The sequence below is a fragment of the Ostrea edulis genome, chromosome 3 (genome assembly GCF_947568905.1).
Source record: "Ostrea edulis chromosome 3, xbOstEdul1.1, whole genome shotgun sequence".
In the NCBI taxonomy this organism is placed as follows: domain Eukaryota; kingdom Metazoa; phylum Mollusca; class Bivalvia; order Ostreida; family Ostreidae; genus Ostrea; species Ostrea edulis.
In genome coordinates, this window is record NC_079166.1 from 5,463,998 (window position 1) to 5,590,092 (window position 126,095).

General features: G+C 35.3%; 5 protein-coding genes and 1 long non-coding RNA gene across 10 annotated transcripts; 5 read left to right on the forward strand and 1 right to left on the reverse strand.

The window, feature by feature from the left end:
- The first annotated feature begins 27,624 nt into the window (after positions 1 to 27,624).
- Positions 27,625 to 28,095, forward strand: LOC130052860 (uncharacterized). The gene has a single exon (XM_056158991.1). It carries the CDS (start codon positions 27,625 to 27,627, stop codon positions 28,093 to 28,095), a length of 471 nt encoding a protein of 156 aa, XP_056014966.1.
- Positions 28,096 to 41,055: 12,960 nt separating this feature from the next.
- LOC125674998 (uncharacterized) lies at positions 41,056 to 50,281 on the forward strand. Of its 2 annotated transcripts, XR_008801633.1 has the most exons (5): positions 41,072 to 41,122; positions 41,487 to 41,607; positions 42,180 to 42,290; positions 45,809 to 46,084; positions 49,525 to 50,281. It is a non-coding gene; the product is annotated as an uncharacterized LOC125674998 (long non-coding RNA). The 2 variants fall into 2 exon arrangements; XR_008801632.1 differs by having other exon boundaries at positions 41,056 to 41,607.
- A 3,218-nt stretch (positions 50,282 to 53,499) lies between these two features.
- Positions 53,500 to 61,854, reverse strand: LOC125660837 (uncharacterized). Of its 4 annotated transcripts, none has more exons than XM_056159812.1 (4): positions 60,722 to 60,837; positions 60,039 to 60,094; positions 58,647 to 58,784; positions 53,500 to 57,607 (listed from the first exon to the last, which is right to left on the reverse strand). In XM_056159812.1, exons 1-4 carry the CDS (start codon positions 60,748 to 60,750, stop codon positions 57,321 to 57,323), a joined length of 510 nt encoding a protein of 169 aa, XP_056015787.1. In that variant the 5' UTR covers positions 60,751 to 60,837; the 3' UTR covers positions 53,500 to 57,320. The 4 variants fall into 4 exon arrangements, with proteins under 4 accessions (XP_056015787.1, XP_056015784.1, XP_056015786.1 ...); XM_056159809.1 differs by having other exon boundaries at positions 60,722 to 60,806; XM_056159811.1 differs by lacking the exons at positions 60,039 to 60,094; positions 60,722 to 60,837 and adding an exon at positions 61,703 to 61,854.
- Positions 61,855 to 63,295: 1,441 nt separating this feature from the next.
- LOC125666972 (uncharacterized) lies at positions 63,296 to 66,434 on the forward strand. Its single transcript, XM_056158992.1, has 6 exons — positions 63,296 to 63,317; positions 63,869 to 63,981; positions 64,387 to 64,472; positions 65,092 to 65,183; positions 65,627 to 65,736; positions 66,095 to 66,434. The coding sequence occupies exons 1-6, from the start codon at positions 63,296 to 63,298 to the stop codon at positions 66,422 to 66,424; spliced, it is 753 nt and encodes a 250-aa protein (XP_056014967.1). The 3' UTR covers positions 66,425 to 66,434.
- A 2,132-nt stretch (positions 66,435 to 68,566) lies between these two features.
- Positions 68,567 to 72,596, forward strand: LOC130053148 (heavy metal-binding protein HIP-like). Its single transcript, XM_056159813.1, has 3 exons — positions 68,567 to 68,622; positions 71,789 to 71,952; positions 72,165 to 72,596. Coding segments are annotated over exons 1-3 (558 nt in total). The 5' UTR covers positions 68,567 to 68,620; the 3' UTR covers positions 72,557 to 72,596.
- Positions 72,597 to 95,224: 22,628 nt separating this feature from the next.
- LOC130053149 (heavy metal-binding protein HIP-like) lies at positions 95,225 to 98,120 on the forward strand. Its single transcript, XM_056159814.1, has 3 exons — positions 95,225 to 95,286; positions 97,359 to 97,519; positions 97,717 to 98,120. Coding segments are annotated over exons 1-3 (555 nt in total). The 5' UTR covers positions 95,225 to 95,284; the 3' UTR covers positions 98,109 to 98,120.
- Positions 98,121 to 126,095: the final 27,975 nt, after the last annotated feature.

The following is a 126,095-nucleotide window of genomic DNA, read 5'->3' on the forward strand; positions in this document are numbered from 1 at the left end:
TATTCCATGAGTTGATGCAAAACTTGTATGAAAGAATCTTTACATGTGGAATAGTAATGTGAAACCGCAAGACTTTCACGAGCAAATACGGGAGATAACTCCTGATACAAAAGATTTCCACTTGGGAGAGATAATTCGCAAGACTTCACAAAGAACGCTTGTAGGAGTTATGAGATTGATTACTGTTCGTTACGTTCACCTTGCATACCACTGACATATTTCAAAGGGAAATTCAATACATATATTGCACAATACATATATATTTAAATGGAAAAGAAGATAATGGACGGCACAGAGTCATTAAGATCCTGTCTCGTCTCTACAAAAAAAAAAATCTTTTGGTATATCAATATCCTTATTTCAGAGGTAGCGTATTTTCATAGTACCTGGTAGTTGCAAGTAAAAATGTAACGTTCACTTTTATGCGTTGTACCATGTTCTACAAATGTAACAAAGAAGTGTCAACACATTTGTGAAACTACCCGGTATTCATCTCGGTGTTGTAGCATAGAGTTTTCCCACTGGAAGAATTAACCCAGGCCCAATCCCCCTAGGAAAAACCATCACAGTATAAAATTTCCCCCGAAATGACAGTAACCCTTTCCCCTTCTTACATTTAAGCTATGTATCCGTTTCCAGTTCTATTACTAAAGGTATATTGCTTACCTAGATCCAGGGATTCTTATTTTTTCTCCTATCTACGTATGTAAGAGACAGATATTCTATAAAAGAAAGGTATGTAAGATATTTCTATCTTGCATATCACGTGACGTTTATCTTACATATCCCGTGACGTCATAATCAATACACAACTAACTTGCAATTTACCTCGCCTCGATTGACGAACACTAGCGTCTGCAAAGCTCTTGTACAAAAAAGTGACATATTATAATGTCCCTGATAATCTCCAGGTGTATGCGACCGAACACAAAAGTACACATTCCTTGAACAATTACTGAACATTCAACAACAATCACAAATTCCTCATACACCTATATCATCCGGTGCATTATGCCAGTTCACAAAAACCCAGCCCACAGGGTCTATTAGTTCTAGGCCTACCTCCACATTCACTCTGTCAACGTCTACTGTTTGTGTCTCAGGTGAAATAAATGCCTTCAATATCAATCAGACTCGAGTCCTTGCAAGTTTACGCGCGGAACACGAAAGTCTATCCATGTCCATATTCACCAACAAAAAACACTTGGAATATCTCTGCTCAATTAATATCAATGCTCCTCTAAGAAAAATACGTGCAGTTGTGGGTTCATATTCTGATTAGATCTATCAAAATGTTTCCCACTGATGGACTGTCGAGTTAAGTCACGCATCATCCTGATTATTGATTTATTCAAAGAGGAATAACTCTAATACAATTCACATAAACTCGTCGGCCGATTTTTTGTCGACAACCTAGTTGCCAAAATAAAGGTCGTAGAAATCGATTCTAGTGTTATTTTTAATGTACAGCCAATAATTAATTAATTGGAAAATTCTCAAAATGGCGTCGCTAGGCACAAGGAAAATGGAAAACTCTAGAAATATAAGAGAAAAATACTCTCTTATGAGTTGTCATTAACAATATTATATTATAATAATAATATTAAGATGATTCTACCCTCGGGGTTGCAGACAAGCGGTAAAACCCCCGGCAAAGCCTCGGATTTCACAGCTTTTTTGCAACCCTTGGGTGAAATCACCTTATATTTCATGGCTACTCATAAGAGAGTCTTATAATCTTTTTTTTTGTCTTGTGTATCGTGAACAATCATCATCTCATGGTTTTTTTAAAACGAAATTATTCAAATCGTATAATGGAATATCAAAATTCATTCAGACATCTCAAGTCTTTATCGTTATTTCATAGTATCTAACATTTGAAATAGTGAAGTTGGAAAGAAGTTAATGCTTTTTAAATTCAAAATTTTGAATTGAGATGAATGAGAAAAATAGATTACTTTTATTTGTACAGTCAATGTATTTTACTTTTCAGATATTTTAATTGTATATCTTTTAGTCAACTTTTTACGAAAGGTCCTAATGATAGTCAATATCAACATTGGTCAACATCGTTAAAGTCTTTGGGGAAGCATATTGTTTATGAATATCGTAATATCAATGAGAGCATATCTATTTCATTAAATTATAACAAATGAAATCCGGAAATAGGAGGAGGATTTTCTATACCAGGGCGGTTTTTCCGCCCGAGAGGAAACTCTATAATGACTTTGTACATAGGGAGAAATATATACTGAGGAAACCTATCCCGGGCCCGTTTTCTGGGGGGGGGGGGGTCTGCGGGGGGAAATATATGTTACAACACCGGGGCCCTTACATATCTAACCACTGAGCTACCCAGTTTGGCATACGAAGTATGGTAATTTTACTACATAAGATCTAATCCTTTTTCGGAAACCATGCAAGACATTTTCATATCGAGGATATGAAAAAATAATTTTAGAGAAAATGTTACAATTGTCGCTGTTTTTCCTTTTTCTCCCTGGAGACTCGAACCATTCACCTGGGCTTAGTACATGTAGTTAAAGCAATGAAGTTTCGAACCAGTCACATGGATTTAGTGGTTATATCATTCAAAACTCGAACCAGTCACAGGGATCTAGTGGTTATATCATGAAGACGCGAACCAGTCACGGGGGCTTAGTGGTCGTATCATTGATGACTCGAACCAGTTAAAGACTTTAAAAAATTCAAGGGAAAACTGATTTAGGGAGGGGACTAAATATTATTTATGTAATGAAAATATCTGGAAGTGGAAATTCCAATTACAATTTATGTTTCAACTGAAACTGTTTGATTTGTGTCATTTTATTGGATACATCGAAGTATAATTTAACTGGTATGATAAGTTTAGAAAAAAATATATTTAAAGGAAAACTGTTATATTGACGATTAATCACAATATATTGATGAAATATCGTTCACAATTGGAAATATCAATTAAAATACTTGTTTCAGTTGAATGTAGTTACTGATGTGAAAACAAGTCAGAAGTGGTGTTAATGAAATAAATGTAGCGATTAAACTTAACCTGTTTCGTTGTATTGTCAGAAATAAGTGAAAGGTAATTCTGAAAAGGAAAAAGCAACACACAAAATTTGGACTTCTGTGTTTTGTACAGAAACGAAGATGTGCAGAATAACTACATGTAATTATTGAATTTTATATTCGATTCCCGGCTACTCATTATTCCTGTACAAAGATCGCCAGCAAACCTCCAGATCGCCCTCGACCCCAGTCACATGACCGCTAATTAGCTTGTTTACGTGCACGTGGATGCACCAGACGTGAATAATGTATTCCAATAATGTATGCCAAAAATATCTGGATACGGAGTTTTGGATACTGGAAGATTATTGTGAAGTTGTCAGACTTAATCTGACCTTTCTTCAGTGATCAATCTCATAACTCCCAAAAGGAATACAAAATAAAAAGTTGGGTAAACACGGACTCCTGAACATAGCAGAGGTGGGATCAGGTGCCTGGGACGAGTAAGCATATCCTGTCGATCGGACACACCCGTCGTGATAGTTTCATCCATACTTGCTGTGAATTCACCGACTCGATGTTTCCTCTTCAGCTCATCGTTGGATAAAATAGGTTTTTAAGCATTTTTTCAAGTAGACATTTGTGTCCATGTTTAGGCACAAGAAGAGGCAAAAAGTTCGACATCCATTTTCTATGGAACATTAGCAGAACGGCACACGCAAATTAAGGCCAGATATGATAGTTTAAGAAAGTCAGTGTTTGTCAACTCCATCTTCCGACCTCTCGTCTTTCTGTTCTTCTATCACACTTCGTGTTTAACTCTGTTTCAAAGAAACTGTTCAAGAAAGTTTTTTTTTCCAAACCTTACATGCTGCTGCATATTAGTAACATCTATTCAAATGCATCATTTCACCTTGACATTTCCTATGACCCTGAACTCACTTGTTTTTTAGTGGTGTTTAGCTAACTTTCAAAGCAACTATTGACAATGGGTTTTTTTATAAAAAGGCTTACACTGATACATATTAGTGGTAGCTATTCAATGGCATTACTTCTTTTTACCTTGACATTCCCTGTGACATTGGCCTCACTTGTCCGTATTCGATGGCTGGCTCATTTACAGAGCAATTGATGCAGATTCTGAATATTGTCGAGACATTTAGTGTTTCTCCTATCCATTTATGTAAATGAAAATCTGCCTGCTATTGAAGCTTTCAGAGTAAATAACAATGGAGAAGAGAATTCTTAAACATGAAGTATTTCAAAGTTGTTTTTTTTATAGCGTATACATTTGTGATATGGCTTGAAAACAGCTCAGATTTACCAGCATAAGAGGTAGCACTACACCATACTAAATTCACTGAAGGTTCTAACCCTGTTAATAACACAACAAAGTGAATTTCCTATTGAGAATGTAATGCACGAAAGTCATTCAGAAATACTTGGACAATGTCTCTCCCGTATATACATTTTTAAAGAATAAAAATCAATACACTACTTGAGTTCATTTATTTGATCGACCAGGGATGTTTCATGCTATTTAATCATATACATAATTCTAAAACCACTATGTTCTTTTGCCACGGGGCATCACTTTCCATAGCGTTGCTTATTCTTTTTACAAGTTCTTCACAAATGATTCGTTTCCTACGATCGTCATCGAAAATAGAGTATCGTCCACAAAAAGAAATCGTATATGACATTCATACACTTCAGCAAGACCCACTTTTGACATAACAGCCCCTTCTTCCAGCATTCGAACAGTTTCTATTAGATTTTTTCAGACTGCCAAATCAAAATTTATGGCCATTTATTGCTCCGTGATTTCTCGCGACGTCATATTTTTTGTCTTTACGAAAGAGAACTGCGCGTCTTCTGTACACGATTTCCATTACATACCTCGGTATTTTACGTGAAAACTTTGTTTATAAAATGATACAATAATTCTCTACTAAAACCTATAAATTATATTCTGATTGTTACCAATTTTGATAGATTTGACAATTAACACTATCTGATGCATTTTTGTAACTACCGAAATTTGACCATACCATATTTCGGTTTTAATTTTTGAAATATTTTCTGATACATGTATATCGTAACATATCTTAATTTTATTCAGAATGATTGAAATCATTTACTGTCTGATTATGCCCACCAGCTTTGGATGTAATGTGACGTTTACAATAAATATAGCAAAGTCTACGTATTTTTGGATGACCCTCGTATTTCTCTTCTAATCCATTGTTATGGTGAATGAACACTATGTGCTGCTACTTTCTCTCTGCATTGAAAACCTAGAAAGCTTGTGACATGAAGGAGGTCTTTCCTGTTTTCCCTCAATCGCCTATGGTCATCCATTCATGATTTTCTTTAAAAAGAGAGGAGTAGAGGTTAAGATTTTATTTCTTTTTTTACGCAAATGAAAAAAATCAACCTATTTTTCATTATGAAAAGGGCAGCATATGGGGTCATAAAAGTTATAATACATTTCTGTTTTTTATATTGTATTATAAATGGCACATTGGGCGGAACATTCATGTCCCATGAATATATTTCTAGTTTTTTCTTAAACGTTGAATTTGGAGTCATTAAACACCCATGGAGTAATTTGTTTGCAATCACTATTAAAATGAGTATTTTTACTCCAGCAACATCATGCATTCAAGTAGACATGCATTACATTGGGTATTTTAGTAGTTTGAGAAGTTCAGCTTTTCAAAATGCTTAGGTAGTCAGTCACTGGAATTTCCATAATAAAGAAAGTTTTTATACCCATGTTCACATATATGTACATAATATGCAGAGTGCATGATAATTTGCTATCATCATATTCCAAGCAGGAAAGGGCATGCATCTCCATCAACTTCAAAGAGGTATCAATTAAAATATTTACTACTAATATTGTCCTCCCTTCATGTTTGTACGCTCGGCAAAATTATAGACCTGTCTTGTTAGAAACCTATTCTCCTTAGACCGCTTCCAAAGGAAATGAACTTCTATATATAACTGTTTTTGTGTGACCCTCCCCCTTCAGTCGGAAACAGTGAAATTGAAAATGTTTTGAAAATATGTTTAGAAAGTTAGGTGTCAGACTTAAGAGCAAGGTTGAATTTGAGAGGACCCGTAACTCACGCACGTAAGATGACGTCAACCATGAATGGAAACAGAGTAGTAAACAAATCTTGATTGATCACAGTTCGTTATGATCGACTTTCACAGAACCGCAACCCGAAATTAATTCCTTTCTCGGAAAAGCTACTGTTTGGATCACCAGCGTATCTTGAGAGACAACACAAGGCTACACCACAAAACAAATGTCGAATTCTCCAGAGTAAACAACATTTTATGAGTGCATAGAATGATCTAAGTGCAAGCTGAAAACAAGCCGGGGTATGAGGATCGCCTAAATACCATAAACAATATTCTTCCCCCATCATCATATACCATGGTGAAGACAATGTCCTGTCAAACTTCTTCCCATGTTCTTTAACTGATTTTGGAGAGGAGGTTTAATCTGATGAACATTCGCTCCAATGATCTAAATCCCTACAATCGGGAGACATCGCAGAAAAAATTAGATCAGCCGACTCAGTGTTGGAAGCCAAACTTATAGGTAACCTATTATTCCTTCCGTCGCTTGGTTATGCTCCAAAGAGAAATAAGAACAAATTGATAAAACCGGCGATAAAATGAATAAATATTGTTTGGATTGTGTGAAGCGCCATTGCAAGTAATAATATTGATAATGAAAATACTACCCATGCGTAGTACTTAAATAATATGAAATGTACAGAGCTATCATGCTAAGAACGACAACTCTGTGATGAATTATCTACGTTTACTGAATGTGAACAAGTTATAACACAGATGAGAAATAACTTGAGTCTCCTTGGCTCAGATGGATAATCTGCTGAATTTTACAAAGCATTTTGAAAAGATCATTATTACAATTCGCTTAAACAAACTTTAAAATAATTAATTATTAGATCCAGTGAGCTAGGTATTCCTCAGCACATGCCCGCTTGCTCGATATATGAACCAAACGTTGTCCGATGGACCAGTCTGATCCCAGCCTGTTTAATGCATCAGCATTGCTTTGAAATGATAACACCCGTGAATATGAACATGACTTTATTGATGCTTCAAAAGGTACAACAGCACAATTTACACGATACGACATACGGAATGGAACAAGGTTTGTAAGTGGATGAATAGGCCGCCATTTTTGTGGGAGATACATACAATTGTACCAAGACAGTATGGACACAAAGGAGGCCGAGTGTAAGCAAAAGTGCCTGATCCGAACGATTACCGCGTTCTGGACCAGTGCAGGTGGGATCTCCCTTCTCCCTGTCTCCAGCGCCACCTGGTTTTACATTTACCAGACTGTGGCCTTCCCCCACTTGAACGAGGTGGAGGTGGGACCAGTCCTGACAGGCCATGACCCACTATTGCTACCATATTTGCACAACTACACATTGTTACTTTGATCCACGCCCCCTGCTTTGTATGCAGGGTGGGGAGACCACTACGTTATGGGGCCACTTGATCCCAGCCTACACTACGGTATCCCCCAGTCCAGCCCCCCAACCCGTAATTGCGACAATGAAGTAGACTTTGTTTTGGGGGTAGCTGTGACATTAATTTATCCCATAGAAGCAAAAAAAAAAAAATACTGTATATCCCCTACAAAATTGGCTTTGGCAAGAATCCGTTTGAGGCACTGACAGGTAGCTATGAAATTCAGTACGCGTTCCATTCTTCTCGGCTAGGATGGGCACATATCGCTTGATATTCTGCAATGGAAAAAAAGAAAGCAGCAAAGCAGATAGTAGAATTATGCCCTAATGATATAATGGGTGGGTGGGTTGGGGAAAAACGTCCTTCTTGTTCGGCGGATTTTGAAAAAGAGAGCGACATCCGGGGACTGTTTGTTGTTAATTAACTCGTGCCGTAGCATAGTCGTACCATAACGTAGTTGCAAGGTAATATCATTGTAGTATAATTGTTAAGGGCGCCCAGGGTGACAGTCCCGGTGGAAACCTGTACTAAATTAATAATTGACTATTTGATAGAAAATCAAATAATCTTGAATAAAAACAATCTTTTACACAGATATAATCAATAATATCATTGATCTACAAAAAAGTTGAAAAAACTTACCTACGCAATTATAAACCTATTTGCTTGACTAACTGTAATCGTAATATTACCCGGGTTTATCTTTGCAAAATGGTTGCAGCGAGTCGTTGATAAACTCATAAGTAAAGATCAAAAGGCATACGTTAAAAGTAGATTTATTGGTATAAATGTTTCTGTTAGATATATTTGAATATTTTGAATCGAAAAATTTAAAGGGTATTCTTTTATTGTTAAACTTTTAAAAAGTTTTGTCTATATAGATTGACACTTTTGTTTAAGACATAAAAATGACTGTTTCCTCAGTTTTTGAAATGGAACAGATTAATATAGGTAAATTCAGTCTTTCGAATAGACAATAATGGTTGGATCTTTGCTTAATGAACAAGGAAATAAAAAAAATGTGTCGGCAATACTTTTTCTTTTTGTTGTAAAAATAATGACACTAAGAGTCTTCTGAAAACATAAAAGGTTTCACGAACGACACTATGGGCACATAGATAAAAATTCTACAGCATGCATCTGATGCGTCATTGCCATTATTAAATGTGCAATCTATGGAAAACACGATATGTTAGATCATCAACTTTAGTCGTGCGTAAGTCATGCAAAATATTTTAAACAATAAGAAAACAGAGGGGATTTTAAGTGGACTCCTTAACAAATATGTATGGAACGTTATTAGTTGAAAACTGGCAATACGAACATCTGTGATCTATAAAAATATGAGTTTTTTAATGGCAATTTTTACTGTGATTTTCATTTTTCAACAATTTCGTCAATATTGCCTGAAAATAGGAAAGAGTAATTAATTTCATAACTCCTTCAAAGCAATACAGAACAGTGAGTTGGAGAAACACGGATCGTGGACATAGATGGGATTTTTTAAGTTATAGGTAAACACAATTTACACTTACAAAGTATACAGTTTGCTATTTTGTTACTTTCGAAACCTCTCTGCGTTCGGAATAAAATAATATTTTAGTTCTTTTCACCAACACATTCATGCTGTCTTCTTCGACTCTGACGGAGCGCCATGTTGATCTACAATGACTTGATAATTTTGAAATGACCGAGCGCCATGTTGATCTACAATGACTAGATAATTCTGAAATGACCGAGCACCATGTTGATCTACAATGACTAGATAATTCTGAAATGACCGAGCACCATGTTGATCTACAATGACTTGATAATTCTGAATGAACGGCTGTCGGGAATGAACGGTTTTATAGGACGATGGAAATATTTGGTCTGGAAACGGAATGTTTTTGCCTGGAAACAGAATGGAACTAATTGCTATTGCAACGGAATGATTCTTGTCGGGAACGGAGCGGTTCATTTGGTGTAGTAGTACGCTTCTGGGTCTGTAATGTGTGTGGCCATTTTACTCTGAATAAGTCTTTAAATCCGCTTTATTCTTTGATATTCGAGAACGTGACCTTGATTGACAGTGTGACGTCATGAAATGTAAGGAACTGGATACAATACGGTTAATATAAGTAATTTAAGCTTATTGTGACCTTTGTCTATTTACAGTATTGAAAAATGGTTGGCCCATATTGAGGATGATTGAGTAAAAAATTGGAATGAATTATTTTTCTCACGTGTATCATTATGTTGACATTGCTTGTACCTTGTATCTTTAAGGAGAATGCTTATATATAATCTGTCTGCTGTCTAATCGTATTATCTTATACATAATGAAATACTCCTTTCATTTAAAAATAACGTCAGTTTTCATCTATGTTGTTTGGAGAATACCGCTTGTGTGGTATTGTATAAATACATAAACATACCGTCGAGACAGGAATTCCTCTCTCCCTCTGCATATACTAACGACTGTTCTGTATTACACATTTCATGGAGTCGAAAATTCTCCTCCCAGTCGGAACCCGAAACAACTACAGCCTTTTCTACTCCTAGAACACATTACAGAACACACAGTCAATGACTCCGCGAGGTTCTTGGTTGTAAAAGCTAATTTTTGGAAAACCTTTTCGTCAGCTTCTGTTGACGTACAGAACAATGAAAAAAGACAATACTGTTTAGGGTCCTCAATAGATGTCATAGTTTTCTCCAATTACCTTTATGTATGTTTGAATCGCAGTGTGAACCAGGTGTGTGGTATTTATGGTATCTGCGTAGTATCAATCTTTCTTGTGGTGGATGTCTCTCGAAATGTCGGAGTAAGACAGTGATTGATGAAGCATATCCCGACTCTTGACATCAACCCTTGAATGGCCGAGGTGGAATCATAAGGTTGACAACTTCGGGAGATAAAAGAAAACAAAAATTAGATGTTACAGCAGTCAATACTATGAACTAATTGTACAGGACTTGGTACCAAGTAACAGCAAAATTTATTCGGAACTGTTTTTGTGAAACATTCTTATTCTAGTAAAGCGCTATGTGAAAAGGAGGAGATAACGAACAGTGATCAATCTCATAACTCCTATAAGCAATACAAAAAAAAAAAAAGAATTTAACAAACATAGAACACTGGATATACCAGAGGTGGGATCAGGTGCCATTCATGGATTAATGTGAAGAGTGGGGATGTGCATCTTTAGAATTGTGTTTATTTCTTTCAAGAGAGGGTGTAATGTATTAAACATTGAGACTCTAAACAACATTCTGAAGAGACATATCGCCATTCTTCACGTGAACGCCACTTTTTTTATCATTTTCAAAGAGGCTGTTATATATTTGCGGTTGCATACAAGTGTATATACCAACACTTTTTCAGCCTGATCGATGTCATCTGCGTTATATGGGTCCATAGCAGGGTATATGGACTCGCATTCCATGTCAAAGTATCCCTAAAACTAATAACATACATTTCAAACATTGTGAACTAATACAACCCATCCTTGTTTGAAAGCTTTTTGAAAGATATGGCCCATATTGAGGATGATTGAACAGGTAGGAAACAATTAAAATATGTTTGACACGCCATTTTTGATTGGATCGGGAAATAATAAAGGGATGATTAACATGATGCATTAATATTTTGAATCTATGATTTTAGATTTTGCTGCCCACAATTAAACGTTTTTATAATATGTGTAAGTGGCATCAAACTATCATAAGACATCTTCTAAAAACAATCACGATTTACGATTTTAATCATAATATCCCCCCACACACAATGACATACCAGTATTCCTATTATTTTGCCTTCCATGATCCCTTTTTCTACCACCTGGCATAAAACGACATTTAAATCCTTATGGTATAGAATTCTGTTCTTGTTCTCTCACAAGATGTCTCTGCTGCATGTATTGTGACTGATGCAAGCTTTTTGTTTTCTTTCGCCACAGTGTCGACTCATCTATTGGTGGTACGTTGCAGTCAGCAAGAAACTTTGCACATGGGCAGGTTCCATACCAGCATGCTATCATTAATCATTGCTGCAATTTAAATTCGCATTGCTTTTATCATACGTGTATGTAAGAACAAATGCAGATCAATAAATACACTTGCACATAATGTGGATTCTGATTGGAAATACTTTTTTTCATACTAGAATAGAATGATTTACTTGTTTTAACCAAAGGAACCACCAATAAAAACTGGACGCCATCAGATAACTGAAAAATTGTTGAGTATGGCGGAAAACAGCAAAACAATCAATCTTTTAACCATGTTCATTACCAAAGCAACATGTTGTGAGGTAGGCAGGTTGAGTGATAGAAAATGTAGATTTTAAACTGAACCTACATAAAGATATAAAAATGGTATGCTGTCTTTTCAACCAGAAGACCTCTCTCTCTCTCTCTCTCTCTCTCTCTCTCTCTCTCTATATATATATATATATATGTACCTAAACATGTGACATAAAAATGATAAGATCTGATTCACCAATTTATTTTCTTAATTTTTCATAACAGGATTGATATTCTTCTACAGTGATTGCCTAAGAACCACATACACAATAGTTTTGTGTCAATAGGGAATACTTACTCCTCCTAGGCACACGATCCCACCTCTGGTGTGTCCAGGCGTCCGTGTTTGTCCAACTCTCTATTTTGTATTGATTTTATGACTTTATGAGATTGATCACTGTTCGTTATCTTCACCTTTCATCTGCCACTGGTAACCATTCTAAACTAAATGAGGATTCTACAAAGCTTTCATGCACTTGTTTGTTCTAACAGTGGTACAAGCTAGGATATTTTTAATTCAACCAGCGTCTGTTTCATCCATGTTATTTTCAAAGTTCAAACCAACTCAAAGGAAGAAGAAATCCATTCATGTACACAAATAGAATCAAGCATAACTACATACGTTATCATTAGCAGTTCTTTTATTTTAAACATTGCAATATAATGATCACAATTCTTGAAGGTTTTAAACCGCCCAAATGAAATATCGTACGAAATTTACTACTAAAGAAGTTCGTACATGTGATTTGGAGTAACCTCATTTTTTTTCTGGAAGTGTATGTTTGATTTCCACATTGAAAGAGAATTAAGAAATTAAGAAATTAAAAAAGAAAAACGGGTCGCAATGCTTATTATTGAGCTGAAGTGTTCTAAACATCTCCTTTCTGATCTTAGAATTTACTTAAGATTGGTGCATTGAAACGTGATGTGTTTGTCGGTGTCAACACAACACAAGCAATACAAATCAGGGCTGAAACGATTCAGGTACCTCACGGCTCGGTTCAATTTTCGATTCTAAGGGCACAATTCGATTATTTTCGATTCAATTCAATAGTTGTCTAAAACTCTAATAAACAATAAAAAATACACAACTTTCATGTTTTTATTTCATTTTCCCCCTGAAAATCATCGTTTTCAACAACGGAATATGGTCTTTATTATATCACATGCTATAAAATATCCAAGAGCATTGGTAATTTATTTCTGTGAAACACATTCTACATACTGCCGCAGTTCCATTCTCTTTAAAACCAAAATGCTTCCATACAGGGGACCTTAGATTTGCCGGAGAGTTTTTAATCACGATTCCCGAGTTAGCGTCCGCCATTTTTGTTGTAATAAATTGTAAGGTAAAAAACCAAATCCGTGTTGAATTCTTTATTCCCGGAAAAAAATGTAAACATGAACCGAATCGAAATTTGAAGATGTTGAACCGAAAATTGAACCGAATGCCGTGAATCGCGGTTCGAGTGAACCGCGATTAATTGTTTCAGCCCTAACAATCTACATGAAATACATAATAATGTCTTCTAACAGTACAGATAAAAAGGTTTAATACAAGTAATAGAAATAAATAATGACCTTTTCGCACTTGATATGCGAAACAAATTCATGATAACGAATTTAAAACTTATTATAAAACTGAATTATAAAACTGAAATACATGTATATAAGTATATAAATAGACGTTTTCTCTATTACAGTAATAACTTTTATTCATATGTCGATTCGATGTATCTCCAAATAAAAGACACAACGGAGTCGTCGACTTCTGCTTCATACCTAGATATTTCATTGAAAGTAGACATTATCGGCAAACTGACAACTCAACACCATGACAAACGGGATGATTTCACCTTCTCCATCGTCAGCTTCCAATATTTATGTAGCAATCTTCCATTATCACCTGCATATGATGTTTATATCTCTCAACTAATTCGATACGCAAGAGCTTGTTCTGTGTATAGTCAGTTTTTAAATCAAGGCAAGCTACTGACAAACAAGTTGATGGTACAAGGGTTTCAACAGTGTCGATTAAAGTCAGCATTTCGCAAATTCTATGGTGATGAAAATGATATAGTTTGTCAATACAACCTATCATTTGCTCAAATGCTGTATGACGTGTTTCATACCGATTGTTAGGCCATTCATGCCACACTAATTTTGACTACGGATAAATCCGTTTACCTGATCAGGATATAGGGATCACGGCGGGTGTGACCAGTCAACAGGGGATACCTACTCCTCCTAGGCAGCTGGTCCCACTTCTGGTGTATCCAGGAGTCCGTGTTTGCCCGGCTATCTATTTTGTATTGCTTATAGGAGTTATGAGATTGATTACTATTCGTTATATTCACCTTTCATTGGATGAAACAGAAACTGTAATATCATACAGACTTAGACCTTTTCGATTAATAAACCTTTCCGCAACAAAATATATTCCCTGGCAAACAATTTCAAAAATTGGATTGAGATAAAAAAAATCAACTGGATAGGTTTCAATAATATACGCGTAATATGTTTGCACCAATCAGGTCATTATATATATATATATATATATATATATATATATATATATATATATATATATATATATATACTGAAGAGACATTATTTGTCGAAATGCGCATCTGGTGCATCAAAATTGGTACCGTATAAAGTTTATATTATGACCCCTGGGTCGAGGCCTCTGCTGGTAGACTGTTAGTCCACGAGGGTCTCTACAGCCCAGTAGCTAAGTACTTCGTTACTAGCTTGAAAATACGAATGCATATTTAATTGCTGTTACAAAATTTAGAAATTCATTTCAAAATGAAGGATTATCTCCCTCATGCATAGCTCTTATCCTTGAATGAATTTGGCTCCACTTTTTTGGCACGCTGGTTTTGACTATATTTAGCTCTAAAACTTCATAGTTATTTCGGATTTCAAACATTTCGGTTGAGCATCACTGAAGATACATTATTTGTCGAAATGCGCATCTGGTGCATCAAAATTGGTACCGTATAAAGTTTTTATTATGACCCCTGGGTCGAGGCCTCTGCTGGTGGACTGTTAGTCTTCGAGGGTCTCTACAGCCCAGTAGCTAAGTACTTCGTTACTAGCTTGAAAATACGGATGTATGTTTAATTGCTGTTACAAAATTTAGAAATTCATTTCAAAATGAAGGATCATCTCCCTCATGCATAGCTCTTATCCTTGGACGAATTTGGATCCACTGTTTTGGCACGCTGGTTTTGGCTATATTTAGCTCTAAAACGTCATAGTTATTTCGGATTTCAAACATTTCGGTTGAGCATCACTGAAGATACATTATTTGTTGAAATGCGCATCTGGTGCATCAAAATTGGTACCGTATAAAGTTTACAGATGATGATCGTTACATCAGCTGTACATAGCCAGACAGTCCACTGCAGTACGCAGAAACTCCCGTCGAAAACTATGTTTGGCAGTCAAACATCGTCGGATACTGGGTATCCGACGAACGAAGGCAGTCAAATGGATACATGGAAACTTTGAATAAAGAATATTCTGTCAAAGTTTCAATGGCTAACATTATCATTTATATAAAATAAATTTATCGAGCTTTAATTCTTACGTTTGATTCATTAACTTTAATCATCAATGTTTCGATTTACCCGCACAAATAAGATTATTATGAAGTTTTCAATCTTACAAAAACGCACAGGTAATGCAGGTGACATATATAACATCCTATGTATCTGAGACGGTATATACAAGCTAGCAGGGTTTCCTCGGGCTCGGGTCTTCACACCTGCCTTAAATTAGCTCCATCCCGCACTTAACTTACCTGAGGAAAACCGACCGGTGGAAAAACTCGGCCTTTAATGTCCACCCCAAACACTGCCGTCATGGACACCTGGTTGGAAAGTATGTGTACTGTATCATTGTAGCTCCAGTACGAGAAACTATAAATAGTTTACATAAAAACAAACCTATAAGTAGTTTAAATTTCTTTTTTAAATATTTATGAATAGTTTTCATTACAACGTCATGCCCCTTGAACTTTAATTTAAATAGATAAATGATAATAACAAAAATATCAAAATTCACAGTAGAAATCACAATGATTTTTTATAATTTTGATCTACATTTTGTTAGAAATTGAAAGCATCACATTATCTTCTTCTTAATGTCATGAGTTCACATTTTTTTCTAAATTTGACACCACTATAATTCAAATGTTAGGAATTACAACATCTTGTTATTTACGAATGCAAGTTGAAATATTTTCGATCCCTAAAATTTGTCAAACCACGACATTTGATGAACTCGGACCAAAAGCAGATGTCACAAGGTGACATTTTATTCTAATGTTTATTTTATGAAATTACGAAAAACAGAACATAATGTATAAACTGTATCTGTGCTAGTTTCTTTACACCAACTTTCTAGCAGTTTTAATGGGTATCTATCCAACTGCTTTTAGGACAACTACACAGACAAAAGCTAATGTTTCGTGGAAAATTACTCGTGCCGACAAAATTACACGAGTCTTTTCCTCAGACCTTCTTTCGAAAAATCGAGAGACAAAAAAACGTAGTCCAAAACCATTTTTCTGACAGCTAATACACCCTTAAGCAGCAAAATATCCACTCTAATCAATGCAACGCTATCTATAAGCGGTTGATATGATAACTGGCTTGTTGGTCAATTAAATCGAATTTGTTGATCAAATGTCTATCAGCTGTGTTCTGATCTAACACACAATATCAGGTAAAGTATCGAAAGCAAATATACATATTCCTGCTGCAGATTTTAAATATAGTCACTTTCAAGCTCACAATCTACGAAAAAATATATCATTTAAAACAAATTTAAAGTCATTTTTGAAGTGCAAAATATTGATTCGGCTAGAATGTTGTAAGAACATGTGGTAGATTTGACAAACTTTTCTGTATCATTGCAAAATTATTATTTTTTTTATAAACATAATTAAATCCATCTTCATACATGATTCATCAATACCTCACAATGGGGCTCTTCTATAATTACATTCCTTAAGCGTTACAGTTTAGTATGTACCATATAATCGAATCATGAAAAAAAATATTAGAAGAAAATGTGAATACCTTTTGTATGTACATCCCTGTGAGCTCAAAATAAAGGACACCACAGAGTCGTCCACTTCTGCTTCATACTTAGATATTTTATTGAAAGTAGACATTAACGGCAAACTGATATCTCAACTGTATGACAAACGGGATGATTTCAGCTTCTCCATCGTCAACTTCTCATATTTGTGTAGCAATATTGCATTATCACCTGCATATGGTGTTTATATATCTCAACTGATTCGATATGCAAGAGCTTGTTCTGGGTATAGTCAGTTTTTAAATCGAGGTAAGCTACTGACAAACAAGTTGATGGTACAGGGATTTCAACAGTCTCGATTGAAGTCAGCATTTTGCAAATTCTATGGTCGTTATAATGATCTAGTTCGTCAATACAACCTCGCATTGGGTCAAATGCTGGCGTGTTCCATACCGATTATTAAGCCGTTCTTGGCGCACTGATTTTGACTGCAGATAACTCCGTTTACCTGATCAGGATATGGGGCTCAAGGCGAGTGTGACCGGTCAACAGGGGATGCTTACTCCTCCTAGGCACCTGATCCCACCTCTGGTGTATCCAGGGGTCCGTATTTACACAACTATCTATTTTGTATTGCTTGTAGGAATTATGAAATTGATCACTGTTCGTTATCTTCACCTTGCATGTACATCCAAATAGTTTAATTTCAAGATTGCGTGAGATTCTCGACACAGTATGTATATTACATGTTGGATTCATCAATCACTTTACTACTGTTACATTTTAATGAATCTCCAGGAATACATAAAAGGGTCTACTAAAATATCAAGCAGCACACAGTCGGATTCTGTACCTATCTATATTACAAGGTAATAGACAGAAATATCGGTGCTCAACATGTAAGTATTGCAAACACTATTTTCTATCGTCTTTTCCTCTAATTATAAAATGAAAGGTGAATATAACAAACTGTGATCAATCTCATAACTCCTATAAGCAACACAAAACAGAGAGTTGGGTGAACATGGACTCCTGGCTATACCAGAGGTGGAATCAGGTGCGTAGAAGGAGAAAGCATCCCCTGTCGACCGGTCACACCCGCCATGAACCCTATATCTTGATCATGTAAACGGAGTTATCTGTAGTCAAAATCAGTGTGCAAAGATCGGCCTGCATGCATCGAGAGGTAACTCTATTTATGATCGGCAATGCACAATTGGTGGGTAGAAAAACATATACATTTTCTAAACGAGCTGTTTCTCTCGGGTATTGTCAGCTGTTATATACAACAACCTATTCAAGGCATTACTAAAGATGTGGATTACCCAGGATTTGCTTTCAGGGTGATACATTACGTACATGTATTACCAATAGAGAATAAATACGATGCATTTCCCTCATCCTTATCATTTTATTTGAGAAAAATATAATACTTGGTAAAAAGAAAAAAAATACGTTTTTATCATCCCGTGGATTTATCTAATACTGCAACATGAATATCCATTTGCAAAACAACCTATCTCTCAATCAAATACTGTCTAACTTTTCATATCAGGTGTTCTTCATATCTATTAATTTTGACTGCTGTTTTTCCGTTTGCTTGAACAAATAATAGGGCTGACAGGGATTGTGAACGGTCGAAAGAGGATGGCTGCCCTTCCCGAGTTCATGTCCCCATGTCCAGGTGTCTGTGTTTGCCCTGCTGTTTTTTTAAAGGATTTATGAAATTGATTACTGTCAGTAATTATCGCTATTTCCTGAAACAATATTGTGGTCCAAGACTATCAGAACTAGAAACATAAGCTTCTTTAGTGATAATGCAATGCCTTGATATCTACTCAGCATTTTGAAACACTTTGAATATGACGTCAGGTGAAAGGTGAAGATAACGAACAGTTATCAATTTCATAACTCCTATAAGGAATACAAAATAGAGAGTTAGGCAAACACAGACTGATACACGTATATCAAAGTTTGATCCAAATTCACAAAAAAGCATGTTCGAACAAAATTATTGTGCTTATATATTAAGTGTATATATATATTCCAAAACAATATTGTTTTAAGACTATCTATAAAGCCTGTTATTTTGATGATGTTTAACGGGTGTGTTTCTCTGTTGTGCTGAAATTGCTCATTTTCTGCATACTGTCAAGCTGCCGTCTAGACTGACCAGTGACAGCAGAGTGTGTTGGTTATTTGGAAGCCTTGATTGGAGATTGAGGTATCACGAACACACACCGTGGAAATACATCGGGTACAAGAAAAACACGCGCTCCCCGAGCAATATTGAACATCGCTCTATATAGCAACTGGTTATTTAAACTAAACCATCCATGACCATGAAATTCAGGTGCCTTACACGGAAATAAAAATGGGGTTAGATACGAACTATTACAATGAAACAAAATAATCTCAATACTGATTTTAGTATATAGCATACGTATTTCTTTTTGAAAACTGTCAGTAATTCAATTGAGCAATGTCATCAAACACCAACTGATAGTTAAATATAAAGAGGAAAACATTGTTTCTTAGGCAAAATATATATAAATACGGCTGAAAATTCAGAATATTATATTGGACACGTTAAAGGGGCATATAATCAAATGTTGTGGGGAGAAGGCATATTTAAGTATGTGATAAATATTATGGTAGTGTAACGGATTTGGGTAAGTAAAGGCAAATAGCGTGGGTGGGGTTGGACTTTATATATGTATGATATATCACGACTAGTTGTGTGGTGTTTGATACTTGAACCACTAGGCAATTGGATGTGGATAATTTGAGATCCATTTCATCTATTCATTATTCATTCATAATGGTCATGTTCATTTAGTTTTATCTTTCCATATTTGTATATACACATATGTGGCCATTCACTTTGTACATATATCTAATATGAGCCATACAGAAGGGAAGACGTCTTCTAGAGCTTCATTAATTCAAATTGTCCTGTTTTACATTTCAGGAATTGCTTTGTTGATTTGTATATATTTATGTATATATTTACTATATATTGTAATAAGCTGAGATGGAATTCTTTAGCCGTTACCGTACTCCAATGTTTACATGGTCGTGACCATCTACGAAGACGCCATTATTTGGACTACGGATAACTCCGTTTACCTGATCAGGATATGGGGCTCACGGCGGGTGTGACCGGTCAACAGGGGATGCTTACTCCTCCTAGGCACCTGATCCCACCTCTGGTGTGTCCAGGTGTCCGTGTTTGCCCAACTATCTATTTTGTATTGATTGTAGGAGTTATGAGATTGATCACTGTTCGTTGTCTTCACCTTGCATGAAGATGCTTCGTTGCTGTTGTCGCACGTGCGACCACTTATGTCGTTATGGGAGTCACTCCAACTCCTATCGTTTAAGAGACAGATCTCATCCTGGACAGATCCGAGACGGACGTGTTTTAGCTGTCGGTAAGCTATCCCCATATAAATTACTCCCAATCCCAGGGAGATGTGCCAATCCATCGCGACTTGTTTGTAAATCGTCTTTAGTTTCATTTTCACTTTCGTTTTAACCATTTCCTTTTTGGGCTACAGAATCCCCCATCTTGTCTTAAAATAGCACATTGTTTTCATTGTAAATATCATTTCTATGCTACTGAATCGTAATAAAACTTGATTAAAACTTATACCGCCTTCTCTTATTTACTTGAAATTCACTCGCTACCAGAGTTTTATAACTCGATTCAATACCAGAATCGTATGTTACTCGCTACCAGAGTCTGAAATGGGTTTACCCTGACGACCACGTTACTGTAGCAATAGATACATCAATACACTGTTCGTTCTTATTGCTAGGCTGTTCTTGGCACATTGCTTTTACTTACGGATTACTCCGTTTAATCGATCAAGATATATGGCTCACAGTGGGTGTAACCGGTCGACATTGCATACTTACTCCTCCTAGACACTTGGTCCCACCTCTGGTATGTCTAGGTGCCTATGTATTCCTAAATCTTTAAGATTGTTTATGTCTTATGCATGTTGGAGTTATGAGATTGGTCAACATTCTTTATCGTCATACCATTTTATTTAAGACATATAAGGTTTTAATTTTTCAAAAGAAGGCAGGGGTAATATATGCAAGGTGAATATAACGAACAGTTATCAATTTCATAACTCCTATAAGGAATACAAAATAGAGAGTTAGGCAAACACAGACTGATACACGTATATCAAAGTTTGATCCAAATTCACAAAAAAGCATGTTCGAACAAAATTATTGTGCTTATATATTAAGTGTATATATATTCCAAAACAATATTGTTTTAAGACTATCTATAAAGCCTGTTATTTTGATGATGTTTAACGGGTGTGTTTCTCTGTTGTGCTGAAATTGCTCATTTTCTGCATACTGTCAAGCTGCCGTCTAGGCTGACCAGTGACAGCAGAGTATGTTGGTTATTTGGAAGCCTTGATTGGAGATTGAGGTATCACGAACACACACCGTGGAAATACATCGGGTACAAGAAAAACACGCGCTCCCCGAGCAATATTGAACATCGCTCTATATAGCAACTGGTTATTTAAACTAAACCATCCATGACCATGAAATTCAGGTGCCTCACACGAAAATAAAAATGGGGTTAGATACGAACTATTACAATGAAACAAAATAATCTCAATACTGATTTTAGTATATAGCATACGTATTTCTTTTTGAAAACTGTCAGTAATTCAATTGAGCAATGTCATCATACACCAACTGATAGTTAAATATGAAGAGGAAAACATTGTTTCTTAGACAAAATATATATAAATACGGCTGAAAATTCAGAATATTATATTGGACATGTTAAAGGGGCATATAATCAAATGTTGTGGGGAGAAGGCATATTTAAGTATGTGATAAATATTATGGTAGTGTAACGGATTTGGGTAAGTAAAGGCAAATAGCGTGGGTGGGGTTGGACTTTATATATGTATGATATATCATGACTAGTTGTGTGGTGTTTAATACTTGAAGCACTAGTAATTACATGTGGATAATTTGAGATCCATTTCATCTATTCATCATTCATTCATAATGGTCATGTTCATTTAGTTTTATCTTTCCATATTTGTATATACACATATGTGGCCTTTCACTTTGTACATATATCTAATATGAGCCATACAGAAGGGAAGACGTCTTCTAGAGCTTCATTAATTCAAATTGTCCTGTTTTACATTTCAGGAATTGCTTTGTTGATTTGTATATATTTATGTATATATTTACTATATATTGTAATAAGCTGAGATGGAATTCTTTAGCCGTTACCGTACTCCAATGTTTACATGGTCGTGACCATCTACGAAGACGCCATTATTTGGACTACGGATAACTCCGTTTACCTGATCAGGATATGGGGCTCACGGCGGGTGTGACCGGTCAACAGGGGATGCTTACTCCTCCTAGGCACCTGATCCCACCTCTGGTGTGTCCAGGTGTCCGTGTTTGCCCAACTATCTATTTTGTATTGATTGTAGGAGTTATGAGATTGATCACTGTTCGTTGTCTTCACCTTGCATGAATATGCTTCGTTGCTGTTGTCGCACGTGCGACCACTTATGTCGTTATGGGAGTCTCTCCAACTCCTATCGTTTAAGAGACAGATCTCATCCTGGACAGATCCGAGACGGACGTGTTTTAGCTGTCGGTAAGCTATCCCCATATAAATTACTCCCAATCCCAGGGAGATGTGCCAATCCATCGCGACTTGTTTGTAAATCGTCTTTAGTTTCATTTTCACTTTCGTTTTAACCATTTCCGTTTTGGGCTACAGAATCCCCCATCTTGTCTTAAAATAGCACATTGTTTTCATTGTAAATATCATTTCTATGCTACTGAATCGTAATAATACTTGATCAAAACTGATACCGCCTTGTCTTATTTACTTGAAATTCACTCGCTACCAGAGTTTTATAACTCGATTCAATACCAGAATCGTATGTTACTCGCTACCAGAGTCTGATATTTGTTTACCCTGCCGACCACGTTACAAATGGTAGCAGCGGTGCGGGATTTGATCGGAACTCAATCTTATTTGATAAAGAATTAGTTTTACATTTTTGGTGAATTATATTGAAAAGAAATACGGGGGAAAAATGACGAAATTGATGAGACAGAAAAACAAACAAACGTTGGCGTCCGATGGATTGGCACATGACGAAACAGAAAATAGCCCTCTTGAAACGAATCATACTACTCATAGTAACCCTGAAGAATACCTAGAAAATCATAAAATGGGAACTAGAATATCAAAATTAGAGGGGGAAATTAAGGAAATACACACTATCCTTCAAAACATAGTTGAGAAATTAGAAGTAATAGGAGGTTCCCAAGTCCAGGGAAATACACACAGCAATGACCAGTCATTACCAGACCTAGAGACCTCAAACAAAAATTCCAAATATGAACATAGTTTAGAGACTACAAATGATGTAGACTTTGGGTAACACTATCACCAAGTGCAAGTGAACCACAATAACAACATAGCTTATGTTGACCTTGACAATGCAAAGTCTACAACCGAGCACCATTCACCGGAGATTTACCTGAACCAAAAGTTTGACCATTTAAGTTCAAGATCTACGAGAAGTCATTCCCAGACTCTGACATGTCAAATTTCTAAAAATAGTTCTAAACCTGCAGTCACATCCAACTATGATGACCTTGACATTCAAGAGAAACAAAATAGTCATACCAAGTTTCATGAAAATACCACAAAAGTATACGATTATACAAAACCAGACCTTTATGATTGAAAAAGTAGTTGGACAGATTATTTTCCTCACTTTCAAATGGTTTGTAAGCTGAATAATTGGTCTGATGATGTGAAAGCTTTAAAATTAGCCACAAGTCTTAGGGGATCTGCAAGATTTATTATTGAGACAGAGCAGCTTGAGAATTACTCTGAGCTATTGACTTTACTTAAAAACAGATTTGAACCTAAAACACAAAGCGAGATGCATCGAGCCGAGATGAATGTTTGTATTCGCATGAATAATTAATCACTTACTGACCTAGCCCAGGATGTAAAACGATTAGTTCCTTTAGCTTACCCAACTGCTCCAAGTGAAGTGAGGACAGTTTAGGATATCGGTGTTTCCGAGATGCACTGAATGACCATGAGATGGAATGGGCTGTTTGTCAAAGTAGCTCTGAATCTATAGAGGAAGCTCTAAACCTTGCGCTTAAATATCAAATGTCAAATGAGTCGACGTCGTAAATCTAGACAATCCCTACGTCAACATACCTTGGTTGACAAAGAACTGACATCGATACCAGATGTCAATAAATTTGAATGCGACTCTAATGAAATGAAAACTCTAATTGACTGTATTTCCAAACTGGAGGAAATATCTCCTACAAATGACTCAAAAACAAAATTTGATGGCAAATGTTTTTATTGTCAGAAAACAGGACACATTCAACGCGACTGCCGCAAGCGCATTCGTGACCAGAATTCAAATTCCTTTGCTAATACAGATCATCAGAGAAACCGTGTTGCATCGAAACCTTTAAACGAGTAGTGGCCGAGACAGCGGGTCATGCCTCAGTCAGTAGTGTGGAAAACCCCCAACCCATGAATATTTTTGAAGTTAAGGGAACCAACAATGATGAATTGTTAGTACCTGCAACCTTGCATGACCAGCTTAATTGTTTAGTAGATACTGGTGCAACTACAACTGTTCTTCATAGTAGAGTGTTTACCAAAATTCCAAATGCATTGCAACCAGTACTAGATTGTAATTGTGGAGAACTTCGCATAGCAGATGGAGAATTTGTCACTCCCTTAGGCGTAGCAATATTTCCTCTTTGTATCAACAATGAAATTTACCCGACTCGAATGATCGTAGCGGACATTGATGTTCCTGTAGTCCTTGGATATTATTTTTTTTAAACCAACTAAGGTTAGGTGATGGAACTCTGACCTTGAATGGAAAATCCATGCCATGTCGTCTGGAAAGTCAGATAGAGTCTGTCTTCAAAATATCCATTTCGGAAAACATTGTTGTACCACCTGAGAGTGAAATGGTAATACCTGCTGTTGCTATGGAAATGTACCTATTCGAAAGAATGCAGTTATTGACAATGGAAGTTCAAACCTGTCTAAGAAGGGACTTGTAGTGGCAAGATGTGTATTCAAGCCTGATGAAGAAGTAATTCCCATTCGAATACTGAATTTGTCTGACCAACCGCAAACTATTTATCAACATACTCAAGCAGCTGACTGTGAAATGATAAGATCATCCAAAGTCGAAACTTTTTATGAGTAGCTAATGAAGACGGAAGATCATCAACATAATGCATCTTCTGCTAACAAAACAGTACTCAACGAAAATATTCCACCACATATTCTACCAATCCTTGAGACATGCGGAATTGTAGATAACAACCAACTAGAACTGATACGAAACCTTTTAACAGACTATAGCAAAGTATTTGCCAAATCAAAAGAAGATCTCGGTAGAACTGATATCATCACCCACTAAATAAACACTGGACAATCAAAACCAATAAAGCAAGCACCAAGACGAATACCTCTTGCAAAACGAGCTGAAGCTGAAGCCGAATTACAACATATGCTCAAAACAGGAGTTATTAAACCATCAAAATCGCCATGGGTCTCACCGATAGTGTTAGTTCGAAAACCTGACAATTCAATTCGCTTTTTGTATTGATTACCGGAAACTGAATAGTGTAACTATTAAAGACTCGTATCCACTCCCAAGGATTGATGATTCTTTAGATGCCCTTCAAGGTTCAAAATGGTTTTCAGTATTGGACCTTCAAAGTGGATTTTGGCAAGTTGATATGCACCCATTAGATAGTGAAAAAACAGCCTTTGTAACAACTAGTGGTCTTTACGAGTTCCAAACTATGCCCTTTGGTCTTTGCAACAGTCATGCGACCTTTGAAAGATTAATGGAGTGCATCCTCAGAGGACTCCAATGGCAGACTTGTTTGATTTACATAGACGATATCATCATATTTTCAAAAGATTTTGATACTCACATCGAACGACTTAGAGATGTTTTACAAAGAATAGGAGATGCCGGTTTGAAAATATCTCCACAGAAATGTAAAGTCTTTCAAAAACATGTAAACTTTTTAGGTCACATTGTATTAGAGAGTGGACTTGCTCCAGACCCTTCAAAAACAGAGTCCATTAAAACATGGCTCCAACCAAAAACTGTCAAAGAGCTGCGTAGTTTTCTTGGAATTGTCTCTTACTACAGACGCTTTATCAGAGGATTTTCTACGATTGCTACACCACTCAACAAATTAACAGAAAAAGATAGCTCATTTACCTAGACCTCTGAATGTGAAGACGTTTTTCAAAAACTCAAAAATGCACTTGGAACTTCACCAATTTTAGTTTATCCTGATATCAGCAAACCATTCATCCTTGATACAGATGCCAGTGGATTTGGAATTGGTAGCGTCTTATCCCAACTTCATGATGATGGTGAACACCCAGTGTCTTATTTCAGTCGTACATTATCCAAAAACGAAAGACAATACTGTGTAACAAGAAAAAAACTTGCAGTTGTCGATTCTGTGAAACACTTTCATCACTACATATATGGTACCCATTTTACAATACCTAATGACCATGGAGCCCTGACTTAGTTGAAAAGATTTAAAAACTCAGAAGGTCAACTAGCACGTTAGATAGAAGTACTCGACACGTATAATATGACCATTCAACATCGACCTGGACGTCAAAACCAAAATGCAGATGGTTTGTCCAGACGCCCATGTGATGATTGTAGATACTGCGATAGACAGGGAACAAAACAAATCAGCTTTTCCAATAATCACCCACCTGTTGTGAGCTTACCTACAAAACAAGATAACACTAATGGTCACTATTCACCTCAGTTCGTAAGAAATATTCAAGAACATGCTGAAAATGAACAGACATCAGAAGCAAATACTTGGATAAATGGAAAAACTATGGCTGAACTACGGACTGCTCAACTAGAAGACAACACAATAAAACATATCCTTTTATGGAAAGAGAGTACAATTGGTCGCCCTCCATGGAAAGACATATCACACTTACCTTATGTATTGAAAACCTATTGGTCTCAATGGGAAAGACTTGAAATAAGAGATGGAGTATTATACCGTAAATGGATTAACACAGATTCAAACTTTGTAACCTGGCAATTGGTGTTGCCAAAATGTCGGCGAAAAGAAATGCTACGGCTATTGCATAATGAAACTGTGGCTGCACACTTAGGGATTAGCCGGACAATAGCCAGAGTCCGAAGTCGTTTCTACTGGAAAGATTACCATGCCTTTGTAAGACGGTGTATAGTAAGATGCCAGTGTCAAGCTCAAAAGCGACCCATGAGAAATATAAGAGGGGTGACCCTTACAACAATATAAGGTGGGAGCACCACTGGAACGAATTGCACTGGATGCCATGGGACCTCTACCTGTGTCCAACAATGAAAATAAATACATTCTTGTGATTACAGATTATTTTACGCGATGGACAGAGGCTTATCCAATGAAAAATCAGGAAACCAAAACAATTGCTGATTAACTGTTGAAAGAATTTATTAGTAGGTTCGGATTACCACATCAGATCCACACAGACCAGGGGAGACAATTCTAGTCATCCCTCTTTCAAAATATATGTACACGTCTTAACATAGATAAGATAAGAACCACAGCCTATCATCCGCAAGGGGTCGGACTGGTAGAACGGTTAAATCGTACCATCGAATCTATGTTTAGCAAAGTTATTTCCAGTACTCAAAAACACTGGGATGAGTTCCTTCCTTTAGTAATGTATGCGTACAGATCATCTATTCACGAAAGTACAGGTGAAACACCTGCTATAATGATGTTCGGGCGAGAATTAGATTTACCCATTGACATGTTGTTCAGAAATCACGCTTGTGACCAAAGTGACCAGAACGTATGTACTTACTTAGAGACTTACTTGGAGAAGATGTGGAAAAGTCATGACTTAGCACGTGAACAAATTACTAAAGCTAGTGACAAGCAGAAAAGACAGTATGACCTTATATCTACCAGTAACACATTTTCTGTGGGAGAGGCTGTTTGGTTGTTTAACCCCTTTTGTGGGAAAGGGAAATCTCCCAAGTTGAAATGTAAATGGGATGGACCCTATACAGTGATTAGGAAACTGTCTGATTTAGTTTATCAGATTCAGAAAGGGCCCAAATCTAAGTAAAAAGTTGTCAACATGAATAGGGTAAAGCTCTACTTGGGGAATGTTAGAAGGTGGTCTGTACCCACTGTCCCAGCCCAGACTTGTTCACAGCAGAAGGAGATTCATGACCAGGATCAATGTTTGTTTTTATTAAATTAGATAAATATGGGAGAAACCTGGATAGACTTATTTATACCTACTTTGTTATTATGAAGTCCACTTTTTATGGAAACTATTGATTCAGAAATGATAAATGTTCCCTTTGATCTAGTAGACATTTCATTTTCCCATTACCAGGGAAAATGTAGATTTTGTGTAATGAAGATGATTCACTATGATATGTTCTCTTTTCATCTTTCCAGTCATGTCAATATTCCAATACAAAGATTTCACTTATGCTTGTGCCTTGCCTCCGGAATACCAATTCCAATGTCAGGAATGTGGGAGAAGGTTTCCTGAGAAAGCTAAACTCCTCCGGCATATAAGAACCAGCCATGGAGAACAACTAATGTGCAACGTACCAGGATGTGGCTATGAGTGTCCTAAGGCGAGAGAATACGCCTTTCCGAAGCATAAGGAGATGCACAGAAGACACTCCACCCGGCAACCACGTGTCAAGTCTGTGAACATCTGACCATCACCATCAAAGTCAATAACCACAACTCAGGATTCCCCGTGTTCCTCTTTGGTGATTCTATCTACTGAAAAGGGTCTGCAGTACGACCCAGAATTTGAGGCCCTGTGGAACGACCTACAGATGCCAGCGACTGGGTGGATGGAGCCAGATTATCCGTCTCTTTCATTCCTGGACTCAGAAGAAGCCATGGTGCCAGACGTACAGGATCAACCACCTCCCATGGAAGCTAACAACATCCAGACGGAACCACGGGAGGAGCCATCCTGTATGCCACTAGTTACCATGGTGGATTCTGGAGTCTAGACAGATGACTGGATCCCTCAACCAGTAACCATGGTTGATGCCCATACTGAAACCATGGAGGTCTCTACTATCAACACAGCTATGGAAACATATCCATGGGATCCAAGTTGTTTCGCGGCCGACCCCCGGTTTCGCTTTGCCAACGCTCCCTGTTTTCTCATGACGGGACATACTGCCACACTTCTACGGGCCGAGCGTACGGCAGCCAAACAACACACGCAGAACTACAAACGTAGGACCATTCCCTCCGGATATTTGCAGATCCAGATCTACGAATCAATTCACTTTCCTGATGGAAGAACGTACTTGCTTTCCGAGACTTGGACCAGGAATCATCGTGCATTACAGACAAGAGAGAAAGACACCAAGACATTTTGAAATTCATTGTAACATTACATTTCGGGACGAAATTTTATTAAGTTGGGAGGGGGGGGATTGAAACGGATTTGGGTAAGTAAAGGCAAATAGTGTGGGTGGGGTTGGACTTTATATATGTATGATATATCATGACTAGTTGTGTGGTGTTTGATACTTGAACCAGTAGGCAATTGCATGTGGATAATTTGAGATCCATTTCATCTATTTTATTATTCATTCATAATGGTCATGTTCATTTAGTTTTATCTTTCCATATTTGTATATACACATATGTGGCCATTCACTTTGTACATATATTTAATATGAGTCATATAGAAGGAAAGACGTCTTCTAGAGCTTCATTAATTCATATTGTCCTGTTTTACATTTCAGGAATTGCTTTGTTGATTTGTATATATTTATGTATATATTTACTATATATTGTAATAAGCTGAGATGGAATTCTTTAGCCGTTACCGTACTCCAATGTCTACATGGTCGTGACCATCTACGAAGACGCCATTATTTGGACGAAGATGCTTCGTTGCTGTTGTCGCACGTGCGACCACTTATGTCGTCATGGGAGTCGCTCCAACTTCTATCTTTTAAGAGACAGATCTCATCCTGGACAGATCCAAGACGGACGTGTTTTAGCTGTCGGTAATCTATCCCACATATAAATTACTCCCAATCCCAGGGAGATGTGCCAATCCACCGCGACTTGTTTGTAAATCGTCTTTAGTTTCATTTTCACTTTCGTTTTAGCCATTTCCGTTTTGGGCTACAGAATTTCCCATCTTGTCTTAAAATAGCACATTGCTTTCATTGTAAATATCATTTCTATGCTACTGAATCGTAATAATACTTGATCAAAACTGATTCCGCCTTGTCTTATTTACTTGAAATTCACTCGCTACCAGAGTTTTATAACTCGATTCAATACCAGAATCGTATGTTACTCGCTACCAGAGTCTGATATTTGTTTACCCTGACGACCACGTTACTGTAGCAATAGATACATAAATACACTGTTCGTTCTTATTGCTAGGCTGTTATTGGCATATTGCTTTTACTTACGGATTACTCCGTTTAATCGATCAAGATATATGACTCACAGCGGGTGTAAACGGTCGACATTGCATACTTACTCCTCCTAGACACCTGGTCCCACCTCTGGTATGTCTAGGTGCCTATGTTTTACTAAATCTTTAAGATTGTTTATGTCTTATGCATGTTGGAGTTATGAGGTTGGTCAACATTCTTTATCGTCATACCATTTTATTTAAGACATATAAGGTTTTAATTTTTCAAAACAAGGCAGGGGTAATATATGCAAGGTGAAGATAACGAACAGTGATTAATCTCATAACTCCTACAAGCAATGAATAATACATAGTTGGGGAAACACGGACCCTTAGACACACCAGAGGTGGGATCAGATGCCGAGGAGGAGTAAACATCCCCTGTTGACCGGTCACACCCGCCGTGAGCCACATATGATTACACATCACGTCATTCAAATATCAGGAAGTTGACTATCAGTTTTCTATTTTGCTCCGAAAATTTATCAATCATCTTTAAATATTGATTTGTTTTTAAAATATTCATGTTTTCACATCCGTATTTTGTTTCATGGTCATGACCGAGTACATTAATTTCCCATTCATTCCTTCCACTCTATATTTAGACATTTTTGTATTACATTTTAAATTCCTTTGATGTGTTATGAGATTGATCACTGTTCAATATTTTCCCCTTTTCACAAGCAGCGTGTTTACAATGACGATTTTGGGGGCTAGATTTTAAATAAATACTAAGTGTTAAAATATTTGTATTCTATTTTTTTATATTAAAAAACTGTAAATTTCCGTTGATAAAAAAAATGATGCCTTTGCAAAACAAAACGATGCACTATGAAAGGTGAAGATAACGAACAGTGATCGATATCAGAACTCCTATAAGCATTACAAAGTAGATAGTTAGTCAAACACTATATATACATATCCTTCTGTGTTTATAATCAGGAACATAAAGTAGTTCCAATTTACAAATTGTGTCATTTTTGTAAGCATATTTAGATGAAGAAGGCTTTGATACCATAATTGGTTACAAACTGATAATTATAGTTCCCTTTCTCAAGACGAAATCACGTTTCAGTTTAAAACACATTTAATATCCCAGTTTTGGAACGATTCAATTTAAGTTACCGTGCCTATACAAGATTCAAACATTTCACAAAACGGGTTCAGTTGATTTTCCACCATGTCTTATTCTCACCAAAATAGTAAATGCACAAGACGGGCGTGTAGCTCTTTAACGTTCACTATTTCTTAGCACGCGATCTCACCTCTTAGTGTCGGGGTCTTTCATGGGAGCTGTGGTGTCCTCGCTCTCAACTATGTGTGCTTTGTGAGAATTACGCACTTGTTTTAATGTTCACGTTTGCCTTACTCTTAAGTTTGCATTCTTTTAGGAATTTATATGTAGAATTATTTTACATACTTATGTGTGGGAAGTTTAAATTTCTTGTCATGGCCTTCAATGCTACATTTTCAAAATATCAATGACGTATTATATATTAACAATAACAAATTTCACTCATATGTATTCGATATATCCCTGTGAACTCGATATAAAACACCACAGAGTCATTAATTTCTGCTTTATACTTGGATATTTTTATTGAAAATAGATATCAAAGGCAAACTAACAACTCAACTTTATGATAAACAGGATGAGTTCAGCTTCTACATCGTCAACTCATATTGATGTAAATATTTTGCAGATAATGTTTAATTGCCCTAACTGATTCGATACGCAAGCGCTTGTTCTGCGTATGATCAGTTTTTAAATCGAGGTAGACTACTGATAAACAAGTTGAAGGTGGAGGAGTATGAACATTATCGTTTACATTGAGCATTTCGAAAATTAAATGCTCGTTATAATGATATAGTTTACAATATAACCAATCATTGAGTCAAATGCCGTCTGATTTGTTTCATACCCATTGTTAGGCCGTTCTTAGCTTATTGATTTTAACTACGGACAACTCCGTTTACCCGATCAAGATATAACATTCACAGTGAGTGTGACCGGTGGACAGGGGATGCTTACCCCTCCCAGCCACATGATCCCACCTCTGCTGGTATATCCAGGGTTCCGTGTTTGCCCAACTCTCTGTTTTATATTCCTGCAAGGAGTTATGAGAAGGATCACTTTTCGTTATCTTCACCTTTCATAAGATCGATCACTGTTAGTAATCCTAACTATTGAATGCTGTTCATTATCTTTACCTTTCTTCACACACAAAACATAAATGCATTTTATTGAAAAATTCATTTAGCACAAATCTGTTCTTGTGCTTTCACTTTAAAGAAAACGAATACTAATGAACGCAAATTGTAGTCACAACCGTACCATGTTTTTCAATGTTGTCCTTCATAGATATTTCTATCCACGGATATATCATATATGTATAGATATAGTTCTCAAATTTTACGTAACTTTCCTGAATTTACATTTTTGTCTCGATCAATCTAAGTACCCAAAATAAAATGGTTTTTAAGTAGTTTGAGTTGTAAGAACTTTTTGAGTGTCCTGTTTTTTCTCTCTGAGAGACAAGGAATGTACGTCAAAAGGATAATTGCCAGTGATTGTATATTCCATTGGATAGTACGATGTAACTTTCGATTTCATATTACGTGTATTTGATGTGGATTATCGAATCTTTGACTCGCAATTTAAGTTCTTTTGATGAACTTACCTCCCTTGATTTGATCTTTGTCCTTAGAATGATTGTTGTAAATGGGATACCATGTACATATCATACATTTTAGATGGTGTCATACCGTTACATGCTGCATGTACCTAACATCTATTTTCGATAATCAAAGTAATAAAATACTTTTTATATCTTAATAATTATTTCAATGATTACGCTGAGGATGACATTGGTCTTAATGGTTATCTTGTCTGACCTGTATGCATAAGGAAGTACAAAGGACTTCATCAGTAAATACAACAAGTATAACACTGCCTGTCGAGGAATGGGATTGGCACAGATGGATGAGCTGGCTCTAACCATGTCAAACAAAGACATTAAAAAGGCACAATGTAGATATACAGAGATTATCATGTACAATACCTCATAATGAACATGGTCCTAATTCCACAAGTGTCCATGATATTGGCTCATTAGCTTAGACCTCTGTAGGGTTCCTGCACCGGTGTACCCACTCCTGGAGTTTGGTTGTCCTTGTACTATACGATTATTCTCCACATCCTGCATATACTGGCTACATCAGGATAACTGTAGTACACAACAGAGAGGATCTGTTTTGATACACATACATAAAATGTCATATATTACTTGTACGCACAGAGTGGAGTTACATTACACATAAATACACACACAACATTATCTTATTTACCGATAATATCATGGACATGCCTTCTGTTTAAGACAATACATTTACATTTTCTTCTATTGGAAAGACTCCACAAATACATCGACGTTTTACATTGCATTGCTATATATTAACACATATTGGACACATTCTACTTTGTGACTATAATACTGCACCATACACTAAACTTGTTTTAATTAGTACCATTTTGATACGAATGAAAATCACATGTATGAAATTAAGTTAACACTAAGAAACTCTATAACTGGATGTTTAGGACATAGCTTAAAGCAATAGACAGATTGCTGAGTAGTAAATAAAACACCTTACTTGAGAAAAGCTGGATGATATGCAGCATTACGTATGTGCCATGTATAGAACTGAAAAAAAGTTTGCTGATCATTATAAACTGATAAGTACACATTAACGGCAAACTGACAACTCAACTGTTTGTCAGACTATCTATTTTGTACTGCTTATAAGTCTTATGAGGTTGATCACTGTTCGTTATCTTCACTTTTCATGCCGATAAACGCAAAATTCTTTCATCTGACTTTTGCAATTCAATATTAGAACAATGAATCTGTGTTGGTTTTTAAAAGAATAGATTCATCACAGGTCACCAATGAAAAAAAATCACAACATAGATATTGGTTCAAAGCACTATTACAAAAATATTTATCTCTTGTAATGGTTTCATTTTAGAACGTCCTTAATGTGATATCATCTCACTAAATTCAGGATCAGAGTGGAAGTTTATATAAGAATGAATACTAGTAGATTGTAATGGATGAAAATTATATGTGTTCATCAAACTATAACACTTACCCAAGCACATAAACGGAGATTATGCAAAATAATTTTAACATTAGTTCCTTTGTTATGTAACATTTTAGTGAAGTACTGTAATATAAGAGATACGATTATCGTATTTGTCAAAAATGTACCTTAACATCACAGAACAATATGAGTCTCTAATTATGCAATTCGTATCTGCATAATCAGTAGTGGTATCTGTAAATTAAACTAAGCCTTGAAAAAAAAAACTATCGTCTTTACTTACACATAACAAGATCAATGTAAAAAAGAATCCCTTTATTCCCAACAATATGTTTTTCATCAAGTTTTTATTAAAAAAAATAATCACTGCTAGCTTCCATCCCCACAAGATGTGTCTGTGAATTGTAGCTTTTAACAAACTTCTTCCCTCAGTACCAGGTCAATTGCAATCTCATTTGGATTCGTTAAGACGTGAGGCGATACCAAAATGTAAGGATTTTAAGATTTTCTACACTTAATTCCAAGGAATCACATGGATGTAGATTCTTCACCAAGAGAAAACAAGTACTAACTTGATATCTTTGAGTTGGTTATCTTTGCTTGTGGATTCTCGTAACATGTAATTCTTCTCCACCTACCAAATATAAACTCATTAAGTTCTCAGTCTTGATTTTTAGTTTCTGCAAAGAGGACCCGGGAATTTAACGAGTTATAAAATCTAGCATTCTAAAATCTCAGATTCCTTAACAAAACTGTGAAGTTGGAACTCAATCGGGACATCATATCTGTTTAGAAATAATAATGAAGGTAAACACATCCTCTGCTACACAAAGGTAAATCAATACAACAAGAATAAGAAATACATAGAATCGCAAAAAATGACTAGTAAAAGGTTATTGACTGAATATTGGGAAGCATGTTAACCCTTTGTACAAATAATAAACCTCACAAGCTCAATCTCTTATATATACTACAGAAAGATCTTAGGCGGGCCTATTTCCTGATATTCAGTCAAATAACCACTGGATGAAAACGCTAGTCTCCGCAAAACTGAAACCATATGGAAACCTTGCGGAAACCTGACGTTGAGGTTTCCCATATGGTTTCCGCAGTGCGTAAACGATTATATAGTTCCCGCAAGTTTCCGTCAAGTTTCAGTCTGCGGAAACCTGAAGTTGAGGTTTCCCGTATGGTTTACACCGTGCGTAAACGATTATATAGTTTCCGTCAAGTTTCAGTCTGCGGAAACTGTAGGCTTTGATTCCTAATGGTTTCCGCAATGCTGAAACTTAACAAAAATTCGGAGGTTTTTAAAGTAATAATTTAATATGCAATAAATAATTCAAATGCGAATTTAAAAAGCACACAAAAAACTTTAAAATGTAAGTGAGAGAAGAATAGTAAGCACTTTATATACATCATATTGTTATAAGAATTTTTTCAGTTAAACAAAACAGATATGAAATGAGATACAGAAAACAAAATATATTCCGTGTGTTGTTACATTTGACAAGCTAGCATGCCTGTGTACTTCAGTTAATCCCTCCGTGTATTTCTTGTTAGTTCCATGTTAATTGCAAGGATTTTCCTCCGTCATGGGAACAATAGAGTTAAATACACAAGGTAAAGTGGAAGAATAATGTCCAGCTTTGTCACCGCATAGAAACAAAGATCGAAGTTCATTGTAATTAAAAATAAGTGCATATGTGGGGTTGGGGTTGAATTGAACATAAACCTTCAACTGGGACATTTATATACAGCCATGTATTTACGCAGATTTTACGCTGCATGTGCATTGCTAAGAATGTAGATTTTTTTTTATTTTCATAATTTCAAAACTATGAATACTATAAATTAAGATTTCAAACACTAATACTATAGTCAGGTGGTAGAATTAGACACATATGTCTGCGTGTGAAATACGTTCGCACATGCAAGTAATTACATGAAATGTGCCAATTGGAATTTTTTTCGAATATGCTCAATTGATTGATTTAGCAATCAACATGTAATTTGCATACATGTATAATTATGCATGCATGTCAATGGGTGTTTTGATTTATCATATGTTATAATAGTATCAAGGATATACAATGTGATTATAGGCATATGTTCTGAAAACTTATGTTGCCCTCTCTCTACATACAGTGTACATGTAGATTATGACATGTTTACATACATTATTAGTCACACTACATTTTAGGACATTATACATGTGTAATAATATTAATATTATTTGTTTAAAAACATTTCAATTCAAAGCTTAACTGAATCTGTCAGGTTTTCTAATATATCTTTGAAAAATACAAAATAATTTAACACAATACGAATCATCGTCTCATAAAACATATGATGTCAACGCTTTGAGTTTTATCAAGTCCATAAAATTAACCGAAGAAATCCTTCCTAGCCTTTGCGAATTTCGGACAGAAGAAAAAAAATAATGGTATGCATCTTATACTTATAATATTCACATGAACATAACGAGGTTGCAGTAATAGATCATTGTTCATAGTACACAATTATGACAAAATCTAATACATGTACCTAGATGTACCACCATAAGTGGTGATTTAGCTTGCCGCTTTATTTATGTTTTATAATTTGAGATTGAATGAGCCTTTCTAATACCAATAGAAAGGCAGTTGACCTGTAAGGATGTAATGCTTCCTTCATTTTATCGACATCAAATGAATATTTTACGCCTATGGAATCGACTCGTTACAATGCCGGACGACAGGCTTACGAAAAAAAAAATTCATGTGGGATATGGAATAATCACACAACATAAATTGGTCAAATACAGTCAAATTCCTTTTTGAATCTCTTGATATGACAGTAGATTTCCTAAATCGTATGGTCTGTAACGTGAACACAGTGGAAGAAAAACTTCGTCTGGATTTTATGAATGGCTGGAATGAAGAGGTCCATAACGTTCCAAAACTTAGAACCTACCGACCGTAAAAATATGAGTGATTTTCAAACAGAAAAATATGTAATCATGGATATTCCAAAAAGTCATCGTTCTATACTTGCCTAGTTCAGATGTGGTGTCTTACCTATAAGAATTGAAACAGGACGGTATAAGGGGGAGACGTTATCGGATAGACTGTGTACTTTATGTTCTTCAGATAGTGTAGAAGATGAATGTCACATTTTACTTCATTGTTCCTCTTATTCAAATCTTAGAGTAATCTTTTTTACCAGTATCGGATTTAACCCCACTGTGATCAATATGTCAGATTTAGACAAAACAAAATTTCTATTATTAAATTTCCCAAGACAAACTGCAAAATTCCTGTTCTCCGCATACACCTACAGACAGTCTAACATATACCATAATAGTATAAGTCATGCGTAATACATGTACCACTGTATTTATTATTTAATGGGGGGGGGGGTTCTGTTAAAAGTGACATATAGGCCCGATGGGCCGGGTGTTTAAATTCCTATTATTCTGTTTAATATATTTTCAATTCTGTAATGTATAAAACACATTTCACTATAATAAATCATTTACTTACTTACTTACATTCCTAGATGTATTTGTGTTCGATTACCTCGCATGCTTGTAACATTTGGGCACTAAACTGTATGCGAATATTTGTCGCATATAGTACTTGTTCACAAAATTCAGGACTAGTTAATTTTGGAATCAGCATATCTTATAATATGAATTTAATGCAGTGCAGTTTGAAACCATGCAAAGTTTCACACATTAGAAATGAATTCAACATTCTAATACAAACATGCACTGAAGAACACTTCTCAATTTAAGTTCCTGAGAGTACATATTGTAACCTGAAAGTCTATTTACTGTTATTTAGAAATTTGAATCTAAACCTACAACATTTGCAAAATCTGCATCTACTCAACAATACAATTCGGTGTGCATTATTTCGACAATAAGTTCTATGGGGATGTATTCTACACAACTCGATCAAGAACTCGGGTATTGGTAGTAAATTAAAGCAAATTTAATTATATGATATCTTCACCATCTCTATATTATTATAACCCTAAAAAATATATATCCATGCACTTTGGAAGTGATATCATACAAATGAACATGATATAAGCATACAATAATCGGCAAACTTAGAAGCTCTCAAATGTGTACTGTTGATTTAAAAAAAATATTTACGAATTTTTCACTTCATACATATATCACTGTTGCATACATATGGGAAATAGGTTACATGGATATTTTCACACATATTCATTTTGAAATACGAACTCAATAACATAAGGTATACTGTCTACATTTCATATTCATCTTATTCTTTTATGTAAGCATATATATGATGTAAACTTCTTTTTCAGAGAGAGAGAGAGAGAGAGAGAGAGAGAGAGAGAGGTACATAAGTATTATTTTCTTGGTAACATATTTTGATAACTATAATACATGTACATGTAGATCTAGATATGATTTACAATGTATCTATTGATCAAACCAAACAACACACAAAAAGAAAAGAAAGAAAAAAGAAACACAATCGTATTTGATGAAAAAGTACCTATAGACCTACATGTATATACTGATCATGCATATGAGTTTTCACATATTCTCTGCCAGTGAATTTCATAATCATCATGTCTACAGTGTCTTAGCAGCAAGTACTTCTCAACCACAATACTTCTCATTACCAGCTCGTTAGAGTTATCGTGCTTTGATGACTCTTGTGCGTCATTGGTAAGAAAATGCACAAGTCTCGCGAGAAAGTGCGAGATTACTGGGACATAAACAAAACGTTCATAGCACCCCCCACCCCCCTTTTTTAAGAGTTAAAATACATGTTGTATTTTTAAATAAAATAACCATTGGTCAAACTGCATTTTTTAAATATTCTAACACTATTTTATTAAAGATGTTACATGTTTTTTAAACTCCACCACACCTATTTTAAAAAATCCAAACAACGATGTTTTCTGTCCTAAGTCCATCAATATTTTGTAATTTTCAAAATAGCTTCGATGCAGTTTGGAAACGCATTAGTTGTGTTAATTAGTGTTATAAACGTCTAACAAAAAATGCAGTTTGGAATATATATAACTTGTTCTAAAATATGGGAATTGAAGGGGGGGGGGGGGTGTACGTGTATGATTACAAAGTCCATGCCATATGAACCTGTCCTAATTGTATGATAAAATAGAATGTCTTCATAGTCTGACAGAATAACTTTAAAAACATATTAATCCCATTAATTACAAGAAAAGTTCTTGTGTTGGATGTGCATATAGGTTTTTCCCTTCACAGTTCTTCTTGTGATTGATGCTTTATATCGGTCAGATTTGGCAAATTTAGTAGCTTCTCTCCCTCACATAGTTAAATAAGTCCGTCAGTTTTCTTGTAAGAATATTCAATTCCTAAATTTGACTTTAGAATTTTAATCAGTGTTGTGGTTTGCAGTCGGTTATAATATGTATTCGATACCATAATGTATATTACGTATGCCTAAGTAATGTGTTTACATTATGTTGCCCCGGTAGCACGACTTTACGCGCCTTTAATTTGAAGAGTTCCACTAATGGAAATGATAAGTATTCTGTCCGTAACTATTTTTCTAATCGCAGATATAGGTACTTGCGGACTATTTTGATATTTACAAGAAAAAATATATTGTTTTACTACAAGCAAATCAAATTTTGAATGTCTAACTGTTGATTTTTATTATACATTTGTAGAATCAATATTTTATTTTTACTGACATGCATCCCCACTGAGATATTAATTAGAGAAAAAGAAACTTAAGCAATTACTTGAATTTAGTATGTAGTTCCTGTGTTTCATCTATCATCTAAGGATTTCAACGGTTTAGTTCAGTAAAAACCACTTTAAATGAAAGTAGATGGTTGAGGGGTACATGTACATGTGTTTACAAATATCCTTGACAATTGCGAGGCGAAATTAATGTGTTGCTAAGAAAAAAGCAGTTCATTCTTCAAAACATTTCCATGTATTTGGTTATCTCACATGCGGAATGTCCAGTCTTGTATATACCCTTGCTTTATAGCTCATATTGTGAGAACAGAGAAAAGTCGGGCAGAAGAGGGGCACCTTATAATACCCCATAAAGATGCAGAAGAAAGTTTGTGTGACTGTATGCTACACCGGTATTGAGTTTATTTCATGATGTTTAGACCTCTAATAAACGTAAACTTTTCATTATAACACAACATAAAGCACACTACAGATTATTTACATTTAAAATTGCAAACAAAGGGCGGCCATTTTGAACTTAGGGTCGCAGGGACGCTATTTAAAAAAAATCCTATGATATAGAAAAACGATGCAGAAATTTAACACATGCATGATATTTTAAATTCAGACGTTTGTGAAACAATTTACACACAAAATAAATTATATATCTATAAAAGTATGTTTTCCCATAAATCCTCTCCTGATCGCTGATTGGTTGTAATTTTCGGCGGGCAAAATTGATTGTTGTTTGTGAGAGAAAACCTAGCGTGATTCAAATGGAACCATGTTATGTTTTGATTGAATGGAAGATCCAAAGATTTTTCTGAGAATAGGAGACGTCTACTGTTGTTGGGCATCATTCAGGTATGTCTTTTAGAGGGTATTGAGTAAAAATTTCTGGAACTTTTTAAAACAATCTTCCATTATGCATCCTCACTGAATATTTTAGTATGAGTCTGTCCATAGCCAATACTGGCAACTGCCGTCTCATTTAAACGATTTTTGACGGGATATCATGTTATCTCTGACTATACAAATTTTCCTTTTCTCATAAAAGAGCAATGATATTTAATATTCATTTCATAATCACAACAGAACACATCAAAACATGCTTGATATTCACCTTTTAGAATTTTGAATACAAAAAAATAATATTAAAAAATATCCTGTCCCGATTCGGAAACAGGACGTTATCTAACCTATTCTTTCTCTCTATATATCATTGTAGGTATTTCCGGTGTTGACTTGAAACGTTTTCATTCACGATGTTGCGGATTCATCATTGCATTTGCATGGGGTAGTGCATATGTTGTGTGTGGCCTTCTAAACGATAAATCTATGGATAATATGTTTTACGGCGTGACCGTGTTTGAGGGCGAAGCAAAAAAGTTTTGACATTAGTATCTATATCCAAAACAGGACAAAAACAACCCGAAGTTAGCACGCGGACGGAGCTGTATCAAAGCATCCTAATTTTTGGACATTTGATCCACCTATATATTAAACGCGGGAAATATAACGCAATTGATGTAAACAGTATATTGTGACGTCATATGCAGCGTCGTTATTTAGCAAATTACAAACAAAGCGTTTGAACCACAACAAAAAACATGGCGTTAATGGTGGAGTGATTATATATGATTAAGAAAATAAGATTTACATGCTTTTACGGATTTTATGTATAACATCTCAGAACGACGTGAACTAGGGTAGACGAGATTCAAAATGGAGGAATACATGTCCACGCGCTAATATTCGAATCGACGCCATTGGTACCAAACTTTTCAAGTTCCATAGGTATGGTTTAATTTTTCATTATTTTCCTATATTTTCCTTTTAAACATGTATATACGTGTTACCTATAGGGAGAGCTCCGCTCTCACGGCCCTTCGGGCCGTGAGAGGGCTTCGCCCTCTATAAGGATGAACAGGTCGATGCAGGAATATTCATTCTAATGATAAGGAAATACGAAATGCAAGGACAACCTCCAAGCATGCAGTATGCCTTATACAAACAATGATGGAATGTTCCAGTAAGTGGTGAAAGGTTTTACATATAACGTTTGATTTTCTGTTGTGATTACAAGGTCCTTATATAGATCTAGTTTATGTGACATTTGAAATGGTTTTGCATTGTAGTCTTTGAGAAATTTAGTTGGGGGGGGGGGGTTATTACGTATAATATGTTTTACGGCGTGACCGTGTTTGAGGGCGAAGCAAAAAAGTTTTGGCATTAGTATCTATATCCAAAACAGGACAAAAACAACTCGAAGTTAGCACGCGGACGGAGCTGTATCAAAGCATCCTGTACATTTGATCCGCCTATATATTGAACGCAGGAAATATAACGCAATTGATGTCAACAGTACATTGTGACGTCATATTCAGCGTCGTTATTTAGCAAATTTACAAATATAGCGTTTGAACCACAACAAAAAACATGGCGTTAATCGTGGAGTGATTAGAAATCTATATTTGATTAAGAAAATAAGATTTACATGCCTTTACGGATTTTATGTAACATCTCAGAACGACGTGAAATAGGGTAGACGAGATTCAAAATGGTGGAATACATGTCCACGAGCTAATATTCGAATCGACGCCATTGGTACCAAACTTTTCAAGTTCCATAGGTATGGTTTAATTTTTCATTATTTTCCTTTTAAACATGTATATACGTGTTACCTATAGGGAGAGCTCCGCTCTCACGGCCCTTCGGGCCGTGAGAGGGCTTCGCCCTCTAATACTGTATACAGTGATGTATGTAGGGACCAAATAATATTACGACTATTGCATATTAGCCATACAAATATCTACAAACTATTTCAAGTTAACCATCCGAATTTTTTAGTCCTAGAAATAGTTTCTATTCTCAATTATGGTGCAGCATCAAATTAAAGATGAGAAGTAAATCCTGTGCCAATCCCTCAGCATTAGAAGTGAAAGGCACAGGTGTTTTAGGCATTATATTAAAACCAAAGGCCCCATATCACGGTAGGTATTGGCACGATAAAGAACCCTCACTGCTACACAACTAAGTTAAGGCTAATCCCTCCAAAAGTCTCAGTGCTGTACATAAATCTACCTTCAAGTTGAGCAATGCACTTCACACCATACAATGTCACAATGAAAAAGTAAGGCACAACGCACAGGGCTATATATTCATATCATTGGGAAAATGTTGCAATATTTTAGCTGTATTGACCAAGGCTATCAAGTTCTAAGCTGTATACAAATTTGTTTAAAATTTTCTGTCATGATATATTTTTCTCTTTGGTATTGTAGCAATTTCAAATTTTCAGTATAGAACAAGTGCAAAGATATTATTCATATGATTGATTGATGTTTTCCACCACTCAACAATTTTTCAGTTATATGGTGGCGCCCAGTTTTTATTGGTGGAAGAGAGAACTCAGATACAATGTACCTGGGAAGAGACCATCAACCTTCTGAAAGTAAACTGGGAAACTTTCTCACTTAACGGCATGAGCGGGATTTGAACCCTCGCCAACAGAGGTGAGAGGCCGCGTGATTTTGAGCTCGATGCTCTAAACACTCGGCCATGGAGGCCCCTTATTATTCATATGATATTATGACGTTGAAATCACCCGTAATCTATACATATAGTTTGGATTAATCCGAAATATTTGACGTTTTCCTGGCTTTTGATATTTACTGTGCTAGGAAAATGTCAGAACCGGCACCATTACGTAAACTGGAATCGTTTTATTGATTAATTATGAGTTTAACATTGAATTCGACTCCAAAGTATTTAAAATCGGTCCGAGAATGCCGCCTCCAAAAGGAGGCGGTGAATTTCCAGCTTACGTAATGGAGCCGGTTCTGACGTTTTCCTGGCACGGTAAATATCAGGGGTTTTAATTTTTTTTCCTCGATTACTTTTTACTAAAACATTTTTTGACTAAAGAAAGTAAATTTAAAAGTTTTCAATTTCAAAATGTACATATCCTCCATTTTCATCCTCATCAAATTTCTCTGGTGTAGCATTCCTTCTTAATTGACACCCATCTGTTGACAAAAATAACTTTTGTCATTAATGTATTTTCTCATAAAAATACAATCCACCACCCAACCGACATTTTTTGGTGACCCTGGATATTAATTAATCTACTCACTTGCTATTGTCTAACTATACTGATGAATTTTGGTACTCGAATGCATTGAGTTAGACCACTAGAAAGGTAGTAGTTCTGAAATCTAACACATAAACTGGTGTATATAGTCATACTGATCTTGGTGGCCTCTAGTCAAATAATGTGTCCTGTATTATATAATTTTCTTTGAAATTGTCAGATGTCTGCTAGTTTTTTTTATGTAATCATGTGCATATAGATAAACACATATATGCATTTATAAACAATGTCACATGTACACAAAATAAATCTAATTAAAATTACTGTACCAAAAACACTACCAGCAATAAAATTCCTGAAGTGATCTTGTACATGTAAATGCATGCAGTGGTGGATTCAGGATTTGTTAAAGGGGGGATAGGGCTCCAGGGTTTTGGGGCTTTTTAGGTAACTTGTAAGGTTTATTCTAGTTATAAATACATGTACAACATAATAGAATTATTATATGATAATAAGTAATGGATTTGCTTATCTTCATGTGCTTGTGTGTATATATATATATATTATGTCAAATCCTATACCACTATTTCTTTTATTAGCTCACCTGAACTGAAAGCTCAAGTGAGCTTTTCTGATCGACTGTTGTCCTTCATCTGTCCATCTGTAAACTCTTTACATTTTTACATCCTTGGGTGAAGGGTTTCAAGTTTGTTCAAATGAAGGGCCATGTCCCCTTCGAAGGGGAAATAATCACAAAAATGCAAAAAATAGGGTGGGGTCATTTAAAAATCTTCTTCTCAAGAACCACTGGGCCAGAAGAGCTGAAATTTACATGAAAGCTTCCTGACTTAGTGCAGATTTAAATTTGTTAAAATCATGGCCCCGTGGGGGAGGGGGGGGGGGTAAGATGAGGCGACATTAGGGGATTGAAATTTTACATACAAATATATAGGGAAAATCTTCTTAATAATTACTGGGCCAGGAAAGTGGGAATTTACATCAAAGCTGTCTGGCATAGTGCAGATTCAAGCTTGTAAAAATCATTGTCCCCGGGGGTAAGATGGAGCCACAGTAGGGGATCAAAATCTTGCATACAAATATATAGGGAAAATCATTAAAAATCACTTGCCAGGGAAGTTTACATTTACACGAAAGCTTCATGACATAGTGCAGATTCAATTTTGTAAAAATCAGGGCTCCTGGGAGTAGGTTGGGGCCACAATAGTGATCAAAGTTTTACATGCGAATAGGAAAAATATTAAAATATGAGCCAAGGTGACTCAGGTGAGCTATGTGGCCCAATGGCCTCTTATTTATTTTTGGTCGCAATGTGTGTGTGTTTTTAAATCAGCCAATGGCAAAGTGAAGACAGAATTGAGCAAAGTAACGATGTGTCTACTCAGTCTTGATATACCATATGTTACATAGGATTAATTTTTGTTTACTGTTTTTTTTAGAACTAGGTGAGTAGAAGATGCATTCCATGACTGACTCCCCATATGATATGAAAGAGAGCCATGAGAATGGAACCAACTTTCAGTGTTACAATGGATGAACACTCCTCCTGTCACAAGTCCATCTTGATTCAGTAAAGTGGTAGTCTATTTATCTAGGAAGCAACAAGACGGATCTGGACAAGGACCATATTGACTCAAGTTTTGGTGTCAGAAGACCATTTTGATTAAACATGTTAAAAGCACCACAGAAGTAAGAAGCTAGGATACCAGTTTTATGTGAGCATACCATTTAAGGATTCATTACTGAACAGTTGAAGGATAGTCACTTTGACAAGAAAATGGAACAATTGTAATGAGCATTGGGGTCCATGTATTTAGAGTTTTCCATTTTTCTGTTGAAAGTCATATTGATATTGTTCTGTTTATTATTTTTTTCTTACCATCAAAATGCTATCACTCTTTAAGACATATTAAAACACTTTTTAGCTCACCTGAACCACCTGAACCGAAGGTTCGAGTGAGCTTTTCTGATCACATTTTGTCCGTCGTCCATCTGTAAACTTTTCACATGTTCGACTTCTTCTCCAGAAGCACTGGGCCAATTTCAACCAAACTTGGCCAAAAGCATCCCTGGGTGAAGGGCTTTCCAGTTTGTACAAATGAAGGGCCATGTCCCTTTCAAATGGGAGATAATAAAAAAAAATGCAAAAATAGGGTGGGGTCATTTAAAAATCTTCTTCTCAAGAACCACTGGGCCAGAAGAGCTGAAATTTACCTGAAAGCTTCCTGACATATCGCAGATTCATGTTTGTTCAAATCATGGCCCCCGGGGATAGGATGGGGCCACAAGGGGGGATCAAAATTTTACATACAAATATATAGGGAAAAACTTTAAAAATCTTCTTCTCAAGAACCACTAAGCCAGAAAAGCTGAGATTTACATGAAAGCTTCCTGACATAATGCAGATTCAAGTTTGTTCAAATCATGGGCCCCGGGGGTTGAATGGGGCCACAATAGGGGATCAAAGTTTTACATACAAATATATAGGAAAAATCTTTAAAAATCTTCTTCTCAAGAACCACTGAGCCAGAAAAGCTGATTTTTACATGAAAACTTTCTGACATAGTGCAGATTCAACTTTGTTCAAATCATGGGCCCCAGGGGTTGGATGGGGCCACAATTGGGAATCAAAGTGTTACATATAAATATATAGTTAAAATCTTCTTCTCAATAACCACTGAGTCAAAAAAGCTGATATTTACAAGAAAACTTTCTGACATGGTGCAGATTCAAGTTTGTTCAAATCATGGCCTCCGGGGGTAAGATGGGGCCACAAGTCGGGGAGTGTCAAAGTTTTACATACAGATATAGGAAAAATCTTTAAAAATCTTCTTCTCAAGAACCATTGGGCCAAATAAGTTGACATTTACATGAAGGCTTTCTGACGTAGTGTAGATTCAAGTTTGCAAAAATCGTAGCCTCCAGGGGTAGTTGGGGCCATAATAGGGACTAAGGTTTTACATGCAAATATGTATGGAAAGTCTTCAAATATGGGCCAAGGTGACTCAGGTGAGCGATGTGGCCCATGGTCCTCTAGTCTTGTTAGTTCATAATACAATGCTTTTTGAGAAATAATCAGATATCAACCTACATACTTGAATTTTGAATCTGATCCTTGTTTTTATTACTTTTCTCTAACTTTAAATTCTATGAACATCAAACATTTGCTAAACACTGACTTGCTTAAAAAAAATTGTTATTGCTATTCTTAGTTACTAAATCGAAAGATACAGAGATACAAAACATACTCATGAATTCACTTTTTAAAAAAATCCAGTGAGAGATCGATCGAAGGGATCTGAAGACCCTTAGACCTGGTTATTGTCCTTGAATGTCTACAGTTTTTTTGTTTGAGCGCTAGCTCTTCTCAAATACAGTAGATGTTTTGTGACCTTGAATTCTTGTCAACTCCAGTTACCATCCCTTTAATTTTATGTTTTGACTTGAATATCTTTGATACTATTACATGTACTCAGTTTAGGTTTTCTTAATTCTGGTTCTTACTCTTTTGACCTTGAATTTAGGGTCAAAGGTCAAGGCCATACATATATTTTCTAATGTTTGCATTTTTCAAACAAATTGAGCATTTTTAAGTCAAAGTCACCTCTCTTTTACAAAGCACTATGATACGATCTCTTAGAGGTTGTGTTTAGTCCCCTACCGACAAAATGGAAGGGGACTTTAGGTTTGCACTCCGTCCGTCTGTCTGTCAGATCAGTTTTAAGCACTTTTTGCTCTGTTCTTACAGATATACATTTGATATTTAGTACATTGCTTTGCCATAACAAGTTACAAATCTAGTTTGAATTTTATCTCAGTCCGTTGTACATCAAACTTGGTGCTCAAGTACATTGTAAGGAGTAAGTGACCTCCATTGATTTTGATGTAGCATGGTCAAAGATCAAGTGTCAAACTGGACACAGGAATACACTGTCTGCTCAATATCTTGAGAATTGTTTGTTTGACAGACATCAAACTTAGTACACCGGTACATCCTAAAATGAAGATGATCCTTAGTGATTTTGAGGTGACATAGTCAAAGGTCAAACTGGACATAGGAAGATACTGACCACTCAATATCTTGAGAACTCTTTGCTTGACAGACATCAAACTTGGTACATTGGTACATCTTAAGAAGTAGATGACCCTTAGTGATCTTGAGGTCACATGGTCAAAGGTCAAACTGACATAGGAAAATACTGACCACTCAATATCTTGAGAACTTTTTGCTTGACATACATCAAACTTGGTACACTGGTACATCTTAAGAAGTAGATGACCTGTAGTGATTTCGAAATCACATGGTTAAAGGTCAAACTGGAAATAGGAAGATACTGACCACTCAATATCTTGAGAACCCTTTGCTTGACAGACATCAAACTTGCTACACTGGTACATCTTAAGATAAATGACCCTTAGTGATTTTGAGGTCACATGGTCAAAGGTCAAACTGGACATAGAAAATACTGACCACTCAATATCTTGAGAACCCTTTGCTTGACATACATCAAACTTGGCACACTGGTACAGCATAAGGAGAAGATGACCCCTAATGATTTTAAGGTCAAGGGTTAAACTGGACATAGTAATATATTGTCTCCTATACTTTAAGAATTATTTGATTGATTGACACTAAACTTGGTACACTGGCAAAGCATAAGGAGTAGATGACCCATATTGATTTTTAGGTCACATGGTCAATCCACTCCTGACATAGGAAGATATTGTCTTCTCAATATTTTGAATTGGTGATACTACTATAAAATTAGATGATGTATGTGTATAACCCTTTTCAATTTTGCACCATGGGGGCCATATATGTTTTACAAACATCTCTTGTTTGGATTTGAATTAATAGTTTTGAAATTTTTGGATTCTGTACTCATTGATGTTTGGGGAACATCTGTAAAGATCCAAATTGAGAATTATATAACAATTTATTTTCATAGAAATTAGGTTTGTGTAAAGGACAGTCAGATATAATATGAAATTTACTGTATAAAAAGAAGTGTTAGTACACATGATGTGTTAAACAAGATACTGAGTGCTAGAATGACATTTCTTTGGATTATATGTAGAAGTATCCTATATACGAATATTGCTAGTATAAGTTCACCATCAGTATCGTTATAATTCATTGCACATCTTTTTACAGAAACTAAAGAGTCGAAAGGCCCAGCTGGAGAGAAATTCCCATTTCTCGACCAAGGACAAAAAAAAAAAAGATTAAAAAGGTGCTGACTAAGGAGGCAACGTCTCCAGAAGTAACGGATGATGAGGAAGCCACCCAGAGGAAGGTCTTACCATTTATATGGGAGTCATCCCTGCCGCGTAATGTTAAGTGCGACCTGGACAGAGAGTATGCTGAATCTTTGCAACTTCAATCAAAGAGACAAAAAGCCAAGGCCATTAGAAGTAGAACGGAAATGACTATGACCCCACCACCTAGGAGCATTCAAGAGTGGGCCGTTTCCTCTACTTATAAATGATGCTATTACTGTTAATAGTTATATTTAATTTCCTCATTTCTAGCTCACCTGAGTCAAAGGCTCAAGGTCACAATTAATACTTTTATACCATTATAACCAGTTTTTATGAAATTTTAATAATGCTGTTGAAGGAGAATTGCAATTTTTCGGATGTTTATAATTGACACTGTTTAAGTATGTCTAGCATCTTAAAAAGTGTGATGACCTATATATTTCATTTGATAATTTATTAATTTTAACTTTAATAAATTGAAATAAATGCATTTTTGATACTTTTATCAGAGAATATTGCAAGTATGGAGTTACCTTGATATATTTATACAGATTTGTTCTGCTTTAGTACTAGTGTATCAGTATTATTACATCAAGTTCATTTGTGTGAATATTATAATATTTAAGAATGAATAAAACTGTCAAATTGTGGCTTGTATTCTCTGTACAGTAGAAGGTCTTTGAACATCAAGTTGGAAACTTGATACAAATGCATGTATGCAGAAACCATTTGCATATCAGTAGCTTATGCATGCGGAAACTTGACATAAACTTTGAGGAAACTTGACGTAAACCATATATAAACCAATATATTTTATGTATGCGTAAACGTATGATAAACCATATATGCATGTTGATGGTTTACGCCTGCGGAAACTGATGATAAACCATATGTATGTCAATGGTTTATGGCTGCGTAAACTCGCGGAAACTTGAGGTTTCAGCAAGTTTCCGTTGCGGAAACCATATGGATTCGTGGACACCCTAAGTTTCCGGAGTGCGGAATCTTGCTGAAACTTGAAGTTTCCAAGCGGAAACTTGGCAGAAACCTTATGTATACCTAAGTTTCCGCAGTGTTTCAGCCTTGCGGAAACTGCATTTTTCATCATGTGAACCTGTAAGTGAGAAGCAATTTTGAGGTCACTTACTTAAAATATTTTCAGAACTGGGGTATTATGAAGTGTTGAAAGCTTTAAATATACAATTGTATTGTTAAGTATTGCACAAATAAATCTAACCTCGTAATCCAGTATAGTGCCCTTGACTCTAATCTTGACCTTTTCCACTCCCATGAAGAAAATTACCAAGACAAAGAAACCAGATGACATCACTCTCTGAAACTAAAACACCTCTATATCACATTAACGAAGAGTCATATAGTGCATTATCATGCATATATTAATTACAAAACCATAAAAAGTATCCCTTGCTTGTCGGATGAGACCGCAAAAACAGAGATGACATACATGCGCTTCCGTATGACGTCATTGCATGACTGTTATAATTAGACTGCGGATGTACCTTAATAGCATGCGAAGCTCGCGTCACGAAGCGACGCGACGAGCTCGCTCCAATGATTACACATATGAGTCACGTGATTTGCTCTTCATCAGCTGAAAAAAAGATGAGTATCACCCATAATGCTTCCAAAAAAATGTCGCCGTCACTGCGGTATACTTCATTGACAAATCCGTAATTAAAATAATTAGATTGTTTAGAAAGTACCATAAACGTTATTGAATTCCAGACAAGCTTTCTCATATCTTCAAACATTTTGTTTTTGCTTGGTTTGAGAGAAGAAGAAAAAAAACATTGCAGCTAATATGACTTCACAATTTGTAACTGTTTACATCAAGAGCGTTATATTTCCCGCGTTAAATGAAGAGGCGGATAAAAGTCGTGTTGCAAGATGTTAATGGGCTTCGTTCGTCTCAACGGTCACACCGTACAACATATTAGAAAATGGAAAAAGTGGCACACTACCCCGGATTTAAATATTGGTGTAACTGGTGATAATGACGGTAAAACACCCATTATATATCATAATTACTGATATAATCCTATCACTTTCAATAAGAAATAATCATTAAACATTTAAACACGAAACCATTTAGCCCATGTTTTACATTTTGCACTGATGCCATGCGGTACTCTTTAAAAGTTCTCTTAACAGACGGTTATATCAGTAATTTCCGCGTACATTAATTTATGACGGTTCATACGATGTATAAAAATTCTCTAAAAGTATGCGGCGTAGTGTGCTACTTTTGCAGTTTTATTTCAGTGTTTGACAGAGGAAAATCGGATCGACCTGCTAAATGAATGTTTTCCCCGTTAAACAAACTTGTCAATGAATGATATCAACATACATTAAGCCGTTCTTGGCACACTGATTTGACTGCGGATAACTCGGTTTACCTGATCAGGATATGGGGCTCACGGCGGGTGTGACCGGTCAACATGAGATGCTTACTCCTCCTAGCACTGCATGAAAAGCGACCTTTAATAAAATTAAATTTCATTAAATCTACACTTTACATCAACTTTCACGTTTAATTCAGATTTAATGTTGAATTATACTTGGAAGTATCACAGAAATTAAATCTCAACTTTACTTCAGATATAAAAATAAAATAAACGCCATTAAACTGCAAATATAATTAAGTTTCCGGTAAAACGAACGTCATACGACAAATTGCTTGTACACTGACAATGCAACGTTGAGATGTCTATGCTCTGAACCAAACCAAACCAAAGCATAGAAAAATATTAGAGCACAAACTTTTTATCACCTCATAAAAGTTCGACAACTGATATTATTTCGTAGATTTTCAAAAGGGGGTGCAACCCAGGTTTGAATGTCGAGTTGTTGACCATTCAGAAAGGTATGGGTGAAGAGCCCAAAATGACTTATTTTTAAATATTAAAATGATACACCAAAGAGAGAGGGGGTGCAATACGCAAGTTCCGAGTTACCCAAAGGTTATTTCCCTTTGTCGAACTCGTTCGCATTTTATGACGTATGGTGGGTACACAATGTATACATTATATCGTAGACTGGCATTGTACATAACGATTACGTACGATTAATGTAATAGAAGCGTAACTTTTGTTTATATCAATCACTGGTATGCATATTCTGGCCATATCAAGCATAATTTGTTTGAATAAGATCATCAAATTGGCTATTGAATCATTATTCGTTTCCTCTTCTACATGAGTGACGCTTTTATCAAAGAAAGATGGCAATTAACAATATTTGTTAGAGCCATTTTGTTATCCAATACTCATAAACTCACTAAAGTTGCCTTTTCCCTGAGATAGGATGGTCTCAGAAACTCTGGATATCATCTTTTAAAAAATAATACAACGATAGTAATTACCAAATGTACCCACTGTCATATTTTACGTCATAATTTACGGAAGAGTTCGACAAAGGGAAATAACTCTTGGGGAACTCGGAACTTCCGTATTACCATGCTCCTTTTAAATCTGCCACTACTCAGCAAATGATACAAGTTTGACCTTTTATACTAAATGTTCACATCCGCTTCAGTGTGAAACCAGTCCTGCATGGTTGTCTTTTTTTTTTACGTCCCTCTCGAGAACTTTTTACTCATATGGAGACCACCATTGCCGATGAAACGGTGCAAAATTTAGGTATATGCTCTCAGTTTAGTTTTGAACAGGGAGGGGATCTTTCAACGTGCCACCCCTGCTGTGACACGCCCCCTGTTATGGCTGTCTTATCTGAAGGACCGCCCCATTTAGTCGCCTCTTACAGTCAAGGGGTACTGAGGACCTATAATCCAAGAAAGGAATATATTTCTTCAACCAATTGTTTTTTTTTTTCATTCAAACAAAAGAAAAACAGGTTTTATTTTCGTTTATTGCATACGTCTCTTTTAAGCATAAATAATCAAAAATATGACCTCCCCTTCAACATTTTGGGAAAACATTTCTATATACGTCTTCATATCACCGAAATAGCCATGGTACATGTATGTCCAACAATTCAAATGTTAGGAAACACAGGTATTAAAGTACATTAAAGGTTTTCACAAACATTACATGAATACATGAAATTAGCCACATATCCTGTTCCAAGATGGCTGATGCCAACTGGCACAGGACGTGCATCCTTCCAAGATGGCTGATGCCAACTGGCACAGGACGTGCATCCTTCCAAGATGGCTGATGTCAACTGGCACAGGACGTGCATCCTTCCAAGATGGCTGATGCCAACTGGCACAGGACGTGCATCCTTCCAATATGGCTGATGCCAACTGGCACAGGACGTGCATCCTTCCAAGATGGCTGATGCCAACTGGCACAGGACGTGCATCCTTCCAAGATGGCTCATACCAACTGGCTAAAGACAAAAATATTCCGATTTTGCTTACCAATATATCACATAAAACATTGTTTTGAAATACCTCAATCTATCGATACAGTAAAATACATCAACCTTGCATTTTGTTCATACATTAACCCCTTTAATAACAGGACAGATGTAAGATACATTCTTGTTAAAAAGCATACCATCAGCACATATGTATTTACAACTGATTCTCTGAACTGGAATGAAAGCAGAAGGCCCAAAAGTTTCATAAACATTCTGTCTCCACAACTCAACAGGCTTCCCACAGTGATATTTATACACATTCGGGAGTGGCACAAGCCAAAACACTTTTGCAAATAAGTGAACACGGCTTTCATTTCCAACGATAAGGTTGTGTTGAAGAAAATATTGAATCACTCCAGGATGAAGGTCGCCTGTTCCAACTTCTTCAATGATATTTCCATCGTTGGAATGCCAGTAAGCCATGACAAATGAGGAACGCTTGTGACGAGATTGAACAGAACCATAAACTTCTCCACCAAGAGATATGAAGGAACATTTTCTGAAGGACTTTGGAATGCATTCAATATGTTCATGAAGATCTGGATAAATATGTCTGTATGTTTTCTGTAACATATCAAAGTTTGCTGAACACATTACATGACATGATGTCTTCTGACATGAAAAAGCAGAACAAATTTGCCAATCCTGTCCAACAATATGGGCACTTCTTTTCGACATATACAAAATTTTCAAAATATCTGAATCAGAATGAATTCTGTCAGAACATAATTCTGTCACATTTGGAAAATGTTTCTTAAATTTGTCAAAATATAAACCAAGGAATTGCAAAGAATGTACAAAAGAATCTCTTAAAAAACCTCTCATAAGCTGCATTTCTATAGATCTGCTATTGTTTGGCATACTTCCCAAATGACCATTATATCTTTCAAAACTAAAAAGCCAAAATGAGTAAATGGGACCATAATCAAGCACACACTGTGATAAATGACAATGCATATGCATATTTGGTGTTATACTTGAAACACCATAAACTCTTTCTACACCTTTACAAAACTCAATAACATACCTATCAAATCTAGCTATTTCTACATTTGAAATAAATTTAGAGGTTAGAGTTCTGCAAGCTAAAACAAAATTTCGCCATACCTCCAAATCTGTTTTAGGTAAAATATCTACTAGTGCAAAAATTGAGAAAAAAATTGTCCAATTTTTCCATTGCTCAGCGGTAAATCCTCCAAACGAGGATGCAATTTTTCTAGGAATAGCCCCTATGTTGCTTGCTGCATCAACTGAATCAACTTTTTGCTGAATCAAACTTAATTGATCTAAATGCAAAACCTTTAAATGAAGCCATAATTTCATCATCTTTTTAGCAGTCCCTTGAAATAAATTATGCATTGGATCAACAATGGACATTCTTATTGGGTCAAAATAATCAATTTCACTCAATACTGAATATTTAACTCCATGAGAAGCTTCAAGTTTTTCTTTCTCTGTTTGAGTTTTGGCTTTTCTTACAACTTTCATAGATAAATTATAATCATTCAATGTTCTTGCTGGCCAATTATCAACATCAAAACCTGAATAGTCTTTTTTGCCTACACCACCTGGACATTTTTTGAAACATTTTGAGCAACCTAATGTTGCAGAATGACCCAAAAACCCACACAATTTACGTGTTGCTGGAATGTCACATCCAACACACATAAGCGTAACTTTAAAATTCTTTTTTACATGAAGACTCTTATATGAAGCCAACTGAAATCCCTGCGACCATGCTACTTTAAGTTCATTAACAAGAGGTGTTATGAAACTATTTACAGAAGGTTCATGTTTTAAATCTGGAATAACACCTATTAGCAATACATTCTTCAATCTAAACCGTTCACTTCTAGGCAAATTCAAAATAACTGCATATAATACACCAACAGAATATTTAACGTGCTTAAACGGCTGAAACCAATCTAAATTCAACATTAAACCATAATTATTTCGATGGCATAAAAAATTATTTTTTCTGTACTTTGAAACTCTTTCCAGACATTCCCATCATAAATATCTGTTAGAAACCCGGGTGACTTTTTCCTTGATCGCCAATGGTCACAGAGGTCTTCAAACCTTGGCCTCTTAATCAAATCTTGCAAAGATTCACGAATAGGTTTATAACAATATGATTTAAAAGGATAAAGTTTTCTTGTACCATCTAAAAGTGTTACAGATTTCAACAATAGCTCCCCACATGGTTTTCGCCTTGCTGGTTGTGAATGGTTAGGATATTCCACAAAAGGACATTTTGCTGAAACAATTTGACCCTCTAAAGTCAATAAACATTCACTATACTTGTAAATCGAAAAGCATTTTCTGCACACAACATACTTTGTGAAATTGTCTCTTTTCAAGCCTACTTTTTTCCACAACAAATAAACTGAACCTGGAAAGATGGCGGCTAAACTTGAAAATGCTATAGATTCTCTTCCTATTTGACAAAAAAATGTATGCAAAAATGAGAGAAGGCTGTTTATAACAGAGTCTGGCAGCATGAAAATGGATTGCCAAGTACATATAAATATACATAACCACATCAAAAGTGTCCCAAGCTTCATGTTTGGGTTTGGAACAGTTCCATCATTAATTCCATTTTCTCCACAAAACTCCTCCATCTGAAGGTCTAAATCTATATCCTCTAAACTTGTGCTATTCCAAACCTCATCTTCACTTTCAGAGTCTGTGTCACAATTTTTTTCATATTTTTTTTTTCATAAATAGGATTGAAAAACATCATGTAATCTATGAGAAGATACATTTTCATCTGATGAACTATCAGATAATTCCTCAATGACCTCATGAGATGAAAATTCAATATTTTCAAAGACAGATCTAGATTTGGAACAAATCCATTGATTATTACAGAAGTTTCTTTCTCTGTGCTGTTGGAAATATCTAGAAGTAAATGATTGTTTACATCCTGGACATTCTTTTCTCGACATTTTTTTCCGCTGAGCTTGATGGGAAAATGAGAGTTTTTGTTTCCCCGACATGTTTAATTGCTTATCAAAATAAACTTTTCCAAAAAAAATAAAATATGATTTCAACAGGAAAAAAATTAATAACCCCCCCCCCCCCCCCAAAACAATACTAATAACTGGAGTACATGTATCAACACAGCCAATTTTTTTTGTTTTGTTTCTCTTAAAAAACTAAAAAAAAAAAAAAATTACGAAAAGCAAAGTGAAAGGATATAGTGCTAAGAACTCAAGAATTTTGATATGTTCACTCATACACGTACCTAATGTAAAAACATTGAAAATAATATAGTCAAAATTTTCAACAAAATTTGCATTTTTTTCTACTCTTAACTAAATGAATACAATAGTTGGTAAATTTTAAGAGCTTCTCCCTTTTGTCTCTTTCATCATCCAACATCTTGCACAATTTAACTGTTTCCCTGTCTCCATTCCCAAATAACTCCTTTGCTGTCTTGTAGGTGTTTCTTTTCTCTATACAGGTGTCATCTATAAATATGCCATCCTCCCTACACTGCACATTTACTTCCCTTTCTGCCTCCTCCACTTTCCCTAATAAAGTTTCCTCCTCTTGTTCAACTTTCTCTACTGAAAAATTAAATGATGTTTAATAAATTAATATACAATTAAAATCTAACAATCATAACAATTGACAGATTAGATCTTATATGATCAAAATACCTCTATTTAGAATAAATGAAAGACCCATGAGCCAATATGTTTGGCTCACATATGCAACTCTTCTGATATGCTGACATCAATATCATCAGCACTTCACAAGAAGATATAAAAATTGTCCAGTACCCCCCCCCCCCCCCACCCCATTATATATACTTTTATAAAAAAATTTAAACCCCTCCTGTTGCCCCATTCCTAGGCCTGTACAGACATTTTGTATAAAGATCTTTTTTTTTCTCTTTTGGGGAAATGTCTGGTGCAGTGGTGCTGTAGTTTTGAAAAAATAGGTTGTTTCACCCTATCTTTAAACTTAGGTAAACTTTCTCACTAACCGATGTGAGCAGGATTCGAACCCGATGACCAGAGGTGAGAGCGTGATGCTCTAACCACTCAGCCACTGACGCCCTGTTAGTGAACAAAATATTGTTTGAATTAAAAAAAATATTATCAAATAATATCTTAGATTTTTTTTTAAAAATTATCTCCCTCTGACAGGGCATCAGAATCCTTTTTAAAACAATTTGGATTATAACTAGCCAAACTGTTAAGTTTTAGGAAAAATGTATAAAACCTAAAAAAATAATCCATGAGAACAGACAGATGAGATGCACAGATCAGAAAAGCCAAATTCGCCTTCAACTCATTTCAGCTAATACAAAATTTGCATTAATTTCTCTATCATGAAGCTATAAAGATATTCAATTTACTTCCATAGCCTGCCTGTAAATAGAAATGTAAGCTTAATTTTGGTAAAATATTGAAATTAATTTCAAATCATAAAAAACCCAGTAGTTTTATATACATTGTACATGACAAATAAGGTCAACATTAATTTATCAGGAACAAGCAATCATACATGGTATTACTTGTCCACATACTGTGATTATATGTACATGTACACTGTACTAAGTCTAGCATCTTTTATTGCAAATTCATGTAAAATATTTACTGTTTTCTTGATTGAAATCTTTAAATGCCTCTGAACTCTCATTTAACTGCCGGAGCCTTGCCTTTTGCATTCTGTTTCTTCTTCTGTTTTCTTGCCTCTTCTTTCTCTTACTTATTAAAGAATGTCTTCCCATTTTATCTACAATAATGAAATAACATGAGTACTCATATTCCCTCATAATTTTTTCCTTCAACTTGAAATCAAGGAAGCAATGTTTATGCATGCCATCTTATAAATGAAAAGTTTACAACAGCGACTGCCGACAAATTCTCAACTAATAGAAAATTCAGTCTTCGACGTTAACCAGTGGCCCGCAGTCTATGCAAAAGACATCGGACCGTCAGACCTGACCGATGTGCAGTGCCTAAGGTCCGATGCATCATTTTTTACACCGGACCAGAATGTCCGATGTCTCAGTGTCCGGTTTTGAGCTTTATTATTTTGAAGCAGAGTCATTTAAATGTTTGTTATGAGTAAAAAATATCACACAAATCAAAATACATAAATGAATGTGATTAAACCCCATGGACCGTCTAAAGTATTATGCGGGAGGGATCCCTGGTATAGTATTACTAGTATAATAAATTAAGATTTCCTTGGTGTTACATTTTCACGTGTTTCACTTTTTTACATTAGGTTTTTCGGTCTGACAAAATTTGGTTTGGTCCGGTGTGTTCATTGATTACACAGGACCGAATGTCCTATGTGGTCCAAAAAACTTTCGCATAGACTGGGCCCGATGCCCGTAAAATCGGGATTCTAAAAATATATAACCCAGGAGTCCAGCGGGCCTGTAAATGTTTTCTTATATATGTTCTGTATATATGACAAATAAAGCGCGAGATCGACTCCAACTTGGTCACGACTAGCAGTCACATTTTGCATCGTAAAACGATCAACCATGCTGCATTGGACCAAGGGTAGGCCTTGGCTAAGATTTGATTCTGGAGAAAACAAAATGTTTTGTACGTGGTGTATACAAAAAAGTAGAACATGAGCTGCTGATGTATCTACGAGATTAATATGTTGAAAAATAAATTAAGATAATCCTTTTAGTGTCAGTTGTTCTCTAACTATGATCATCTTGATATGTATTTTCCTACAGTTGAACATGCATGTATCTATAGTGTAGAATCAGCATGCTGCACCTGGCAAATGACAAGTGGTCAAATTAGAAAAAAACATTTGGGCCTTTAAAATATTGTTCGGGCTTGCAAAATTATTATACTGGGAAGCCCGAAGGGCCTGTGCTTCACAAAGTTTTTCGTGGAGACTAGAAATGCTTTATTAAACCTTGCAAGTTTGGCTCAGGTGAGCTAATTCTTCTAATTAAATATAATCTACAGCAATCTAGTAAAAATTGATTGTATAGTAATTAGATGAATTTCTTACCACCAGATATTCTTTTGATGTTAAATGACCAACTTCTGTACAGCAAATTTTTTAACCTGAAATATGGAACAATTAATTATTTTCAGCCATTAATAATATCCTCAACAAGGGATTCAGGGGGTCTAGGACCCCCCCCCCCCTTTCCAGAACAAGAAGACCCCCTTTGCAGAACAAGAAGATATTCACATAAGATATCACTGAATGGAAAGTCTAAGGTGGACACTTATTAATTGCAGTCAGTTACGAGTATGGCAATTAGATCGACAAGAACCGTGGAAGCAAGTAGTACATGGCTAAGTATATAGAGCACCTTACTATAGATTTACAGGGCCCAGGACAAATCTCAATCTTGTCTACTACAAATTCCAACACTTGTAGACCCCCCCCCCCCTTTACAAATTCCTGGATCCGTCTATGCTCTAATCCACGTTTCTCATATGCATATAAACAGCCAAAGTACACCCTAACAAATGGTCTCTGCTACCAACATCACATAATTCCTTTGGTTTATTTGTACAAAGTACACAAAATCACAATCAGGGTTAAAAATATCATAAGAAAAGGCAATCGGAAAACATATCATTTTGGATGACTATTTACACACACAAACATGTGATGTCAATTTTCCTGATGTATCTATGATATAATATCAACACATAATATTAGGAATTATCAACACTTACAAATGTTGTACATAATGAATGTACAACATTCACGTAAAACTTCCAACCTTCATGTTTACTGTTTGTCATCTTAGTAATATTAGGAATGCCGAACCCAATCGAACAGGTTGCATGTGTTGTGCGATCTCGAACGAGTACTGGTTTAGATTAATTTTGTTTCCACTGCCATCAAAAACAACCTTTATGCCATTACTTATGAAAGGTTCTTATAAGGACAACTTACAAGTTGTGTATTTAAGCTATTTCAAAGCCTTTAAAATATTTGCAAATTAAATTGAAATAAGGTAAACAAAAAAATAATTAAAAATTTAATGAATTTATCTACTAGCTTTTGGTAAAAATTTGCCATACTTGGGCATGGATGGAAATCTATGATTTTCATTATTATTATTTATAAAGCGACTCTAATTAGACATATGTAACGCAGTTTTTTTTTATCAGTAATTTGAATTATGCAAAAAACTACAGGTAACTTAAACTAAACACATGTGCGTTTGTTTCATACATTTCTTCAAATATGGTAGTCTTGATAGAGCATGTCTCTCCTACCATAGAAATTCGAAATTTTATCAATAAATTAAATAAAATTCACTCGATTGACCAAGCCATGGGCTATGCGTTATGTTTTATATTGACTTTATCGATAAAATTCGAATTCCTGTGCTCCTTGCAGTACATAACTTGCGCAGCGGCGGATCCAGAAATTTTCGAAGGGGGGGGGGGGGGGTCAACAAAATGTTTATCTTTTCGCTTCCCCATCGGCGGGGGTTGGGGTTGAAGACCCCCAAAACGACAACAATTAAAATTAGGATCTTTTGTTCACAATGTTTGAAGGTAGCAACTCCTCTAAATAGATCCACCCCTGCTGTGCGCATAGTCAGACGATTGTACATGCATCTAGTGTTTAGGCCTAGTATCGTAACTAAAGATATAGTAAAAATGACATCATGTAAATTTTTAAACAATGTTCGATAGGCTTACCTGTTATTCTAATAATCAAACTATCTTCTAACTTCTTTATTCACACGTGTGTAGGTCTACCATTCAGTGTGGCGAGAGGTGTAATGTTACAGCCGCCAAAATTGCTGCTGCTGATTGGATGAAATGTGATGCTAAACATTTTCGTAAATCATTTAAAACAAAATAATCAAAAGGGAAATAAATAGATATATATTAATATATATACAGTTTAATATTTCGGCATCTTTGTATTTAAAATTACATTTTTAATGACTTGATATAAGCCAAGTACAGATGCGAAAATATCATCACATTATAAAATTGGCGGACTATACTATTCTTTTCATCCCGCGCTGCCAGAGCTCTCAGAATCTCAAAGTATTACCACGATGTTTTCCGATTATGAAAATGCCTCCCTAGTTGACTCGGAGGAAAGTTACCATCCAGATGAAGAGTACAGTGACGACTCTTCCCTAAATGATTCAGACGTACCAAGTACCTCGAAGAGCTCCAGACACTCCAATATAAAGAACAAACACTCCAAGAAGAAATCCTCATCTTGTGTTTTCACCTCAACACCAAAAAACTCCACCAGACACAGACCTAGCAGTTCGGTAAATACATGTACTTAGATCTATGTAATGTTTATCAATATTTCCTCTCGCTCAATGGGGGGGGGGGGGGGGGCATGAAGAGAAGCGCCAGACCAATAATCTTACATAATGTTAAAGTCGGCCCCTAAAAATATTATAGTGGGAAGAGTGGTCCAGTAACGGGTAATAATCCTCCTAAGTTTTTAAAGAATTAGAATGAAAATATTCAACGTTATTGTACATACAATGTACCTACACAATTTTATAATTTGGCATCAATATTACCTGTAACTGTTTAAGGTAGCAGCCAAGCTCCACCCTTCTCTGGAAAAATTGTATTAATTTCCACTAATATATGGTGCATTCAGTTAACTGTTTAATTACATGTACATGTATACATGTATACATATCAAAACCAGAAAATATTACATTTTCATTAAACAGCATCATAAAAATACATGAAAACTGTATAAATGACAAAATTATACTGTCAATAGTTTAGAAAAACCTTCTTTATAAATATACTTAAATTGATATAAATACATTGTGGATCAGGGAAGTCAATAGATATTAGCACAGGAGTTATTGGCCCTGACAACACTTTTTTTAGAAATAGATAATTTATTGATAAATTATAGAAAATATTAACTTTTTGGAGCTACCTTAAATACTTTTGCCTTTATGTTGCTAGGTTTCTATTGGAGGGAGATGTATCCCCCCTCTTTAGCCTGGATTTGCAAATTTCAGGATTTTTGATATGCATTGCATACTAAGTGATTCATATTTAATTATATCCTCCAGCTTCCAAGAATGTCGTCCTTTGAGATGGATACATCATATCAGACTGGACAAAAATCAAAACTCTCCCCAGGTGAAGAGGTATGTTGAAATATGAATTAGAAAATAATCCACTTTTTCCCCATCCAGATTGTGAAAAACTAAATATTCTGTTAATATTATACAATTCATTTAATTGTTAGGAATTTTAGGAAACATTTGATTAGTGTAGAACTCTCAGTCAATGAGAGTAAGTGATGCTCTAGGTAAATTAAATCACTTCTTAATTACAAACATCCTTTTGAACAAGATTTTGATAAATAATAACATGCATGTAATACAAGGGGAACCAACATTCTATTTAACTGGAATCATAACAATATATGTTATTATGTGAGGTGGTCAGACCGGGGTTCGATTGCTGATGGCTAGACACCCCAATTGGTAGAGCATCTGACTAGAGATACAGAGGGTCTAGGTTTAAATACCGGCCTGGTCTGTTGCATTTCTCCCATTCTGTTGCATATTAATAGTGAACTGTAATTACCTTCATCTGGTAAATGAACTGTCCTTTATACTTTTTGTTCAGGATGACTTAACATACTTTGTTTTCAGAATAAAAGTACACCAATTGCAATGCCTAGTACAAAATGAGACTGAACCTTGTTTGTTTACAAATATTTCAAGGACAAAGTCCATAGAAAGGTTTTATATAGTGAATGAGGGAATTCTATCCGTACAATAATGTGCATATTCTTTGAATTCTTTTTTATTATTATTATAGGCTATTATGCAGTATTTAATCAAACTGGATAAGAAAATGGACAACTTCAAGATGACTTAAAATCGATGAGGGAAGAACTTGCAGTCAATAAAACAGGAACTAGGAGAGAGGAACAACAGAAACTTTATGTTCCTCCAAAAATTAGAGTATGTATTATGAATTCATACAATAACTGTGTTAATTATGAATTTTTGTAATTCCATGATAATTTAGCCATCAGAAAAGGGTAAATTCATTATCAACTACTTCAAAGTTGTTCTTTTTCCATGCATTATTTCCTTATTACCCCCTTGAAAACTGAGTTTTGGTAGGACTTGAATGATATCACAGAATTAGGTCAAATGGTGCAGAAAGGTGAAATCTCAACTTGGAAATTCAACTCAAAATCCTCAGATTACTGTGCTAGTAATCTACCAGGAAGCAATTTATATCCTCATTATTGACTGATTTGTCAGCATCTTCAATATGCTAAACAATTTGTTGTTTTGTCTCATGATTCAGAAACACCAAACTATTCCTCACTGTATATTATAATATTCTTTATTATGTAGACAGCTGTTCATGATGCATACAAACAGCTTGTGGACGAGGATGGTGCTGTCAGATGGCAAACTAAGCTTGAAGACAATAAACTAAAGTATGTAATTTTAATTCAATTTGATTAATTTTCCAATTCAGGTACTTGTAGAGCTCCACCCTCTTGTGACTTAAAAGCATATAATGGTTTGAAATGAAAAAGCTATTAAATTCCACTAAGATATAGTTTAGTTTGATAAATAACCAAAAGAAAATGCGTTTGTTGTCATCTTTTAAAGATATCAGACAGAAATGGAGGTACATGTCAACATCGGAAAATGGCACATTTTCTTTAAACAGAATAATGAAAATAAAACTTGATAAAATGACAATTTTTTAATGTTAACCATTTCAAAACACTGCTGCTTAGCCTTTATAAATATGTATCTTAGGGGGGGGGGGGGGGGGGGTGCGCGGGAGGAATCTGAATTTCACATTTTGTGTTCGGAATTCTCTTTACACATTAATGTGTTTTGAAGTTTCATTTCGTTTGTTTGTTGTTTTTCATTCAAGTAACAAACACATACTGACTGGTAAATGTTTGTTAAGACCTGGAAATTCCATCAACTCAGCGGTCCACTTGACCAGTGAATTTTTTTTTATTTCAAAAACTTTGTTTAATAAGCTTGAAATTATACCTTTGAGACATTGCAAGATTCATCTAGTTTTTCCAATTTTAGAGCATCTTCTGAAGTGAACAAGGCCACCACACAGTCTATAAAGCAGTTTGTAAAAGGGCTCTATCCTGAAGTCCAGGAAGGATTATTACAAAGTAAGTTATATTTAATTTATTGAATGCATTAGCATACTGCCTTCCTAACTTAAATCAACTGGGATGCTCTGTACGTACATGACCTGTTTTTAATTAAAACAATTTAATGACTTATTATGAGATGGATCACCATTTGTTATCTTCACTTTTTCATTCTGAAGGATGATTGTTAAAAAGTAAACAAGAACAACTGCAACTTTAAAAGAAAGAAAAAAGAAATTTAAAACTCTGAATGAGCAATATGTTGAGAAATGTGTGTGCAATATAAAGTACAAGAATGACCAAAACTCAATCAATATTGTGTCATTGATCATTCTTGTGCTTTATATTGACCTCACATTCTCTTGATAGATCTGACACCATTGGAGCAAGAATGTTTTTGGTATATAAATCCTTTAAGATAGATATATAGACACATAAATGTATATGTTCTATTCTTGTAGCTGCAATTGCCAGATATTTCGAATCAATGGCACAGAGAGAACATAAAGAAAAAACAGGCAAAGTGGAGCAGCACAAAACCAAAATGCTCCACTACAGCAGGAGGAAGAGGGTACGAATTTACATAGTAGTAGTCTTGTGAATTTTCAAGAATCTTTAATGATATGCATGTTTAAGGTGGCTCATTACACCCAGGAATGTTTTCTTAAATCAGTACGAATTGATTTAATCATAAAAGATATGATGATATATAATAAGTATATATACCAAAAAGGCAGAAAATATGCAAATTTGGATAAAAATATGATTTTCAAAACAATTATTTCAACGTAGTGTCATAAAGAGTATAAGCTTTAGTGTAGTGAGCTACCTTAAGAAATGAAAAGGCAATGTTGTTTATATATAATCCTGATTATGTTGTTCAGATATTCCTGATTATGTTGTTTAGATATTCCTAATTATGTTTGCAGAAATTGCAGTGGAGAAAGTCCATGGTGGAAAAAAAAACTGGGTGGGATGAGGCAAAGAAGAGACGTGTCGGTGATGCTCTGGTGCTGTCATATATGTCATCAGAGGATGAGCACAACACCGACGATGAAAGTTTTTTAAAAACCAAACCTCTTCATTGGAGATCAGAGGAATATGTGAAAATATTGGATGATCTTGATTGCAAATATGACAGGTCTATGTCGAAGCGTTCGCGCAAACAAATGATGAAGCGAATTAAAGGTGACATTCCCTCAGCAAGGCAGAAACCGGCCCAGATTGAACCGGGGCATGAATGGGTGTTTGCTCATTGAAGCAATAATAGCTGCCATTTTAGTGTGAAAAGGTTTTGTAAAACTTTTTATTTCTTCATTGAAAATTTGAAATTTTTCAAAACTATTTTAAAATATAACGCCTGAAGATTATGAAATGAAAGCGCTTGCGTTAAAATTTTAACTTTGTATACTGTTTATTTTTATTTCTTTTAATATTTTATACCGGACACTGATTTAAAAAAAAAACAATTTGGATATATATGTTTATATATATATGTGTGTGTGTATGCCTGTTTATATGTGTGGATGTGTTACTTTGTAAATAAAAATGCTACATGTCATATGGCTACCATAAATATCAATTGTGTTTTAAGATTTGTGTTGTTTTCCAACTGAAGGTACATTGAATTGTAAAGCAATTTTTAGGTTTATATATTGGTCATGGATTTCACAAACACTAAGGGAATGTACAAATGAATGTGAAACCCCGTGTATTTCTGTTGAGATGTATTGCTATTGCATGGTATGGACTAGATTTGGATCTTCACGTAAAATTACATGTAATGCTACCTTAGCACCTCGTATAAATGAAATAAAATGAGTGGATTATACGTGAAATTCCACATAAAATGGTAAACTTGGGAGTATAACCAGATTAATTGTAATGAAAAACTGAAATAAAATGAGTGGACTATACGTGAAATTCCACATAAAATCGTAAACTTGGAGTATAACCAGATTAATCGTCATGGAAAACTGAAATAAAATGAGTGGATTATACGTGAAATTTCACATAAAATCGTAAACCTGGAGTATAACCAGAATAATTGTCATGAAAAACTGAAATAAAATGAGTGGATTATACGTGAAATTTCACATAAAATCGTAAACTTGGAGTATAACCAGATTAATTGTCATGAAAAACTGAAATAAAATGAGTGGATTATACGTGAAATTCCAAATAAAATCGTAAACTTGGAGTATAACCAGATTAATCGTCATGGAAAACTGAAATAAAATGAGTGGATTATACGTGAAATTTCCCATAAAATCGTAAACTTGGAGTATAACCAGAATAATTGTCATGAAAAACTGAAATAAAATGAGTGGATTATACGTGAAATTTCACATAAAATCGTAAACTTGGAGTATAAAACGATTGTTTATGTGATATATAATTGACATAAAATTGAAATATAATTTTCATTAAATTTCGGAGTTTACAAAAAATTTTATCCCTAAGGATATTCCAATTAAATATCAAGTATAATGTTGTATTAAATCTGTATTATACGTTTAAATTTGACATTTAATTGGGTAATAACTGGAATATAATTTTGAATTAAATGCAAATTTTCATGCAGTGTAGGCACCTGATCCCACCTCTGGTGTGTCCAGAGGTCCGTGTTTGCCCAACTATCTATTTTGTATTGCTTGTAGGAGTTATGAGATTGATCACTGTTCGTTATCTTCACCTTGCATTCATATCAATTAATTATCCACGTTTCACATATACATTCCATATACCCCATGTCATATATTTGAAATATTCAACATTTTGTAGATATTTGTTTGGCACACATTAAAAAATTCCTTGCCTATGTCAACGCCACTTGATGTATAGTCATGACGTCATCAGTTTATTTCCATATTGATCAGACAAAAATTACACGACAACAGTCTAACATTTCGAATTTCTTTGGATCTTAGTGGTTGCATGGTTTATTTTATGTATAGATAACACTTCTATAAAAAATAAAATCGGAATTTAATATATACTTAGTGATATACTTATTTCAATTATGACGTCACTTTGTTTCGCGGATTTTATTCCAGTAAAGATTTTCATAACCTGCATAACGTACACACGTACTTATAAATATAAAACAATACATCTTCATACATACTGTACAAGTACTTCACGATGGAACTCTTCTGTAATAACATCCCTGAAACATGGCAGTTTAGACTTCAGCACATAGTCATGGAGAAAAGAAAACAAGAAAAAACTGAAGCTGTCCTTTATATTTACATCTACCCGTCTAATTTCCTGTTTGCGTGAAATCATGTATGTTGTATGTGGGATTCAATTACCAATCACTTTACTACTGTTACATTTTAATGGATCCTCAGGAATATATAACAGGGCTACTAAATGTCATGTTAAACAGCATACAGTCATCTCCTGTATTTAGCTACAGTGTAAGACAATTGGCAGAAATATCGCTGTCCAACATGTAAGTATTGCAAATGCTATTTTCTTTGGTTGTTTCCTACATCCATAATATGGTACTGAATTTCAAATATTACCAGTAGTAAATCATTTTGTTGAGCAATTAATTGCGATGCAATTTACACTATATTGATGATATCTGTTTAACAATTGGTGGGCAGGGAATACATTCCATTCCTTTAACATACTGTTTCTTTGAATATCATCAGCTTTTATGCTGGTAGAATTACATAAGTGGACTACCCAGGTTTTGTTTTTCATGATGATACATTACGTATACTACCAGTATATCATGAATAGGACACATTTCCCTGATCTGAATCCTTTTATTAGAAAAAAATATTATACCTGTCAACTCTAAACTTCATGTTTTAAATTTTCATTTTGACGTTCCTTTTTTTAAATACTGAAACAAAACTACCGATATGTAATTTGATTTTCAAATACAACCTATATCATTCAATTAAATACTGTCTGATTTTGTCATACCAGTTGCTATTTATACACTGATTTTGGATTCGGATCGTTCCGTTTGCCTGATCAAATAGTAAGGCTGACAGTGTGGCCGTTAGAAAACCCATATTTACCTCTCGTAGGTTTCTGTCCCTATGCCCGTAATGTTAAGATGTCTGTGTTTACCTTACTTCACGTTTTGTATTCTTTAAAAGATTTGAGATTGATCAATGTTCGTTATCTTCACTTTTCATGATAATGATCACTGTTGGTAATTATCGCTATTTCCTAAAACAATATTTTGGTCCAAGACTATCAATATGCTAGCAAAACTAGAAAAAAAAATCTCTGTAGCAAAAATATAATGAGTTGATACGGAATATCGGAACCAATATTTCGTTTCCTATTCCATCGCAGTTTTGATAGTTAGTATGTCGAGGGAAATCACTTCTTCTGGGTTAACGTGTGCAACTTTTCATTAAACAGGCACATTTTACTATCAAATAAAGTGACTTCAGCCACTTAGCGACGTTTTTGAAAATTGAGGAGCGGAGAGCAAACGGATAGAAGAGATACCATTATATTTGTATGAAAAATATTAGTTAGTAAGAAAAGGAGATTTGCCCAAACCCCAAAATCATAAGGTGGTGTTATTCTTCAGTACATGTACGAGTTCAATACATCGTTTCAACCTTGCATTTCCACTACCATTCACCGCCACTATAATAAATGACCAGCTAATAAATCGATCTTTACATGCAATAATAACAAACGGTGCATGTGATTATAACGCAATAAGTATGTCACATGTCGAGAAAGCAGGGGTGGTGTTTGCAAAAGTGGGGAGGGGGGATACATGGTGCTGCACATTTGTATAAAAAGACGTGAACTAGGGCATTCATTTGCAATATTCAGAAAAATAATCTTACAACTTCAAACGAGGCAGATATTTATATATCACAAAATCATTCGTCTTTCGTCAATAGTTATCACTAAATTTAATACAAGAGTTGCCCAAGTGACGCATAATTTCCGTAACTTCTTTTCCTTAAGAGTTTCATTTTTTTCTAGTTCCGATATCTCGTATTCACACAAAAGGACACCTCGGAACATAATTGCATTACTTAGGTGTTAAATAAAGATAAAACATTTTCTTAAAAAAAGACCATTTATGTCATTTAGCATACCACTTCCATGTTATATGTACATTCTTTTTATGGATCCAAACTTGTTTTGAAATTGCTCATTTTCGGTATGACATATTTCTTCTAAAATTTCAATTATTCAACTGAACGATTACGCCATATGCAAGCTGATAACTAGTTATGGAGTGGAAGACATTGATTCTTCGACAGAATAAATAAACAGTAATGGAAAAAATATAGAATATCATATCAGACAGTTAAAAAGCCACAGCCAATACTTTAGGCGGGAAAACATATATAGGTATTTCTAGACATTTTTAAAGTATATGTAATGGTAAAACGGTAGTTCATATATGTGAAACATAGCAACAAGCCGAAATTTCAAAAACGAAAGCAAGGAATTTTAAGTCGAGGCAACCTTCTGACACACAAATTGATATTTGAGAGGTTTCAGCAGTCTCGTTTAAAGTCAGAATGACTCCGTTTACCTGCTCAAGATATAGGACTCACGGCCGGTTGACAGAGGACAAAGCTGAGGCTCTGGTGAAAAGAACTTCCTTTAGTTCGATTTATGCTCCATAAATTGATCTATCATCACCCTATGTCAAAATGTTGAATACCTTTGACTTACTGTTTAGATGTTTATTGTGTAGAAATATTGATGCTAGCACCTCCGTATGTTTCCTGATTATTGACGAGCATATCAAATTTGAGTACATTTGCTTCACTTATTTATAAAAGATCTTTATTTCCATAGCAAACAAAAACAAACCCTGTCAATTCCCATTGATCATAAATCGTTGTACCTCGATTTGAAAACACAATTGTGCATCGTTCATCCCTTTGTGTTTTGTAAACAGGAAGTCAAAATAGTTGAATAGTGTTCGATATCTTCATTTTTTCATAAACAAAATAGGCATGCTAAACGTTTACACTTATACACACTTGTACTTTTACAAACACGAACGTGAGGATTTTAGAGTGTAGTACATAATCGTATCTTGTTCTTTAATGCTGTCCTTAATAAATATTTCACTCCATGGGTATACCTATTAAAATTCAAAACATTTACACACCTGTTATCGATATAAAATTTTACACAATCTAAGTACTCTGAATGAAGTGGTGTATAAGTAGTCTGTGTTATAAGAACTTATGGAATATCCAACACCTATTTTGGGAGACATGAAATTCCCTATCATTACTTTGTTATAGAGTAGAGATTGTGTCAAAATCAAATTAGATTATTGTATATCTGATTTGATAGCACGATCTAATCTATATTTCCTTATTATTTAATGTTTATTTGCCTGTGTATGCAAAATCAATTTTTTAGCATACTATTATATATTACATGTAAACCAGAACGACGTACCTGCCACATTTGTTGCGTGAAACTCTGTCTGTAGGTTGGTTGTTCTTAGGTAAACTATATACAAGTGTAAATGAGATGTGATTGTACATTACAAGATACATTGTAGATGCGTCAAAGGGATACATAATGCATGCGCCTACCATTTATTTGAATTAATCATAAACAGAATATATCTTATGTCTCAATTCTCTACACAGGGTTCCAATGCTTATGCTTAGGGTGACATTGGTCTTAATGGTTATATTGACTGAACTGTATGCAAAAGAGAACACACATGACTTCATCAGTAAATACAACAAATACAACACCGTTTGTCGAGGAATGGGATACGAAAAAAAAAGTTGCAAAGGAAAATACCATGGTATGCATATGATTATTTTTAGAAGAACAAATATATTCGCATACATCTTTATTACTTATTTCGGTATGGGTTTGTTTGAATTCCTGACTGAAATTTGCATGTAAGCAATCAAAAACGTATTTCTAATTTAATTTAATGAATAATTTTCATTTGAGTCATTCTGTGTCAATCCGTAACTTGGTGTTTACACACTTAAATCTATTTATAAACAGGAGTCATTGCTTTCCATGCTCGAACTTCGACCGCTCTTCAAAATCTCGGTAGCTATGCTGTAGTTGTATTTGGGAAGGTAACTCTAAACTCTGGGTCCGCCTACAACGGTAACACAGGGATATTCACAGCACCAACAGATGGTATCTACTCCTTCACATGGACTATTTTGACGTCGCCTGGGTCAAATTTTTTCACCGAAATTGTCATGAATGGAAATATAGTTGGTTATGATTATGCTAACGGTAAATCTGGCGGTTCTCACCACGAATCTTCCTCAACAACAGCAGTGATTAGAATGAAGAAGAAAGAGAGGGTCTGGATAAGAACACATGGTAAGGAGGGAAGATATGCATACGCAGCCTGGTCGTCATTCTCCGGGTTTCGATTGTAAACATAAATATGTATGGGGAAAATAAAGGAATCACATATTTCTTCATATGTTCTTCCAAGTGAGAAAAAAAATATCTTGCCGTCGCCTTCAATTTTACACTTAGATATATTGACGACGTTCTGTTTATTAACAATAATAACCATCATGTATATGTCAATTTGATTTATCCATTTGAGCTCGAAATGAAAAACATAAGAGAGTCGTCCACTTCTGCTCCATACTTAGATATTTTATTGAAAGTAGATATTAACGACAAACTGAGAACTCAACTGTATGACAAACTGGATGATTTCAGCTTCTCCATCGTCAATTTCCCATATTTATATAGTGATATTCCGTTGTCAACTGCGTATGGTGTTTCTATCTCTCAACTGATTCGATACGCAAAAGCTTGTTCTGCATACGGTCTGTTTTTGAATCGAGGCAAGCTACTAACAAACAAGTTGACGGTACAGGAGTTTCAACAATTTCGATTGAAGTGAGCATTTTGCTAATTCTATATTCCTTCTAACGATCTAGTTCGTCAATACATTCTATCATTGGGTCAAATGCTTTCTGACTTGTTTCATACCGATTGTTAGGTTGTTCTTGGCACACTGATTTTAACTATGGATAACTCCGTTTACTTGATCAGGATATAGGGTTCATGGCAGATGTGACAGGTCAACAGGGGATGTTTTCTCCCCCTAGGCACCTGATCACACCTCTGGTATATCCAGGGGTCCGTGTTTGCCCAACTATCTATTTTTTATTGCTTATAGGGGTTATGACATTGATCAATGTTCGTTATTTCATCCATATAGTGTTGTTGTAAAAGCAAATACCTTGAATGTTTAATATTTGTGCAAGAGCATGCAAAGATAATTGAATGGCTGGAGAAAAACACAAATCTCTGGAACCCTGTTTCAGGAAAATATGAGACAGAAAACCAAGTCGTTTGAAGTATATTATATAAGACTGCAGGAATGTCTGCACCGGAACCAGGTACAGTCCCTGAAACGTTCTACTTTACCATTTATCCGTTCGCTCATCGTGCGTTCACGGTCCCCCATCTTTCATCCCCTCGTGCATTACATGTACATATTCTATACCAGGAATATGTCTCCATACTTGTTTTAAATACCACTTTATTATACATTGTATATAATTACAGTAACTATCTTTCTATGCTTATCTTTGGTTGTACGTCACGCTATGTATATAATGTCTGTATTTTAGAAGGTCCCGAGGAAGAAGAATGCCTTGTATTAATAGGGTACCTTCTCTTCATAAAGTATTATTATTATTACTAATATATTTTATCATTGTTCAAATTTTCATCACCGAAGTGTAAATAGAAAAGGTGCTTGCAAGTTTTAATGTAATAAGCGACCAATTTTAGTAAAAAATGTAAATGTAGAACATTTAAAACGTTTCTTTTAAAATCGCAAATAGCTACAGTGTATACAGGCTACATATAGCTTTTTGAATAAGAAAATTTAAAAAGAATGGAAAAGATATTCATCTCTAAAACACAATAGAGTACGTTCTGGTAAATCCGACAAAACTCATTTCCGTTTTAATCATTTGTTCCTACAGTGAAAAGTAAGTAATAGGAAAATTTTGACGGACATATTTTGAAAGAGAATATTCTCGAGACTAAAACATGGTTTTGTTATGGTTGACAACGCTGAAATTCGCCACGGTCAACGAAATGAAAGGCAAGCTTAAAGGTCTTATGAGACGATTTCTAACAGTGGTATTTTACTTTAAAAACATAAAGATGGGTATGAATGAAGGTCAAATAGCGTTTAATAAATAAAATTTGTCTTTGGATTGATAAGAAATAAAGCTGTAAACTTGTACATCTAATGAATTTGTTACCCGCTTATCGTTCTTGATTCTGTGTGTTCGTGACGTCACAACGACCCATCGATATAAACAACGCAATGAAAGTAGTGTAAGCCTACCATTTTGTTCAACAAAATATCTCACTGCATTTAATGGCTATGGACTAATTTTTGTTTTCTGACGAACTGCCCGATTTTGTGGTTCAACCAAATCAGTTTAAACCAGTCAGGAATGATGCACGGCATTCGAACAACGTTGTTAAACAGAGGATGATATTGAAGAAGTCAGCTGAAATATGGCCACCACTACCCCCTCCTTTTCTGACTTTTTTTCGGGGATAATTTCTCCTCTAAAATGTATGTATTCCTTGTCTATCTCATGCAAATTTCATTTTATGTAATCCTTTCACGATTTTGTAAGCTTTAGAGATTGACCTTCTACCGGTAATAATAAAGCCGGTAGAAAGCCACCCTCTAAATATCACAAAAAAGTGGGAAAGTTACTTAGTCAAACAATTACATAAATCGAAATTGGGATGGTTATACAAGGAATCCACATATTTTGGAGAAATTATCGCTGCAAAACAATAATAACAATCATAATCAGAAGGTGCAAGCGGGGTAGTACTGTCCATACATTAGATGATTGTGGATTTCAAAACCCCATGTCATCAGATACTGATGTTTAACTATCATTTTAAAAAGATTAGAAGTCGTTTGGAAGTCGTTTGAACTTGTGTACATTTCATTTATGAATTATGGTAATAAAATAATCAAATTCTGTAATGGTAATCCCACTTTCCTTTTTATACGATTGATTGAATATTATTTTACGCCTCTCTCGAGAATATTTCACTCATATGGATACGCCACCACTGCCGCAGAAGGGCTGCAAACGTTAGGACTATGCTTGGCATTAATGGCCATTGAGCAGAGAGGGATCTATATCGTTCCACACCTGTTCTGACACAGGACCTCGGTTTTTGCGGTATCATCCAAAGGACCGCCCTTTTCGACAAGCAAAGGGGTATTGAGAACCTATTCTAACCCGGATTCCCAAGGGATACGAATAACCACAATATTGAAATAGCGCTAAAATGTTCTTGTAGGTGTAGGGTAAGCTACCCTAATGTTGCAAATGTATCATGGATGCCATCTGTTGTACTGGAGCACGGTTCTTCGTAGAACAGCAAGTGTTTCCTCGTGTATCCCAATTTACATAATTATGTAAGAATAAAATTCACAAATCGTTGTTTTTAATGGGGGGGGGGGTGTTCTATATTTTTCAATCGTCAGTTATATATAAAAATTGCTTGCATTTAGTTATATAGTAGGTATTTACTTTCTCACTTTACATCCCCGCTATTCAAATATTATTTTAATGGGGATTTTTTTTTTAATAATCATGTTTAGTTATACGATATAGTATACATGTATTTGGAATAACAATTATACTTCCTGAATGATACTTCATGTTTTTCTTTTAGAATTTCAGAAGATTACACACTTTTGGGACACTAGTGTAGCATTACTACACGTATAGGCCTAATAAACATGAAACTATACGAATATCGTTGACTTATAGAGTTTGTAATGTAGATAATAGAATATAATTTTGAGTAGATTTATTCAGAGTTCACAATCATTAATGGAATATGTTTTTGTGATTACAATGATAACCAACTTTTTAATAATGTATATTTCAAGCGTATTTGCTTTAACTAAGCGGTTGACTTTAATTTATATTTTGATTTGTCTCAGTCTTTGGAAAAGAAAAAAAATGAATAGCACAGCGTCTGATTTTAAATTGATATATTTGTGTCCACATTGTTTGGCTACCGACGGATGTACTGAAGTGAACTGTTCATGGCAACAAATCCATCGCGTCGGAGATTTTGTATACTCATATCTTTTTTTCTTCTAAATCTGGTGCACCCTCTACTACAACCTAACACATGGACTACAATTAAATGCAGCACACTGTTCAATTTTCAAAGTTATACATCTAATACTTAGTTATATCATTTTAGTTGTTTACATCACAGTGTGTCATTTTGACGTCATCAGCAAGGGAGATAAGCTGCGATCATCAAAAATCATTTTTTCATATGACCTTTAAATTCGGGGAATTCCGGACAAGCATCGTGTAAATCCGAACACCAGCGGTATGTCATGTAAAAATATTTCTCCCTTATATTAAAAGCTTTAAGGTGAAGGTTTCGGATGGTTAAAACCCTTCATTTTCTTAAATATTTATGAATTATTATTAGTAATTTCCTATGCGATGGGTTAACCGGATCTACCATCCTCTTGTATAACACTAGTTTGAAATTAGACTAAAATTTACTAAGTTGGTATCATTGTAGTTGTTCTTCCTGAAGTTGATTTATTACTTTATCCTTTCTACGGGTTAGGTTTTCTTTTCAATTGACTTTTCCATTGATAAAGAGCTAAGCCGAAATTGATTTTGTCCGAGTTTTGACAGTTTCTATTTTAATGATATATGTTAAATCAATACCAATGTGGATGAATAGTGTGTACAATGAATATAGTATGTATTTTATTTGTTTGTTTGTTTTGTTGTTGTTGCTTTTTGTTTTTGCAAATACATTTCAGCTCACGTTTTAGCACTCTCAGCCGAAAATGTAAATAGAACCTAAATCACAGTGCATTGTGACGTAAAGATACAACTTGGCAACGATTCAAATCACAATCTAGCCAGATTTGTGACGTCATTTTTCACAATTTTACAGCGATTTACATTAGTTTTGGTACAATAACACGCGTTGTTAATAAAACTTAATAAGATAAGATAAAAGTGATTTGAATACAAACTATTCATATATCAATCATATGGAAAGGCAATCTTTAATTTTATCTTTATTTGTTAAATCTTATTAAGAAAGTATCAATTGTATTAGGCCTATGTAGAATATCATTATCATACATGTATGCTGTATGCATATTACAATTTTGAAGATTTTAATATGTCTAAAAGTATGAAAGATAGGGATTGTTTTTGTTGATTTTATTACAGTCCGATATTTGTAAATCTCTTCCCCAGTAGATATTCCCTTTCGTAACGTATCAAAGGTCACATGTAAAAGTTCACGTAAAGCATGTAAGGATCCAGTAAGTGCTCTACCAATCCCCTATATTTGCTTCTCACGAAAATGTTAACAGCTGTGAAGGAGAAACTTCAAACTTACTGTGCGACTACATATGCCAGAAGTGGTGTTAATCAAATGTGGATTCTAAAAAGTTCTAAGAACTTTTAGTAAACTTGAAATCACAGAATTTTTCCCAAATCAATAGCATTAAAATCTATGACTTTTCAACACTATACACGACCATTCCTCACGATAAATTAAAGACTAGACTTTTTGACATCATAGACAGTTGCTTCTTCAACAAAAACGGAAAACGGAAATATTCATATCTAGTGATCAGTCATTCAAAAACTTACTTTGTTAAACACCACTCTGATTTCACGCACAAGTACTCTGAAGTTGAAATAAAAAATATGCTAGAGTTCCTCATTGACAATATCCTCGTGGTCTTTGGTGATCAGGTCTTCCAACAGTCTGTTGGAATTCCCATGGGCACGAATTGTGCTCCTTTGTTAGCTGACCTGTTTTTATATTCATATGAAGCAGAATTTATTCAAAAATTTCTACGTGAGAAGAAAAAATCTCTCACTGTGACCTTCAATTCGACTTTTAGATGACGTTTTGTCTATTAACAATGATAGCTTTCATTCAAATGTCGATTTGATATATCCCTGTGAGCTCGAAATGAAGGACACCATAGAGTCGTCCACTTCTGCTTCATTCTTAGATATTTTATTGAAAGTATACATTAACGACAAACTGACAACTCAACTGTATGACAAACGGGATGATTTCAGCTTCTCCATCGTCAACTTCCCACATTTATGTAGCAATATTCCATTATCACCTGCATATGGTGTTTATATATCTCAACTGATTCGTTATGCAAGAGCTTGTTCTGGGTATAGTCAGTTTTTAAATCGAGGTAAGCTACTGACAAATAAGTTGATGATACAGGGATTTCAACAGTCTCGATTGAAATCAGCATTTCGCAATTTCTATGGTCGTTATAACGATCTAGTTCGTCAATACAACCTCGCATTAGGTCAAATGCTGTCTGACGTGTTTCATACCGATTGTTAAGCCGTTCATGGCACACTGATTTGACTGCGGATAACTCCGTTTACCTGATCAGGATATGGGGCTCACGGCGGGTGTGACCGGTCAACGGGTGATGCTTACTCCTCCTATGCACCTGATCCCACCTCTGGTGTGTCCAGGGGTCCGTGTTTGCCCAATTATCTATTGTGTATTGCTTGTAGGAGTTATGAGATTGATCAATGTTCGTTATCTTCACCTTGCATGTAAACATTAGTATGGGAATACACCAGTAAATGCTGTTCATATCAAATCAAACTTAATTTTAAGATTATCTATTGAAATCTGATCGATTTTTATTGGTTCCAATTCAGTCCTTTCTCCGGTTCGTCCCAGCCTGGCCAGGACCGCAATCGATTGAAATATCATTACACACACTGTAAATTTCAATGAGACTGTTCACCCACTTAGTTACTTATCTAGAAAACCTTTTACATCCCATTGATATAGATAGAACTGTTGTTGGTCGAGAATTATTATCCTTGTCGTATTACAAACAATTTCACATGAGTGTAGTTCATGTAACGAGCGATAATTTTACAGTTATTGTTTTAAATAAAAACACCGAATGAAATTGAAAATCCGAATTACATGTATAATGATCACATAAATTAATAAAAATGTAATTATATTTATTTATCACATAGCTGTACTACACAGAAGGTAACACACTCCTTAAGAGAAGCTGTCAGTAACCATTGAGGAATGTCTTTTAAAAAATAGAAAGTGCAAAAATCACAAATCTGAACGAAACTCTTACACTTTTTTGTGTTTGATGATAGTAAATGTTTAAAAAAGTGAAAATTACTGGAACCATACATCGTGTTTCCATGGCGACGGACCGTACGCACAGTTAAATGATTAGATGTTGAATTTTTAATCTTTCCACACTTATTTCTAATAAAACAATGTACAGTGAATGGAAATTCAAGACAGCACTTGGATTATTGTACCTGTGATTAAAAAAAATGTGTATTGTCTTGCTTATTCTTAAAAATGAACTAAGGTAAAAAAGAGCATTTATGACTTCTTTTCAGACACTATTTTCTCTGAAACGCAGCAGGTCTGACATTGATTATACATGCTGATTTTAAAACAGCTATTTATACTACCAATATAGTAAATAAAAACAGTTAAACAATTACCCCTTTTTGTAAAGCCCCTCAACACTCTACACTAATGCCTGCTATTTTACACAATTATTATCCCCCTTGATGCAAACTCTCTAGAATTAAAGGAAGATATGAATGAATATCACTTAGCAGAGATCATAAAAAATTCTGGATGGTCATTAAGGAATTCATTTAACAGGAAATTTAAAAGGTGGTGTAGAGATTTGCCTATTTTTCTGTGAAATAAATTTTATATGTTAGTTAATAGTGAAGTTAGAATCCATGTAATCATTCCAAATCCATACAAAGTGTCTCAATGACATATAGTAAATTAATAGTAAACACCGGCAAATAAGATTCGAAGTATATCTATTGTAGAACATTTGTTTCTCTTTAAAACAAAACCCAAAGATCCGCCTAACAGAAATATTTAAATCATTTTCTACACTCAATCAGTATCAATGCTGACGTCACACTTTCACCTGATATTGTGTCATTCACTCATACTCAACATGCATTGTGACGCACTTTTTGTGTATTTAAAGTATTTCATTCTCACTGAAATAATTTATCTTCTATCAAATGGTCAATTTAATTTCTATTATAATTGATACCGTATAAGTTTTACATAATGCAATTCGTATTTCAAAATAGTGTATACGCAACGATGTGGTTTGTTGTTCTGGTGAGAAGGGAGAAGGGGGGGGGGTGTATTTTGTTGGTAGCTCCTCTAACAAACATCTCATTCCTGTATATCATTATTTGGCTATGAGTATAGCACACACGTTTTCCAATTACAAATTCTGTAATTCATATATTTTAGACCACATCCATATTTTAAATGTAATAAAACAATACACTTCATGAAAATTTCGATATATATATACTTGAGGCCTACTTATTCCAACATCTTAGATGTATGTATCAAATTGTAGACCCCCCATAGTAAACTTAACGAACCTGGTGATTTTACTTATGTTCTATGACCTTGCTATGTACATTTTCCCATAGTTGATACTTTTTAAGAGTATATTATTCATAAAGTACATTATGTTTATCTACACATGAGTTTGAAAAATAAATTTGTAGGGTTTTGAAAATATAATCTTGTGTTTCATTTAACTTTCCTGAGATTTATATCTATTTCCTGATATTTCTTTATTCTATATCAACTTTGCATATAGAGCTCTTTTCAATTTATCTTCCTGATCATATGGAAGTTATAATTGATAGTAATGCACTGCAAGCATCCATCAAACAAACTTAATTAATATATTTCTCTCTCTCTCTCTCTCTCTCTCTCTCTCTCTCTCTCTCTCTCTCTCTCTCTCTCTCTCTAAACCATGATATATATAAAATACAGCAATATGTATTTTTTTTTGGAAATACACAGGTTGGTTAGTAGATAAAGATATATACATGTTTAAATCAAATTTAAATGCAGTTTAGGTCAACTGATTAAATATGAAGGTCGTTGGTTAATGTTTGTGACCTTGAGGTTGTAGGACAAGGTCATTTACAAGTTTCAATGGAATTTAGCATGTCATTAGAAAGCAATTGATGCGCCCAGAAGGCAAATGTTCTTGACCTAAATTAGATCATTAGCCTAGTAATTAGATAGATTTTCGAAAATGTAGCTGAACATAAAAAAATGGTGTTTTGGTCAGGTCAGTAACAAAAAACTAGAAGTTGTTTAACTGATTTTATTTTTTTTTTTGAATAAAAATCTAACATTTTTTATTTATTTCTATATGAAAGACCTTGCCTGATTGTGTTGCCTTTCTGAAAAACGTTAGGTCAGAAATATATTGTTTTATTGAATTTTTGACTGTATAAAATACAAGGTAAGTTGGTTGCCATGACAACCATTTTTTGCTGAGATATTTAAATTTCTTATTTCAACAAAATTTTATATAAGCCTTTTTCATTTACCTTAAAGTAAAAAAAATATGCATCTTGTTATCTTAATTGTATTTATTGTGGACTTGAAAGAGGTATATTTCACTGTTTTTTCAAGGACTTTGTCCTTGTTAGCATGGTAAAAACAAAGTGATCAATAACTCTGTGTTATTTGAGTTTAAGTGACTCACATATGCGTGTTCGATGATTTTATCAATAACACTGCATAAAATTGTAGAATTTTTCAATAAATATTTTTTTGCAATTTCCAAAAAATTCTCTATGATTACTGACAGCTTCTCTTCATTTATTATTTGTCGTGCATATATGTAATCTTAGTATCAAATGTGTGTAGTGCGAATTTTTTCCCCCGGAAATGTCAGGTTTTAAAATTTCACTATGTGCACTTGGAAGGCGATTGATGAAAGACCTTTTTTATTATTAATCGAAGTATTTCGTTCAACACACACAAATTTCATCCATAATATGTGCGCCTTAAATGTGCACATATAAAAAAGTGACGTCAGTGGCCGAGTGGTTAGGCCGTCAGACCCTCGACCGAAATGTCGTGGGTTCGAGTCCTGGCCGCGGTAGGGCCGGCGTTGTGTACTTGGTAAAGGCACTTTACATGAATGTCCTCACTCCACCCAAGTGTAAAAGGGGTACCTGACTATAGACAGATATTGTTATAATGTTAGTGCTCTAGCGCTTGTAATGGCAGCTTGCATTGTATGCTTCCTATGAGGCTGAGAAAGTTCAAGATTGATATAAGAACTGCCGTGGTAATAATGCATTGTAAAGCGCTTAGAGCAGCATACGCTGGAAAAAGCGTCATATAAAACCAATCAATATTATTATTAATATTACAAAATTATTATTATTATTGACAAATGTAAGTAAAATTTTGAAGTTTTGGTTAAAAAATAGCAATCTGGGTAAATTCGGGAGCGTATTATTTTATTATGTGACGTTTTGTTCCCGCCATTTCCTTTGTATATTTAAAGAGAGTGTGTTGCCACCAAATGACTTCGATTAGTAAAAGTGTGTCATCTTCTTTATTTTTCTTGATTTTACTCATTCAAATTTGTATGCTAAGCGTACCTTCTCCTTTATCGTGAGGAATGGTTGTGTCAAGCGTTAAAAAATCATGTTTTGATGCTCTTGATTTGGAAAAAAAGTTTTGCAAGTTCAAATTTGATATGTATAGAATTGTTTATGATCCATTCAATTTACACAATTCCAAGCATATGTTGTGGCACAGTACTCTTGAATTTGTTCACAGTTGTTAATATTTTCGCGAGGAACAAAGATTGGGCCTGGTGTTTTGTGAATGTTAGCAATCCAGTGTAGGTATGGTAACTAATACCCACCCTTCCCTTTGACTGGGGCGTTAAATGTGTCTAAACCTGATACATTATTTTGAACAAAAAATCGTCTTTTGAAAGGGCAGTTGGACGATAAGTACGATTACGAAAAGTGTAATGAATGGCAAGTTCGTTTAGAATACAGTTGAATAATGAGCCTTCCAAACGAAGATAATGCTGCTACAAAGTTTGTCAGCTGAAACCAGAATGTATTCCTCATGTAACCTATCGATTTTTTTTATCATTTCTGGTTTACTAAACTCTTATGAGGAATAACAAAATGAAAGTTGGATAAATACTATTTTAAAACATCTAATTTTAGAGATCAAGTTTTACGATTTTGATGAAATAGTTTATAGACAAAAGTAAGGCACGGTGTTTTGGACTAAAGTTACAGACTCATGCAACATAACACAATGGTCCAAATTGTTGTTCAATGTACATAAACTGGCAATGACATATGTTAATACCAACCATATTTGATTACCTGTGCAGGATGCGGTGATAATTACATCGGACATGATACATCTTAAGATACCGCATAACAGTTCAAGGACAACTGATCAGATAACCTAAATATCAGTACATCCATGAACACAATAGAAATTGCACCGATAAGATAAATCCAAGCTTAACCGTTTTTGTAATTTTTTTTTTTGTAAAGACACAACAGAAAAAAAAGTGAAACGAAAGAAAAAGTATCTATTCATAAATATAAACCTTGCTTAAATTCTACATATCTAGGTTTGCAAAGTATTTCAAATATTAATTTATCCGCGCTTTCTCTGTGCATGCAAATTCTTCGTACTGCAGATTAAAAATATATATAATTCTAATGAATAGTTGCCCGTACAAAATAAGAAGCGCCTCAGTTATGAAAATATGGAAACTTCAATACATGACAACAAACAATCCGTAAAACGACATATTGCAGGTTTCCAAAGTACATATAAGCATATTGAATTTGTCTTACTTATGAAAATAGTAATTGATTCTAATAGTTAGTTCGCTGGAACATTTCTATAAATCGTCGCAATACGGATTTAAATCTAAGCCCCGACTTTGAAAAAAGATTCCATAAATTAGTTAGGTAGCCACGTGCTACATTGACATCACATGCAACCTTCTTTGATCAGCTGATTGTGAAAGTGGTATAACTATCTTTAAAACGCAACTTTTATTCCTTATCATTTACCATATACATCAATTATTTATAATCCATAAATGCATCGAGTGAAGCGATTGATGAAGGAATTGTGAACAGATATTTACATGGGTCGCTGTCTCGACATTGTTTGGTAGGGTTATACCTTCAAACATCTGTAATTTATATTGTTTTCAAATATACTGTGCGATTTTTGTTTTTGGATTAGAAAAAGTATGATCTATGTTATATCGTATTTATGTAAAACTTATACGGTACCAATTTTGATGCACCAGATGCACATTTCGACAAATAATGTCTCTTCAGTGATGTTTAACCGAAATCTTTGAAATCTGAAATAACAATAAACTTGTAAGAACTATTTTAAGAGAAAACGGAGTGCCAAAAATGGAGCCAAATTCGTCTAAGGATAAGACCTATGCATGAGGGAGATACTCCTTAATTTTGAAATGATTTCCTAAATCAAATATACATCCGTATTTTCAAGTTTTTAACGAAGTATTTAGCCACTGCATCCTTCAGATAATGTCCACCCCAGACACTGCTGTGATAGGCTCCTGGTTGGAATGTCTGTGTACTGCACCAGTGTAGCCCTGATACGAGCACCTATAAATAGTTTACATCAAAAAAATTATGAATAGTTTAAATTTGTTTTTTAAATATCTATAAATAGTTTTCATTACAACGTCACACCTTTGGAAATTTCATTTAAGCAGAAAAATGATAAATACAAAAATATCGAAATTCTCATTAGAAATCACAATACTTTTTTACCATTGCGATCTACATTTTGTTAGAAATTGAAATCATTACATGTACATTATCTTGTTCTTAATGTTGTGAGTTCATTTATTTTCCTAAATTTGACACCACTATAATTTAAAAGTTAGGAATTACAATATATTATTATTGATGAATGCAAGTTGAACTATTTTTTATCCCTAAAATTTGTCAATCCATCACATGATGCAAGGTGAAGATAACAAACAGTGATCAATCTCATAACTCCTACAAGCAATACAAAATAGATAGTTGGGCAAACACGGACCCCTGGACACACCAGAGGTGGGATCAGGTGCCTAGGAGGAGTAAGCATCCCCTGTTGACCGGATATGATATGAACTGGGAGCAAAATCAGATGTAACAAGGTCAGATTTTGATGTTTATTTTGTGAACATAATCTATATACTGTAGTTCTGCTTAGTTTCTACACACCAACTTCCTGGCAGTTTTATTGGGTCTCTATCCAACCACTTTGAGGAAAACTACACGAGCAAAAGCTATTGTTTTGTGGGAAGTTACTCGTGCCAACAAAATTACCCGGGTCATTTCCTCAGACCTTCTTTCGAAAAGTCGAGATAGAGAAAAAAAAACCGCAGTACACATCCTTAAGCGGAAAAATATCCACCCTAATGCAATGTTATCCCTAAACGGTTGATATGATAACTGGCGTGTTCGTCAATTAAATCGAATTCGTTCATAAAATGTCTATCAGCCTGTGTTTAAGCATTCCCGCTCAAAGTCGCATTTGACCTCACACACAGTGGCGCGTAAAATATCGAAAGTAAATATACATATTCCTGCTGCAGGTCTTAAATATCGTCGTTTATATAGGGCTCACGGCGAGTGTGAACGGTCAACAGGGGATGCTTACTTCCACCTTTGGTGTGTCCAGGGGTCCGTGTTTGCCCAACTATCTATTTTGTACTGCTTGTAGGAGTTATGAGATTGATCACCGTTCGTTATCTTCACCTTTCAAGCTCACAATATACGAAAAATATAGCATTAAAACACATTTAAAGTGATTTTTGAAGTGCAAAGTATTGATTTGGCTATAATGTTTTAAGATCATGTGGTAGGTTAAGATTTAACAGACTTCTTCGTATCATAACAAAATTAATTTCCAAATAAACATAATTAAATCCATCTTCATACATCTTTCATCAATACCTCACAATGGGGCTCTTCTATTATTACATTCCTTAAGCGTTACGGTTTAGTATGTAACATATAATCGAATCATGAAAAAAAAATTAGAAGAAAATTTGAATACCTTTTGTATGTACATCTAGATAGTTTAATTTCAAGACTGCGTGAGATGGTCGACACAGTATGTATATTACATGTTGGATTCAATTACCAATCACTTTACTAATGGTACATTTTAATGAATCTCCAAGAATATATAAAAGGGACTACTAAAATATTAAGCAGCACGCAGTCATATTCTGTATCTATCTATATTGCAAGGTGATAGACAGAAATATCGGTGATCAACATGTAAGTATTGCAAACACTATTTTCTATCGTCTTTTCCTCTATCTATAAAATGAAAGGTGAAGATAACGAACAGTGATCAATCTCATAACCCCTATGAGAAACACAAATCTGAGAGTTGGGTAAACATGGACCCCTGGATATACCAGAGGTGGTATCAGGTGCGTAAGAGGAGACAGCATCCCCCTGCCAACCGGCCACACCCACCATGAGCCCTATATCTTGATCATGTAAACGGAGTTATCCTTAGTCAAAATCAGTGTGCCAAGAACGGCCTGCATCCACTAGAGGTAACTCTATTTATGATCGGCAATGCACAATTGGTGGGTAGAAAAACATTGCAACACGTATATATTTTATAAACGAACTGCTCGTTTGGATATTACCAGCTGTTATATACATCAACTCATTCATAATTAAAGATGTAGATTACCCAGGGTATGAATTCAGGGTGATACAATACGTGCATATCTTACCAATAGAGAATGAATAAGATTAATTTCACTCATCTGTATAATTTTATTTGAGAAAAATATAATACTTGGTAAAACGAAACAAAAATTACGTTTTTATCGTCCTGTGGATTTATTTACTGAAACAATATTACTGATGTGAATATCCATTTACAAATCAACCTGTCTTTAAATCGAATACTTTCTAGCTTTTTATACCAGGTGTTCTTTATATATATTGATTTTGAGTGCTGATTGTTTCGTTCGCTTGAACAGGAAACGTGAACGGTCGAAAGAGGATGGTTACTCTTCCCCAGTTCCTGTCCCCATCTACAGTCAACCAAGACCATTAAATTCAGGTGTCTCACACGGAAATAAAAATGGGGGTAAATACGAGCTATTACACTGAAACAAAATAATCTCAATGCTGATTGTATTATATAGGATACGTATTTCTTTTTGAAAACTGTCGGTAACTTAATTGAGCGATGGTATCATACGCCAGCTGATGGCTAACTATGAAGTGGAAACGGATGTGAAAACATCAATTTTTTTTAAAACAAATCACTATATAAAGATAATTGATCAATTTACGGAGCAAAATAGAAAACTAAAACTGTTTTTACTGACGTTGTCAACTTCTTGGTAGTTGAATGACACGTGCTATGTAAACATATATATGACCCCTGCCTTGTTTTTGAAAATGAGAACCTTATGTGTCGCAAATAAAATGGTGAAGATAACGAACAGTGATCAATCCCATAACTCCTACATGTATAAGGCATAAACAATCGTACAGAGTTGGGAAACATGGGCACCTAGATATACCAGAGGTGGGATCAATTGTCTAGGAGGAGTAAACATCCGATGTCGACCGGTCATACCCACCGTGAGTCCCATATCTTGATCGATTAAACAGGGTAATACGTAAGTAAAATTAATGTGCCAAGAACAGCCGAACAATTAGAAAGCAGTTTATTCAACAACGGGTTGCAATGGCAAACTATATCGTTATAACAATGTTTGCGAACTGCTGACTTTAAAGGAAACTGTTGAAACCCATGTTGTCCGTAGCTTACCTCGATTCAAAGCTATGTATTTGGCAAATTTGCGTTATTGTTTGGAATTTACTTTTGTTGCTTTCTTTTAATGAAAGGTGAAAATAACGAACAGTGTATCCATGTATCTATTTCTATCATGATATTTATCAAATACCTAAATATGCCTTCTCCCCACAACATTTGAGTCTATGCCCCTTTAACGTGTCTAATATAATATTTTGAATTTTTCCCATACTCTTATCTATTTTGCTGAAGAACCAGTGTCGTATCTTGTTTCATGGTCATGACCGAGCAGATGAAATTCCCATCCATTCGTTCCACTCTATATTTAGACATTTTGTATTGCATTATGAATTCATTTTATGAGTTATGAGATTGATCACTGTTCAATGTCCTCACCTTTTAAAAAAACCAGCGTGTTTACAATGACGATTTTAGGAGCTAGATTGTAAGTAAATACAAAGTGTAAAAACATTCCTATACCAAAAAAAACTGTCAATTTCCATTGATAAAACAATCGACGTCTTTGCAAAACAAAACGATGCACTATATATCACTGTGTGTTTATAAACAGGAACATAAGGTAGTTCGTATTTACAAATTGTGTCATTTTTGTAAGCATACTTTAGATGAAAGAGGCTTTGACACCATAATTGGTTACAAACTGATAATTAAAGTTCCCTTTCTCAAGACAAAGCCATTCAAAATCACGTTTCAGTTTGAAACACATTTGATATCCCAGTCATGGAGCGACTGAATTTAAGTTACCGTGCCTATACAAGATTCAAACATTTCACAAAACGGGTTCAGTTGATTTCCCACCATGTCTTATTCTCACCAAAATATTAAATGCACAAGACGGGCGTGTAGCTGGTTAACGTTTATGATAACTATTTCTTACCAGCCGGTCTCAACTCTAAGTGTCGGGGTGTTTCATAGGATCTGTGATCTCCCCACTCTCAACTGGGTGTGCTTTGTGAGATTTACACATTTGTCTCTAATGTTCACGTTTGCCTTACTCTTAAGTTTACATTCTTTTAGGAATTTATAAGTAGAATTTGTTTACAAACTTCTGTGTGAGAAGTTTAAATTTCTTGCTATGGCTTTCAATGTTACATTTACAAGATATCAAAGACGTATTATATATTAACAATAACAAATTTTACTCATGGGTGTGTTCGATATATCCCTGTGAACTCGATATAAAAACAAAACAGAGTCATCAATTTCTGCTTCATACTTGGATATTTTAATGAAAATAGATATCAAAGGCCAATTTAAGTTATTTTTATAAACTTACTTTCCTTGCTTTGACCTTTGTTCTTAGGATGATTGGTGTCAATGAGATACCATGTACATATCATACATTCTAGATGCTGTCATACAGTTACTTAATGCATGTACCTAACATCTTTTTCGATACTCAAAGTAACAAAATACATTTTATATTTCAATGATTATTTCTACAGGGTGTCAATGATTGCGCTGAGAGTGGCATTGGTCTTAATGGCTATACCGTCTGAACTGTATGCATAACAGAGCACGAATTATTTCATCAGTAAATACAACAAATACAACACTGTTTGTCGAGGAATGGGATACGAAAGAAGAAGTTGCAATGGAAAAGACCATGGTGGGGTAATCAATCATAGTTAATTATATTCAAACATTAAGGACAAACTGACAATTCAACTGTATGACAAACAGGATGATTTCAGGTTTTGCATTGTCAACTTTCCATATTTATGTAGCAATACTCCATTATCACCTGCATGTGGTGTCTATATATCTCAACTGATTCGATACGCTAGAGCTTGTTCTGCGTATAATCAGTTTTTACATCGAGGCAAGTTACTGACAAAGAAGTTGATGGTGCAGAGGTTTCAACAGTCTCTACTAAAGTCAGCAATTTGAAAATTATATGGTGGTTATAACGATCTAGTATGTCAATACAACCTTTGGGTCAAATGCTGTCTGACGTGTTTCATACCAATTGTCAAACCGTTCCTGGCACACTGATTTTGACTACGGATTACCCATTTACATGATCAGGATATATGGCTTTTTAACTTATGCCTGACATATGCTAACAGGCAATAGAACCCAACAGAGAACCCAACAAAGAATTTTACTTTGAACCATTCCATGGAAAGGTGATTGTGAACAATAATCAATTTCAAAATTCCTATAAGCAATAAGAGTACAGCAAATACGGAAAGCTGGGTATACCTGGGGTGGGATCGGGTGCCTAGGCGGAGTAAACATTCCCCGTCCAGTAGTCAACATGGGCCTTAAAATGTGATAAGGTAAATGAAGTAATCAGTGATCAAAATCAGTGTATAAAGAACGGCCGAACAGTAGGTTTGAAATACCTCAGACAACATTCGATCCAATGACATGTTGTATTGACAAAAAAGAACGTCGTGCCGACCATACAATTTGCGAAACATACTTATACATCTTAATGTTTTACATTTGTTTGTAAAGCTCATTATTACAACTGTATTTTAAACGAACTTGGCATTAATTCCACTTTTGGTAATCATACTTATACTCCAACTGCCCTTTCAAAAGACGAAATTCTTCAAAACCATGCTTCAGATTTAGACACATTTAATATTCCAGTCAATGGGTTGAATGAATATGAGTTACCGTACCTATACTGGATTCCTAAACTACATAAAAACCCTACAAACAAAGATACATTGCTGGATCCAGTAAGTGCTCTACCAAGCCCCTATCTTTGCTCCTCACGAAAATGTTAACAGCTACGAAGGAGAAACTTCAAACTTACTGTGCGACTACATATGCCAGAAGTGGTGTTAATCAAATGTGGATTCTAAAAAATTCTAAAGAACTTTTAGTAAACTTGAAATCACAGAATTTTTCCCAAATCAAAAGCATTAAAACCTATGACTTTTCAACACTATACAGGACCATTCCTCACGATAAATTAAAGACTAGACTTTTTGATATCAAAGACAGTTGCTTCTTCAACAAAAACGGAAAACGGAAATATTCATATCTAGTGATCAATCATTCAAAAACTTACTTTGTTAAACACCACTCTGATTGCACGCACAAGTACTCTGAAGTTGAAATAAAAAATATGCTAGAGTTCCTCATTTACAATATCTTCGTGGTATTTGGTGATCAGGTCTTCCAACAGTCTGTTGGAATTCCCATGGGCACGAATTGTGCTCCTTTGTTAGCTGACCTGTTTTTATATTCATATGAAGCAGAATTTATTCAAAAACTTCTACGTGAGAAGAAAAAATCTCTCGCTGTGACCTTCAATTCGACTTTTAGATATATCGATGACGTTGTGTCTATTAACAATGATAGCTTTCATTCATATGTCGATTTGATATATCCTCGTGAGCTCGAAATAAAGGACACCACAGAGTCGTCCACTTCTGCTTCATACTTAGATATTTTATTGAAAGTAGACATTAACGGCAAACTAACAACTCAACTGTATGACAAACGGGATGATTTCAGCTTCTCCATCGTCAACTTCCCACATTTATGTAGCAATATTCCATTATCACCTGCATATGGTGTTTATATATCTCAACTGATTCGATATGCAAGAGCTTGTTCTGGGTATAGTCAGTTTTTAAATCGAGGTAAGCTACTGACAAACAAGTTGATGGTACAGGGATTTCAACAGTCTCGATTGAAGTCAGCATTTCGCAAATTCTATGGTCGTTATAACGATCTAGTTCGTCAATACAACCTCGCATTGGGTCAAATGCTGTCTGACGTGTTTCATACCGATTGCTAAGCCGTTCTTGGCACACTGATTTTGACTGCGGATAACTCCGTTTACCTGATCAGGATATGGGGCTCACGACGGGTGTGACCGGTCAACAGGGGATGCTTACTCCTCCTAGGCACCTGATCCCACCTCTGGTGTGTCTTTGTTATGTAACAATGAACTAATGTAAGATAAGAGACACCATTATCGTTTCTGTTAAAAAATATACCTTAAAGGGAAAGGCAACCCTAACTACATATTTGCTTTTATGAATAAAGTATTACTTACTGATATCGTAATTGACAGTCTTTAACAACAAAAATCCTTGCTTAACAATTAAATCAATATCAATCTATCATGTATTTTAAATTACCCGCCGTTAAGAGAGTGGCCATTGAAGTTTAATCGATGATGATAAACCGTCTATTCCGGTTTATTTCATCAGCAGCACTTTAAACATGACAAGTCACAAACAGTTAAGTTTGGAGCCGTACATAGATTTAAGCCCGTTGTTTCGCAAGAAGAAATTGAGAAAAGAAGAAATTCAGTCGAGTTGCAGAACCTCAACTTGTAATTACGCAGATGATGGATCCATAGTCTACGTAGTCTTTTATTTTCAAATGACTTGGTTGGGTCGGGAATTTCGAAAAAAACAACAATCTTTTTCACATTTACCCTCTGTATTAGTGTAATTAACTGCTTGCCAGGAATATATCAACCTATTTATTCGTAAGATCTACCACATGCACATCTTTGATGATCTCACAGGTGCTTGGGTTCAGGACCCCCCCCCCCCTCGAATAAGCTACATGAGTTAATTGAATTGCTTGTTGAAAATATTTTTAATCCATGTCAACGTCTTGCATACACATAAAGTCCAAAATACATACAATTCAAAATGAGCCCAATTAAAAAAAACCCTCATTGGTTATTATAAGTTCTGTTATAATAACCAGTGAGAGTATTTTCTTAAAAGGCTTATTTTGAAGTATTTTGGACTTTATAGGTATGCAAGATGTTGATATGCACTAGAAATATTTTCAAGAAAAAATAAATAACATCAACTCATGTAGCTTATTCGGAAAGGTGGGGTGTCATGAACCCAAGCACTTGTGGATGATCTTAAAATCTCATCAAAACCGGAACAGACGGTGTGAAGGTCAAAATTATTGATTTTTGTGGTCTTGAATACAGAAGAGTTACACAACATGGCAGCCTCTATAGATCGCGGGCATTTCAATTTTTGACGTTTTCAAATTAGTACTGAAGCTTATCAAAGCCATAGATCAACAAAATTATATGACAAATCTTTATCATATGACTAATCCTATCATTTATCGTGTAAAATTCTTTAAGCTTGCCTTTCCATTTAACATTACAGAACAATATTGGTATCTAAATACGCAATATACATGCAATTCTTATCTGTATAATCAGTAGTGGTATCTATAAAATTAAACTAAGACTTGAAAAAAACCTTTCGTCTTTACTCAGACATAACTAGATCGTTCTCAGAATAAAAGCATTTTATTCCCCACAGTTTGTTATTCAGTCAACTGCATGTGCATCACTGTTACAACCAAAATGTTTAATTTTATTCCCAACACTTTGATATCAGTCAAGCTGTTATAAAAAAAATAAATCACTGCTAGTTTCAGTCAGCACTGGACGTCTCTGGCAATTGTAACTTTTCACACACTTCCTTCCTCAGTGTCAGGTGATTTGGAATTTCATTTGGATCCGTTAACACGTGAGGCGATACCTGCGTGTAAAGATTTTAAGATTTTATTCATTTAATTCCAAGGAATCAGATGCATGCGTATTCGTCACCTATAGGACACGAGTAATACCCTGGCATATTTGCGTTGGGCATCGTTGCTTGTGAATTCTCGTAACATGTAATTATTCTCCGCCTAACAATTTTAAACTCCTTAAGTTCTCAGCCTTTGATATTTTTTCAGTAGTTTCTGTAAAGAGTACCCGGACATTTAACGAGTAATTAAATTTAGCACTGTAAAATATCAGACTTCTTACAAAATGTGAAGATGGAACTCAATTAAATATGACATCATACCTGTTTACAAATAATAAAAAAGGGAAACACATCCTCTGCGGCCCAAATGTAAATAAGTACAAGGATAAGAGATACATATAATTAAAAAAAAAAAAGACTAATAAAAAGGTCATCGACTGAATATTGGGAAACATGTCCACCCTTGGTATCTGTAAAAATAACAAACCTCACAAGCTTAATCTGCTATATTATAGAAAAATCTTGGGCGGGCCTATTTCATGATATATTCACCTTGCATTTAGTCAAATAACCTGTAAGTGAGAAGGAATTTTGAGGTCACTCACGTAATATATTGTCAGAACTGCGATATTATGAAGTGTTGAAAGCTTTAAATATACAATTGCAATGTTAAGTATTGCACAAATAAATCTAACCTCGTAATCCAGTATAGTGTCCTCGACTCTAATCATGACGTGGTTCACTCCCATGAAGAATATCATCAAAACAAAAAAACCCAGATGGCATCACTCTCTAAAACTAAAACATCTCTATATCATATGAACGAACATTCATACAGTGCATTCTTATGCATATCTTAATTAAAAAACCATAAAGAGTACCCCTTGTTTGTCGGATGAAACCAAGTAATTTCCGTGTTCATTAATTTATGACCGTTCACACGGAGTATAAAAATTCTCTAAACGTATGCGGTGTAGTGTGCTACTTTTGCAGTTTTATTTCAGTGTTTGACAGAGGAAAATCGGATCGACCTGCTAAATGGAATGTTTTCCCCGTTAAACAAAATTGTCAATGAATGACATCAACATACCTTCATAATATCAATTAATTCTTCCCGTTTCACATATACATTCCATATATCCCATGTTATATATTTGAAATACTTCAATTTTTGTAGATATTTTTGGGACACATTAACAAATTCCTTCGATATGTCAACGTCACTCGATGCATAGTCACGACGCCATCAGTTTATTTCCATATTGATCAAACAGAAATTACACGACAGCAGTCTAACATTTCGAATTTCTTTGGATCTTAGTGGTTGCATGGTTTATTTTATGTATAAATACCACTTATATCAAATATAAAATCGGAATTTAATGTATAGTTAGTGATATACTTATTTCAATTATGACGTCACTTTGTTTCGCGGATTTTATCTCAGTAAAGATTTTCATAACCTGCATAACGTACCCACGTACTTATAAATATAAAACAATACATCTTCATACATACTGTACAAGTACTTCACGATGGAACTCTTCTTCTGCGATAACATCCCTGAAACATGGCAGTTTAGACTTCAGCACATAGTCATGGAGAAAAGAAGACGAGAAAAAGCTGTCATTTATATTTACATCTACCCGTTTAATTTCCTGTTTGCGTGTCATCATGTATGTTGTATGTGGGATTCAATTACCAATAACTTTACTACTGTTACATTTGAATGGATCCTCAGGAATATATAACAGGGCTACTAAATGTCATGTCAAACAACACAATCATATCCTGTATATAGCTACAGTGTACAGAGTAAGGCAATAGGCAGGCATATCGCTGTCCAACATGTAAGTATTGCAAACGCTATTTTCTTTGGTCGTTTCCTACATCCATAATATGGTACTGGATTTCAAATATTACCAGTAGTAAATCATTTTGTTGAGCAATTAAATGCGACGAGATTTAAACTATATTGATAATCACCGTTTTACAATTGGTGGGTAGGAATTACATTTCATTCCTTTAACATGCCGTTTCTTTGAATATCATCAGCAGTTATGCAGGTGGAATTACAGAAGTGGATTACACAGGTTTTGTTTTTCAGGATGATACATTACGTATACTGTCAGTATGTCATGCATATGAAATATTTCCCTGATCTGTCATGAAAATAACATATGTTCCTTATATGTATCATTTATTAGAAAAAAACATTATAATGGTAAACTTCATGTTTTAATTTTTCATTTAGGCGTGCATTTATTTAATACTGAAACAAAACTACTGATAAGGAATTTAATTTCCAAATACAATCTATCATTCAATTAAATACTGTCTGATTTTGTCATACCAGTTGTTCTTTATACACTGATTTTGAATTCGGATATGTTCGTTTGCCTGATCAAGTAGTAAGGCTGACAGTGTGACCGTTCGAAAACGGATATTTACCTCTCGTTGATTTTTGTCCCCATGCCCGTTATGTTAAGATGTCTGTGTTTGCCCTACTTCACGTTTTGTATTCTTTAAAAGATTTATGAGGTTGATCACCGTTCGTTATCTTCACCTTTCATGATAATGATCACTATTGGAAATCATTGCTATTTCCTAAAATAATATTTTGGTCCAAGACTACCAATATGCTAGCAAACTAGAAAAAAATATTCTCTGTAGTGAAAACGAAATGAATCTCCTTAATTGATTTGGAAAAATCTTTGAATATGACGTCAGCTATGTTGCGAATATGTAAATTTGATATCAATACGGAATATCCGAACCACTATTTCGTTTCCGATTGCATCACAATTTTGATATTTAGCATGTCGAATGAGATAATTTTTCTGGGTTAAGGTGGGCATTTGTCATAAAACAGGCACATTTTCCTGTAAGATAAAGTGAGTTCAGGCACTTAGCGACGGTTTTGAAAGTTGAAGAGCTCTCCGGAGAGCAAACGCAGAAAAGAGACACCGTTATATTTGAATGAAAAATAATAATTAGCAAGAAAAACAGTTTTGTCCAAACCCCAAAATCATAATAAGGGTTGTCCCGCAGTGCATATACCAGTTCAATTCATCGGTTCAACCTTGCATTTCCACTAGCTTTCACCGCCACTGTAACAAGTGGCCACCTAATGAATCGATCATTGCATGCAATGACAAGAAACGGTGTATATGATGATAAAGCGATAAGTACGTCACATGTCGAGGAAAAAAGGGATTGAGGTTGCAAAAATGTTCGGGTGGGGGGGGGGGGGGGGTTGCTGCACGTACGTATAAGAAGACGTGTACTAATTCTGAGTTAAGGATGACAATGTTTTAATATTGAGATCAGATCAAACTGGAAATGACGGGTTATATTTCTTAAGTTTAAAGTTGTTTGTACGGATTACATAGCATGTATGTGAATATCCCCATATGACATTTAAGACATATGCAACTGTATGCACCAATGTACTTCATTTCCCCTTCTTTCCATTTTAGAATATTCATGATTTTAATTAGATTAAACTTTTACTGTGACAAATAATTGATCTCTTTCTTGCAATGTCTTTATGTGAATAAAAAGTATCGAATGTATCTGAAATGCAGCATATGAAATCGAGGCCAACTCGTTCGTCCCCATCTTCGACCAAAGCGTAACGTCCTCGGTGAGAATCGTTTTTTCCCAATCTCAGAGCGTTCTGTTCCTGATAAGAACTGTTACGTTTTCGCTGAGAACCATTCTGTTTAAAACGTTCAGTGTTTATTCCTCAAATAAAACCGTTCGTTCCCAAACCATCCAGTGTTTGTTCACCGTTCCATGGTATCTACATTTGATGATAAATTTTAGATGTGTCAAAGAGGTCTGCATTATCCACGGTCACGGTTTATTTAAGAAATTCATGATAAGAATATATTTTACATGTTAATACTTCCCTTAACAGGATTCCAAGGCTTACACTCAGAGTCGCATTGGTCTTAATGGCTGTATTGACTGAACTGTACGCAAAAGAAAGCACACAGGACTTCATCAGTAAATACAACAACTACAACACCGTCTGTCGAGGAATGGGATACGAAAGAAGTTGCAAAGGAAGAGATCATGGTATGCATCTACATATACATAGCAGAAGAAGTGAGTTTAGACCTGTCTGAATTACGTAATATCTGAGTGAAATCTGCAGTTAAACAATAAGTTATGTTGTTTTTTTTATAGAACTCAGTGTATGATTTTAGTGTGAGCCATTGTATGTAATTTTGTATCTTAATGTTTTTCACACTGTTAACACAATTTGTAAACAGGGATCGTAGCTTTCCATGCACGAATGTCCTCCCATCAACAAAATCTCGGTAACCAGGCTGTTGTTATATTTGGGAAGGTGACATTAAACTCTGGATCCGCCTATAACGGTAACACGGGAATATTTACAGCACCAAAAGATGGCATCTACTCCTTTACATGGACGATTTTGACGAAGCTTGGATCGTATTTTCACACAGAAATTGTCATCAATGGAAATGTAGTTGGCTATAATCATGTAGACGGTAAATCTGGCAGTTCCAATTACGAGTCTTCCTCAGCAACAGTAATGGTTAGAATGAAGAAGAAGGACAAGGTCTGGATAAGGATATATAGTGGTCTCGGAAAATTTGGATATGCGGATTGGTCGTCATTCTCTGGGTTTAAATTGTAAATTAAAAAAATGCTTCGAGAAAATACAGAAATCAAGTATCTTGCCATATGTTTGAACTCATGTGTTATAAAAAGGCCTTTCTATCAACCAATAAAGTGGAGGATTTAGACGATATTCAGGTGTCTCATCCCCCTCTGGTAGACTGTTTTCACAAAAACTCAGTTGTTGTTAATTCGGTACCACAACCCACCTTTTTGGGGTGGAAAGATACAAATTTCTGTCGCAATTCTTATTTGAATATTTTTGGACCACTCCCCAGTCAGGAAAATATTAAAGTCACAGGTACATGATATTGACATGATTGAGCATATTCTAAAGTAGTAATATCTTCATATGAGTGAAGAATTATCGAGAGGGACATATAGCAGTGTACAATTAATCAATACTTACTCCTCCTAGGCACCTGATCCCACCTCTGGTGTGTCCAGGGGTCCGTGTTTGCCCAACTATCTATTTTGTATTGCCTGTAGGAGTTATGAGATTGATCACTGTTCGTTATCTTCACCTTGCATCAATCTAAATGACAATATGTAGAACAGGTCATTTAGTATTTGATTTGAACGATGGGCAGTCTGATCCCGAGAATATTTGTCTATCGATATATGTTCTTTCGTGAATATCAACAATAGGTTAACAATACTAGCTGATATGTCTCCCGATATAAAAAGGACATCGCTCTGTTGAGGTCTGTAAGAGGCAAAGGCTCTAACAGATTGGGTGGTGTCCCTTGGATTATCCTTCGATATATCAAAGATTTGTCATATGTACAATCGGCAGATTGTCAGTTTTGACACGGAAGCAAAAATGTTTACACCCCAATTAAAGACCTATGTTCATTCAAGAGATATTTTTTATGATTCCTTTCCAGATCTCTTGTGTACGATGTTAAAATGTTCTGTAAAATATGTAACTTATCATCAACCGATCACTAGAAATGCATGCAGTAATAATCTCACCGGACGTAGTTCATGTACTAAAGCTTTAATAATTTGACTTGTAAATATTCTAACGTTGTCTACGCTATTGTGTGTAGCCTATGCGGCATAATTTATATAGGAGAAACTATGGGTTTACGTAATAAATGAATACCGAGCAACACATTTCAAATAAATAATGGTGGTAATCAACTTCTTTACAAGCACGTTGATTCCCCTCACCACTCCATTTTGTCGATTAGGGTTAGAGGTCTATAAGTTTTTTGTTTTACCAACAAACAATCTCAACCTGATGTACCCTTTTTGTATCCAACGAGAAGATTACTGGATCAGGACAACGGGTACTGCATTTCCATACGAATGCAATGATAATGTATATGATGTGGAAAAGTTGACTAGTCCACAAGGAAATATCATGAATGTGGTGGGACTCTTTCCAAACACCCAAAGACGGAAACGCAGGCATGTGCATCGTTCATATGAAAGACCAAGGATACATTATATCATGTTTGATTCACTTTTACCTTACGTGAACAGACAACTAGGTCCACATCATATTCGCACAACACTTTATTCAGTTCCATTGGGAGTTTCACATATCTTATTTAAAGAATCTGCAACTAGTCTATACTTTGATTTTTTAACACCTGAATATACACTTAGCTATACTATTGTGAATGTTGCCAATAACAAACTCTTCAAATCACCGCGGATCATCGTCCTTCCGAATCATGCCACCATTTTTTAAATTTCAAATTTACAAACAAAGGAATAGATGATGTCACCATAAGCAACATTAATTGTCTTGTATTGCTTTTAAGAGTTATGAGATTGATCACTGTTCGTTATATTCATCATTTATAAAAGTGTTCAACCTTGTATTCTAGCTAAATTCAAGTTCAAGTCTACACCCTGTATTTCCTACAAATATACTTCTGCTACTGCACCCACACTTTTTAAAATTATCAACAAACTTTACAGTGCCTAGATATAGACCGTCTTATACTTCACCCACCTACGTGTTCTTGTTCTTCGTCTTCTTTGAACTAAAGTCAAGCTGGACATGCCACTGCTGGCAATGTTGATATAGTTGAAAATCATGACCTCAGATCAATCATTCTAAAAGGTCCTAAATACAAAGAAGCTCGATCTTTCAATTGGCGACAGGATGTTAACTCTGTCATGAATTCTATCAAAAGTTATGCCAAACGATAGGTTTAATATGAAAAAGAAGAACTTAATACATTGTCAGAGTAGTTTAAAAGCATTCGAGGAATATTAAAGCACTGCATACAACCTACCATTGGATCAAATGCTGTCTGACGTGTTTCATACCGATTGTTAGACCGTTTTTGGCACACTGATTTTAACTACAGATAACTCCGTTTACCTGATAAGAATATAGGGTTCACGGTGGATGTGACCGGTCGACAGGGGATGCTTACTCCTCCTAGGCACCTGATCCCACCTCTGGTGTGTTAAGGTGTCCGTGTTTGCCCAACTATCTATTTTGTATTGCTTGTAGGAGTTATGAGTTTGTTCACTGTTCGTCACCTTCCGCTTTCATTACACATCAAAAGAAAAGTACGTACCATCTATTTTTCTGTGTTTAGTAAACCAGAAATGATCAAAGAATTAGATAGTTTACAACAGGAATATGAATTTGGTCCAGCTGACAAAGCTTGTAACAACATCGTCTTCGTTTGTAAGAGTAAGCATTACAGTACCCGCAACGTTATTATTGACATGATCAACTATAGAACCCAATACATTCACGATACGATAGAATACACGCACGATACGATAGTACAAACCATTAGCCCGATAAACGCAAAGCACGATAAACAATCTTCACGGTAAACGCAAAACCTGATAACCAAACCTCACGATATATTTGATAAACACATAGATTGTAATACAATATAAATTTTAAAACAATTCAAACAGAACGAAATTTTGATTGCCACAATTTTTTTTTAATTACATGTAGATAGTAATATATGTATGCGAATAAATCTTTAGGGATTTTATCTTCTCTAATTACCACAATAAACGGTGTATTTTTAATGATTCTATATATATATATGAATAATTGTGTCTTCCTTCGCAACTGAGGAGTTTAATCAAATAAGAACTTTGATTGACCTCGACATGAAAGAAGTCACCATCATTACTGTGAATTTACAGTAGGTGTGAACGACTCAGCTTCTCAAGTTCGTTCTCCATCCCGGATAGTTGATTTCAAAAGAAATCTGTCAATGATGACGCATCAAGGAAAGAATAAGCACTGCGATTGGATCAGTATCTAAAGGAGCGGGAATAAAAATAATTTTAGATGGGCACGCGTGTCTTACACTAGCGTGTCATTACATAATATTTTTCCACGATGGAAGAGACTCTACGAAAAGGGAAAGCCAATAACAACTAAATCAATGGCGTTGATTGTAAAGTTACATGCCGAGAATTTATCTTGGCCACATGTTATAAAATTGTCAATCAGTTTACTGTAAATGGAACTGTTGCACCGAAAGAAAGGAAGACTGCATCGCCAACGAAGCTCACACCGAATGTACTTCTGTTTATCAAGAATGAAATTAAAAAGAAGCCAAGTGTATATCATAGAGAAATCAGAAAAAAAATTATGAAATTTATTGAAAGTAGACATTAACAGCAAACTGCCAACTCAATTGTATGACAAACGGGATGATTTCAGCTTCTCCAACGTCAACTTCCCATGTGTGTGTAGCAATATTCCATTATCACCTGTATATGGTGTTTATATATCTTAACTGATTTGATATCCAAGAGCTTGTTCTGCATATAGTCAGTTTTTAAATCGAGGTAAGCTACTGACAAACAAGTTGATGGTTCAGGGATTTCAACAGTCTTGATTGAAGTCAGCATTTCGCAAATTCTATGGTCGTTATAACGATCTAGTTCGTCAATACAACCTCGCATTGGGTCAAATGCTGTCTGACGTGTTTCATACCGATTGCTAAGCCGTTCTTGGCACACTGATTTTGATTGCGGATAACTCCGTTTACCTGATCAGGATATAGGGCTCACGGCGGGTGTGACTGGTCAACAGGGGATACTTACTCCTCCTAGGCACCTGATCCCACCTTTGGTGTGTCCCGTGGTCCGTGTTTGCCTAACTATATATTTTGTATTGCTAATAGGAGTTGTGAGATTGATCAGTGTTCGTTATCTTCACCTTGCATGAAGAATTAGAAATATTTGTACCCCTGACAATGTAGCATCGGTGTCTTTAATATGTAGAGCTGCGACGATATTTTTTCTTGGGGGGGGGGGGAGGGGACTTTCAAGAAATCTGACGAAATCCTGAATTTCTTTAAAAATGCGTGATAGGAGATAGATGGTTTGGGGAATTTAGTTTTTGCTAGAATTCAGAAAACTTACGGTTGTCCATTCAATTAACAGCATCCAGCGATGGTTACATCCGAATTTGTTACGAAAATGTGGGTATATATAACAGTAAAAGATATCAAAGTATCCAATTGCCATGTGTTGAAAATAATTTTTTTTTCTCCAATAGTAGAATATCTATTGATTTTATTACTTAATATGACAAATAGTTTTGGGGCGAGATCAAATGTTTAATATCTGACAAAACTGAGTTCGCATAGTTCTCACCGAAACATCCCCATAACACAAAACTAAAGATGGAGTATGTTGAAACTAATTGATTATCAAGTAAAACAAATTAAAGTGTACATTAAAACTATTTAATGTTTATTAAAATGTATTATTATGTGGTTTTCAACAATCAGTTGTCCTTTTTTTTCTTTTTCCACTTAAGTATAATTGATGTCGGATGACAGAAACAAGTTTGCGAGTGTTTATCCCCCCCCCCCAAATATTTAAGGTAAATCAAATTATTTTCACATTTAATTGCTGTTATAAAATTTAGAATTTCACTTCAAAATTGAGGATTACCTCCCTCACGCATACTTCTTATCCTTAGGCGAATTTGACTCTACTTTTTTTCCCTTTAATAGCTCTAAAACTTCATTGTTATTTCGGATTTCAAACATTTCCGTTGAGCATCACCGAAGAGACATTATTTGTTGAAATGCGCATCTGCTGCATCAATATTGGTACTGTATAATTTTTACATCAACAGTTGATTCAAATCCGCTTTATTGTTTATTAAAGGCTAGAGGAGACAAGTTTTTCAAATAGAAAGAGGGTGTAATCCAGAGTGAAAAATCCTTATGGAAAGAATTGCTTAAAAAAAGGGAGTAATTCATTTTATTAAAACCTCCAACGACGAGGAAGATGATGCAAACAAAATGATATCAGTGACTGACGAACTATTCATTTTTAGACAAGAGGGAGAAATTGGCGTAACAAGGGAAGATCCGAATTCCAAAGAGGAGGCAGAAAAAGTAGTCCAACTGCTAGTGTACCATCTCATGTTGATAATTCTGAAGGAGAAATACAAGGACCGGAAAGGAACTCAGAAAGAACAGAACGTAAGGTGAAATACAGACCTACGCAAGGCAGACAATCCATGACGGCGGAACGGAAGAAAATCCTAGCTAGATAGTTTCACGCCGCAATTTTTGAAGTTGGAGGATCAAATTGGTCACCATGATTTCCTGTATGAGTAATTTGTATTTAAAATTTCTTGTTTGAAAAAAAAATAAAGCAGTTTCTAACAAATTTTGTTTTCATGATATTTGTTTTAACTCGCTTTGTGCTGAATTCATTATCATACGAAATACTGATGTCTCACATACAAAAAAGTGGGTACAGTTTCTACAGTAATCTGGCCCCGAAAATGGATGATTTCAGTAGGAGTCCCAAAATATGGCATTCAAATAAGGAATATATAAGCAAACCCAAACTACGTTTAATTTGACCCCAAAATGACAGGAGCATAAAATTGCCAAAATGCCCATTCAAAAATTCATAAACTCAGTGTTTGTTTAAAAAAAGGATACAGTCCATGCGTTGAGGAAATTCATATTCAAATACATTTTTCAATGTTCTATTCCTACACAATACATATTAATTTCATTTTGCTCGACGGATGGGCACACGTTTTCCTAAGCAATCTGGATGAAATTTAAAAATTGTCAAGCTCTTTTTGAAAAGAGGCTAGAAAGTCTTATTTGTGACGTAATAATGTTATCAAATAATAATAACTTTGATTTAAATTGCGATAGTATACTTCGCATATATTTAACTTACTTAAAACACAGATATTAGAAATATATTGAGCCTTTTTATGTACATAATCATGCATTGTTCTTAGCTGCAATAGGGTATCATAATTACTTGAATTTGATTTTGCATTCTATTGATCTTTACATGTATATTATTTAGGAAATGGCTACGATATACAATTCAACATAGTAGTATGTAAAATTTATACGGTACCAATTTTGATGCACCAGATGCGCATTTCAACAAATAATGTCTCTTCAGTGATGCTCAACCGAAATGTTTGAAATCCAAAATAACTATGAAGTTTTGGAGCTAAATATAGCCAAAAACAGCGTGCCAAAAAAGTGGAGCCAAATTCGTCCAAGGATAAGAGCTATGCACGAGGGAGATAATCCTTAATTTTGAAATGAATTTATAAGATAAACTTTACAAGACATTTTATTAACGTAATCCCAAATTCCCGTTGTCAAATTAAAACCGATATTGAATATCACGCTACGTACGGTGCAACTTACATTGAAGTCAAATAAACAAGGGCATACACCTATTTTCTGTTCAGGCGACAAATTATGTCTCTTCAATGATGCTCAACCGAAATGTTTGAAATCCGAAATAACAATGACGTTTTAGAGCTATTATAGGCAAAAGGAGTGTGCCAAGAAAAGTGGAGTCAAATTCGTCTAAGGATAAGAGCTATGTGTGAGGGAGATAAACCTTAATTTTGAAATGAATTTCAAGCAATACAATATAGATGGACACACTGGATGTGGGTCAGGTGCCTAGGAGGAGTACGCATGTAATGTAGGTGTTTGGACCGGGCTGTGTATGATTAAACCCCTACCCTTTTTACAAAACGTCCATTAATCAACGACTTAATCACCTTTCCCACTTTATCCACATTCATCTTTCGAACATTAATCAACGAAACTAGTTCGCTTCCTCCTTCTAATTCTAATACCCGTATGCGTAAACCAATGCCAAATTGGCGGATCTACACGGTTGGGGACATATAACGCCATCCATTTGATTGATTGAGAGAGTTATGGTGTTAATCAATCGCTTCTTCAGCATACCAATAAGATTCATTTTACACATATTTCAACCTCTTCTCTGTTTTTGTAGAATTTCTCTAGACTTGCAATAACAAAATACGATTTATATATTTCCCCCAGAAATTCAAAAATGGCATTCCATGATTCTGATGAAATTTCTTTGAAATGATCAAACGAATTTGAATATCGCTAGAAATATCATGACATTACAATGGAATATTCTAAATCTGCTCATTGAAATTAAAAACAAAAACATTGTAGATATTTTTACACACTCGTGTTGTTTTTATATTCTCTTTTTACGATATCACAGCTGAAATATAAAGAAAATCGATAAATTGTATGTGGTTTTCAATTCATCAATCAGAGGCACGTTACAGATTAGGCATATGATCGTGCAATTTATTCCTTTTGTAGCATAGCTTTATTTTCTATTATTGTTCTTTGGAATTAATATTTTGTCATTAGTTATCTCTTTTAAATAAATGATATTCTATCGATTTTGTCTGGTGACAGCAGTTATGGTAACAAAATTGGTCTTATCTTTTTAATATCTTTCATTGGTTAGTGTTTAATAATAGAGCTACAGTTCTAAGAAGGTATTAGAATTGAGGACACATTTCGTGTTGAAAGTTCTAATAAGCATTGTCATCTCTTATGTTCGACCCCAAATACAGAGTACCATTCTCAATTTGCAGGAGTCAGTCAATTTCATTCAGACTCAATGAAATAAAGGATATCCCAGTTGCTAGAAATTGAATAAAACGGGTCTCAGTTAAATTTTAAACAAAATAGTACATATTCTGGAAATCTCGCATCTGCTGGTCTGGGCGACGTAGTAAACCATGCTGTACAGTTGGTAGCTTACTTGTCAAGTTAAAGTTGCTCTTATTGGTCAGCCAGAGTTCATTACTATTGGTTTCTAGTAAATGCAAAATTGGAATGATGTGTTTGTTTTATCTTGACAAGATCCTTAAAGGTTGATGAAGCCCATATCATAAGGATACACATCATTCGTCCACAACTATTAAAAGTTACGTGTCCTAACAAGAGTATGCTTCAAAATACGTATCGTGTTATCAGCTAAGAAAGTACACAAACCTTTGACGTATTCAAAAATGAGGGAATTGCTTATTGAAGCTTTCCAATGACTAGTTCCAGATATATCAAAACTTTGGATTACACAATTTAGAGCGGAGGGGGGGGGGGTGCCACAGTTTGTGCAAATTCTAGTGTTTTCAGACAGATTATTTAAGAATCATGGAAAATGGAGGTCGGAGTCTGTTAAGTATGGTTACATCAAATATATGCTTCATACTAGATTACTAGTTTCACTAAAATAAGTTCCTAATTTTTCATGAAATTCCTTTCTTTCCTTCTGCTATACAAGAATGCAAAAGCAAAAAACAAAATATTGTTTCGCTATTTGCATTTGTTTTTATTAAGTGGGAGTACAAAAGAAATATAATTTATTTCGGTTGAACTACATGTAGGTGAATTAGAATCAAATTAATTTCTTTTATGGAAACGCCAATGAGATTTAGGGGCTTAAGGGCTTTGAAGGGAAGTTAGGTTCAAATGGTATTCATTCTGGCGTTAAAATTTTGCACGGGGAAGTTTATCTTACAGTTTGTAAGTCGTGTTAATTCAGTACTTGATAAGCTGCTTATCGAGTCAGATAAATGTTGGCTGGTGAGTCAGTATGACAAGCTGCTTGTCAGATTGAAAACTTCAGAAGTTTTTTTAAAACTATGTGTTTGATGTTGAGACTTGTATTGGAGTGACTTTCTGCTATACAATGAACGCAAAAGCAAAAAAATGAAACATTGTTTTACTATTGGTGTTTGTTTTTATTAAATGGAAGTACAAGAGAACAAAAATTATCGACGGGACTTAAAATAACCAATCATTGAGCGTAAAAAAGATACTATGAAATTATCAAATGAAAATCAATGAAATTAAATCTGAACAAAGAAAACTGACATTTTTCCTCTTTTTTTGTCGGAAAGTTGCATATACACCGTATACAACGTCACATTCGAGGAATCGTCGCTGGGGTTCGGCTCCAAAGCAGAGAAAACGGAATATCACAGAGTATGAGATCGATTTTGTCATAAAGCACACTATATTTCTGCAAACATTATATTGCATAAAGTGTGGTAGATATATTTTGATCATTCAAATTTGTCACCGAATTTCAGAAGCCCATACTTACCGCAAACACTTCCCTTGCGTTTCACAAGTAGTTCTACAAAGTTGAAATTGATAATTTAAACCCATCTTTCTCGGTCATTTGATCTCTCAGCCTGCTTGATTTGTTTGATAGAGAATATGTACATGTATATCTCTATACCATGATTGTTGATGATTATATCGCCCTTTTACTTACATTTCACATGTGATTTGCACAAAATCTTACCAATTTGTAATGTGTCGCATGAGGACTCAAATCTGGCATGCCACAAGGTGTATGCTACATATATTTTACTGTATCAAGATACTTTGAAGTTTGACTTTTGCAGGGGCAAAATAGGTGTGAAGAACTTGATACATTGTCAGAATGGGTTAAAAGCATAAGAGGGATATTAAAATACCGCATTAGACACATGAAAACAAACGTGCGTACCATATATCCTTCTGTATTTACTAAACCAGAAGTGATAGAGGAATTAGATGGGTTCTATAAGGAATATGTTCTGGTTCCAGCTGACAAAGCTTGTAACAACACTATCTTTGTTTGTAAGGCTCATTGTTACAACTGCATTTTAAACTTTTGGTAATCGTACCTATACTCCAAATGCCCTTTCAAAAGACGAAATTCGTCAAAATCATGCTTCAGTTTTGGGTAAATTGAATGTCCCAGTCAGTGGATTAGATTACTATGAGTTACCGTACCTATGCTGGATTCCTAAACTTCATAAAATCCTTTACAAGCAAAGATACATTGCTGGATCCAGTAAGTGCTCTATGAAGCGCCTATCTTTGTTCCTCACGAAAATATTAACAGCTGTGAGGGAGAAAATTCAAACGTACTGTGCGACTATATGTGTCAGAAGTGATGTAAATCAAATGCGGATTCTAGAAAATGATAAAGAACTTTTAGTAAACTTGAAATCGTAAAAAGTTTCTCAATTCTCAACAACATCAACAAGTCTGACCTTTTAACACTTTACAGGAGCATTTCTCACTATAGATTAAAGATTAAACTGTTTGACATCATCGGCAGTTGTTTCTTCAACAGAAATGGAAAACGGAACTATTCTTGTCTAGTGATCAGTCATCCAAAAATTACTTTGTTCAACGCCACTCTAATCCCAAGCACAAGCACTCTGAAGTTGAAATAAAAAATAAGATATGCTGGAATTCTTCATTGACAATATCTTTGTGGTCTTTAGTGATTAGGTCTTCCTACGGTCTGTTAGAATGCCCAGGGACAGGACTTGTGTCCCTTTCTTAGGTGACCTGTTTTTATGTTCCTATGACGTAGAATGTATTTAAAAACTTCTACATGAGAAGAAAAACAAAAACCTTCCTATGATTTTCAACTCGACCTTTAGATTTATCGACGACGTATTATCTATAAACAGTGATCATTTTCAATCATATGTCAATTCCATATATCCCAGTGAACTCGAAATAAAAGACACCACAGAGTCCTCCACTTCTGCTTCATACTTAGACATTTCATTGAAAGTAGATATTAACGACAAACAAACAAATTAATTTCATGACAAATGGGATGATTTTAGCTTCTCCATCGTCAACTTCCCATATGCATATAGCAATATTCCATTATCACCTGTATATGGTGTTTATATTTCCCTATTGATTCCATATGCAAGGGCTTGTTCTGCTTATGGTTAGTTTTTAAATCGAAGAAGGCTACTGACAAAGACGTTGATGGTACAAGGGCTCCAACAGTCTCATTTAATGTCGGCATTTCGCAAATTGTATGGTCTTTATAACGATCTAGTTTGCCAATACAACCTATTATTGGATCGAATGTTGTCTGACGTGTTGTATACCGATTGTTAGGCCCTTCTTGGCACACTGATTTAGACTATGGATAACTTCGTTTACCTGATCAAGATATAGTACTAACGGCGGGTGTAACCGGTCGACAGTGGACGCTTACTCCTCCTAGGCATCCTATCCCACCTCTGGGATATCCAGGGATCCGTGTTTGCCCAACTCTCTATCTTATATAGCTAATAGGAGTTATGAAATTTGTCACTGTTTGTTTTATTCAGCTTTCATATATATTGCTTGACATCTCGAATATCTTTGATTGTTTATACATGTAACAGCGAAATTAAATATGACTTCACACTGCAAGTTTACAGAAACTTCGTTATGTTTCCCGCGTAAAATGAATAGGCGGATCAAACATCTAAATCCATGTTGCACGAAGTTGTAATGTTTTGACAGCTGTCCATTACACATTCAGACAACTTCGAACTTTTATAATTGTTATGGATAAATATATACATAAACGCATTTACTGGCTAGAATAGCACAGTAGACACATTAAAAACAGAGTAAAACAGTTTCGGGAACATGAAGATAGAGAATATCGGATAATTGGAATTTTAACGAAACAAAAACTTGAAAAATTGGTATACATCTTTAGCGAGAACTAATGAGCGACTTTATGATTCCAAGAAAGGTAAATATCGCATACGATACGAAAACGATTGTTAGCGATATTCAATTGTAGCGATCTAAACACCTTCGCTAATAATGCAACATTAAACTCTTGCTGGAAATTCTGCTTCTACATTACAAAACATTTAGAACATGTAAGGGGGTCAATCTTCCGTGTACTTTGACGATACAAATCGTTCTCCTGGGGATCGTCGATCTGTACTAAATTTCCACCCTGTTGTCAGCAAGACATCTACAATAATACATTTATATGAGCCTATTTCAGTACCGTACTCATACATTCCTGGGTGATGCTTTGTAGTCAAAAAATCCTTCAGAATTTTCAACCATACCAATCCCCATGACCGAGTGGTTAGAGCATCGCACTCAAAATCACATGGCCTCTCACCTCTGGTCGGTGCGGGTTCGAATCCCGCTCGCGCCGATAAGTGAGAAACTTTCCCAGTTTTCTTTCGGAAGGTCAATGGTCTCTTCCCAGGTATATTGTATCTAGCTTCTCTCTTCCACCAATAAAAACTGGGCGCCGCCAGATAGCTGAAAAAAAAATGTTGAGTGTGGCGGAAAGCGACAAAACAATCAAACAATGTATAGCAAATGGTAGATAAATTAAAAGAAATATGTTCCCATAATATGTAAATACATAACACATACTATAAAACAGATGGCATTTCCATGATTCATTAAAGGTTGTTGTTTTACATTGAGATTTTACAGATACTTTGTATTAATATGAACATAATACATACCTGGCCTCCCATCCAATTCAGACTTTGATTATAGTATTATTACCAGTGTCCATTGTATCTCTCCCATTCTGATCCTGAAAATAAATTGCATTCATACAACGATTTGTCATGAGCGTTAAGCAACTGTACTTTAATAACGAAAGTCATTAAGAGTTGAGCAAACCAAATGTACGTAATGTTGTATAACTGTTTTAACACCACGTTATAATGATTAATGAAAATTCAGTTCACTGTTCATGTGAATATGTTTGGGTACATGCAAATGTACGAAATTAGATGTCAACAGAAAAAACAAATGCTGTCACGTCTATTTTGACGATGTCTTTGATGACACCATGTCTTTGATGATATCATTAGATAAAAAAAGTGATGAAATCAGTTATTCTCAGGATAGATCACAAGGAAAATATAGATATTGAAATTGTGAAACTAAATTGAACTTAGAAAATCACTAACGCTACTGTATATACAATTCAAAAGGAAATACCCAGATGTTTAATTAAGAAACATATAATTCGGATCTATTCGGGAAAAGGTTAATGTCCTTGTGCTCCGACATTGACTGCTCGTCCTATTCCCCAGATGTAAAATTTTAGTCTATTTGTGTGGGATTATTTCGAAAATCTTATTTATAAACGATCCATATATGCCTTGGATGACTTGAACTTGGCACTATGAAATAAAGTATCCTTAGAAACCTGCAAAAATGTGACCAGGAACCTCTTAGATGCGAGGTGAAGATAACGAACAGTGATCAATCTCATAACTTCTACAAGCAATACAAAATAGATAGTTGGGCAAACACGGACCCCTGGACACACCAGAGGTGGGATCAGGTGCCTAGGAGGAGTAAGCATCCCCTGTTGATACACTACCCACCATAAATAGACATACACGTGATAAGCTTTTTAAACATATTGGCATGGGATATATTCAATACTATGAAAAAGAACTGAATTCAATTTGTATAATGTTCAATTTATCTCAGTAAATTAATCAGTTAAGGCTAGATTTCACCATATGAAAAACAATAAGGAACGAGATCAAAAGTTCAATTTATCACAAAACCACAGACCAAAAAATCCCCTTTTTCTAAATTGAAAATTTAATCTTAAAACTTTAATTTCAAAAGTGCATTACCTATGGAAATTATGACAACCATTTGTTTTCAAAATAGTTCAATGGTATGGGAAGATACATTAATGACTAACAAAATATTCATTTTGTACAAAAAGAATAGAACCCTAATAAAACTTCGTCATATGAACGCTTATAGTGTACCGAAATATATATGAAAGAATTATTGTCTTGCAATACAATAATTATCTTATCAGTAAATTTACACACCCATATGCCTGGTTTGCGGGAAATGTGTTTGAATTCATTAAATACTGGTGTTATTACTGAAATATATAAGGTGGTACAGGTTTCATTGGATTAAATGTTTGGTGACAAAATGACAGTTAATGATATCTAGTTATGTCATCATATAACAATCGCAAGTGAAACAGGAATAAATATAATAGAGTTGAATAACGTTCGTAATAAAACTAGATATTTGACAACATTGTATCTATATCAGCAAGCACTGACCTAATGTGACCCTAAACTAATCAGAGTAACTTTCAAGGACGCGACAATTTTTTGTTGAGGCTATTAGTTTATATTCTATGATCGTTTTAACGATCTAGTTCGTCAATACAACCTATCATTGGATCAAATGCTGTCTGACGTGTTTCATACCGATTGTTAGGCCGTTTTTGACGCAATGATTTTGACTACTGATAACTCCGTTTACCTGATCAGCATATAAGGTTCACGGCGGGTGTGACCGGTCGACAGGGGATGGGGAATCCTCCTAGGCTCCTGATCCCACTCCTGGTTTGTCCAGGGGTCAGTGTTTGCCCAATTATTTATTTTGTATTGCTTATAGGAATTTTGAGATTGATCACTGTTCGTTATATTCGACTTTCGTCAGTGTTATATTCTGACTGGTTTATGTGAATATTGAAATTTCCTCCGTAACTATTTCCGCAAAATGTCCACTGAAATCTGCGGGAAAAAAAATCGGAGTTGAGAACACCAGACTGGACATTTTATGTAATTAAATGATACGAGTGTGGTTGCGTTTTGAGATTGAGCATGAGTTGTTTCAGAGTAAAGGGGATGCTTACTCCTCCTAGGCACCTGATCCCACCTCTGGTGTGTCCAGGGGTCCGTGTTTGCCGAACTATCTTTTTTGTATTGCTTGTAGGAGTTATGAGATTGATCACTTATCGTTATCTTCACCTTGCATTCGGGGTATCTATCTGTGTTGATTTCGTTAATGTTATTGTTATTATTGTTGGAGGATTTTTTTTTTTACCTGATATTTGAATAATCCGGTTTACTGGGACGCTGTTGCCATTTAGTTTCTGGACACAGCATTTCCGGGCACTGTGATTTGAAACATGTTTTTCAATTTCAATTCCGCATCATTTGACCATACGACACATTAAACATTCCAGTTTATTTTTACCAACTGGCTGTCATTTGAGCCACTGTTCATCTGCAGAAGGTAAGATTTTTGTTGAAGAAGCCAATTACAATGGATATGTCCCTGAACTGTAATGATTATGTCGTTTTCCAGGATAGCGTTTTAAAGTAATAATTAATACACTACTGGATACTGTCAAAATTAGTCCATCGTTTATGTTTTAGTACAAGAATGTCACGTGGCTCCCCTGCGTTCTCATTTGTTTGTCTTTTGTTAAAAGTTAAATATTCGTGTCCGTTGTCGTCTGTGTGAAGTATGATATCCCCTGACTGCATGTCGCGGTGTTCTGTCTGCAGATCCCCTCAAAGCGAAATGTAGAGTGTTATAACTCACTAATGCATCGATTTTTTCATCATTTACATATGTTTTTTTTTTCCGTTTCAACTTTGTTTTGCTGACGAGAACTTCTCGCACTTCTGCGAATTCAGGCATAGTGTATGGAATTTCCATATTTATATCGGTGTAGCTAATAATCAAAGCTGGCCATCATCCCCCTCAAAGAGCTTTGTTCATGCTGGTTACCATCAAATTTCATGTCGCTAATGAAAAAACTGCATAGTAAACTTGATAGTTCAGACAAAGGAGATTTTCATTTTTCGTTTTTCATGAATTTCAACAATGAATGACGGTGTTTTCATTTCATATAATGTTTTGCTAATTTTGTTTCTGTACTTTCATCAATGGATTAGGTCAGTTTATTTGCACTTACATGTGAAAATCATGTTGGCAATTTTGCGATGTTCGCGTTGTTATTGTTTGACGTTGTCTTCTTCTCATGTCTGTCGGGGAAGTATACTTAGCCATTCTCTCACCAGAGGGCGCATTACGCAAGCTTCACATACACCTCTGTCAACGCTTGGAATCACGTGACAATGTAATATCATATAAACAATCATTCTCAGTTTCCTTTCCCTTTAAAAGTTCAAGCAACAGGTGATACATCAGGCTCTTTTCATAGCCAACTGACACTTTAATAAGTGCATATTTACCATTTAGCTGTCTGTCTCTTATTTTACAAGTTTTATTGTATTTTTACAGCCTTTCTTACTTTTGATTCCATGTTTACATTTAAATCTCCACCACGTGTATATCCTACATTCATACGCATATTACGAAGTAGTTCCAAATTTATGATCAGAAAACGTTGATTTTAGTCAATTTACTGTAAGCATCTATTTGATTGCACCAAAAACATATCATAATATGACTAAATATTTAGTCCAAAAAATAAATGTTGGATCAAAGAAACTTTTACAAGATTTCTGTAAAAAGCCGTTGACAGAGGTGTAGTGCGAGGAGAGCACGGAACTCTGGGTAGAGAATGATACTTAGCCTGTTGTTTACAATTTCTAATTCGAAGTCAATCTCGCTAATTGTCACTTTACAAAAACACAATATCCTCTTGGAACAACTTTGATGGCAACTGCAGCCCTTTACCGTTAGTTTTAATAGAGTTGCAAACTTCAAAGGATGTCACATAGTTTTGTTTAGTGTTAGCATGAACACATGTATGTAAAATTTATACGGTACCAATTTTGATGCACCAGATACGCTTTTCGACAAATAATGTCTCTTCAGTGATGCTCAACCGAAATGTTTGAAATCCGAAATAACTATGAAGTTTTAGACCTAAATATAGCCAAAAACAGCGTGCCAAAAAAATGGAGCCAAATTCATCCAAGGATAAGAGCTATGCATGAGGGAGAAAATCCTTAATTTTGAAATGAATTTCTAAATTTTATAACAGCAATTAAATATACATCCGTATTTTCAAGCTAGTAACATATGATTGACCTATATGATTTGCGTTGTTGCTAAACTGTACTGCGAATTCAACTGTTGTGTGATGCTAAAACACTATATATAATTCCATAGGTTTATTATTCCTCTTACAACAAACAACCTTAAAATGTTCTGTTATTATCTGCATTGTAATATGTTTATATTAAATCAGAGGTGCTGTCCGTTCATCGTAGTTTGGTTAGGAACAATTGTTCCCCTTTGAGTTATGAAATAAAAGATATATACAAAGGAGCGTAAGCTTCGTACTGTATAGAGTGATTTATAATTCATGAATGATAAAGGATCTAATTCTATATGACAGTTAAGTAGCATTACTTCACGAGTAGAGTGAATAACACGGAGGGTGGCGACTGTATTTTCTCGCAAAATCGTCACATTCCTTCTGGACATCCTTCAATGAGAGTTAAATATTCACTTTAAATTTATCTTACTACAAAATCTAAATCTTCATCACACAAACGTTCCATTCATTGTATTTGAATTGTTTATGATATCATGTATATCACCTTTTAAATAGACACAGCTGTGCCAAAACATTAATCAATATCGTAAAAGTTTTACATGTAAATGTTTACATTGCAAGCATGCAGACAAAAACGTATATCAATCGTTGTTATATTTGTGCAGTTACATTTGTACATGTATCGACTGTTCAATGAACTGACTAATTACACAAATATATTATCTTGGTAACTCGTACCTAGTGAACACAAGTCTAACGGACTTTGTTCTGATATGTTCACGATTTCTGAATTTTATTTAGCTTTATTTCATACATCATTCCTTTTTGGGTTTTTTCCTTTGTTAGATGTTTAACATATCTTTACCGTTTAATGGATATAAATAACGATGTTATCACTTCCATGAACAAATTGTGATTTCTTAAAATGTCGCGATCAAATTCCGTTCTCTCTCTCTCTCTCTCTCTCTCTCTCTATGTGTGTGTCTCTGTCTCTCTCTCTCTCTCTCTCTCTCTCTCTCTGCGTCTCCCCCCCTCTCTCTCTCTATGTGTGTGTCTCTCTCTCCCCCTCTCTCTCTCTCTTCATTTAGCAACAAATCGAGGTCTGTTTAATCGCGGAAAAAACCAATCTTAATATCCTGAACCCTCTAGTAATATATTCATTTTCTGCCAAGTTAGATTGAGGATTCAAACCCCCCATTTCCCCAATATGCGTTCTTGACATATCCACTACCAATTTCATTAAGACATTTTATTTAACAGAAAATGAGAATTTACACTAACAGAGCAGGCCGGCATGAAGCAATGGCTTACTGAGCTTGCTATAACTTAGTAACAAACTAAATAAGATAACCACAAGTGACATACATAAATCTAATAACACAGTACCCTATGTAGTAATTAAACAATATCTAACAAGTCTACCAAGACTAATCAGTATATAGTATTTACAAGTTTGATGACTCTTCGTTATTTTCACATTCGTAGGGGAAATATAATAAAAACATAAAGAAGATACAAATGTGGTTCACTGTATTATGGCTGAACACTGTGTTGTTATTTATGAGAATTGATGTAAAATACCGGTAAGAGAAACATGTCACATAAACACTCTTGATTGCACCTCTCACATAATCCCATATGTTGATCGTTGTCACGCGGGTAGTTTGGCAGTACGCAGTATGTTTTTTTTTCAGGATTCGAATTGCCTTGAAATATCATTGTTAAAATACATTAAATGAAATTTTAGTTGCTTGTTTTTCTGTCAAATATTAATGCAGGAAATTTGACGAAAATTCAAACCTAAATTATTCCATTCACAGCTGTCTGCCCCGGAACTAAAGAGCATTTGAAGGTCATCAACTCACTCAATTGATACACACTATGTTCCTACACCATTTCACGGGGAGTATGTTGTAATTTATCAATAAACCTCGGTAATTTCTATGTCAATTAATTAAAATATGAAGGAAAAGGATTCAGATGTATATAATTTCAACATATACATGTACTCCAGCATGTGCACGTTGATATTATATATGGACGTAAATTCACCATATATCTACATTAAACATTTATAGGACATGTAATACCACCACGGGAATCCTTAACACAAATAAACTGGGTTTTTTTTTTAAACTAGAACTTAGTTTTCAATCTTAAATTTTCGAATTCATTGTAATTGGTACATTTAAGGAATTATTTTAATCTCAAAATTGCAACAGGAGTCTCCAATTTGTCCCTTAAGTAAACATCAACAAAGGTTGAGAACTTGTCGCGGGCAGGTAATCTAAGAATTTGTGTAAGAATTAATCTTCTCAAGGAATATATCATACCGCATATCTTTTGTTATTTTATATGTTTATATGTTTATAATGTACCTAACTCTGTAATGTATACCACGATTCAAGAAGTGTTTGATGTCAGACTATATTGAATCGTAATACTTTGTACACTTGCCATCATAATGATATGACTAGGGATATAGGTCTCAGTGGGTCAAATGCTGTCTGACGTGTTTCATACCGATTGTTAAGCCGTTCTTGGCACACTGAATTTAACTGCGGATAACTCCGGTTACCTGATCAGGATATAGAGCTCACGGCAGGTGTGACCGGTCAACAGGGGATGCTTACTAATTCTAGGCACCTGATCTCACTCCTGGTGTGTCCAGGGGTCCATGTTTGCCCAACTGTCTATTTTGTATTTTTATAAGGTGAAATTAATAAATGACGCAAATTCTATTTTTTTAAATAAAGTTCTTCCAATAAAGTAATTGAAGAAATGAAAAAAATGTCATTTATTTCTCCTGGAGTGCAAGAAAGTATTGCTTCTTTTATCGTTTAGTACATTTTTCTAAACAAGATACCACGATTTACCTTAAATTTAAAAATTTTAGGGGGGGCGTTGGCTGCGCCCCCCCCCTTAAATCCGCCACTGGATTATACCGCATGCACAGTAATGTGGGTTCATAAAATTGATATCTTACTTTTGATTGTTTAGGTATATTCATCTGTGAACATGATATCTAGTGCAAACTACCTGGTTGGGCTGGAACTGGTAATTCATAGATCCGCAGCCATGCATTATTAAAACCATCATCGCCTGCTTATTTCTTTTGAAATATTTGGACGCGAGTGGTTTTTTATTAAAATAATTCTGTGTCGCCTGCTTTGATATACAATGTAGTAGATGATTCACACGGATCATGGTATCCGACATTCGCCTGTTGAGTCATAATTTGACAATAAAAGCGGACTCTCACAGGCAAGACATGCGGAGTCTCGGCTTTTCACCATAACAGGTGCCTAGATCGCCTTTCACATTGTGGACAGAAAGGAAAGTTCGATGAGTCTTTATTACTAGATTTTCACCCCCTTCAACATCTTTCATTGCTACAAAAGAGGGGGGGGGGGGTGTCCTCCACTACATGGGTTCAAGTCTTAAATTCCAAGAGTTATTTACTTCTTAATTCTTGTTCACCACTCTATATAATTTTTGTTAGTGTTTTGTTTTAAAAAATGGGAGGGATGGGGGGGGGGGGGGTAATCCAATATAACAGTTTTAATTAATTGCCAATACCCCCACCCTTCCTAATCTATTATACGTGCCTGATGTATTGTATCTATAAAAAAGACATGAAATATAGCAGATTAACTGAATGCTGTTTTTATTTCGAGTGACTGAGATCACCCCATCTTTAATCACAACCGGGTTTAAGCATACAGAATAAGATGAGCATTGCTTCAGAGCTGTGGCTGGACCAATTACAGGAACACTATCAACATATGCCATGCCTGATTGTGACATTTGGTCCTCACTCTTAGGACAAGCAACAGTTTTCTATACTAAGGGTACAACCACGTGCAGTCGGGTGTCTGGATGATCAACAGGTACAAGTTGCATATACAATCGCATATACATGTACATATATACGAATTTCCATTCCTGGTGATACTAGTGTATTCTTAACTTTATCATTGTCTAGCAATGTGTCTCAAATTCAAGTACATTGTACATTGCTCCTGCCAATGAGATTCTTTGCAGATATTGATATAGTTGAAGTGAGCAAGGGGAGTTGAAAATTGTTTTATTTTACTGTATATAGCTTACCATGACATCTCATCCTGAGTCAGTTCGGTGGTTGTTTATATACATGCATGATATTCGAGTGGGTGCTACTGGGGTAACATGGTGCTATGGGTTGGAAGATGCACCATGAGCAGTTCAGTCACGGATGTTTATACTGTCATATTGTCAATGAATCAACAATTTGTTATTGTTTATATACTCCTCAACAACCCACTGACACGATGTTGGCCATGGCTTTCATTTAGGCTTTCAATTACAGTTATCATGTGAGCTATCTGATTTGGCATTACATAGACACAAGTGCAGTGGGGAGCTCCATATAGTTTGGTCCCCAAATTATGTCAAAAATTCGACAATGTATTGGGGCCCATCAAAGCTGTCTTGCTATTTCGAATACCCAAACTTCGGTTCAGCTCCTTTTCTTCAAGATTTGTAATGGGCTTTCTTTTTAATTTATGTTCACTGCTCCCACTCTAGATTATATACCGTTATCTACATTTTACAAGTTGGAATGGTTGATCTAGATACATGTATTACCAAATTAGGACAGATAACTCTTAGGCAAGCTGGCTGGCGAAACGCTTTTCAATTGATTTGGGTTCATTTAGGGGTCTGATTATTAATTTTTTCAAATAATGTTTTTGCTATTTTTATAAATGCATACCAATGGGTAGCATAAGTAGTCCTAAATCTGGCAACTTTTTACATCAATATTGAACAAAGTATAAGGCTAGCTTGGACATTTTTGATCAGTACCTGCATGACCTGGATGTTATAATTTTTGTCGATAGGTGGAATTCGGGTAGTGCCACTTTGATGAGTTGGATTGAATTGCAAGTTTGAGTGAATTAAGCGTAAGATCTCGAGTTTTTAATTAATGCAGTTGAGGTTATCATATGGTTGATATAGTTTAAGTTCAATGGATAGGGGGAAAGTCATATTTAAGAAGTCCCTAGTAGGGAACAATCTCCCTTGCAAATCAATTAGATCAAGCAGAATGATTGATTAAGTCTTGCTTGACGTCCCTCTCGAGAGTTTTTCAATCGTGGAGGCGTCGACGGGGGGGGGGTGGCTTTGAATTTAGGCCTGTGGTCGGCGCCTGCGGTTGTTCAGCAGTGGGGATTCTGTGGCGTGCCAAGGCTGCTGTGGCGTGGACCATCAGGTTTTTTTATTGTATCCGGCGATCTATGGCGTTCGCGTATGATGTTGAACGTTTGGTGATGTAGCTGTTACTGCCTATTTTTGGTGACTTGGGTCCTTCGTGGCCGGGTTTCGGGCCTCTGACCTCCTGGATGTGGGATGAGTGTTCTACCTTTACATCACCATGGCGGTCAGATCAAGCGTACATTCATTAGGAGAGGGTATGATCCTATGTGCGGGGTCCGTAAACCATATGTACATTATCATAGTAGAAGTCTAGTATCAAAAGATCATATCATGTGGTTAGTGTTTTTACAGTCTTGAATTTGTCAGGGACACTGCTGGATAGAATGTCAGATCGAGGATATGGGGCCTTTTCTAGGATATGTGTTTCTTCCATTGCCTAAATATTGGATAATCATGATGTTATGTAGGAATAGGAATAGGAATGGTGGCGTCGGTGGTCGAGTGGTTAAGCCGTCAGACTCTCGACCGAAAGGTCGTGGGTTCGAGTCCTGGCCGCGGCAGGGCTGACGTTGTGTCCTTGGGAAAGGCACTTTACATGAATTTCCTCACTCCACCCAAGTGTAAAAGGGGTACCTGGCTATAGACAGAGAAATATATTGTTAGAATGTTAGTGCTCTAACTTGCACTGTATGCTTCCTAGGAGGCTGAGAAAGTTCTAGATTGATAGAAGGTCTGCCGGGGTAATAATGTACATTGATTATTGTAAAGCGCTTTGAGCATCATACGCTGGAAAAGACGCTATAAAAAACAATCATTATTATTATTATTATTAATAGAACATTGCCGTTTTCAAGATACTCTCCATGGTGGTCTGGTGACAGCAGTTATGGTAACAAAGTTGGTCGTATCCTGTTAATATCTTTTATTGGTTAGCGTTCAATAATAGAGCTACAGTTCTAAAAAGGTATTAGAATTGACGACACATTTTGTGTTGAAAGTTCTAATAAGCATTGCCATCTCCGGTGTTCCACACTAAATGCAGAGTACAGTTCTGTACCATTCTGAATTTGCTGGAGTCAACTTCATTCACAGACTCAATGAAATAAAGGTTATCTCAGTTGCTAGAAATTGAATAAAACGGGTCTCATTTCAATTTTTAAAACAAAATAGTACATAATCTGGAAATCTCGCATCTGCTGATCTGGGCGACGTAGTAAACCATGTTGTACAGTTGGTAGCTTACTTGTCAAGTTAAAGTTGTTCTTATTGGGCGGCCAGAGTTCATGATTATTGGCTTCTAGTAAATGCAAAATTGGAATGATGTGTTTGTTTTATCTTGACAAGCCCCTTAAAGTTTAATGAAGCTCATATTTTACGGATACACATCATGTGTCCACAACTATTAAAAGTTACGTGTCCTAACAAGAGTATGCTTCAAAATACGTATCGTGTTATCAGCTAAGAAAGGACACAAACCTTTGACGTATTCAAGAATGAGGGAATTGTTTATTGAAGCTTTCCAATCACTAGTTCTAGATATATAAAAATTTGGATTACACAGTTTAGAAGGGGGGGGGGAGGGGGGAGGGGGGCACAGTTTGTGCTAATTCTGGTGTTTTCAGACATTATTCAAGAAACATGGAAGATTGAGGTCGGAATCCGCTAAGTATGTTTACATCAAAGATATGCTTGATACTAGCTATAGATTACTAGTTTCACTCAAATAAGGTTTATAAGTTCCTAATTTTTCATGAAATTCCTTTCTTTCATTTTGCTATACAATGAACGCAAAAGCAAAAAATAAAATATTGTTTCGCTATTGGTGTTTGTTTTTATTATGTGGAAGTACAAATGAAATATAATTTATTTCAGTTGAACTACATGTAGGTGAATTAGAATAAAATTAATGTCGTTTGTGGAAACACCAATGAGGTATATGGTACCTTCACATTCACGAATTTTTCTTACGGATCCTTACGTATTCCACAAATTCGTAAAAGTACACGGATTGTTACGATTTAGACACGGATACCGACGAGTGATTTAGGAATGCTTGCGATTGACTACGAGTCGGAGATCCTAAGGACTCGGGAGAAAAATCCGTAAGTGTAAAGGTGGTATTAGGGGCGGGGCTTGAAGGTTTTGAAGGGAAGTTAGGGTCGAATGGTATTCATTCTGGCGTTCAAACTTTGCACGGGAAAGTTTAATTTACAGTTTGTAAGTCGTGTTAATTCAGTACTTGATAAGCTGCTTATCGAGTGTAATGCTTGTGAGATTGAAAACTTCAGAAGTTTTATAAAAATGTGTGTTTCATGATGAAGCTTGTATTGGTGTGACTTTCTGCTACATATACAATGCACGTAAAAGCAAAAAATAAAATAAAAAAGGAAATATTGTTTTGCTATTGGTGTTTGTTTTTATTAAGTGGAAGTACTAAAAAACAAAAATTATTGACGAAACTTAAAATAACCAATCAATCATTGAGCGTAAAAAAGATACCATGAAATTATCAAATTATCAAATGAAAATCAATGAAATTAAATATGAACAAAGGTTGCATATATACGCCGTATACAACGTCACATTCGAGGAGTCGTCACTCAGGTTCGGCTCCGAAGAGGAGAAAACGCAGTATCACAGAGTATGAGATCGATTTTCTCATGATGTACACCATATTTCTGCAAAGATCATATTGCATAGAGTGTGGTTGCTATATTTTGATCATTCAAATTTGTCACCAAATTTCAGAAACCCGTACTTGCCTCAAACACTTCGTTCGCGTTTCACGAGTAGGACTACAAAGATGAAATTCGTGATTTAAACCCATCTTTCTCGGTCATTTCATCTCTCAGCCTACTTGATTTGTTTGATAGAGAGTATGTATATCCCGATACCATGATTGATTGTTGATTATATCGCCCTTTTACTTACATTTCACATGTAATTTGCACAATATCTTACCAATTTGTAATGTGTCGCATGAGGGCTCAAATCTGGCATCCCGCGAGGAGTATGCTACATATATATTTTACTGTATCACGAGACTACGAAGTTTGACCTTTGCAGGGGCGGATCCAGGAATTGCGGTTACAGGGGCGCCACTTTATGAGACAGGGGGTCTGGGGGCCGCCTTGAGGCCCCCAGTGGGTCCAGGGCGAAGCCCTGTCGGGGGTCCAGTGGGCGAAGCCCCCGGAGTTTACAAGGCTTGAAATATGTCACCCATTAGGATAAATGATTGGTCTTTTTTTTTTTTATTAAACTCTATGTGTAAATGACTATCTAGATTGCTTACAATACTCTCCCCATATGTATAGATGTTATAAAAAACAAATTGCAGATGGATCTTAAAAATACTTTGGAATGGATGGATAAAAACAAACTTACGATGAATCGCAAGAAAACGAAACTTGTATGGTAATTGATACAGATAAAATATTAAGAAATTGTAGGAAACTTTTGATAAAGGTGGACAATATCGCCATCAAAAATGTATCATTTGCAAAACTACTTGGTGTTTATATTGACAGATGTCTCACGTGGTTTCAACATGTTGAAATTGTATCCAAAAAAATTGCAAGCAAAATAGGTGTGTTATCTAGATTACGTTCATTCTTGTCAACTGACTTATTACTGAACATTTTTAATTCAATTGTTTTTCCTCATTTTAACTACCGTTGTACTGTTTGGGGCAATATGAAAAACAAGGACGGTCTTTACAAATTTTGCAAACTTCAAAAGCGAGCTGCTAGAGTGATTTTTTAAAATATAATTTTTATACACCTACAACAGAAATGATGCAGCAACTTAGATGGATGCCTCTGTCATACTATTTTGTATATAGAACTATCATTCTTGTCTTCAAAGTTTTACATGGTCTAAACCCTATGGTGTCCGGATAGTGTCATTTGCAGAAGCGTGACTGCGCATTAGTCACAACACGTCATCACGCCAAAAAGAAACACACCTTCGCGCTTTCACGCCAACAAGCAACACTCCTTCTCGCAGACAGGCAACGCACCTTCGCTCTCTCACGACAACAAGCAACGCGCCTTCGCGCTCTCACGCCAACAAACAACACGCCTTCGCGCAGACAAACAACACGCCATCACACCAACAAGCAATGTGCCTTCGCGCTCTCATGCCAACAAGCAATACACCTTCGCGCCGTCACGCCTTCAAGGAACCCGCCGTCGCACCGTCACGCCAACAAGCAATACGCCTTCGCACCGTGTTGCTTGTTGGTGTGATGGTGCGATGGCGCGTTGCTTGTCTGCGCGAAGGCGCGTTGCTTGTTGATGGACGATTCCAATATCATTTTCAATGGGGGCCGTGGTCGCCTTTTTGTTAATCTCATTAAATGATTACATGTTTGACTTGTTTCATTTTATATATTAATAAAGAGGTATAGCGCATTTGCTGACGAAACAGCCGACTCAGAAATCTAAATGGAAAACACTGGTTTCCAATAATAGACTGGCGTGTTATATTTAAATATAAGGCCAAAGTTTTTGATGTTTCGTTAACCAAGATAAATAACTGCCACAGTTTAGCATTACTGATATTTATATGAGTCGTTCTTTAATCAATAAACCATTTTCCTATTTGGAATGATGATCAGTACAATATTTCCATAGGTGCATTCATATAACACAACAACCCTTTTACATATGGCATTACTTAACTGACTGTCTTTTTCTGACATGACTGTAGCACCTTTAATATATTTCATCAGTTCATTTGCCGTTGGTTGATAATTCGAGTGTTTAGCTTTGCCTAAATATCATATGACAGTTGCTACATGAGTATATGACAGTTCTTTTCCTCCCTTGACCTATTTTTACTTATTGCATACTGTGCATTTGCGCCCTTTTTCTTGTAGTATTTGTTTAGCTTTTCGTCAGCCACATTACGGTTTGAAAATCCTGTACACACAGGAAGATGTTAGTGTAAACAAACGGAACTACAGTGATCTCGAAATAAATTCCTTTACTTTTAAAAGTCGTAACTTGCAAATATTGGAAGCTATGATGAAAATGATTAATGTTTGTTATGATATATGTATCACATTTTAACACCCCCCCCCCTAAAAAAAACGACCCCAAAAAAAATGAAAAGCCAAAAAAAAAAAAAAAAGATTGGGAAATATTGGACTTGAACTCGGAATGTATGATTTCAGTGTTAGTTTTAACGAGCACCTAAACCACTAGGCCACCCAGGGCCAGGGTTTTCGAAAGCTGGTTAACTTTAACACGGTATTAAATCAGTGTTAACTTATGTGTTAAAGTTAACAATGTGATTAATTATTTTTCAAAAGCGAGTTTACGTTAACACTGCGTTAACTCTGTGTAAACTTTAATTCACTTCCACTACCTGTGTTAAGTTTTAACACAGAGGTTAAAAATGGCCGCCGACTTCATTTTCTGTCCGCTTCAGACCAAAAATCATGATAATTTCAAAGGCTCCGATATTTTGAGGTGTGTACTGATGCTTAACTATGACGGTGTGTTGTTTATGTTGTCATAAATTGATATATTCGTCAAATCTCATGAAATTTACCTAAGGGGAACAGATAATGGAAAAACTAGCACAGTTGGATGATGGTGTTACACTTTTCTGTCACTGGTAATATCTTGAACGTATATATATATATATATATATATATATATATATATATATATATATATATAAGCACAAAAACCCAACAACACCTCACTTTCTTAAAGTAAAACTTATACGGTACGAATGTTGATGCACCAGATGCACATTTCGACAAATAATGTCTCTTCAGTGATGCTCAGCCGAAATGTTTGAAATCCGAAATAACAATGAAGTTTTAGAGCTATTATAGCCAAAAACAGCGTGCCAAAAAAAAAGTGGAGTCAAGTTTGTCTAAGGATAA

Excerpts from the sequence above, each read along its gene's own strand:
- LOC125660837 (XM_056159811.1), bottom strand. The coding sequence starts at position 55,973 with ATGTTGAATTTAGATTGGTTTCAGCCGTTTAAGCACGTTAAATATTCT.
- LOC130053149 (XM_056159814.1), top strand. Across the intron at positions 97,520-97,716 it reads TTGCAAAGGAAGAGATCATG|GGATCGTAGCTTTCCATGCA; the intron begins GTATGCATCTAC and ends ATTTGTAAACAG.
- LOC130052860 (XM_056158991.1), top strand. The coding sequence starts at position 27,625 with ATGTTTAGCAAAGTTATTTCCAGTACTCAAAAACACTGGGATGAGTTC.
- LOC130053148 (XM_056159813.1), top strand. Across the intron at positions 71,953-72,164 it reads TTGCAAAGGAAAATACCATG|GAGTCATTGCTTTCCATGCT; the intron begins GTATGCATATGA and ends ATTTATAAACAG.
- LOC125666972 (XM_056158992.1), top strand. The coding sequence starts at position 63,296 with ATGAGAGTAAGTGATGCTCTAG. Across the intron at positions 64,473-65,091 it reads CTTGAAGACAATAAACTAAA|AGCATCTTCTGAAGTGAACA; the intron begins GTATGTAATTTT and ends TTCCAATTTTAG. Across the intron at positions 65,737-66,094 it reads ACTACAGCAGGAGGAAGAGG|AAATTGCAGTGGAGAAAGTC; the intron begins GTACGAATTTAC and ends TTATGTTTGCAG.